Below are 144,179 nucleotides of genomic sequence, written 5' to 3'. Positions count from 1 at the left end.
ACACGTCGGCACACTGTCCCTTGATGTCATGTATGTGCATAAAAGTTCACGTTTATGTGCATCCATGTTTAAAATAGACAGAGCTGTGACAGAGGACAGGGCTGCGGGAGAAAGGGGTGCTTCCATGATGTTACTGGGCAGTGCCCTGGGGATCAGGTGGTTTATTTTTTGCGGGAATCAAAGTAGACGTCTCTGCAGGGCGGCAGCGAGAGAGAAGAGCAGTGGGTGGTCAAAATATGGCGACCCAGTGCTCCTAGATGTTGAATGGAGAATACTACAAATAACATTGTTTGTCTATGATATATATATATCTTTTTTTTTTATTCCCGGCCTGTATACAGAACTATTCACCAACACAGTGGTGCTCAACTCCAGTCCTCAAGCCTTCCCAACAGGTCAGGTTTTCAGGATATCCCAGCTTCAGCACAGGTGGGACAATCAGAGGCTCATGTAAAGACTGAGCCCTCTGATTGAGCCACTTGTGCTGAAACAGGGACTGATTAAGCCACCTGTGCTGAAGCAGGGATATCTGAAAACCTTACCTGTTTGGGGGGGGCAGATGAGGACTGGAGTTGAGTGCCCCTGCACTAACAGATGCACATCATTTTACCAGGTGGAGGAATTTCATAGCTAAAAATGACTGCTGCATGGAATGCCTTATTATTTCACGTGACACTCATCTTCAGTTTGATTTTGTTTTATCCTCTTCTAAAAATGAAAGTCTGCTAGTTCCATTGAGGTTGGCTGCTGTAGGTTTGGTGTCCGTGTGGGATTATTCCTGGAAAAGAGGATAAACTTTTAACTATTGGGGTTAATTTCCACGATTCTTTCATTCATTACTTAATTTCTTTTTTTTTTATGGGTTTTTTTTGTGTGAACTTTTCTCTCTACGCAGTTCATGTACATTTTTGCTTAACGTCTGTTTGGGAATAGGGCCTCCATACGCAATATGCGGAACCATGACTGCTGCCTCAGAGTCCCTGTTGAGATTTATTGTGTACAGAGTTAACGACACTTATAAGAGCAGTTCCCCTACAGAATATTTTTTTTTAGCACCTATATATTTTTTTTTACATATGTGGGGGTCTCAAGAGCTGAACCCCACTAATTTCTGCTCTGACAACCCCCTATTTACGTAAATTCTTAGCAGGGAAGGTGCCGCTGGTCAGTCCTCTCCAGAGGAAACAAAATGGAGGTTTAAATCCACTATGTCACACGGGCCAATAAAAAAGGTGCAACATAGTCGGTTGTGGCTTCCTATCTGCCTGCGTTACACGGGAGATTTAAACGACCAGGAAGTACTGGCAGCACCTTTTCAGATAAGTATCTCTGGGACCCGGTGGTCCCAAGAGCTGAAATAACCGCTGTCCAGCTCCAGTGCCCAACTGCTTTTCTACCCATGTTAAAAGTGTAAAAGTATGCATTCAACTTGGAATGCACCTGTAAGTGTGGGGCTTGGGCACACTTATACTAGGTTATCTTTCGGAGCTGGGCATCCTGCTTGCACAAGCTTCATCACCACCAGACTGAGGCCAGGCCTCATTCTGTCCATGTATGACAGGGGTTGCCAACTACAGTCCTTAAGGGTCACCAATAGGCCAGGTATTCAGGATATCCCTGCTTCAGCACAGGTGGTCTTCGACTGATCCACTGATTAAGTCACCTGTGCTGAAGCAGGGATATCCCGAATACCTGGCCTGATCATGGCCCTTGAGGACTGGAGTTGGCCACCTCATATGATGTTGACCGGTGACATTAATACCTTCCTTTACTGTGGCAGCACCCTGCATCTCTCACTATGACCGTCTACATATATAACATTGTTTTTGATATGGAATATATCTCTACAGAAAAAACAAACAAAAAACAGGCGCACTCATAGCGCAATAAAGTTTACAAAAATTTATATGGAGTTGAATGTATAAAAATGCACACACAAACATAACGGGAATAAAAGCATTCATGAGTAATACTCAATCGGCAGCCATAATGCAGGAAACAAGCCGCTCCGGTATGACGTCTGATGTGGAGGGAAATCGGCAGCTTCTACGGTGCACTCCGTGTACCGGACGAGGTAAGGAGCGTCTTTCCACTCCAAGCCCCTCGTCACTGCAATGGGTCTCCGATCACAATCCCGCGAGAACTCGATGACGTCACTGGGCTCACCGGATAGACTCGCGCTCAGCAGCACATCTGTAGCATCCCGTGCGCGCGCCTCTTTCTCAGCGAGAAAAACAGTGAGCTCACTGAGTCACGTCATCGAGTTCTCGCGGGATTGTGATCGGAGACCCATTGCAGTGACGAGGGGCTTGGAGTGGAAAGACGCTCCTTACCTCGTCCGGTACACGGGGAGTGCTCCGTAGAAGCTGCCGATTTCCCTCCACATCAGACGATCATATCGGAGCGGCTTGTTTCCTGCATTATGGCTGCCGATTGAGTATTACTCATAAATGCTTTTATTCCCGTTATGTTTGTGTGTGCATTTTTATACATTCAACTCCATATACATGTTTGTAAACTTTACTGCGCTATGAGTGCGCCTGTTTTTTGTTTGTTTTTTCTGTAGATATCTTGAAGGGAGTGGTGTCCCCTGTATTCAGGCTGCAAAGACTCAATTGGATTGCGTGTGGAGCTGCTTCTTGATTTGTATTGTATTTTATATCTGGACATTATTCATCTATTTGTTTATTATTTTTATACATTTTATATATTTATATATATATTTTATTATATATTAGTCCTGAACAGCATAGATTTTCATTATCACTTGCCTTTTTATATGTTAAGTAGGTCTGGGTGGCGCCATTTCTTTTTTGTTTTCTTGTGTGTGTGTGTGTGTGTGTGTGTGTGTGTGTGTATATATATGTATATGTATATGTATATGGGCACGGCCCTGAGGAAGGTCTCCCTGAGAGACCGAAACGTTGGCTTTCGTGTATCTGTTCATTTCAATACAGAGTATTTTGGATTACACCTCGCTGGTTGCTGTCTCTTTACTGGTCTTTGGGCTGGTTTGTATGATTTGTGGATTCCTATGGGACTAGCAACTGCCTTTTGCTTTACCTTAGAGTGCTGACTGCTTCATTTATGATATATATATATATATATATATATATATATATATATATATATATATATATATATAATCAAAAAATAAATAGATGATACCGTTCTGTGGCTAACGAAATGCTTTTATTTGTGCGAGCTTACGAAATAAAAGCATTTCGTTAGCCACAGAATGGTATCATCTATTTATTTTTTGATTATTGAAGCTCGGCTAACACGGTACTGATACCTCTACATATATATATATATATATATATAAAAAATTTGCTCAAGGTCACCGTTACTATTACACTTGTACTATTTACAATATTTTCGCATCAACTCATTTTAATTAAATGAAAATAATGTATGGGACAATGTTTCTTCGTATGTGTTTATTAATTTGTGTATTATTCTTTGTGTAATCAATAGTATTATGTCAAAAACAGGTTTGTGTGGACTCCTATATATTTATTTTACTTTATTTTAGAAATGCTGATACTTCTATAAAATATTTCAGGAATCGTCTGCTCCTACAGTACTAAAAATCTGCATGTCTTCCCCCCCCCCCTTTTTTTTCATGATTCCTTTAGGCTTTTTTAAATTATGTTTACCAAAATGTCACTAAAGGTTGACCTTCTTGCTGCATGGGAACAGGTCTTTTCCAGTGTTCTGTTTCCCTGCGAGAATGAAATGACTTGCCGAATTTGTCTATGCTCCTTTATTTTATCTTTTTTGTGAAGTAGTAAACCTTTAGCTATAATCCCAGGAATGATGGAACGAATGCTCAGTTCAATACAAACAAGTCACAAGAGTGGGATGTAATCACAAATATAGCCGCTCCAAAAATGTTCTTTTATTTCAGCTTGACCTAAACTCATTGCAGTTTTCTTTTAACGGAGCAGCAGATGCTCTCTCTCTCTACCCTCCCCCCATTTGTTTTATTTTTTATCTCCCTAGGTGGGTAGCATGTGGTCTACAGAGCTGTATCGTGTTCATTTCAGCTCCTGGGATCCCCTGCTCCCAAAGATACTCGCCTCCGCAGGGGGTGCCGGTAGCGTCTGTGCAGGTTTAAATGTCCCGGTTACGCGGGCCAAAAGGAAACCGCAAGGAATAACATCACGGCTTCTTATTAGCACACCTGAAGCTGGAGCTTTAAATCCACCATTTTGATAGCCCCACGTAGCCCAGCTAGAACTGCTACCGGCACCCCTTGCGGAGGTAAGTATCTCGAGAAGCAGGGGGTCCCCAGAGCTGAAATTAACACAGTTCAGACCCTTGGAGACCCCACCCGCTTCAATCCTAGAACTGTATATAAAAAAAACAGGATTGCTGCTTTACATTGTTAGTTATTTTAACTGCTAGAATTACATTACACGTATAATTTTTTGCAGGTTCATGAGCGCACTGAGGAAATGGACTTCCTTTTGATAGTTGTCCGCAAACTTCTACTTACCAATTCACGATTGGTGAAGGTCAGTGATCTTTTTTTAAAATTGTATTTGTTCTAGTGAACCCTGCGTCTTAATATTTTCTCTAAGTTTCCTATATGTAAAATTGTAGGTCTTGAAAATTTAAAAAAAAATGTAAATCCGTTTGCGAAGCGTCTATAGTGCAAATATTTTTGATGTACAAGTTATCGGATCTTAAAGGAACAGCTCCTCCCACTCGGTTTTGTGTGTGTTGAGGCACACACTTCGTATAGGCCAGAAGTTTTGGCTACCCTCTGGAGCCTATCCCTTTGTTGTGTGTATCTGTCCCTGCCCGTCTCGTAGGGAGATTACATCGGTGTGTTATATATGGCTACTCCGCATGGATTACCTTGACTCAGGCTGGATTGAGGTGGCTGGGCGGTGAGGTAGCAAGGTTGTAGAATAATGGGCGCCAGGAACTTTTGTAGTATAGCAGCCATTTACTCATGTCCCTTTGGACAGGGACGGCTCATATACATATTAACAATGTTGTATTGTATTTTATAATCGACATACATGAATACAGTTCTTCTATTAGTGCCCACTCTTGACACTCAAATGAAGGTACTTTGATTTGGTTACTTTGATTAACTGTGGGACCCGGTCCCCATTTGTTGCTTAAAAATCATCATCGGTATTAATCCGATTACTCTGGGCCCCTACGGGAATCCTGGCGGGTCTTTCTTACTTGACCCAATACCTTTTGCCTGTTTGGGAACTGCCACTTCCATACAGACTGATGAGGAATATTAGCGCTGATCCGCCGGCACATGGGAGCCCTCTTTCCTGTGGCCCTCTATGGCGTGCTCTATTCCTTTTCATTACTTATTCAGCCTTTCCTTCTTTCAGGGATCCTAACTTAATGGGTACTGTCCCGATCTACAACGTAATAAACAGGGGTGCCTGGTCTATACTATTACAGATCAACCCCGTTATAACGCGATCCGTTACAACGCGGATCCGCTTATAACGCTATGCACGTGTGGCTCCCAATTTTTGTATTTATGAACACTTTACAACACGATTATTGGTATCTTAAATACTTTATTGTACAATGCATGCAATTGTACATTATTTCTAACGCGATCCGCTTATAGCGCGATGTTATTTTTGGACCCCAAGCACTGCGTTTTATTAGGGGGTTGAGCTGTTCTTTAGAAACATTACTGATTACTTTCCCTGATGCTCCACTCCTCATCTCCTCCTGGAACCTAACCTTCTAGAATTGTCACTCGTCCTTAAATACCCGTGCATGGATCTCCATAGCAAGCTTGGGTGGGGGCCCAGCATAGAACCGGATTTAAATCTCCCTCTGTTAACAAAATGGCTACCAAATCTCAGGCTAATAGGAACATCATCAGTTGTGACTTCCTATTGAATGGCCATTTTAAATACTCTTTAAAAATAATGAAATAATACTAGTAGCTTCACCAGTAAGTGTTTCTGGAAACGGGTGTTCCCGGGGGGCTGGAATGAGTGTGGTTCAGCTCTGGAGGACACACTGCTGCTGCTTCTTCTTCTTCTTCTGCTGCTGCTGCTGCTGCTGCTGCTGCTAGGGTAGACAGCTCCTTTAAATAGGGGTTTCAATACTGCATTGTCCTTCTGGTGCAGTATGTGTTTGCTCTAGTTTTCATACTACAATAGAGCTGTAACACTTCAGTTGGTTTCCCAGAACATGGCCAGTATGGGAAATCTTCTGGTATTGAGAGAGTAAAGTAACAGGTTTTACATGCAAGATGCTGCATATTTACATTTTGTATACAGGCGTAGAAGTTTGTCTGTTTTGTACGCTGATGTTTCCTGTTACATAGTTTGTTGCCCTAACTGCGAGGGATGAATGTATAATTTCCCAGAGACGTCGGTCATGTACACATTGGCTTAAACTCGATAAAGTCATTTTCTTATGGTCATTTATTTCCTTTTCATGTGACACATTGTTTCCAGCTGCGCAGGGCATAGGAAATTGGGCACCAAAAGATTGTGCACATACTTAAAAATAAGTTTACATATATATTTCCTTTGCACGCTTGTATTTTTTCACTTTGTATATATGATTTGCGAAGGGGCCTACAATCCTATCTTCATCATAGTAGCTCTTTTCTGTGCCACTGTAAGAAAATGTTAGAAGTTCCTGTGCTACACTTGTGTGCCAAATCTATACTTATTTTATTTTAATCTCCTTGTACCCTCAATTATTACAGCTTAAATAAAAATATGTAATTACCTGTTTGTAAGGCATCGTGTACCATTCGTGCCAACCATACCTGAGTTTGGGAACCACTGGGTTAAAAATTACCCTTTGTAGAATTTTTGTCTTTGTAAATACAACTTTGTCCCCCTGAGGCTAAACGGTATTCATCTGTGACCAGTGTAATGTGTTGTGATTAAGATTTTTCTCATGTTCAGTTGCATTAATTTCTAGTGTGTGCTCCAGGCTGAAGAAAATATATAAAGAAATAATGTTTTGGATTGATGAAACAAGATCTAAACTTTGGATATTCAGTAAAACGGCAATAGTATTACTGAATTGTCATGTAAAAATATAACATTTTGTCCAAAATTGGACATTTCCAATCTTTATACATGTTGCTGTGTTTCATGATGATTTACAATAAGACCCAAGATAGATATTGATTTCCATGATGACCAAGTTGAGTTTTGGGGTCTCTGTGGGGTTTAAATGTTGCTTTCTTTGAAACCGGTTTAAAAAAAATAAAAAATAAATCTTCCTTTAGTTGGGATTATTCAGTGTGAAGTTCTTATGGCTCATTCAGTAACAAATTATCCTTTGCCTTCCAACAAAATATTTATTTTCCCCTTAGCCCAGCTTTTAAATTTTATTTACCTCAATTAAATGGATTTTGCTTTTTGCTTGATGTACACAGACACATTTAACAGGTACAAATGCAAGTGTTTTTTTTTGTTTCACATTCTTAGGTAATTTTGATGTCTGCAACTATGAACTGCAAAGAATTTGCTGACTATTTTGCAGTTCCTGTTTTTAATAGGCTGAACCCAGCCTATATTATTGAGGTGGAAGGAAAACCTCATGACATTGAGGTGTATTATCTAGATGATTTAAAGCATATTCCCAGAATCAAAGTAAGTAGGGGTTCTTCCTTTTCACCTTAGAAAGTGTTTTGGGGTTCTTTTGTGTAATGGCTCTAAATGATCATGTTTGTCAAATACCCAAGCCTACTTGTGCAAGAATGAATCACCAAAAATAATTCTGAGCAGCTACAGTAAAAGAGGAAAGGTCTTTTTATATTGTGTAGTATGTACAACATATAAAATGACCACTCATTGGTACATTTGCATGTCTCAGACATGTTTGCAACCCTGTTTTTTTCCCTATTATCTCTTGGCATACAATGCTTCCACTGCAGCCAGGGATTCTGGGTAAAGACATGCAAATGACCACTTGGGACCACTTTTTGCTTGTCCATTTTTACATAAACCCCTATAACTTTCTGCCTGTTGTATTACACCGCTTTTTCAGCACAGCCTGGGTTAAGTGTATTATGTAGTAGTGTACATTTAGATATAATATTAATGTAAATAATTGTTTTCTGTAATTAATGAAATAAGCTTACTTATACTTTTGACCTTTTATGGTGGACCTGAAGTTTTCTTAATACAGAAACTATACATGACCGTATTTGTCAAGATTTCTTCATTAATTTGTTTTGCTTATTAGGTGAGTGGAAACCTGGGTTCCCCATCAGCCTACACGTCTACAAGTTGAGAGCTAGTGACTTTTATTTTCCCTTTTTTATGCACCACAAGCCCAAGTTATAAATTGAATTATGCCTTGGGACGATATTACATCAGTTGTCTTTGAAATGATTCTAATGTGCTGCTGTAAGCTGGAAGGGGTAGGCTTGGTTCCTCTCCTGAATGCTTTCTGTTCCATTATGTTAAATCAATCTGCGGAGAACAGGAATTACTGGGATATCTACCTGCAAGCTCTACATGTTTGCTGACATGCAAATTTACTACAGGAGTAGCAGAAACAGATTTTGTTTTTCTTTCTTGCAATTAACTTCTTTGAACAGGTGCCATTAAAAATGTCACAGAAAAATTACATTGTTTGAAGAGGTAGGTTACAAAAGACATGAATTCTTAAAAGAACATACTGTAGTGGTAATTCCTGTTGTCAAGGGCCACATTGTTTCTTTTATTTATTTTTTTCTAACTAATATATGATATCATTTTTTTCTTCTAGGCAGCAGCTCAGTATTTTGATGAACCAGCAATAAGTAGGGAAATATATGAATTTGCAACATCTTTGATACAGTTATTTGATGACATGGAGATGAAGGAAAATGGGTAAGGTCAAGGCTGAGGACCAATTTCAGAAACAAACTTTTCTGGGCAACCCTATATCCATGGGCTTCAACTGGTTAAGTGCCACCCTTCAGCTGAGATTGGACAGAAAAGTCCACCAGTGGGAGGATCCCCTATAAGTAGCCACACATCCCTTTGACAGGTTGCTCAATCTCGGCTAACAGGACAGAAACCACTTTTTTTTTGTGTAGTCTTTGAAGACTTACCTGACTGCTTACTGAGTTGCTTCTCTCCCTCTGTACCCATGCAGACCCCCACCCTGCAGGGTTGATGGTCAGGGGAGCCTAGGAAGACCTATACTGCATATGCCTACTAAGCGATTTTCATTGCACGTGACGGAAAGCGGAAGTACTCTTAAAGCGCAGGCGTGACCCTGTGCTCTGATGTTCTGAAAGAAGGCACGAGGGCAGTGTTTCTCAACCAGGAGCCATGGAAGCCTCAGGCGCTGGTTGGAGACGTAGAGGCTACGATCCAACTCCTCTCAGCTTGGCCCAGAGGCAAGAGAGAGTGAATGAAGCCTCTTCATCTCCAGACCTTTATACAGCTGACATGTTTTAGGCGTGAGGGCTTTGGGGGTTAAAGGAGTGGGGAGGTGTGATGGCTCTGTGGGGGCAGCGTGAGGGAGACTAATGCTTTTGATGGGGTGGGGCAAGGTATGATGTGATGCAATTAAGAGAAGTGAATGTGACATTTATGATTAAGAGGGGGATAAATGTGGAATGTAGGGCGAGAATGGAGGGTGAGGGTGAATGTGGAGTGGAAGAGGATGGCCGGTGAGTTTAGCGGGTGTGCTTGTGAAAAGGAGGGCGGGTGAGTATGCATGTAAGCGAGGAGGGGAATGAGAGTGATCTGAAGAGCAGGGGTGCCCAAATATTTTACGAATAAGGACAGGTTGAGAACCACTACAGTAGGGGGTCTGCATAATGCCTTTTCCTGCGTCCTGGTGATGAACTAGCGAGGAGAAAAACACCCTGATTTTGCTGATCAGGGTTATTACACAGATAATGAGCCTGCCTACATGAAAGGAACAATTTATTAAGTTCTATGTAGGCCTCAAGGGAGACTTGACATAGAATTTTTTTGTAGCCATTTTTTTTTGTACCGTATAACAAAAAATGCTGGTGTTTTCAATGTGTTTATATCGGTTACTCAGCCAGAAGAGCGGGTTTCCACGTAATCTATGAAGCCTGCCACAAAGAAAAAGGCTACTACTGTATAAAATACAGCTATTGCTCAGCTTGTGATGAGCCGGCTTTGGAGAGTAAGAAGCTTGGTGCAGAATGTTTGAAAGACTCCGAAAGACCCAGCCCGGGCATGTAAGAATTGATCCTGGATGGTAGAGTTGCAGGGTATTGATGCAGCCTCTTCTCAAATCCAGAAGCAAGAGTAATAGTTAATTAAGTCTTGAGAATCTGAGGTTATAATCAGAAGAGTCTAAAGGTCAGTTTTGAATGTTGGACATGAATCTGGAATCATCACAGGATTTGATGTCAGAGGAAATGGTCTGCCTTTGATTAGACTTTGTGGATCCACTAATTAAAGCTGGCAGAATTTTGGAAACTGGTGACACGTAAGCAGACAACCAACAAATCAAATGTTCGGAGGGGTCCAGAGAGAGCCCAGAAAAGTTTTGGGGCGTGATGCTGGCAAGAATAGTAGTCACCACCTGACAGTGTCATTCTCAAGAATACATCCTTTTGAGGTAAATACACACAAGTTTTGGAATATGTACTCCCAAAGTAGATGTGGTCATTACAAGGTTTGCCAGACTAACAACATTGCTGATGGATGATGCCTTTTCTGACACCATGGATAGGCATATGGAGAGTGCACTGTGGAAGCTGGTCGACGCAATCAGAGTGACTTGTTGATCTGTGGTCAATAACACAGATTTCTAGAGCAATGACGATTTGGGTGTCCGATATTTAAGGTTCAATTGAAGTTGGCCACAGATTTTATTTGAGGCATCGTGTTGTCTGGCAGTAAGATCCATGGCTTTGTCAGTGGCATCCAGAACAGTTCTGTGGCGTAAGCATTAGCTGGTGGATTCCACTTCAAAAAATGATTTGTGCATGCTTCCATTTGAAGGTTTCCTTCGGTTTGGGAAGAGACTGGACACCATTTTCGAGAGCCTCTGGAAGGCAAAGTATATTCCTGATGCAAGAGATAAGAGGGAGACAGTTCTATTTCCCACTTGACAAGGTGACAAGTTAACTGTCAGATATGAGAGAATACAGATCAAGAGGAGTGTACTTCAGACAAAGTTCCTGGAGAGGGGCCCAAAGCAACCTTTTTTGTGACCCAAAAGGTCATGGTCCCTTGTTACAAGGCCCTAGTATGCAGTTTAAAGTTGGGTTGCTTGTTGCAGGAACAAGACTGGATGATGCTCAGTAGTGATGCAATTGGCATAGACTGGTGGGACCCAGCTGGGTTCCGAGCTGGCTCAAAGATGACCTGTCCCATAACATGATGAATCCGCAAAGGTCTTGGCGTTAAGAGCAGTTGTTCGCGATCTTCACATCAAGAATCAAATGTAAAGTTTAGTTCAGACAATAGGACCGTGACTTTGCCAGAAAGCAAGGAGTTGCAAAAAGTGTGGTGCTAAACCCCCCCCAAAAAACGTGTCACCAATTTTTAGTTGGGCAGGACAAAAATTAGAAGATTAAACTGCATTCAATATTCTTGGAAGGTAAAATATGTAAGCAGAATTTTGGAAGATTTTAATTTCAGGGGAATTGTCACTCGAGACCAGATGTTCGGCCAGCTCGTTCAAAAATGACTGAAAGAAAAGTAAAGATTTTGCTCAATAAATTTTCACACAGTACAGTAGCTTGTGTTGATGCCCTGTTTATTAAATGGGATTTCCAAATGATCTGTTGCAGAATGATACCCTTCATACCAAAAGTCCCCAGGAAAAAGACAAGACAAAGCAGAAGTGTTTGCCCTAATTCCTTTTTTGACCTCGCAAAGATGCTATCCTCTGCTCATTGCCATGCTAAAGGACAAACCATGGCAGTTGTCAGTATCTAAAGATCTAACGCAAGGCCCAATCCAAAAATGGGTTTTAATGGCCTAGAGATTGAGCACAGCCTGAAACAAACTGGGTTATGCAGGAATGTGGTGCGGACATTGATGGTGGCAAGAAAATCCTCACCATTTTTTTTACTTTTTTAATTTTTTTTGCATAATCTAACAGCATTTCTCTAAGTGGTGCAGACACTTGAATGTTTTCTTGGAGCCATCACTGCTTCAATATTACAATTTGTGCAGACGTTTGTTGATTTGTGGCGTGGCATTGGTTCCATTTAGTTCATAAGTTGCTAGGAACATATCTGGCTTCTCTGTATCTAATGTTTTTTTCAGTGCAATACCTAAATTAAAAGATTCTATTCCTGAATGGGATCTGCCACTTGTTCTTAAAGCCCCACAAAGACCCCATTTGATCATCTAGACAGAGCAACCTTCAGCTGTGAATCTCACTCAGAAAACAGCCCTTCTGTTGGCTATTACGTCAACAGGCAGAATCTGTGAGCTGCCAGCCCTAATGGGCTTTTTGCCATATTTAATTCCTTGGACTAGTACTGATACCCGCATTTTACCTAAATCGGGAGATAATTTTTGCCATCTTTCTGCCTGTAATAAAGAACGAGACCTCATTCATTGGATGCCCGAGACATTCTCTATAGAACAGAGAGAGTCAGATATTTTGTTTCGCCATAACCAAATAACCGCCGGCACTTTGCAGAGACTTGCTTCGCTTCTAAGGTGTTACGATCGCGTATGTTGCTGTGTACTTTCCAGGAAAAAGACCTGCTAGACAGAGTTGGAGAGAGGAGAGTGACCCATACCTAGGACCCAAATCCTGAAGAGTAGAATAGTGAGGTCCAGGGTCAGGGCAGGATAATCGTTGTCACTGTTCCGTAGTTAGGGCTGGATAAGGCAGAATAGTAGGTGTCACAGTTCCGAGGTCAGGGCTGGAGAAGGCAGAATCGTCAAGGCGAGATAGTCGGCAACAGGCAAGGAAGAAGGCAGGTAGGACATGGCTTCCAACAGGGAACAAGGTTAAAAGAACTTTGCACAGGCAAGGACGAGAGGGGAATGAAGCCTTATAAAGGCAGCAGGTAGGTGCAGGCAATAAATCCAGAATGAGGCCAACGTCCTGCCTTGGCCATGTTAGTAGAGGCAGACGTCCTGCCTCGGTGGAGTATTGGGAGATCCTTATATAAGGTAAGTGCCGAAGCATAACCCTTAACCAAGACCTTACCCTAAAACGGACCTTACCCTAACCACTAAAACCCCTTAAGTTAACCACCCTACCATAATCACTAAAACTAACCCTAACCGCTAAAACATACCTTCTCCTAGAAGTGGCCAGCGGTGGAGGGTCAGTCTGCAACTGAACGCTGGCGGTCATTTGGTCGGGCGAGTGTCACGGAGTGCTCACCACAAACAAGGCGGGATCGAGGTGGGGATTAAATAAACACCAACCCACAGCCACGTGGGCACGTCTAGAGTGTAGATAGGTCGAGGTAGCCGGGTCATGGTTAGAGAGGTATAGATAGTCGAGATTCTTGCCTGGGTCTGGATTGGAGAGATATGGATTGTTGCAGATACTATTAGCCGAGGTCGGGGTTGGAGAGATGCGGATAGTCGATCGTACGTATGCCGAAGTCAGGGGTAAGAAGAGCAGAGTCCAAGGGATCGCCGGGTCAGAAACAGAGGTCAAGGAACTGGAGCGCAAGGCAGCAGGTGCAAGGAGAGTTGTGAAACACTTTGTAATGACAAAGGATTATGGTCAGCCGATGAGCCAGTGGGCCGGCTAAGCATATAACAGGGAGGAGAGCCAATGAGTGAGGAGCAGAGGCGTGCAGGCTGTCATTGGTTGCAGTCACCCAGGAGACAGGCGAGAGTCGTATAGCAGCTGCGGGTTGATGAGACAGAGCGGGCACTTATTGAGTGCGTTGTGTGCGCGCGGCGCACTGACGACATCCCCCGCGCGGGCGCATCCTAGAGGCGGAACTAGGTGACACTATTAATGTCTGGGCGTGACGTGCGCGCACCTGTAGTTCGGCGGCTGGAGGAGGATGGGTCCGGTAGTGCACTGCAGGGAGAGGGAGCAGCGGAGCACCCAATCGCGGAGCGAGGCAGGCGGGAAGCACGCCGAGGGTGGTGAGTCTCACAGATCCTCACAGCGAGACGGCCACGCCCAATTGTCCCATTTCGTTTTATACTAAGGGGGCAGTCTGCTTCACAATCCACTATAAATCATCATCCAGGGAGCTGAGAGACGAGGGCGCTTCCTGTGGGCGAACATCCAAGCACCAGACCCAGAAGTGCAGAGCAGGAGCCAGCGTTTGAGAGGCGATGAGTGGAGCACTCGTCATATTAGGGAGCTTCCAAAGATTTTAAAGATTACTGTATGTTTTAAAAAATGGACACCCTGTGAGGGCCATTTAACACCATACTACCAACGTTAGGATTTGCCACCGTTTTGGATAACTCCAAATATTCATATTGCACTATTCTGTTTTTTGTTTTTTGTACTTTCTGGTAAGTTCATTACGCTCCCCTGTCTTGGACAATGTATAACATGAGTATTACATTTTTTTGCCACAAATATACATTGCTATTGATACTGGCTTATTCAAATTCTGACAAGAAAGATGTGCAAAAGTTTATATAGGTTGGTAAATATAGTTTAGAGAATTACGATTTTTTTGTGTAAAAATACAAATAAAAAATGGTGGGCAATTATCAGTGAAACAACTTTAAACGTATATTTGCCTTTGTTTAGCTTTATAGGGTAACATGAAGCTTTTAAAAAATAATAATTTCACAGATGTATATTAAAAGCTGTAAGCAGTTTGAGGTTGCAGGTTACAGTGCAGCAGCTGTATGGTAAATCCGAGAGCGCTAGATTGTGCTTCATATTGAAAGCCTGTTATTTTAATGTTGAGCTGCTCAGAAACCCTTCATAAAGCCTTCTGTGGCTGATCTCTAATGTTACATAACTGGCACGTGTCAGTGTCTGCTAGGCAAGCTGGCGAGCTTTCCGAGACCTTTTTCCAAAGTGCAGAAATATTAAAATACCGTAAAATAATGTCTAATCACATTATGCATTATATTTTATTCACGAATTCATATAGTGGTAACAATCATTCTTTGCAGTGTACATCTAAATTCAGAACGCACATGTCAGTCAGACAGCAGGATTCACTGTTGAGACTACAGTTTGCATTTACAGACGTGATACCACATGGTGATCTCCATTAAAGCACCGGTGTGCAGATCTTACATTAAGAATGCTCTTGTTACCTTTATGAAAATAAACGTTGTAATTTAAATGTACAGTATAGTGCTTTATAGTTCTAAAGTTTAGTGTCTCCCCACTTTTCTATAGGAACAAGATAAATAATCCTAAATCCATCACAGAACCTAACAGTGTCTTGGTGTTTTTGCCAGGTAAATGTATTTTGTATTTCTAGTTTCAACATAGTTAATTTTATTGATTATGTTGTTTCGAATGTACATTCCGTCAGTATTTGTTTTGGCACTTAAGCATACTGGTGTCCTTCCTGCTTGACAAATTGTAGGTCAATGTGAATTTGATAATAAAAAAAAAAAAAAAGACCAACGATTTGTCACAGAGCAAAGCTGACATTTAGCTCTGTTGCTCTACTCCGTTGTTGGCTGTAAAGCCGGAGAGAAAAAGCAAGGTTCTTGACCGGTTTTATTGGGTGTGTTTATGGGTGCATTGAATCATCTCCTAATTGGACATTATTCAGGACACTGAGCAGGCTTTCAGGTGAAGTTGTTGAGGGTAATGAGTTGGCTGATGGGAAAGAACCAAGTCCGCTAAAAGGCAGTATCCACTGAAAAATGTATGTATAGCCTTAAGTGGATGATACAATGTCCTTCCTGTCAGTCATTTAATTTATTTGGGCTTTTTGGCCTTAGGTTTAGAAGTGTCACAATGAATTTGTGTTAGATAATGTAAATATTGTGCAATTCTGTTGCGTGCTCTATTGTTCCCCAATGTTTTTACAAGTTTTTTTTTAAAAATAAATACATAATATACTTCAAGGTGCTTTCAAAAGCGCCACACATTACTGACACATTAATACACGTCGGAGAATGACATGGGACGGCATAGAGCAGGGGTAACCAACTCCAGTCCTTAAGGGCCACCAACAGGTCAGGTTTTCAGGATATCTCTGCTTTAGCACAGTTGGCCAGGGAGATAGTGACTTGCCCATGGTCACAAGGAGCTGATAAAGGGAATTGAACCAGAATTCTCTGCTTCAAACTCTGTCATTGTTTAGTAAGCGTCTTTACTGAGCCGCTACTTCTCCCTACTCACTACTACCTCAAAATACATGGTTTAAAGAGGCAGTCCACGCAGCGTAATAAAAAATAAACTTTTTGTTTTGTTTTAATAAATACAGCCTTTGATTACGTTTATTGAAAACTAATTACCTAAGCTGCCGATCGATTAGTTCTCCCATGGTCGATCAGCAAAATCCTGTTTCACTAAATGGCTGCCTTTCAGTTTCAATTCAATCCTTCAGACAGTGTAACTCAGCAGCTACAATGTATCCTTATATTACTGATGTAACATTATCTATTGTTACAGTTTGCAGCTCAAACTGCTGTGAATACTGGCAACAAATTATCACACACAGGAAAGTGTTCTAAAGATCTTGCACTGCTGGGGAGGTGTACTAAAGCCTGCTGTAGAAATGAAAGGATGCTCAGTATATTAAAACTCATAAATAATTACATTGAGTTGAATTTAAAAAAAAAAAAAAAAAAAAAAGCTCATATTATCTAATACTACAGAACTGATTTATTTAAAAAAAAAAAAAACCACGTAGGATATTGCATTGATTTGCTTCTGTAACACCTTCCCTTTTAGAGGAGCCGGCAATACATTTCAGCGCTATGGTAAAGATAAGAGAGGATTGGTACGTTTTCTTTGTACTTCTCTGCAACGCTGTTTTAAAACTAGTATATATTTATACAGAATTGTATAATGGAAAGATGTGTTTACCGGTCTTTTAACATCCTATATTAATTTGTAGCATCCTAGTTGCTGTTTTAATAAACACGGTCTAAAACACGGAGTGACAGAATGAACCTTATTCTTGATGATATGGCCTGTAATGTAACAGATAAATATTTTTAATGTCAAATAATACATGTTATGATAAAGCGATAAAACTTGATACACATACTTCTGTGACCCTAATGCTTGAAAGATACTGTGGGAAATAGCCCTGCTCTGTGAGTTTCCGCTGCTGCCACGGAGTGACAGAGAAATGTACAAGAGTTACATGAGGCAATATACAATTTTTCCTGATCACCCTGGCAGTGGGCACCATTGGTTAATCCCTTCTCACTCTAGGTAGGACAGGAAGTAGACTTTTGCAGGTAGGCCATATAAGGCCCCTCCCTCTACCTGCACATTAGTCTTTTTCCTGTCTTCACAGCTAAGAGTAGGATTTTTTATTTTGTAAGGGACTCACCTACTGCACCTAGTGCAGATATCCAGGGTCTCAGCCTCTCTGCCGTGAAGCTCCGATCGACGCGCCCTGCTGATGGCAAGACGGAGACCCCTTAGAGTCGGGGGAGCCCCTGGAACCCATTACATCCATGGGGTGGGGAGCAGCTGCAGCCGCGGGCGTGGAAGCTTACATGCAAGGAAGCCCCAGTACCAAACGAAAGGTAAGCAGAAGGGGTGCATAGCAGCTGCAGCTGAGAGCCGTGGAGGCCCAGATTAGCGTCTGGTACGCTGCGGTAAAAGTACCCCAGGAGCCCGCTACACGCGGAGGGGGGAGCAGCCATAGCTGCGAACCGGAGAAAAGGTTCAAATTGACCGCGCTAGCGTCTGGAACGCTGCGGTACAGGGAACAGTGCACGCGACCGCACGTGTCACGTTCCGGCCGGCAGATGCGTGCACAGACACGCGGGGCCGTGCACGAGCACTTGATACGTCATAGAAGCGACGAACACACTGTGTGTATGTGTGTGTGAGAGCTGCAGCATGGAACGCTCAGCAGGGAGAAGCCAAGTGCTGGAAATGGATTCGAAAATGGAAACACCCAAAAACTTCAGTTCCCAAGACTAGGTGAGTCCTTGGTTTTAGTTCTACATGGGAAAGAGAGATGGTCTATATATATTAGGGTGTATGTTTAGTATTTATTTTGTTTTTATAATATAGTTCGGTGGTTACCCTCCCAGAAGCAGGGTCTTCAAAAGGAGACAGAGGAATCCCTGCAACATAAAATAAAGGTTGCTAAGAAAACTAAATGGTGTTCAGCTTGTGAGAAACCAACCCTAATAGGGAAGCAATTATGTGAAGATTGTCTTAAGGCAGCTGCAGGTGATACCAATGAACAAATGAGCACTTTCCTTGTATTGATGAAGGAGGCTGTTAAACAGAGTGTTGATGCGGCAGTCCAGCAAGCTGTTAACCTTACGCAGAAAAGATCTAGATCCCAAACCAGTCTGGATAAGGGGAAAGGTTTTTCATCAGATGAGTCTGACATTGATTGATTGTTTTCAGATATCAGAGGGGGAAATGGATTCATCAGATCAAGATATTCAGGAAGAAGAATCTGAATTTGATGTAGAAATGGTGGATCCACTCATCAAAGCCATGAGACAGGCATTGGAACTAGAAGATACCGAGGAGTTAACCCACAAGAAGGATAAACTTTTTGGGGCGAGACAAAAAAAAGGTAGAGTCTTTCCTATCCATCAAGTAACTAAGGACCTCATTCAGGTGGAGCTGGCTCGACCAGACGCCAGAGTATTTATGCCTAAAAAGGTTGGAAAGATGTATCCATTCCCACAAGAGGAGATAAAATTTTGGGAGGTCAACCCAAAGGTGGATACTGCTATTTCCAGAATAGTAAAAAAGACCACAATCCCAATAGAGGAAGCTGCGTCATTGAAGGACACTGGATAGGAAGATGGATTATGTATTTAAAAAAAAACAAAAAAACATACGTTACCGCAGGAACATCTTACAAACCTGCCATAGCAACTACGTCAGCAGCAAAGGCTATGCGAGTGTGGATTGCCAACATTGAAGAGGCAATAGACAAAGGTGTAAAAAGAAGTGCTATTCTTAAAGCACTGTCAGAAGTAAAATGGGCAACAGATTACATAGCGGAAGCCTCATTGGAAGCAGTAAAATTAGCTGCCAAATCTATGGTGCTGGCGGTATCAGCAAGAAGGGCTTTATGGCTCAGGCAGTGGATGGCTGACACAGCATCAAAGAACAGCATGTGTGGATTACCATTTGAAGGTGAGTTCCTTTTCGGTAACAAACTGGATGCGATAATAACAAAAGCATCAGGAGGTAAGAGCACTTTTTTACCTCAGGAAAACAGAGCCAGAAGATTCGGTTTCCAACAGGCTAATAGAAACCAGTGTAAAGAAGCAAAGGTATATAGACCTGGCAGGTCATTTCCAAGACAAACAACATGGAGGGGCGGCCAGAACTGACTTTTTCGTGGCCCCAGAGGAAGAGGACCATTCACAAAGAATAAATCCACATGAAGGTCAGAGGGCCCAGCAGTTGTCAGTAGGATGGCGACTGAAGCCGTTTTCTGCAACATGGGCCCAAACAATACAGGACAATTGGGTATTAGAAACCATTCGTCAGGGGTACAGTATAGAATTCAGGGAGATGCCAAGAAGAAATATGGACGTAATAACATATATACAGTCCAAGGAAAAAAGAAGGCAGATGAATTCGGCTTTAAAGAAATTATTACAAGCAGAAGTAATAAAGAAGGTACCTCAGGAAGACAGAGGAAGCGGAATTTATTCCAGGATTTTTCTAGTCAAAAAACCTACAGGGGATTACAGAGCAGTCCTAGACCTAAGGAAGGTAAATTTATTCTTGAGAATAAGAAAATTCAAGATGGTGTCGTTGAACCTGATTATTCAAGAGGTACAACCAGGAGACTGGATGGTGGCGATTGACTTAAAAGACGCTTATTTACATGTGCCCATAGCAAAGGGACATCAAAGATTCCTAAGGTTTGCAGTAAATCAAGATCATTATCAGTACACAGCACTGCCATTTGGTCTGGCTACTTCCCCAAGGACGTTTACAAAGGTTCTAGCCCCTCTAGTAGCAGAAATTAGAGAGAAAGGGGTAGAAATATACCCATACCTGGACGACATCCTGTTAAAATCAAAGAGTCTGGAGAAACTCCAACAAGACCAGAAGATGGTCATAACCTTCCTGGAACAGCACGGTTGGTTAATAAACAGAGACAAGAGCCATCTCATGCCCACTCAGCTGTTAAGATATCTGGGGGTAGAATTCGATACAGCAAAAGGAGAAGTGAGACTACCAGACGCAAAGAGACAAGACATAGCCATGCAAACAAAGAAGCTCAGGAAAGCTACCAGGACTTCAGCAGAAGAATGCATGAAGCTCCTAGGGAAATTCGCTTCAACATTAAGCGTCACAAAATGGGCAGCAAGACATATGAGACCACTGCAAAACAATTTTCTGCAACAATGGAACGGGAAGCACAAGGACACAAGACAAAGAATCTTGTTACACCCACACACAAAACAGGAATTAAAGTGGTGGGAAGATACCCGAAACCTGGAAAAAGGACAAACACTACAACCAGTGCACTGGGTAAGAATTACAACAGATGCGGGCAACACAGGTTGGGGTGCCCAGATGAGAGAAACATTGGTGCAAGGAACCTGGACAAACCAGGAAAAGCATCTTCCATCAAATCTGCTGGAAATAAAAGCAGTACAAAGGGCCTTAGAAGCTTTCCAAGACCATATAAGTGGTGGCTGTATAAAAATAGAATCAGACAACAGGTCAGTTGTCAAGTATATAGCCAAACAAGGAGGAACCAGGAGCAGAAAGCTGATGAACCTCACAGCAGAAATCCTCTTGTGGGCAGAGTGCCACTTGTCGGAAATTACAGCCATACATATCCCAGGACTAGAAAATGTCACAGCAGACTTTCTAAGTCGGAACATCATATACCCAGGAGAATGGGCATTAGATCCACAGGTGTTTCAAGAACTGGTAGAGCGATGGGGTCAGCCAGACATAGATCTCACGGCGACACACCAAAACCGCAAGGTAAGGAACTACTGTGCCAGACAGTTTCATCCAAGCGCACAAGGTACAGATGCTCTGTTTCAAATGGCACTTCAAGTTGGTATACCTGTTCCCTCCAATTCCCCTAATTCCGAAAACAATCAGGAAAATCAGGGAAGACCAAGCAGAGGTGATATTCGTAGCACCCTACTGGCCAAGAAGGCTTTGGTTCACACACTTGGTAAATATGGCAGTAGATACACCATGGCACATACCAGATCGCAAAGGGTTGATGCGACAAAGGCCAATATGTCATCCGAATGCCAAACAATGGGCTTGACGGCATGGCGATTGAGCGGGAAACATTGAGACTGAAAGGTTGTTCAAACAAAACAATCCAAACCCTTTTACAAGCAAGGAAAAGTTCCACATCGAAAGTATACCATAGAATCTGGCTTTGCTTTCGCGATTGGTGTGAAAAAGAAAAACAAAATTTCCTTTCACCTAGAAATGTATCAATAGTGGAGTTCCTGCAAAAGGGATTTAAGAAAGGTCTCAGTCTTAGCTCATTGAAAGTACAGGTGTCTGCACTATCAGCCTTGTTGGAAAGAAATCTGGCAATGGAAAGATTGATCATCAGATTCTTTCAGGCAGTTAAAAGGTTAAGGCCTCAAATCAAGAACAGGGTACCTACATGGGACTTGTCCCTGGTATTGGATGTACTAACAGCAGCTCTGTTTGAACCTATACAGGAGATAGGCTTAAAATGGTTATCATGGAAAATGGCGTTTTTGATAGCAATCACCTCAGCAAGGAGAGTGGGAGAACTACAGGCTCTGTCAGCCAAGGAACCATTCCTAGTCATACATCAAGACAAGGCAGTTCTCAAACCAGTACATCAATTCCTGCCAAAAGTTGTATCACAGTTCCATATGAATCAAGAAATTGTGATTCCGTCATTCTGTCCAGAACCAAAGAATAAGAAAGAAGAAAGACTACACAAATTAGACGTGGTAAGATGTCTAAAAGTGTACCTGGAAAGGATGCGAGATATCAGAAAGTCAGACAGACTATTCATCATTCCAGAGGGACCGAAGAAAGGTCAAGCAGCATCAAAGACAACAATTTCCCAGTGGATAGTGTCTTGAAAAGGCTTATGAAAGCAAAGGACAAGATAAACCTTTGAACATTAAAGCTCATTCTACAGGGGCCATGTCTACTTCATGGGCATTTTAAGCCCAGGCTACACCAGGACAGATATGCAAAGCAGCAGTCTGGTCCTCATTCAATACATTCTTGAAATACTACAGACTAGACGTACAATCATCAGCAGACGCAAGCTTTGGGCATAGAGTGTTAGAATCTGTAGTGAAATAAAGTGTAAAGTGTATTAATAAAGGTCTAACTGATAAGGCATTAACTGATGTTGTTCATTCTGATGTATCCCTCCCTAAAATTTTTTCACTGCTTGGGTATGTCCCAATGGTGCCCACTGCCAGGGTGATCAGGAAAGAAGAAAATTTAAACAATTTACCGTAATTTTCTTTTTCTGAAACCATGGCTGTGGGCATATAGTTACCCTCCCTATGTATGTCTAATGCCTATCAGTTATATATTTTCAGCTATGGAAGAATCGTAAGACTAATGTGCAGGTAGAGGGAGGGGCCTTATATGGCCTACCTGCAAAAGTCTACTTCCTGTCCAACCTAGAGTGAGAAGGGATTAACCAATGGTGCCCACTGCCATGGTTCCAGGAAAAGAAAATTACGGTAAGTTGTTTTAAATTTTCTTCTTTTCTTGGAACTAAATTGGGAGTTGTGACTAGTTGAACAAAATTCTACTGTACTTATTGTCCGTTTAAAAAAAGAAAAGTCAAAAACAAGTGTATGATGTATAACTTTGTATATTGCATAAGCTCAGTTCCAAATATTTGTCTTAATTTTCTAGGTTTGGCTGAAATTAACTGCATGCATGAGCTTTTTACAAATATGGTTCATAAAAGGTACTGTAGGTTGGGATTTTCTTTTATCCTTTTTGTATTTTTTTTATAGCTTGGTTGATGGTATGGTAAATTCATTAGTGGGGATGTCTCGGATACAAACCTATATTATGAATAGTTTCTGGCATCCTTCGTTCTTGTGTGTCCTGCATCTTAAGGTACTATTGAGGTTTACAACCGAGGGTGACATGCAGAAGGGACATATTTGAACCCAAAGTAAAGAGGGTTACTGTAGCACTGTTCTGTTTTTAAAGAGAGCAAAGTCTCCCATAATGAGATACATGATCTTATATTTCTGGGAAATTCATAAAGTAACCTTGAATGCACCCATTGGTTTACCTTCTCTTTAAACCCATTGAAAATGTAGATATACGGACAGATTAATATTACATATACACTTGGCAACAAAATGTGTAATCTCCAAAAACTGAAGACAAGTATAAACCCCCTCTTTGAAACGGTGGGAAAAAAAACATCTGGGACATTATGTTTATGGGGAAATTAACGAGAGTGCTCAAAGATACCCGCTGAGACTACAGAATCTGGGAACCACAGGCAGCCAATCATGGCGGGAAATCACGACCTGGGACAAACCCCCAAAAACTGGTCATCCTTGCACAACTAATACAGAGCAGGAACAGAACCAACAGCGGGAGCGGAGGGCTTGTTCCTATTATCCCTATTTATTGACAATATTTGAGAGTTCTGTAACAGTATTGTGTGATCTAGAAAAACGAGTGCAACAGTACATATATACCTCTCTCCCCCCCCCCCTTTCCCTTTCTGTATCCCCACCCTTCCAAATCCCTAAAAAAAACAATAAAGAAAAGGTTTAAGATTTTTCTTTTCCATTGAATGCAATAACTGATGTAGTTTAATCATCTCCTGTTTTATAGATTGCATGTTTATCCTCTGCATTCAAGTATAACTCTGGATGAGCAGAATTTAGTATTTATGACTCCAGTTTTGGGATACCGAAAGGTAATTTTAGCCTCGGTTTGGTTTCACTGTTAAATCTGACCACAGTGTTGGTCATCATTTTATTGTTCTGCTATTCAGCAGCTTTGTGGTGTTGAACCGTTGCCATTGAAGATGCTTATAAAGTTAAACTGACTTGCTTTGAAATCTGTTGCTGCTTGTGGGATTTCTAATGGGTAATAGGTACTATTTTTGTGTAGGAAAGGCTTTAAAAGAAATGAGTTGACCAGCTACAGATGTACCTGTACGAGCCTCAATGTTATCGATGCTGGAAAAACCCACAGTCTGTATCCCGGGGCTTTCCCAGGAAGCAAGAAATCTCTGTGGGGGTCTGAGTCTGCATAACGGACCCCCACAAGCAGCTGTTACTGTACCTGGTGCCGGGGCATTTTGCTTTTCTTCCCGCGGCTCCGGTAACAGTAAGTCTGGCTACAGCTTTACAGCCTATGCATTTACTGCCTTGTAAAGATATGGACCTTTTTTTTTTACATTTTTTTTATATAAAAGACGTTAATTGTCTAAACCTTAATTATTTTTTTTCCCATTTTCAACAGATCATTTTGTCTACGAACATTGCCGAGAGTTCTATTACTGTTCCAGATGTGAAATATGGTAGTTTGGGGTTTATATTATGGGAATTCTGTCTCACAAGAGTGTGTGTAATTTTTTTTTTTTTTTAAAGTTATGGTGGGTGAAAAAGGCAACACAAAACCTCCACGGTTAGCATATAGCCAATAAAGAATATCACTTGTTGAGTACAATCGCATGTCTTATAGGCTTTGGACATGGTCAGGCAGATGGCGCTGAGCCGCGCTGTGACAGCGGACTTACCCCAGGCACCCTTTATGAGGGCGGCTTTAGGAGGCGCTTCCGCACACTTCCGCAGGCATGCGGAAGCGGAGGAAACAGATCAATTTAAGTTTTGGCGCTGAGGGTAGCGGAGGGCCGGTCACGTGAGCGGTTCGCCCAATGAGGGCGAACCAGCTCCGTGACGTCACTGGCCCGCCCCCGGACGGCGCGCGCACTAAGGCCAGGGAAAGCGCTCGCTTTCCCTCAGCCTCCGCGCGCCTCCGCACGGCTGCAGTCTCTATGGACTCAGCCTTAGACAGGTCTGCAACCCTGTCTTTCAACCATTATCACCTAGCATCCAGTGCTCCCACTGCAGCAAGGTATTCTGGGATATGACATGCAAATGAGCACACAATGTGTCACCTTTTGCCTGGAATATCCATTCACATGGAGCCCATATAAGCAAATGCATTGCCGTTCACACAGCTTTTAAGCACAGCATGGGACTAGCAAAGCAAGTAAAACCACTCCCAGACATGTTTCAACCTTAATGGATCTCATCAGTGTGAGGTTGGAAGCAAGTATAAACCAACCTCACATTGAGGTTGAAACATGTCTGTGAGTGGATTGACTTGCGTTGCTTTGCGCACCCCTGTATTAACAGTTGATTTTTGGTTATTTTTTCCCCTCTCCCAATTCAAAGTTTTGAACAATTCAAAGCTTTGGGGACATGGTGTCTCCCTGTCGCACTACCTTGCTGATCCTTATCCTGCTTGTATCCTCAGGTAATGTAATTGTTGATGTGACATTCATGTAAATGTTTCTTATAATATCAATGTACGATTCTTCCACACTAACGCCTCAAAGCATTTAGAACCACTAAGGTGTAGACAGAATCAAAAGCTTATTCATAATCTATGAATCCTAAAATAAGTGGTAGATCGTAGTCATTACTTCAGGAAATCACTTTTATGACTTGGATGTGGTATATTGTGTTTTATCTGTTGCAAAATACCTCTTGTTCTCTGGGCTGGTCAAAGTCTGGGATCTGTGATAGCTGAATAGCAAGTACCGTATTTCCTCGATTGTAAGACGCCATCGATTGTAAGACGCACCATCTATTTGGCCCTTAAAATAAAGGAAAATTACTTTTTCACTTACCATGTTTCAGGAGAGGTCCCATGTCAGCGGAGGATGAAGCGGGCGGTGGTGGCAGGAGAGGTCCCATGTCAGCAGATGGTTGAAGATGGACAGTGTGCGGCGGCAGGACAGGTCTCAAGTCTGCAGGTGAATGAAGATAAGACAGCGGGCGTGCGGTGGCGGCAGGAGATCATAATAGCCGCTGAGCAAGAGCAGAGCGGCATAGGGGAACGACTGGGGAGGAGCGCACTGTAACCGGAAGTCAGACACTGGTCAACTTCCGGTGTTACAGTTTGTACCTCCCCAGTCGTTTCCCAATGCCGCTTTTCTCAGCTCTCCTGCTATTATGATCTCCTGCGGCGCTGCCACCGCATGCACGCCGTCTTATCTTCATTCACCTGCAGACTTGGCACCTTTCCTGCCGCCGCCGCACTCCCGGCGCTGTCCATCTTCAACCATCTGCAGACGTGGGACCTCTTCTGCCGCCGCCTGCTTCGTCCTCCGCTGATATGGGACCTCTCCTGAAACATGGTAAGTGAAAGAGGGGGTTAGTACTGTAGGCACTTTTTTTTTCTTTTAATTTTTTTAATACATCGATTCTAAGACGCACCCCGATTTCAGACATGTGAAAATCGGAAAAAAGGTGCGTCTTAGAATCGAGGAAATAGGGTATATTCGTAAAAATCTTGTAAGTGATTGGAAGTAGACTGATTTGTTCTGTTCTTGAGGTCTTGTGTTTCCAATCTGTGATCAATCGTTGTGGCAAAACAGTTGAGGACTGTGCAGTCTTTAATCATTTGTTTCTTATTCGCTACAGTAAGATATAGTCCGTTAAATTCTTGATTCTCGGGTCCAGTTTCTATTTGCATTATTCTTGGAGAGGGAGTTCACAATTTAGAAGTTTTCACATTCTGCGAAATCTAAAAATCTGTCTCTCCATTAATCCCTGTTGCTGTAACCATACGTACCAACTGATGCTTCGACTTACTGCTGGGCACACATCTTTGCATTGAAATCTCCCATAATGATCTTCAGGTGACCATTTCCTTTGTTGAAGTGGTGGATTTCATGGTTAGTCTTCCATTTCATTGTCCGTAGGTAGCCAGATTGTGGTTTGCTTGAATGACCACTGTTATTTAATTTTTTTTGCACCTTCTGCGTTCATCTCGTCTTCCTGAACACTGTGAAGCCCGGAGATAATCCAGCCTCCGGAGAATGAGGGCTATTGCATTTGGAGAATTCCATATTTGGGCGTTAAGGCCTTACTTGTTATACCGACCTCATTTGCAGTTGGCAAGTACCTTTTCCACTTTAGTCGGGTATATTGTTCAAGCTTTCATAGTATGGTTGAACCTACTAGACACTATACATCATTTTGAACTCCCTTTGCCACCTTCCTGCCATTTTGAGGCGTGAGATATGGATTTGAGGTGTGTGTCTGTCTGTGTCTGAACCCTCTTAGAACGCGGTGCTCGGGGTCCACATAATGAGAACGCGTTATAACCGGGATCGCGAAATGACGCTGTGATCAGGGGTTCTGCGAGGACTTACCCGGCATCTGCAGCACTCCTCTCCCTGCTTCATCAGGCTGCGTCCACGTATGTACACTCTCCCAAGCTTGGTGCTTGGGGAGACAGTTCAATTTGACTTTTGAGCGCCGAGGAGGGTCACATGACCCTTGTCTGGCCAATGACAGCCCAACAGTGAATACATTTTATATAATACACATGCAGGAATTTAACCCATGATCTTTCATATGCAATGCAATTTTCTAGCTGCTACACCACAGGGTTGGTGTGATGAATCCGACTCCTTAAACAAACTTAACACCTACTGCACAGTGCAGTCCATCACCATGATGGACTGCACTGTGCAGTAGATGTTACGTTTGTTTATAGCGTCAGATTCATCACACCAACCCTGTGGTGTAGCAGGTGTGTGTGTCCGTCTGTTAGCAATAAAGCATTGAATGTTATTAAAAAAAACAAAAACCTTGGCGATGTTTTTAAATCGGGAGCCACGCTCAGACCGCGTTGTAGCGGATCGCGCTATCACATTCCAGATGCGAAATTAATGTATAATTGTTATATATAATGTGTATATATAAATAGACATACAAACAACATAAAACAGAGAAAGACCAGTCCCTTAAATGTCCGATCTGTAGAAAACGCTTCCGGTTGAGGGGTATAAGGCAGCTTTCAAAGGGATGAACCACATCCAGGATAGAATCTAAAAGGAGAAAAAAGAGAGAGCGCACGGCCCATAGCGAAAAAAAATACATTTAATTAAGGGAAATCAGGAGGTAGGAAATAGGCTCACTCACAAGGGAAGATACAAATCATGCAGTTGTGAATACAAATATCACCGCCAACTGTATGAATTTTTTTATGCTATGGGCCGTGCTCTCCTCCCCTTCCCTCTCTCCCTCTCCCTCCCCACACAACACACATAATTTAAAATGTAAAATCTGTTTAGACATTACCCATGACCCGTTCTCATTGAACTTCTGTTTATAATATTTTTATTGCAGTCATAGACTTCTGTTTGACCAAAACTCTGGTTTGTGATGAAGAAACAAACTATCAGAGTTTGAGACTGAGTTGGGCCTCAAAAACCAATTGTGATCAGAGGAAAGGTAATATTTAAGAATTTTTGTAATTGTGAAATATAAGGCGGAAAGTATGGAAACTTTCTCCTCACTTATTTTTTTTTTTTTTAATCACCAAGCTCCTTTACAAAGTTACTATTGAGTTCTTCAATACATTGAAGAGAGATGCATTAAAATTATGTTTTTTCACTTTATGTACCCACTTATTTGATATAGTCAAAGCAGGAGGCACTCATGATAATGTAAATCTTGATTGCATTTTTCCTTTTTTTACGAATACCTTTAAATCAATGATTTTTCTGTCATAGGTATAATGCAAACACATTTAACAGTGAAATCAAAAATCCGGTTGCAATGTTTTTTAAACAAGGACTTTTCCTTGCATTTTCTTTAAGGTCGAGCCGGGCGTGTTTCCAAAGGCTACTGTTACAGACTCGTGCTAAAGGACTTCTGGAAAAACTTCATACCCGAAAATGTTGTTCCTGAGATGCTGGTATGAAACTGCATGTTAAATGTATATATGTTTTATTTAATAATTTTTAAATGGATATCCTGCAACGGTCTAGGACATTTTGGTCGCGGCAACTGAATCCGCCGCCGGCCACTTCGCCGCTTAGGCAAGTGTCTTACCCTAAAACCACCTACCCTAACTGCTAAAACCCCTTAATTAACCCCCTACCCTAAGCGCTAAAACCTCTTAACCGGCTACGCGGCGGTGGCGGGGTGAGTCGTGGCCATTTGGTTACGGCGACATACCCGCGACCAAATATCCCGTTCTGATCCTGCAAGAGGTATGGTACTAGAGATGAGAATTACATGGAAGTTTTGCAAATAATTCAAATATAAAAGCCAACCAGCTACACTGAAATACTGTCGTCTTATCCGTAATGTTAAATATCCATGCTAGTCGCACTTGTTTCTCCTCTTCGATGAACAACATACTTCTCTATCCTTCCACTTTTCATCTAAACCCTTTTTTTTCTGTATGTGTGTAAATGTACGTTAATGGTTAACTACTGCACTGGGCCATAATTTGGCATCAACCTAATATATTTTAAGAAGGGGTTAGAAGTTTATATTTTATCCCTAGCCTCCTGCAACAAAACTTAATTGACAGTTTTCCTTTCATTTATTCCTCAGCGTCGTCCTTTGGGGAACACAATTTTGAAGGTGAAACTCCTTAACATGGGAGAGCCTAGAGCCTTGCTTGCAACTGCGCTGTCTCCTCCTCATATTACTGACATTGAACGCACTATACTTTTGCTTAAGGAGGTAAGTCTCTTTTTATTCAAAGAAAATTATACTCCATATTGTGTTTATTCATCTTTGTTTTTTTAAATATTGGACAGTGATAATTTTAAGTCTTCCCAATAATAGAGATGACACATTAGAGAATCTTAATTTATTCTGTGTCCCCGAATGCCTATAATAATTATTTTGTAGGAACATAATTGCCAATCTGTCTTGGTCTTCCTAATGCTGGGGTTGTCAAAGGAAATTATCAGATGGTTATCGAACACCTGCAATGTGATGTGGGACATTTTTTTGGGGCAGTGGGGCACAACCTTGTTTTAGCTGCGATGGGACCCCCGCAGTGTTAATCTTCTGACTGAAACTAGAGAAACTAACTTGCACTTTAGCAGCAGCGTGACTCCCTCCCCGCTGTCTCCCTCCCTGCGGTGTCTCCCTCCCTCCCAGCTGTGTCTCCCTCCTGCTGTCTCCCTCCCTTCCGCTGTCTCCCTCCCGCTGTCTGTCTCCCTCCCACTGTCTCCCTCCCTCCCACTGTCTCCCTCCCTCCCGCTGTCTCCCTCCCTCCCGCTGTCTGTCTCCTGCTGTGTCTATGCTTGAATATGGACATGCCTATTTTCGGGTATCTATGTCATGATCCTGCCTGACTGAATGGAGCTGGAAGACGGCTTCTGCTGCTTCTGCTGGGGAGACAGAAAAACTGGGAGATACGGTCTGCTGCTGTAGTGCAAGTTAGTTTCTATAGTTTCGGCCTAAAGATTAACACTTCGGGGGTCCTTTAGGGACCATCAGAAATTTGCCAACGACCCACTGGTTGCACACCACTGATCTGGGCGATAGGTAATGTAAACACATGGTATATTTGTATTTGCTTTCATTTAGGTGGGAGCGCTTGCAGTAAGCAAGAACAGAGAAGAAGAAAACCCATATGATGGAGAGCTCACGTTCTTGGGACAAGTCATTGCACAGCTACCTGTGGATTTGCAGCTTGGAAAACTAATTTTCCTCGGTCATGTATTTGGGTGTCTGGAGGAATGTGTTATTATCGGTATGCACTTTAAGTAAAGATGACTACTTGTAGACTTATTCCCCTTTGAATAGTATTTAAATCCCTGTCACATTGTACTTGTACAGCTGCAGCTCTCTCACTGAAGAACTTTTTCGCAATGCCTTATATGCAGCATCTTGATGGATACCGGTAAATATTATAACATTTATATTGTCTCCGTTAAAATAATGCACTTTTTGTATCGTTAATTTTCCGCATTTTTGTGTGTTTATAGGAACAAGCTTAGTTTCTCTGGCAACAGTAGAAGTGATTGCATTGCACTTGTTGATGCATTTAAGGTAAACTGTTCAATCATGGTTTCATACATTTTGATTGGTTACACATTATCGCACCTTTTTTTTCCCTCTCAAAACATTTTATTAACTTTTTCAATTTTCTTTGGTTAAAACACCTTGTTAGTTCACATACAGTGTTTGTACAGGTTCCTTCCTTTACAACCTCTTGTTTCTACTAAAACATTACTATTACAGTCCACTTTGTAAAATATTTGTTGTGGTTTCTAATATACTACTCTCACCAATGTGAATTTATATCTTTGAATAACTCAACGCAGACATATAAATAAAAAAAATGGGGGCTTATCATACCTTTTAATGGACCAATGTGAGACTTCTGTGCGCAAGCTTTTGAGAAGCTTTTTTGTGTAATGTTTTAGAAAATAATTGTCATTAGCATTAGTAAGACCACACCTTCAGTACAGTTTTTGGCACCACTCCATGTAATAGACATTATGGAACTAGAAAAAGTGCAGAGAAGAGCCACCAAATTAATAAAGGGGATGGATAATCTTGATTTACGAGGAAGGGCTAATAACTAAATTAGATTTGTATGCATTCGAAAAAAGGCGTCTAAGAGGAGATATACAAATATATTCGGGTCTATACAAAGAGTTTTTCGATGAAATATTCATCCCAATGGCAGTACAAAGGATACAGGGACATCCCTTAAGGTTGGAGGAAAGGAGGTTTCACCAGCAACAAAAGAAAGGGTTCTTTACAGTAAGGGCAGTTAAAATGTGGAATTCATTATCCATGGAGGCTGTGATGGCAGATATAATAGATCGTTTTAGAAAAAGGTTTATGCAGGGCGAAATCTGATTTGCCGTTATTGTAGTCGAGAATGGATTATTTTTTTCCCCCTTATGAGACATTGTTGGATAATATTTCACGTGGGTTTTTTGTTTGCTTTCCTCTGGATCAAAATACTGTAAATACAAATATAGGATAATTATCTGTCTAAATTTAACATAGGTTGAACTTGATGGACATATGTCTCTTTTTCAACCTCATTTACTCTGTACCTATTACATGTGCAATCAAACCATTTTTTAAATTTTTTTTATTCTAGAACTGGCAGGCCTGCAAGGAGAGTGGAGAGCTGAGACTTTCCAAGGTTTGTAAACCCAAGTTGGCATATTGAAGACTGGCACCTGCCCACTCATGTGTGGGATCTGAATGTTAAGCGACCAGCCTGTGGTTTGTACTATTTTTAAGAGTCGTTAAGTATCTGTTTTTAATTGTATGCTTCAATTAATTTATAAAGAGGGGGATAGTGGAATAAACGAAGCTGGGTGATGGCCGAATGGAGGCTAAATTGGTGTGATCAAAGTTTTGGCAATTGAAAGATATGACGATTTTCATGGAAAGCGGTTGCAAATCGCTTTTCTTGAACAAGACGGAGTAGCAAACATGTTGTAGATGATGAGCATGACTGGCGGACACTTGAATTAAATGTCTAGATTAACATTCTGACTGTATTTTACTTTAAGTTGTTGACTGGAGTTGGCCATCCCTGCTCTAAATCTTCCTCCCAGGCCACAGCTGCTGCTGCATTAAAACCTAATGAATGACAAATATATTGAGTACAAATACTCACCCCCTGTTAGACAGTCCTAACCCCTTAAGACAAATGTAATTGCATTTTATATATGCCAATTATTAATCATTTGAAAACCTTAAATAATGTTTGGTGTTTAGTTTAATGGTTGAAACCTGCAATGCTGCTGCTCTAATAGGTCATAAGTTTTGTGCTCTGAATTCACCTAGTTTTTTTTTTTTTTTACACCTTTAACAGAATGAACTGGACTGGGGCAAATCGAATTACTTTCAGGTCAAGAGGCTCCGAGAGGTTGGTATAAATGATATAGCAATGAGTTTTAGATGTATTTTCCTTTGTTTATACAAAGCAAGAAACCAGCCCAGTTATGAAGCCTTGACATTTATTGAAGTGAAACTTCCTTAGTGGCACCTCATTCGAACTGGGGCAAAAATGGATTGTGGAGACAGAAATGAAACGGATGTGACGTCAGTGCTGGCAGTTGAGGCCGAGCTGTGTTCTGGCTCAGCCCAACCCCAACACTGACATCACACCCGCTCCACAAATCAGATGCGGCGGCGATAGCCGCCGGCGCCGCTCCTAACGGCCGCTGCTCCCCCCACATGGCTGATGACATATCGCCGCCATTCCCCCCGCACATCCGCTGCCAAGCCGCGCATGCTCAGTAATCATGGGGACTGGAGGAAAGCCACGCATGCGCAGAAGCGGTTGGCAGCGGCGCCGTTCCCCGCCCGCTGCCACGGCTCTTGACATGTGTTGCCGTTCCCCGTCTGCTGCCCGGGACAGCAGAGACCGCCCTACCGGGACAGCCCCCCCCACCCTTTCCTAACCCGAATGGGACCTCCCTCCCAGCCCACACATGGGCCCGCCTAACTTCCACTACCGCTGCCATGCCGCGCATGCGCAGAAGCGGCTGGCAGCGGCGCCATTCAGCCCTCCAGTGACGCGGGCGTTTGCGGGCCCCCCAGGAAGCGGTGGTACAAAAACCCGGGCGCAACCCGCGCGGACCCCCCCCCCCCCCCGGACCCCCCACACACTGACGGACCCCCCCGGACCCCCCACACACTGACGGACCCCCCCACACACTGACTGACCCCCCCGGACCCCCCCACACACTGACAGACCCCCCCCAGACCCCCACACACACTGACTGACCACCCCAGACCCCCACACACACTGACTGACCCCCCAGAGACCCACACACACTGACTGACCCCCCCAGACCCCCACACACACTGACTGACCCCCCCAGACCTCCACACACACTGATTGACCCCCCCAGACCCCCAAACACACTGACTGACCACCCCAGACCCCCACACACACTGACTGACCCCCCAGAGACCCACACACACTGACTGACCCCCTCAGACCCCCACACACACTGACTGACCCCCCCCAGACCCCCACACACACTGACTGACCCCCCCAGACCCCCACACACACTGACTGACCCCCCAGAGACCCACACACACTGACTGAACCCCCCAGACCCCCACACACACTGCCTGACCCCCCCAGACCTCCACACACACTGCCTGACCCCCCCAGACCCCCACACACACTGACCCCCCCAGAGCCCCACACACACTCAGTCACACGCACACTCAGTCACACTCAGTCACACGCACACTCAGTCACACTCAGTCACACGCACACTCAGTCACACTCAGTCACACGCACACTCAGTCACACTCACAGTCACACGCACACGCTCAGTCACACGCACACGCTCAGTCACACGCACACGCTCAGTCACACGCACACACTCTGTCACACGCACACTCTGTCACACGCACACTCTGTCACACGCACACTCTGTCACACGCACACTCTGTCACACGCACACTCTGTCACACGCACACTCTGTCACACGCACACTCTGTCACACGCACACTCTGTCACACGCACACTCTGTCACACGCACACTCTGTCACACGCACACTCTGTCACACGCACACTCTGTCACACGCACACTCTGTCACACGCACACTCTGTCACACGCACACTCTGTCACACACACACACTCTGTCACACACACACACTCTGTCACACACACACACTCTGTCACACACACACACTCTGTCACACACACACACTCTGTCACACACACACACTCTGTCACACACACACACTCTGTCACACACACACACTCTGTCACACACACACACTCTGTCACACACACACACTCTGTCACACACACACACTCTGTCACACACACACACTCTGTCACACACACACACTCTGTCACACACACACACTCTGTCACACACACACACTCTGTCACACACACACACTCTGTCACACACACACACTCTGTCACACACACACACTCTGTCACACACACACACTCTGTCACACACACACACTCTGTCACACACACACACTCTGTCACACACACACACTCTGTCACACACACACACTCTGTCACACACACACACTCTGTCACACACACACACTCTGTCACACACACACACTCTGTCACACACACACACTCTGTCACACACACACACTCTGTCACACACACACACTCTGTCACACACACACACTCTGTCACACACACACACTCTGTCACACACACACACTCTGTCACACACACACACTCTGTCACACACACACACTCTGTCACACACACACACTCTGTCACACACACACACTCTGTCACACACACACACTCTGTCACACACACACACTCTGTCACACACACACACTCTGTCACACACACACACTCTGTCACACACACACACTCTGTCACACACACACACTCTGTCACACACACACACTCTGTCACACACACACACTCTGTCACACACACACACTCTGTCACACACACACACTCTGTCACACACACACACTCTGTCACACACACACACTCTGTCACACACACACACTCTGTCACACACACACACTCTGTCACACACACACACTCTGTCACACACACACACTCTGTCACACACACACACTCTGTCACACACACACACTCTGTCACACACACACACTCTGTCACACACACACACTCTGTCACACACACACACTCTGTCACACACACACACTCTGTCACACACACACACTCTGTCACACACACACACTCTGTCACACACACACACTCTGTCACACACACACACTCTGTCACACACACACTCTGTCACACACACACTCTGTCACACACACACTCTGTCACACACACACTCTGTCACACACACACTCTGTCACACACACACTCTGTCACACACACACTCTGTCACACACACACTCTGTCACACACACACTCTGTCACACACACACTCTGTCACACACACACTCTGTCACACACACACTCTGTCACACACACACTCTGTCACACACACACTCTCAGTCACACGCACACTGTCACACGCGGAATTCACACTTAGTGCAAATAGCTAATACAGGGGATGTGTGCCGAGCACGCGCATTCTAAGTCAAATTTATTTGCGTTTTGTCATTGAGATTGTATTTTGATTTTTAATTAAAACATCACCAACACAAATACAATTTCTGTGACAAAAGTCAAAGAAGTTTCACTTACTATGCGCGTGCACAGCACACACAGCTTTTTTTTTGTTTTATTAGGTGAATGCTTTATTTGAAGAACTGAAAATGAGAATTTCTCAATTCAATATGCATGTTACCCAGCGGCCAGCCATGGATCCAGAGTACAAATTCAAGCAGCGTTTTATCCTTCAGGTATTGGATGTCTTTTTTTGTATTTTTTTTGCAGTGTTAATGCATTTAGCAACATGTGGAGTCATGTTACCGTAAAAGAAGAAAGTGAACAGCCATATCTGTGTCTGACAGACTAAAATAATCTGAGCACAATTCTGGACCTGCGTTCGTTAATAGATGCTGCAATTCTTATCCACAGTCTTGTGACGGTCCTTCCCAACTAAGCTTCACCTATTTATATTAGCGTTATTCTCCTCTGATTTTCCTGTCATTAAGCTGGATTGCCAGTAATCACGATCACCAGTTGGAAATACCGGATATAAATGTGACAATAACTTACAATCAGTTTTTATTAACCACAAAAATCATTCATTTATATCATCAGGTTGTCATGGCGGGTGCGTTCTATCCAAATTATTTCACTTTTGTGAAGCCGGATGAAGAAATGGCTATCCGAGAACTAGGGGGCAAAGATCCCAAAACCACCATCATGGTATGTAGTTTGTTTTCAGCTTAATGTGATGACTACACAATAAGTGTTTAGCTTCCCCCCCACCCCCCTTTAAATGTAGCATGTAATTTGGATGTATGCATTACTTAACAGCGTACAATAACTACTGTACAGTGTACACACATTTTTAAGTTGTCTAATTGACCGCAAATTTCATCTTTCTCTCTGATGCAATACAGTGTTGGGATATGGCAGAATGGGGGTTGATAGACAGCACTCTGACTGAGAAAATAAGCAAGATTGCAGGGTGCACGGAACAGGAGGGGGGCCCTTATTCCCCTCACAAGTACTAACAAACCAAAGGCAGTACCAGCACTCTGTCTCACAGCTAAAGAAACTAAAGAATACCAGTGTAGTGAATATGAACAATTTTAATGACACTAGTAATAAACTGAAATTATAGCAACAATAGCCAATGTGCCAATGAGAAAATTAATACCACCATGGGAAAGGTCAAAGTATAGGGGGTAGAGGGGAAAGAAGGAGAAGGGGAAAAAAACACATGAAACAAAAGGAAAAAAAACGCAAAATGGAACAAGGAAAGCAAACTAGGGGGGCGACGTTTCGAGGGGTAACCTCTTCATCTGGCCCATTCCCCCGGGTCCCAGAGGTACTTCCCTAAGCCTTCCCTCCCCACTGTCAGATAATCCCACACTCTGCTAACAAAAGCTCTAAATCATGAATTGTATACAAGACAGAGAGCATATGCAGAAATCAGATATCAAAAACAGTTTGAGAATGAGCAAACCCTCTGTCTTCTGCTCCTCGTGCCCTGTGGAGTGCTTATAGCGTCGCCCCCCTAGTTTGCTTTCCTTGTTCCATTTTGTGTTTTATTTCCTTTTGTTTCATGTGTTCTTTTCCCCTTCTCCTTCTTTCCCCTCTACCCCCTATACTTTGACCTTTCCCAATGGTGGTATTAATTTTCTCATTGGCACATAGGCTATTGTTGCTATAATTTCAGCTTATTACTAGTGTCATTAAAATTGTTCATTTTCACTACACTGGTTTTCATTAGTATCTTTAGCTGTGAGAGACAGAGTGCTGGTACTGCCTTTGGTTTGTTAGTGTTGGGATATGTTGTGATATTCTGCATCAACATTGCCATTCAATTGTATGTGATATACAGAGTTGCAATGGAATATGTCGTGTTATCTGGGGGAACAATCTTTGCGGCACTTCTGGAGACCCGTTATTGTGCATTTTGTTTTATAAAAGGTTTGAAGCTTCCCACGATACTTACCTCTGGAGGTGCTGCCGGTATCTCGTCACGTGGACCAATAGGAAGAGACAAGGGATGACATTGCGGCTTCCTATTGGCCCGCAGGACTTTTAAACCGCCATATTGATCGCCCATCCGGGGCCCATACCGAGAGCACTTATGTAGGAAAGTATCTTGGGAAGCATGGTGTCCCTGGAGCTGAAATCAATGTGGTGCAGCTTCGGAGACCCCCCCGGCTTAAATCCTGTTTGAAAAAAAAACTAGTGATAGACACCACGAGTGCCGCTTTAATGGACTAAATCTGTACTACAGATTGGCTCGAATGGCGGTGGACGTGATTGAGCTGCGATAACCAATACTGGAGATTTTGTAATCCTGGCACTGGTTCCATCTGTTCCCTTTCATATGACATGATAGTATGGGAACTGATCATTTTTCAAAAACGGGAGTTAATTTATTATGCAAATGCTGGCACAACTGCAGCTAATTGCTTTAGTTTTGCAGCTCACTCCTGGGCTCTTCGTCAAATGCTCAGGTGACAAACCACAAGCTATTGTGTTGTAGGTTATTACAGCTCAGCTGTACATCTGATTTTCTGCATCTATCTCTTGCTGGAAAGCCTATTTGCAAACCAAAGACGGGCAACGTAACTAATAAAGTCACACAATGTGCACAGAGTTACTATTTACAGTTAGTTATACATAGTTATACAAATGTATTTGTATATTGGCAAATGGGTTACAATTCTGTAGTTAACATATTTTGCATCTTCTGTGCAGCTGAAGAATATCCCTCTGTATGGATTTCTGTACCATAAACAGATACAGTCTCTCTTCAGACAGTGTGGTCAAGTGAAATCAATATTATTTGATGGATCAAAGTAAGTTACCCTTAATTTATTAATCAATGATTATCTCTGCAATGGCCTGATGAACACTCCTGCTACAGACGTAGCAAACGTTTGGCACCCATTAATAACACAATGCAATAATGTTGCCAAAAGTCCTACCTCTAGTACCATTGAAAACCATGGTAATGGATGTATTGCCTCTTTAAGGAATGCAAGGTTTACAGTGTTTTCTTGCATTATTCCGCCTTAATACGAAGTTACGCATGTAACGAAACGAGTAAGGACGGCACGCTACGACGTATGACGTCATCATCCCGCGCCACGTGAGCTTGCTGAAAGTTTGTGAAGGAGTCCCGGCAAAAGGACTTGATGTCTTGTTAACAAGACCTGGCTGACACTTCTGGAACTTCCTGACGGAGGCATCGGCTGTAGTTGAGTATCAGCTCATCTGAGTTTGACTTACTCTCAATGCTGTTTTTCTAGCTCCTCTTGTGAGTGTGATTTTTAAAGTCTACCTGCATTATCCATTATTAAATTGTTACAGAATCACGCTATGTGGCATGCGCCTCTCTTTTTCTTTTAGATGTTGCTGGGATGTGGTGTATCTTTTGAGAGGCTGCAGCTGAGTCAGAGTACTGGACTATTCATCTGTATTGGACTGTTTTTTTGAACTAACACACAATCGGTTATTTGTATATTTTATTTTTGTGTTTTTTAGATATCTTATTAATACAGTGATTATTATTGTTTGTAACACATTCTAATCATTTCATCACCCGTCATTTTGTTATTCTAGTCCACATTTTCCAGTCTCCATAATTTGTACTCTTTCACTGGGTCCTCAATTATCAATTTATTGTTGCTTACGTTTTGTATGTTGTATATATATGTGTGTATGTATATATTTGTGTGTGTGTCTATCATATCTCTATCATACACATTTTAAGTTATTGATACAAATAATAGGAAGAAACCCTGGCGCATGTGTAAAGTGAATAAACAATAATATACAAATGATAAACCATAAGTCCTCAAAGGATATATCAATGGTGGTTGATGATAGAAAAATGTCCTTTCCTCTTGATGATGATAAAGCTGAAATGGACTCTGTCCTCAATATGTAGTGTACGTTCTTCCTTACTGCAACAGCTATCCTATTCAGTGAAACAAACAGGGACAAAACATTGCGCAGTAACGTTTAGCAATGAAGCCCTCCTATATGGATGTCCCAAAAGAATGCCTACTTACTAGAAATATTAAGATGGCGTGCGGTGGAGAGAAACTATGGTGAGCCCTCTGAATCCAATCTTCTCCAAGGTGGCATGAAACCCACGTGGTGTCCCTGGTTCAGATGGATATCAAGAAGGGGGCCTTCTTCCACAGATAGTGTTTTCAGGATCTGCTCCCTTTTGATCTAGCGCTATTCATAGTATCACTTGTATTTGTATTACATTTTAAGTTATGGTGGATGAAAAAGGCAACAAGAAACCTCCACCATATAGCAAATAAAAAGATACATTTTGAGCACATTCACATGTCTTAGACAGGTCTGCAACCCTGCCTTTCACCATTATGACCTAGCATCCAGTGTTTCCACTGCAGCAAGGGATTCTGGTTCTGGGAAATTACATGCAAATGAGCACACTGTGTCACCGTTTGCCTGAAATCCATTTGTACATGGAACCCTTATAAGCTAATGCTCACTGTTAACACAGCTTTTAAGCACAGCATAGGAATCAGATGCAAAGCCAGAGAAACCATTCACAGACATGTTTCAACCTTAATGGGTCTCATCAGTGTGAGGTTGGTTGTACTGGCTTTAGCAATTTTCAAGGACGGTAAATCCTACAGCCTTGAAAATCGCAAAGCCAGTACAACCAACCTTACACTGATGAGACCCATTAAGGTCGAAACATGTCTGTGAGTGGTTTCTCTGGCTTTGAATATAAGCCAGAGCCTATCAGAAGGGGAAGGGGCTGTCACTTTGGAAATGCTTCCTACATTAGAAACATTAAAAATGTCTTTAAAACATTTTTTTTTCATTTTTTAAATGCTACAGGTATTTTCTCATAGTACAGAACTGATTTATTAAAAAAAACAACACATGTAGCATATTGCTTGAACTGCTGCTTTAAGTCAGTGATGGAGATGGAAGATGTTAAAGAGCTCCTAAAAGGTTTTGGGTCTTACCGCACTCCTTTTAGGTCATTGTAGTGGGTGTCCTTTTTCTTTGCAAGGTGCAGGCAGTTGAAGAGTGGTTGGGATCCCACTTCTGCCACGTAGCTGAACTTGAAACTGGATAGCACTTCTTGCCGCACTGTTCTAATAAAGTCTGACACCAGACATTATAATGTAATAAAGTGGTTTATTTGCAGGTTGCAAACGCACAACGTTTCGGGGAATCTCCCTTCAGGTAAAATATTTGCACTGGAGGAAGGGAGATCCCCGAAACGTTGTGCTTTTGTAACCGTCAAATAAACCACTTTATTACATTATAATGTCTGGTGTCAGACTTTATTAGATCAGTGCGGCAAGAAGATATCCAGTTTTAAGTTCACCCCACAGTCAAGAAGATGATTGAGGTGGAATGGCAGCACCTATATAAAAAAACAGCATCTTTCTCCAGACTTTTTCATTGAATGTATCTGTTTGACCGAGAAGATTTGAAGTCCTGGGATAACCCACCAAAAATTGATATACCGGTAGCAAATAGACTGTTTAGAAGATCCCGATAGACAATGGGTCAAGCTTTCAGAATTTGATGGACAAACATGTGGAGTGTGCTTTAAGAATTTTTTTTTATATCGGCAGGAACACTATGCAAGCCAAGTATTGCATCACAATGTATTGCCAAATACTTAATAGTCTGGCTGGCCCAGGTCGAAGAAGGTTGAACTACAGTACAAAGTTCTCCAGGGACAAATCCTAATTTTGTTTCTGCAGATTTGCCTTTGTATTGGTTACCTATGTTAATAATCTATGGAATCTACTCGTCATACTGCTAAATGTATGGCCCTTTCGACATCTGCCTGCCGGGGCATTGTGTTTGAAGTTCTGGGTTTCAGACCGTGCCTCCAAAAACAATATATTCCTCCATGCCGTTCTAAGGCAATTGATTTTGGGGGGAAGAACTGGAACAGCTGGGGTGGATATGCGGTCTGATCAGAAGAGCGCTGTCCAGCCTGTAGCTGAATTTCCTTGATACTGGAACTAGCTTCAACCCCTCTCGCGAAATCGGAGAGGTGAGCCTGTGGAAACGACAGGAGGCAGCTGGAGGGATCTGCGCTGACATTGACACTTTCCAGCTCCGTCATCAGGCCACCATCAGCTGGTCTGAGACGCTACGCATCGCGGGGACTGTTTTGCCATTGATAGAGGATATTCTCTTAAACATATCCACTGCGTACATCCTACTTACATCCAGTAAGTAGTGCTCTGATTTTTTTGCAGCAGACACCACCATTTTTTGTGCAAGTCAGATTGTTGTTCCTTTTGCACATTTTATACTGTGTTATTATAATTTTTAATAAATGTACTTCCCTTTTGTCAATTACCTTCATTTCACCATTTCACTTTTTAGTGCTGTCAAATCATCTAACAGTATTATGCTATGTTTTGTCTTTTCTCTCTCTTCATGCATTGGGAGTCCATTTGTACTGCAATTCGTTTTGAATAATCTGGACATTGGTCATCAATTAACATCCAACGGTTGTATACCGTACATATATACAGCAGCCTATGCTATATCCTACCGGAACTTTAATAACAGGCGCCGAATATATTTTTCTTTGTTCTTCATGTTGGATACTACCAAAAAAGGAAGATCTTCTCTCTCAAGGTTGTCTTGCATCCCAACATAGAAAGACTGAAGTTGATAGCCTGTAGGCTGAAATGAGTATGAGACCCCAAGGGCTATCCTCTTCAGCAATCGGGGCAACCCGTTCACAGCCGATTGTGGATAAACCACTTCTAAGAAAGAAAGTTTGTAATGGCTGTCCAGGGCCTTCAGCCCAGGATCAGAGATCCCATGTCAGTTTGGGATTTCAATCTATTTCTGAAGTTTCTCTGTACTATGCTATTCGTGCCTTGGAAGATATGGACCTTAAAATGCGATCTCTAAAAATCACGTTTTATAGCTGTAACATCAGCCAGAGACGGGTCAGTGAATTACAGGCCCTTTCAATGAAAGTTATATGATTCATGCAGACAAAGTGGTGCTTAGAACGATTCTCCAATTCCTTCTGAATGTGGCATCTATCTTCCGTACTAGCCAGGAGATTATACTACCTTCACTGAAGAGGTACCTGCATTCCCTGGATGTGAGAAGATGCTTAAGCAAATATTTGATGAGCACTCTGGAATTTAGAAATTCACACAGCCTACTTGCCCTGTTCACCCAGAATAAGAAAAGGGAAAAGACATCATAAAGGTCCATTGCAAGATGGATTGTGCAAACGATAAGTCATTGCATATAATCAAGTCAATACTCCAATCCAGGTTGGGTTAAGCACACAGCAAGAATGGTTGCAATATCCTGGGCAGAGAAAGCACAGGCATCAGTAGAGCAGATTTGCAAGGTGGCCACATGGAAGAACTTTTACGAAGCATTATAAGCATTAGCATTATAAGCTAGATATACCGTTCTGTTTACTGTTTTTTCCTTCCCCTGCTATTGCTGTGATAATGTATGTATATCTTTATTTATTTAGCGCCATCCATGTACATAGCGCTTCAATAATAAAAATCTCATTGGTGCTGCCTGACGGGGAGTAAAAACATTTTGCTTACCGAAAATGTATTTTCCTCCGGTCCATCACGGCAGCACATTTCCCTCGTGTTTTTTTCCTGAAATAGTTTATACTATGAGGGAATTATGTGATTCTCATTTTGTTTTAATTGAGTATTGCTGTCACAACACTGCTGAAGAAAAGGGGGGGGGGGGTGGCTTCCTTCATACGTCAGAGTGCAAGTTCCTTCCTAGCTCAGGATATTAGTCTATAATACATACGTGCTGCCTTGACGGTCTCAAAGAAAATATTTTTTTTTGTTGGTAATTAATGTTTTCCTTTTTGTTCTGTTATCGTCCTATAAGAGAGATTTTCAAATGGAAGCAGGTTTCATTAGGTCCTTCAATTACTCCAGTATGTGTATTGTCTACATTTTACACCGATGTGGCATATCTTGATCTTACTGTCAGCAAACATTTTTCTGCCTTTCATCAGAGCTTTTGTGGAGTTTACTCGCAGTCCAACGGAGAGGTTTAAGACTCTCTCGGCTGTGTACATGGCACTTAAGATGGCGCAACTTAAAGTTCCTCTTACACTGAATGTTCAGTCTGCAGAAGGAATTGAAGAGAAGTCTGAAGCAGCCATCACTATTTTGAAACAAATTAGGTATTTATGCTGTTCTGGAAGTCCATTTGTTTTTCGGTCAACGCAATCAAGCATTTTCTGTGCTTCTGGATGTGTGTACAGTTTGTTGTTGTTGCAACATTATTTACTGCGTCATTTTGTGATAAACGAAGACTTGGCTGTCCAGGGAGGTAAATCTGACTCCAATGGAAAATTAGATTTTTTGTGAGCGGGTTGTTGGCAATCTGCTTCCACCTGTCCTGGCCACTAGACGAATCCTGCTTGCCTCCTACTTCCAGTTGCACAAAGTGATTCACTGAATGCCTTGGCATAGAATGTTACAAAATGACATGTACATGTTGATGCTCTGTTTCATTAGTCCTTGGTTTTGGGTGTTTTTACAGCCAGGATTAAAATCCTCCTCATGGTGTACACCACGGGGGCTCAACTCCAGTCCTCAACCCCCCAACAGGTCAGGTTTTAAGGATATCCCAGCTTTAGCACAGGTGGCTCGGTCTTACACTGAGTCACTGATTGAGCCACCTGTACTGAAGCTGAGCTCCTTAAAAACCTGACCTGTTGGGGGTTCTTGAGGACTGGAGTTGAGCACCCCATGTGTACGGTATACACAGCCACTTAGAACCTCGACAGATAAATTATTTCCTCCTTTGCTATTTTTGCCAGCAAAACAGCTAATTATCTCCTCACACCAGAAGCATTGAACTTGGCATAGTTTTAGACCAAAAAAAAATTGGGTTTAATGTGTTTCAATGAAACATATAAAAATTGACGGCAAATAAAATCCACTTGGCTCACCTAAGCTGCCCAGCTGTACGTTATATTTTTTTTATCATATTTTTAGTGCCCATTTGGCTATTTTCAAGTTTAATTTAATTTTGGGCTGGGCAGTTTTTGTGTACAGTACTGTTTTAAGTAAAAAAAAAAAAAAACCTGTTTACGTTTTAACATTTGAATAATTGTACATTTGTTGCATTGGTAAAAAGAATTCTGTGATGTGTTTTTGTCTCCTTTTTAGAGTCAATGTGGACTTCCACAAACAGACTGTAGATCCAGTGCATGTCTCTCATGGGATTTTAGAGCAGTCAGGAACAATTAAAGGTCTCATTTTATCAATCAATGTCACTGAGGTAGGTTCTGAGGACATATCTTCCACTACATAATGCAGCGCCAGTTTGGCATTCACCTGCTTGCAAGAACTTTTTCTACTCCCCAAAATAATGTGTGATCAGTGACCAGCTAATGTCTGAATTCCATTATGTAGCCACTCCGTGCATCAATAATGTATCAGTAACTCACCTGCTGGTCTTTAACGGAAACATACTGTAGAAGGTGACTGGGACTCACCCGTTAGATCTTTTAAAATCCTTTTACAAATATAACCATGTTTTTTCCCCCGTTAAATTATTCCATTTCCATGTTGCGCAGTTTACTTTTTTTTTTTTTTACCGTTTTTGTTTTTAGTAATTATAATAATCCTGTATCTCGAAATAACCTATCGCTCATTAGTATATATGGTGAGTAACTTACTCAACATGAGTAAAGGGTTTTTACGGCAGAAAATGGTTGTGAAACATTTATAATTAACAAACTCCTGGATCGATTTTCTGACTTAACAGTCGCAAGATTACCCAAAAGGATTTATATCGTACCATATTTAACTTAGACACAAGGTTTTTGGGCTGTGGTTGTGGCATTTGGGGGATTTTTTTTCTCTCCCGGTTTTTTTCCCATAATGGTCAAATGTATTCAGTTCTTAATAGTTTTTTTTTTTTAGGTGGTGGAAGTTGGCCATTTCTGGGGTTTCAGAATTAATGGGAAAAACCAGGATATCCTGGGAAATCTGACTACAGATATTAATCGCCATGAGCTGACGCCGTTGGCAAGGCGGCCACATCCAAACTTGATGTGCTTGGCACCGTTTACAGACACAACAAGTCAACGATACTACAGGGCCCAAATCTTGTACATTTCTGGCGATTCTGCTGAGGTATGGTTAAGCAGGTGGCCTACTGAACATAAATTTTAACTGAAATCTTGCATCGTTTTATGACTGTTTATACCTTACTAACAAATACTGTGTGTACCGCTAGCATATTTAAATAGCCTTTACACATAGAAACATAGAATTTGACTGTAGATGACAACCACTTGGCCCACCTAATCTACCGCTATTCCTACCGTGTGGTAGAGACTAGTCTGAAGTTACCCAACATCGATATATACAGACTCTATAACCCCCTGCCCAAAGCACTTCTGTCCCTATCTGAAAGTAATAATCGGGGGTGACTACAATCTGATTAGGACTCGTTGTTGGTACATTGGCAGATACATAGTGAAAACAGACCGATGGCTTCACTCATGGTAAGGGCATTACCCTGGAGGAGGGGGTGGGGGTGGGGGGGGGGGCTTATGTGTGATTTTGTTGTAGCCGGAGGGTGACCAATCTGTACTGTCCCAATGGTATATTGACCTTTCAGCCTCCTGTCTGCCTGAGGGTATCCAAACAAAGGATACATCATCGGGGAGAATTTCGGTCTCTACCAGAGTGTCCTCAAATCCAATATTTTCAGAAGCAATGTCTGATCCACAGAAAGGGCACTGAATTTAGGAAGAAATCAAAGTAGTCAGTCAGTGGGCAGTCCATCAGGCTTAAAAATGCTTTGGTGTCCATTATGTAGGGACTGAAGATCCTCTACTGGAATAGCCTGGGCCAATGAGCTGCATGCGAGCCTTCTTGAACTGGTTTGAATCATCTCTTCAGCAAAAATTGTATTCTGTGAATATTCTCCTCAGCTCCCCAAGCAAAGCAGTTGAGAGAATTCAAAGAAGAAGTTGACTCTGGTTACATGTTAAAACCTGGCATCAGATTTACATTCGGAAGGATAAATCGGACAGAAATCTTACTTTTAACATAGATCTGATGACAAGTTGTTAAGGAAAATTCAAATCAGCCTTGGACATTGAAGATAAGGTGGGATCAGTTATTTCACCCAGGACATATTGTTCACAAGACAACAAAGGCAGGTACTAACATTTAATGTGAATTTAGCCATAATGACAATTCTAGAACAAGAATGGTATGTGTCGGATACAAAGATGGCCAGGTCCAGAAGATTTGGGAGGATGTATCCATTTCACGATGGAGAAGTTTGACCCAGAGGGAATCCCCTGGGAGTCAATGCTCAATAGCAGGAAGTCTTAAAGAGGACCACTATTCCGGTAGAAGATTCCTCGGGGCTGAAGGATCATTTGTGCCCAAAAATTAAAGCGGGAATTGAAAGAAATGTGTGACCCCACGCTTCGCATGTAAACCTGCAGTAGCTTCTGATTATTTTAAGAGGGCTCTTTGCATTTTCCTGACTTTGGAATAGCAGTTTCTGCTAAAAGGAATTTCATGGTCGTTAATTTTGAAGAAGTTTCCAATTTGGAGATGGGTGTTGGATTATTTTTGTGTCATGTGTCGATGAATCTAATTGGGATGACTGCGAAATCTATGGCCTTCAAGTTAACGATGTGAAGAGCCCTCTAGTTGAGGTACTGGGATGCAGATGCTCGTCGAAAAATAGGCTTTGTGCTCTTTAAAGAAGAGCACCTGTTTGGAGAAAATCTGAGTGCAACCGTAGTTCTATTTAGGACAAAAGTTTGCCTACTAGAACACAGGAAAATTGATTCAAAAGGGCATAACCTCATAATTTTTCATGCTCAAGGTTTTCATATTTGAGATGCTAGAGCCTGCAGACTGGGGTGAGGAGATGTAGCGCCTTTGGAGCACTTATAAGTCCTACTCACGAGGGAAGAAGACACGACGAAGTTTCTCCAGTTCTTTTCCTAAATGGCTTTTCAGCCTAAAGGTTTTAGGGCCTACTCCACATAATTTTTTCCGGTAGGTGGTAGGATTGTTTTTCTTTTGACGGGAGTGGGCCCGTTCTTAAGACGATTGGGTATTATCCATCGTCAAAAGGAAATACATTACAGAATTTATTTCAAGGCTGCTAGTACTTAAAAAAAATTTGTCGCAGCAGTTAATTTAAAAGTTGTATATGTACACGTGGCGATAGGCCACAATCTGCAATTTCTACACTTTGCCATTTTCACTATCGAGCCCTGCCATTTGGTCTAGCAAAATCGCCCAAAAACATTTACATATCAATCATGCCATATTTAGATGATTGGCTTAAGCACCGTATTACAACCAAGCACCATATTACAACCTAGCACAGAGGTGGGCAACCTATTTTTTGATGTAGCCAGATGCCTGGCGTGGGAGTCAATGGTGGAAATAGCCTCCAGCTGATGGGAGGTGGAGCCAGGATTGCAAGAGGAGTGTAGAAGAGAACGGGTGCGCGCGCACCCTGTAAGACTCCGCGCGCGTCCTGGCAGCGTGTGGGCGGAGGCGGCGTGCGCCGCGGAGGATAGGAGCGGCGCAGGAGCGGGTAAGGATTCGGCGGGGAGGGGGCATGGAACGTGCGGCTGTGCTGGGAGCCGGGGTGATGGGGACCCGCTGTAGGGAGCGTGTCCCCCGATCCCTTACAACCACATGTGGCGATTGGCGACAGTGTTGCCTACCTCGGACCTAGTATATTTCTCTGTTAACAGAGCTGCAGACACTCACCTAGATCATAAATTGGGAGAAGAGTATACTCAATCCACCTCAAACGAATGTGGGGTTTTGGGGTGGGGGGGGGTTAAGGCGGGAGGGGTGTCTATTACATACCAACCAAGCAACAGTATTTATTCTGAACATCAGAATTCACTTTTGGCACACAAAACACAGCGATCCACACACAAGCTAGAATATGAATGAGACCATTGGGTGCAATATCTACAACAGTAGAGGTCGATCCCTGGGCCAGGCTGCACATGCACCAATTTCAGAGTACTTTCCTTGATATTTTATGTCTGGAGTTGGAAATCTTGAAGACCCCAGGGACTTATTAGCACAGTGGGGAAACTAGCCAACCTCACATAATGGATTCCATTGGGAGACTATCACTGGATATGCCCAACAACTGACACAAGATGGATGGGTGGGGCCTGCTCCTGGTACAGTCTGAAGCAAGGAGCCCAGTTGGAAGAAAGTTTGCCAATCAAAATATTAGAAATGAAAGCGGTATATTATGCATTGAAGGCTGGTATCGATTTCTTCAAAGGAAAATCAATCAAGTTGACAATGTAGTCATATTTTGTTTTCTTAAACAAGCAAGGAGGGACTAAGAGTCCACTAAAGCACATAGGCCCAGATTCACAAAGGGTGCTAAACTTCAGCTCTCCTCCCATTCATATGAAGGGGCGTAAAGGTGTGCTAAATAAAGCTTAGCACCTTTTGTGGATCTGGACCTTTCAGTTCTTTGGTGAGCAGAAAGAAATCTAGCAATTTTGTTGAATTTTTTACACCAGTAACACAATTGGCAGGTAGATTTTCTCAGCAAAAAGCTGGTTCATCCCAGGGAGTTGGGAACTGAACTAGAAAGTATTTGAGCAAACATGACAGAGGTGGGGTAACAACTTGCAAAGACTTGATGGCATCCTCTCACAATGCAAAACTATCCAGATTTTAAGCAAATATGCTGCAAGTATGGGCAATAGATGCAGTGTCGATCATCGGCAATTAGCCAGGATTTGCAGTTTCAGAAGACCTACCCTCATATTTATTCTGGCTGCAGTGATGCAAATGTCCACCAGGCTGGAGACATTAAAGACTACAACTCCCAGATTTCCTGCAGCCTAAGACTCTCCTATTTCCTCTTCAACACCCTATTTAAAGTACAGGAAGTTGCCAGTATCTGGTGTTTCAACTTTGTTTTCTCGCAAGTCCACGTACCTGTCACTTGTCCATGTCCCAGTCCTCCAGACTCTTCAACAATCAGTTGCTCCCGGGGCCCCAAGTGAAACTGTCATGCACCTACAGTTACTGGAGCTAATTTTTTTTGTTTGTTCTTGTATTGCGCTGTTAGTTTTACGTAGTGCTTTACAGAGATATTTTGCAGACACAGTCCCTGCCCCGTAGAGCTTACAATCTGTGTTTTGTTTTGGTGCCTGAGGCACAGGGATATAAAGTGACTTCCCCAAGGTCACAAGGAGCTGACACCGGGAATTTAACCAGGTTCACCTGCTTCAAACTCTGCGCCAGTCAGTGTCTTTACTATCTGAGTCACTCCTTCAATGAAGATCCTACGCGTTTTATGACAGGTGTTGCTTCCTCAGGGAAATGCATACGGTTAAACAGTCGAGGTCCCATGTCACACATTGCATTATAATGCGTAGGAGGTGGAGCCAGAGAGACGGCCACGTGAACCGATCGAGACGCCGAGTCGCAGGGCTACTGCTGCTCTACTGTCGTCTCTTTGGGCAACTACAAAGACGCGCAGACACACCCTGCACCTGGATTTCAGCACAGTGTGCAGTCCTATGACAATCTGGGACCTTTGATAACCCATGTCTCTATTTCAAGAAGAATCTTGAGTAGGATTCTAATTTTATACCTCGACGACAAGAAAAGTTTTTAATACCAGTAATACATTCTAGCCAATTTTTTTTGGACCACAATTTAAGTCTCATTGACTGACCATGCAATCTCTATGGCCAGAACCCCTATATACGAATAGAAATTAGTTTCCGGCTGACCTTGGCTCAGAATTGATTGTGTAGCTAATGGTACCACTGTTTACGTTATCATACAGTATTGCACTGTTTGCTTTCTCTTTATTTCTACCTATCACGTCCTCCACCTGATACCCTCAATAAAATGTTGGCGGTTTGATTTAACCCATTATTGTCCTGGTATTAATCACTGGCACTATTTATCACTAGTAGCACCGGATGAGTCCAAACTTTTTACGTACGTTTCTTCTGATTTTTGAGGTTAAGCGGCTACCTTCTGGACTAATTATCTGTACTAAATTAACTTGCGTTGTTTGTTACCTTGAGCATTAATATCTGATCTGCACATCACTGCGATTTCTTTGCTTCACCTTAAACACAGTATTACATCATTTTAGTGTTTAGTAGTGCTTTACACAATGAAGTTTGCAAAAATACGACTAATATATTTTATGAATGTGGCATAGTTAATAATAATAATAATCTTTAAAGAGATGTTCTCTTCTTTCCTGAAATAGAAAATGGAGAGAAATGAAGCCATGAATCCTGCAAAGATGTTGGCAACCTTTTCTGAGGGGGGGGGGGAGAGAATGGGGGGGAGAGAGATGTTCCTAACCACCTAGAGATGGAAGTTATCCTTGTTTTACAGATGTAGCCAGACTCATGGTCTCTGGTACCAGGGCAAGCTGCGGGAACGCTACCACGGCGCCCAAGGATTAACGCTGTGGTGGGGTCCGATTCGGAAGCATGGACCCACTCGCAGCGATAGCTATTTATTTATAAAATATTTTACCAGGAAGTAATACATTGAGAGTTACCTCTCGTTTTCACGTATTTCCTGGGCACAGAGTTAAAACAAATAATACATGGTTACAAGTACAGTTACATAAATGAACAGGGTATACATTATATACAAGACATTGCATGCACAGTTAAAGAAAATATATATTATGAGCGCATGAAACCGTTACAGACCAGGTTAAAATGTGAGACAGCCTTAGATTTGAAAGAACTTAAACTGGTGGCGGATGTGAGAGTCTCTGGTAGGTTGTTCCAGTTTTGGGGTGCACGGAAGGAGAAGGAGGAACGTCCGGATACTTTGTTGAGCCTTGGGACCATGAACAGTCTTTTGGAGTCTGATCTCAGGTGATAAGTGCTGCAAGTGGTAGGGGTGAGGAGCTTGTTCATGTAGCTGGGTAGCTTTCCCATAAAGAATTTAAAGGCAAGACAGGAAAGGTGAACTTTGCGCCTAGACTCGAGTGATGACCAATCTAGTTCTTTGAGCATTTCGCAGTGATGTGTGTTGTAGTTGCATTGGAGAACAAAACGACAAATTGAATTGTAGAGGGTGTCAAGTTTGCCAAGGTGGGTTTGAGGTGCTGAGCCATATACTATGTCTCCATAGTCAATAATTGGCATTAGCATCTGCTGTGCGATACGCTTTCTGACCAGGAGACTTAGGGAGGATTTGTTCCTGTAAAGTACCCCTAGTTTGGCATAGGTCTTTGTTGTCAGGGTATCAATGTGCATCCCGAATGTTAAGTGGGAGTCAAACCATAAGCCCAGGTATTTAAAACTAGTGACAGGGGTTAGGGTTGTGTTAGCGTTGGTTCTAATCAGGAGCTCAGTCACTGGAAGCTTTAAAAATGTAGTCTTGGTCCCAAACACCATTGTTACAGTCTTGTCAGTGTTTAAAAACAGTGTGTTTTGGGAAATCCAGTTTACGAGTCTCAACAAGCCAGACTGAAGTATGTGTTGAAGGTCAGAGAGGCTATGGCTGTGTGCATATAGGATTGTGTCGTCTGCATACATGTGTATTGAGGCTTCCTGACAAGCTGTGGGACCGGTTGCAGCTGGCACCGTCTTTTGGCTGCGGCTCTGGAGAATATTAGTCTTCCTACATCTGCACTGTCTCACAAGTACTCTCACTGCCTTTCTTCCGAATTATATATTGTTCTGCTGTTGTTTCATATTGCAGTTTGCCATGGTGACTGGTTTTCTAACATTTACTTTATTTGTATAGCAAACGTTGAAATTTGTGATAAATTGTTGGGTACTGTAAACATTTATATTTTTAGTATTCATTTTTTTCGCCTAGGTTTTTTTTGTGGATTATGGTAACCGGTCAAAGGTGGCATTGGATCTTTTAAAGGAAATTCCAAGTGATCTTCTACAGCTCGATTTCCAAGTAAGAAAATGTGACACACCCTGTTTCATGACAGATACTGTATAATGCCTGGGTGCTTGACCTTTGGAAGAAACCTGAAGGTAATGTTATTGGTAGACCTTTAATAAAGTGGTGGAAAGCCATATATACACATACTGTATGTAGTACACGGTTTAGAGGCATGTATGTTAATTTGTAAAGGCAGCAAATATGTCATTCCTGTATAACACAACACAACAAGCCATTGCCACAGCAATACGGAGGTTAAGGCAGGTGTGATTTCTTTGTCACCTAAACAAAACGTTAGCCAAGAATAGATGAAATTACACAAATGAACTATATATTTATTTTTTTCCTCTTATTTAGATATCTTATTTTAATAATGTAAGCAAATGCTAATATAACTAGCTGTACGCGGCTTTTTATTGAGGGGTGTAAAAATTGTTGGCAGAAAAGGTGTGTAAATAGTGGTGCGGTGTTTGGGCACAGTCATATGTGGAGGGAACGAGAGATGAAGAAATCTGGATAGGTGAGTGGGGAAGTTGGAGAGAACAGAAACGTTTACAAAGGAGTGAGGAAACATCAACCACAAAAAGCAATAGGGAGGGCGCAATGAGATGTAGGAGGAGAGTGTTCCCAGTTATTGAAAGAGCAGATGTATAAATCAGGTCTGGTAGGGCAGTGTATTACTGAAGGATACACAGCAGCTTCCAATAACAGCATGGAGCACGCCAACTTGAATTGACCAGACAAAGAACTAAGTAAGTTGATTTCTTATTTTAAAGCACCCCAGGGGATCAGCCACCTTTAGTGTGCAATTTATACATATGAGGGGTCCACAGCAGGTTGCAAAACCAGCTTGGTCAACCTTCTGTATGCCGCCAGGCTGCTCCCACACTAGGGGAGAGTCAGCAGACTCAGCTGCTTTCCATCACGAACATTAACCCCTAATGGTCTGATATCATGTTGCTGATTTAAATGGACTTTATTCTACTCCTGGAGTGAATCTCTGCAGCACAGGGAAATTTGAAGGGGCTCCATCCTTTCAAGATTGTTTCTACACAGCAGCTTAGAAAGGTAGTCTTTAGAGGTGAAAAAATGTTCATAGCATTTAGAAAGCTATGTTCTCATAGTGCCAGGGTTGATAATGAAGTGCAGAGTCCAGTTCTTGTATTCACCTCTAATTTGAACTCCAGTGACACTGTCAATGTGCAGTCTCGTTATACAGGATGTGTAGTCTCATTGGCTGTCCCGGGGTAATTGACAGGCCGTTAGGAAATTAACACCTGTCACTCTCCCTCTGCACTCCACTGCCATTTAAAATCCTCCCCTCCCCCAGTGCTTCCTGGGTGAGATGGGCAGTCTTATTGGCTGTCTCTGGGTGAGTGACGGAACGCTCAGCCTATCGGAGGGATGTGCAGAAATCCTTAGAGAAATATTGGTGTGTGTGTGTGTGTGTGTGTGTGTGTGTGTGTGTGTGTGTGTGTGTGTGTGTGTGTGTATATGTGTATATATATATATATATATATATATATATATATATATATATATATATATATATATATACACATATACATATATATATAATTAGAATCATAATTTAAAAAAAAAGTTAACCAGATTCTATATGATAATGCTGTTTTAGGCACTGGAATTCAAGATCTGCAAGATGCGACCCTCTGCAATGTCAATAATATGTGGAGAACAGTGGAGTCATGGAGCTAGTGAGAGGTTTTCCTCCTTGGTATATGGATGTACTGTTATAACAAAGGTTTACTCCATCGTTCATAACATTCTGAATGTTGACGTATATCGACATTTTGAAGATCTTGAAGATATAAGTATACGAGACTTGCTTATTGCAGATGGGTATGCAGAGCAAGCAGAGGAATCGTATGAATCAAAAGTATGTATTTTAAATAACCGTTTTGTTATCTTTCATATGTTTTGTGTTCACGTGGGCCATGACGCAGACAAATTTAAACATTGCCACCGAGATACCGCACCTCATAACGGGGCCTGTAACTCGGGAAGCAGGGGGTCCCCGGACCTGAAATCAATGCGGTTCAGCTCCGGAGACCCCCCTGCTACAATACTGTATTATTAAAATAAAATTAAAGCCCAACGATTAACTTATCAAAAATTAGAAAGAGAGGTTAACTGCTAGAGGTGCGCAGGTAAAGTGACTGGTTCAGTTTATCTCTGACTGCGCGTCTCTTACAGACAGGAGCAGCCCTGTAGGATTCACACAGTGCGAGTCCCATTCAAACGCAGATACCACCGCTGTGTTAATCCGATGGGCCATTAAGTCTGCTTCGGACCATCTCGCGGCGCGGGACGGGTTTGTGTGCAGAATTCAATGCAGCAAGCGGGAGAGAACAGGCCGCTACATCTGTATCACAAACGGGGAGAGTGTTACAAAGATCTCGCACTGTTTAGGAGGTGTGCTAAAGCCTGCTATAGAAATCAAAAGATGCTCAGTATATTAAAACTCATTAAAAATTACAGCGTTTAATTTTAAATTGATAAAAAAAAATGTTGTAAGTTTTCTCTAATACTGCAGAACTGATTTATTTAAATAAAAAAAAAAACATGCAGGATATTGCTTGCATGCTCCTTTAAGATCTAATAATTTTAGGTTTGAAATATGTGAAATCCTAAGGGGTTCACAAACTTATTCGCCACTGCATGTTATACTAAACTACAAACATGCGCCACTTGCGCGTCATTTGTCAGTCAAGTTTTGCTTGCCGTGTAATGCAAATAGGCGCAAATTGTTCTTGGTGCAACCGTTTGTATGAACATAGTCGCTCTGATTCTTGATCAATCCACGGTATTTCCCATTAAAAAACTGTGAATTTATTAATGGAAAGAGAAGAATCAACGAATATATTTCATGTACACACTGTATATTAAAGAAATCTATATTTTTTTTTTTTTTAAAAAGACTTGTGACAGATTTATGTACATATATTAACATGACACTCCATGCAAGTTCTAATAAAATGTATGCCAAATGTAAGAATGTGAATGACATACCAACATATAGTGGCAATGATTTTAGGTGAATAAACATAATTTTAAAATGGTATGGAGTGCATTGCGTAAAAAAATCATATCCCCTGGCGACTAAGGTTACTTTTAATTTTTCAGCAAAGCAATGAAGGGTTGAAAGACTTATTTTTAACAACTGAAAAAAATCGGGTAACCCCCGTGTGTAGCGTCAATGAAAAGGAAGAAAAAGCTTTGCTCAACAGCCTGTTAGAAAACTCTTCAGGAAATCAACTTGGAGCTCCAAACTGCAAGGTGAAATGAAGCACTTTTTTTTAAATAATCATTTTACACAATTATATATTTCTTTCTGGTTTTGATATAGCGCAAAGTTTTCGTGCCTGAGTAATGGAAATGGAAGAAAGTATTAAGTATTTTAATTAATTTGGCACAACCGAGGGTAATTTTACTTGCAAATTGTCTTAAAAATACAGGTGGTCCTCACTATCCGTTGTATCGTTTTATGACGAACGGATTATCCGATGGATCACAATGCATTCTGCAGAACGCGTTATCAGATGTCGGAACGGATTATCCGACGGATCACAATGCATTCTGCAGAACGCGTTATCAGATGTCGGAACGGATTATCCGACGGATCACAATGCATTCTGCAGAACGCGTTATCAGATGTCGGAACGGATTATCCGACGGATCACAATGCATTCTGCAGAACGCGTTATCAGATGTCGGAACGGATTATCCGACGGATCACAATGCATTCTGCAGAACGCGTTATCAGATGTCGGAACGGATTATCCGACGGATCACAATGCATTCTGCAGAACGCGTTATCAGATGTCGGAACGGATTATCCGACGGATCACAATGCATTCTGCAGAACGCTTTATCAGACGTCAGAACGGATTATCCATCACTCATTAACATTGGATTCCCATTCTGAATTTTTAACAATTCGCCAATTGCGGAACGGATTCCGTCAGATAACCAAGGACCGCCTGTACAAGAGCTTTTTTTGTTATTGCCGGTCACGCCATTGACCAGGCCTTGGTTTCTTGTTTAAAGGACAGCGGGTGTCTGGGGTCAACACTTGGGTTTGCAGGTGGGGGGACTGAAGAATGTCGTCACAATTCTTTTCTGACCGTAGGATAAACGAAAACCTTTTAAATGTACATAGAAAGGCATTCTTTGGGTGATCTGTGGAATACCAGGAGGTGTGGCCAAGATGACCGCCCAAAGGTTTGAGTAAAGCTCTTAAATATAAAATCCTGGGTCTGACAGCGATTCACAAGAATGACAAATAGATAATTGAAACTGTTGCGATCATACAAATCAAACGATACCAAGAATGATGGGTGGTCCATGTATAATCTATCTGTTTTCATGCAAAAGTAAATGTTGGGTTGTCATAGTTCCTATCCAGGCATGCATATTAAGTACACAGACGCAACAGTGAAAATGGCGTTAGCCGAAGTATTATAAAAATTAAGTTATGAAGTCATTTTATATATTCAGGTAACGTTTAAACGTTAAAAGAAAGTTTTTTGGGGTTAACACCCCCCCCCCCCGCCTCAAGTTGTAAAAATGTAATCCAGAGAGATTTATGAAAGGGGTGGGCTTGAGAACACACCCAGAAAGGGGGCATATGGTTTCAATGTAAGGAGTTGAGAATATAAACCATGCATTTGAGACCTGAAATTAGAATTTAACAGAGGTGTCTGATGTCAACAAGATATGTGAATTCTTATCTCTCATACTCCCATGATCGCTCTGGGAAGAACCAGTTACATGTTCTGTGGTAACATATAGTTAAGTATAAGTTCTTTTTTTTTTATCCTTATTTTAAGAAATTGTTGGCATTTTATATTGTATGTTCTAATAGTAATCTTTTTCTGTAACCTAAGCACTGTACATTTTGTATATTAAATCTAATCTTTAATAAGCTATTCTTTGGCCCCGATTTGAACTGTTGGAACGCTTTGTAGGGTAAATTACATTTTGCTACAACAAATTTTTGTGTTAAGTGCATAGTTTTCGTAGTAAATAGAGACTAAATGCTCAAACTACATTTTAATAATCCCTCTGGTGGTGGTAGCAGAGTTAAGATATATATTGTGGTGGATTTGAGGGTAGATATACCTCATTTGTGGTACCTTGCTTAGGTGGAAGGTGAGTTGGCTAGTTAGCTGTGTATATTAACCATTGTCACATGTCATGTACACCAAGGTGTGATGGATTGAGAGGAGATATTCATTTGAGGGACCTTGTGAGGTGAAGAATATATCGGCTGGATAGCTGTGTGTATTAACCCTTGTTACATATACATGTCACATGCTCTCCAGTGTGCCTTTTGTGGCAACCTCTGTTCGGGAAGTGTTTCCAAGTTGTGATACTTGACTGTTATTCATAGATTAAATTATAGCGTGAAGAGCCTTTAAAACCTTGCAGGTTACGTCTTTTTTGGTGGTGATACAATTCTGTTTTTCACATGCTAACAGCTAATTTTGCTTGAATTATGCCTGTTTAACATCTATTGCATAATGGTGTGATTGGGCATGTCTGTTCTGAAATCCAGTGACCTATAAAACCTCAAGTACAGTCAATTTGGATTTTTGTAGCTACAAAAAACACCTGCTTATGATAAATATTAAGGCTCCTTTGTCAGTGTTTGGTTTCCTGGATAACTATTTTACTGATATGCACTTTAAAAGGAAGGCCACCTTCTTTTTTTTTTTTTTTTTTGTAGCTTTTTCAGTGATTGTATGATGGTGTAACGAATTAAGAACGTCAAAGACACAAACTTTTTGCCCATGATAAGTAACAAAATAAAAGGCATGAATTGCAGAAAATTCTCTATTTCAGGTTTTACTTCATGGTGCGTATAATCCTTATGAAGTACAGTTTCATAGTATGGTGCGGACTTCCAAATTCAGGTAAAGACATTTTGCAAATGTAAGCGTTTGTGTGGTAATTTAGATGGACTTATCCCCTCCTTTGCATTTCATTTTACATGATCCTTCAACTACATTTTGCTGTAAAAGTATAACAATTAAAAAAAGATAACATTATTTGTGAAAATTCTTTTTCATTTGTGATTAATTTCCTATCCTACAGCGACCTTAATTAATTGCATCACGTTGCACATGGCCATCTGTCCAGCCGTAATTCATTGTCTATTCTTTCCCTGTCAAGTAGTCTACCCACTTTACAGTTATACTGGATGAGTAGTTTGTATATGTACAGGTGTAAAGTTGGTAACCACATACTTCACTTCTGACAAGGGAATCTTTAAATGAGGTATAGTGGGAAGAAAGCAATTCATTTTCATTTTGTTTAACTTGTGTTTTTTCTATTATCCTGTGTGCAGCCTCTATGTACCATTAAGAAGAATTAATAGTATCGGAAAGATTTGATCGTTTTTCAGTTAAGATATTTAGTCATTATTTTGTTTTTCTACCAAGATGTGTTCGGATAGAAAAAGAAAGTATTAACTCGGTTGTAGTTAATGACACCCCAGAAGAGGTCCATCAAAGAATGTTCGTTGCTGCCTCTCTGTCTGTAAATGCATCAGGTATTTATTCATCTTGTTTACCTTTTCATATATAATGGCATTCTGTTATCACCCAACGTCCTGTGAGCGAAACACGTAGGGCGTCCTGACGCAGTGACGTCATTCAGGAAGTGGAAGACAGGCAGGCGTAGGAAGTTGTGAGTGCTTAGTCTCGCAGATTGGCGTGGGATATACTGCGATATTATGAGCATTTAGCCACTAGAACATTTATTTAGCAAGTGTTTCTCACCTTTGCCTACTCGCCTGATTGGATATCGCCACTATCAGAAGCCATCGGTCAGGTGATTGGGATCTGACTCTCCATAGCCCAAGCCATATCCTTGTTACACAGGTGATACTAATGGCTTTACGAACATAGCAATTAGCCCTCGCGTTCATTTTACTGTTGCAGACACAGTGGGATTACCTGGGCATTTATCCAGGTCGAATTTGGAATTATTCCACTACCAATAGAGCTGCACGTAACCATATGGGTGTTTCACGAACGATATACCCGCCTTGCCAATTCTTCATATTCTTCATATTCTTCATATTCTTTTTGTCTTACTAACATTTTGTCATCACATTTTTTGTTTATTTGATTAGTCTGTGTTGCCCTTTAAATAAAAAAAATATGGAAATATAATGTTTGTTTTAAACTGCATAGAGTTGTGCTCCATTAGTGCGTTCTTTATTAGAGGACGCTGTTCTTTCTTCAAACGACTCTCCAGTTCTCTTGCTGTATTGCCTTCCATGCACAGAATGTACCCCTTTGCCGCAGTCTAGCGATAAATTATCACACTCCAATTATAACGTTCATATGCTTAATACTTACCTGTTGAGCGGTGTTATTCTCCACTATTCTGTAATTAATGAATTGTAGCTGTCAGAATTGCTAAGAAAGATCAGGTGAAATTTTTTTCTTAAACATTCTGATATTTAGACATGCTATTCTGATCTTCGGTTGCTGCATTTTTTTGTTTTTATTTGTTGAGGTTCTACAATCTTGTTGCGAGAAACGTCGCTGCTCCCTTCAATTCCTGGACTGCCAGCGCTCATCAGCATGCTGTTTGCTCCTTTGATAGAGCTGAGGTACATAGATGATGTCTAAATGCTGGTTAAGGACAACAGTAGGTCATGCAACTGCAGAAATACTGGACGCTTTCTTTAGTGACGTGCCTGTCTCCATCCTTATCCCTCCTCCCCTTTTATATGCTTATTATCCCTCTACCCAACCCCCTCCCACTCACCACACTAACCCTTTCCCACCCCGATACCTTTCCCCCTCTTTCTCTCTGCTACTATCTCTTATCTCTCTCTGTCCTTTTTAAATCTATTGAAGGGTTCTGAGATACGGTTTATTAATCATGTGATCCCAATAGACGAGCAGGATATTCACTATTTTCTTACAGGATAGAAACGTAACTTGTAAAATGAAACTTGCTTAGTATAATCTAACAGAATATATGTACAAAATACCCGGCTGTAATTATATGATGACTAATGTTACATGGAAATGGAAAAACTCTAAATCCCTTTAAAAAAACAATAAAAGATTGAAAAAAATAATAATACGCAGATGGGAACTGGGTTACGCCACGATAAGCTGCATTTGCCTTTTGACATAATAGCAATGTCATTGGAAGAAGGGAGAAACCCATAAAAATATTTATTCCAGGATTCAGTAGGCGTACGTTTTATAGATAATGTAAGCTTACATTTTTGCATTTTAGGATCAAGTAATGCTATATTGTGCTTTAAATATCGATCACTTTTCACTAAACGTCATCTCTTTTTGTACATTTGTTTTGAGAGAGAGAGAGAGATTTTGAAGTCATCGAAGTCTCTGGGTTCAAATAACCAAACTGAACAGTTGCTTCCCAAAGAATTGTAGTGTGTAAAGAGAATAGGGGGATTAGACTTATATTGGATAAATACGGATTCACAACACTCTTTTTGCTTCTGACTCATTAGCTTGTTTTGTTTACTTCAGAGTTGATCGCAGTAGAAGAGATTATACTGGGGTTCTTTGTGGTTTGGGATGTCATCATGAAAGTGGTACTCCAATATGGGCCGAACATGATATGGAGCTAGCATTTGATGTACAGTTCACTGTTGATGACCTAGTAAAGGTAAATCATTTACACTACTGTCACTTTCTATTAAAGGCCTTTTCTTTTTAACTTTTTTTTTTTAATACAAGTCTTGTGCAACTAATTTTTGTGCTTTTTTTTTAAAATACAGATCAATTTAATAAGGTCAGCAATCAACAAATTCGTCTGCCACGACACTGATGGTTTCCTTAATTTGAGGCATGAGAAGACTGCACGGCTTCAGGAAGATGTTCGGGAAAAGCTTCTCAGGTAACCACTCTTCTTGTAAAGTTGACATCTCACTTTTTGTAACATTTCCTTGCGTAACATCTGTTAATCTGACAGATACTGATCCAGAGTGACAGAAAAACTTCTGTTCCATGTTGTAATCCTAATAACTAACCTACACTGGTGTCTTGCAACAGGCCTGCGTTAGATGTTTACTGATTTTACTAACAATCATCACCCTCTCAATAATTACTGGTATAAAGTTTGGCTCAGTGAGTAAAGACACTGACTGGCACTGAGCCTGGTTCAATTCCCGGTGTCGGTTCCTTGTGACCTTGGGCAAGTCACTTGCCTCAGGCACCAAAAACATAGATTGTAAGCGCCGCAGGGACTTGTGCCTGCAAAATGTCTCTGTAAAGCGCTAGGTAAAACTAGCAGCGCTGTACAAGAACATGTTATAATAATATAGTCTGCATTGAATATAATGGTAGGGCTGCAGCAATGTCTTTCTCCATTCACCTTTTTCCAGCTTTTAATTAATTGTATTTACAATCTGTCATCCATGCCTAACAGCAGAATGTCTATTAGAAAAAGACATCCAGACAATTAATTAAAACCTGCTGCCACTGCACGTCACACAGCTTCAGGACAGTTCAGCAATCCATAATTACCATTAGATTGTCGCACGCTTTCCAAAACAGTAAATATTGAATCGCACATTGTATCTTTTTGTAACCAATGCAGATTGTTTCACAAAAAAACATTAATTTTTGTGCACGTTTACTTCAAAAACATTTGTATTGGCGCTTTTAAAATTTTTTTTATAAAGCATATCTTTTCCACGTAATTTTATTTTAGAACAACCAGGTTGTCTAAATTACTTTGTCATATGCAAAAAGCCTCGTCACTTGTACTGGCTTGTTTCAGAGCGCTCTAGTTTGCGCTCCTTTTGTAGTCATACTCACTAGTACTCATAAGTGCTAGTTGGATTTAAGTATGAGTTATGATGGGACTCCAGTCATAAGTGTATTTATAGTTTAGATCTGGCATGCCATCTCACGTTTTTCACAGCTTGGGTGAGAAGGAGTGAGTGACCCATATTTATTTTCTGTCACACGGAGCCCAGTAGAATACTTAAATGAAGTCATGTTATTTATGCCTTTTTGTGCCCACTTTGTTGCAGAATGATTGCTAAAATATATTTCACTGTACTTGTACACCTGGCACATGAGTCCAGATTTTACACGTGGTTTCTTCTGAGAAATGTGGCACTTGGAGCGTGTCTGAGTTTCTGCTAACACTATCCTATTCCTTTCTCAAAGTTTAATTCACAAGGAGAAGCCGCGGGCGGGAATTACTCCCAGGTGGTATGAGAAACTGTACCAGTGGAACCAGGTAAACCAGCATGCTTTTATTCTGCAATCATGTTTACACAAAGTTTACACGATCTACTTCTATTTTATTGCACAATTTATGGCACCAACTTACCTCCGGAGTGGTCGACTCCAGTCCTCAAGGGTCAGCGTTTAAGGATATCCCTGCTTCAGCACAGGTTGCTCAATCAGTGGCTCAGTCATTATGACTCAACACTTTCGCTGAAAGAAGCGGTGACAGGGTTAATGTGTATATTAACTAGCTACTGGGAGAAGACTATATATTTAAAGACTACTGTTCATATATTGGTGTCCAGCTCGGTAGACTTTATTTGCAAGAGATTCAAGTGTATATTTTTGTTTCTGTGGGTAAATCAGCGGCTTTCGGCATTTATTTTTGTGGAGTACTCTTCTTTGAGATTACAGTTGTGAGGGTAAGCCAGGCCGTCTGACTGGCTTATATTTGTCACACTGGGGCCTTAGCATTTTTTATTTTAATCTTCTTCATTCGATTTCATAAAGTAATCCTCTTGCTTTGCTGAACGGTTAGCATGCCCTTCCAATTCCTATTAAAGGCCGGATTATTCCAATCCAAAGGCTACCCTGTACTTTCAGAGCGCCCAATGCATAGAGAAATTAGGGTTGGAATATTTATGCACATCTTATTTTGTTTTAACATAATAACATAAAATGCCACTAAACCGTATCAGAACTTTCACCCCCTCTCCCATGCAGTGTAGGTTATTAAACTTTCCCCCTCTTACCCCTCCAAAACAAAGTTAGGGTGCACTTCTACTTAAAATATAACCGTTATTACATCTTGCAAAGTATGAAGTTTGCTATGGGTGGGTTATTTTTTATTGTGGTACCCTCAATTACCACTGCTATTCTCATTTGGAAAGTTATGTATGTATATATCAATCAACCAAGGCTTTCTCTTTATAGTATTTTCTTTATGAAACGAATGGTTTCTCTTCAAAAATGTGTGTTGCATTAGATTTACACTGATCTGTACTTGGACTGATGTAGCTTTCATATAGGTTGTTTTTGTTATGCTACTCCTTAAATATTAATAAAATGAACCACAAAAAACACTACTACATACTGTATACACACAAGGCAGGGTAGGGAGGACGTGTATGTTTCAGGTGAGTGGTTAATACTGCAATGGAATGAATGAGGCAAGAAGTCTCAGTACCATTTAAAAAATAGTGTGCCACCATGAAATGTGATGCCTCGCATAAATGATAGAATATCTGATGCTTTTTACAATTTTTAATATCAAGAGACAAAAATTGAAGCAGCGCACAGCCAAGTGAGACAAGCTCCAAAAAGATAAATGAACAAATATTCCCATATACCATTCTGACTACAATTTTTAATATGCCTAAATCTTCTATGGCATAGCTGCGCAGTGTGCCTATATACCAGTACTGTACATGTTATAAAGTATTTCTCAGTATTTGAAACAGACAACCTTGTTAAATGTAAAATTGTATGTTTTTTTTCTGTAGGCGGAACGTCTGTGGACTTGTATGTTACAAGAATAAACCAGATCAAGAAGGACTAACTTTATTATGTGCTTCATTTCTACCCAGGTTGATCCCAAACTTCTCATTGACCAGTCCAGGAAACCAGATGATGAAGGAAAAACTTTTCTTTACCAGTTACATAAGTTGATCATGTTAAATATTTAAGGCACATTTTCTGCTTATTGAACACAGATCAAAAACACTTTTTTTTATTTTTTATTTGAGTAGTTTTCTTAGGGGACATTCTAAGTATCTGATATTGTGTGCTTTATTAATCCTCTTGCATTCTTCATCTTTTTGTGACAATTCACATTTGTTTTATTCAAATGTTACATGTGGAGTGAACTTTGAAGTTTACAATTGTGTATTGTACAAACCCCAGAGTAGGGGACAGATATAGATTGTGACCCTAATTTGGCTGAATCAGGTATTGTCGTTAGAAAAGAATGTTATAAAAACAATTTTGGAATATATCATTTGAAATGTTGCTTAAAAGAAAAGTTGCCGTTTTGTTCTTTTTATTTGTTAGTCTCAGTTGGGGCTGAGTTTATGAAAGCTAAAACCTGTTTCCATGCATGAAGAAACCCTTTTTTTGTCTCCTTTTAAAGAACCTATATTTTGTTTGGTCTTGCATATTTGTTAATAAATATTTTGGAATCATCCTTTCTTGAAATCTTTATAGCCCTACTATTTTTTTTCACTCAAGCACACACTGTACACAGTAAACTCAAATCTAAATGAGAAAATGTTATGACTACAATACAATACATAATAGAACTATTCTGGCTAACACAGAAAGGTGATTACATAAAATTGGCAATTTAAATTACATACAACATTCCTTTGTTTGAACTGGACCAGTATATAAATATTGTACAAATGAAAATTAAACACTGCCTTGCTTTCTCATCTTGCTTAAATGGTCCAACTGGCCAAAGTGAACGAGTCTGATAGACTGACTGATTTTTTGCTTTACTCTTAAAACACTTGGTATTTAATAGTTATAGGAACGTGGGCTTGTATGTATATGTATCGTTATATAGTGCATTAATGTACATAGCGCTTCACAGCAGTAATACACATGACAGAATCATATAAATAACAAATAATACAAATAACACATAATAGGAATAAGTGCTTCAGACAGAAAAGTAACATTTCGGAAAGGGAGTCCCTGCCCCGAAGAGCTTACAGTCTAATTGGTAAGTAGGAAGAACGTACAGAGACAGTAGGAAGGTGTTCTTCTGGTAAGTGCATCTGGGCTTGTGTGAGGTTGTTTATAAATAATTAATGTACATAGCAGTTTAGTTGAGACTTGTCAGGAACCCTAAAAATGTGTAAAGTAGTTCCAGTATTTCACTTACCATAGAACCTCTTGAATTGTTTGAAGACGGCAGATCTGTAAGTCGGAGCCCCTTGTCTGACCAGCTGCTATTTTGTAATACATATGTTGGACCAATTAAAGCTAAAACAGCCGTCCTGTCTAAGCTAACGGCTGTGACCCTTTAACTGTGAGAAGGGCCAGTCACACAGTGCCCTGTAGCAGTGAATAATATTATTTGTATAGTTTGCCATACCTATTTGCATCACAATTCTCAAACAGTGTACATGTTTTAATTTGTCGTTGTAATACCATTTACTGCTTTTCGTTTTGATTGCGTGTAAGATCTTCTGTTTTCCTTAAATGAAAAACATTCAAGCCTCTGGTTAGACATGCTGAGCGGTAATTATTAATCTCAAAACGTAGCTTTGCTGCATCTTCATACAATTGGGCAAAGAAGTGGGGCAGGCTTATTAGCATGTTTTCATACAATTTGCATTTGCTGCCATCTGCTGAGGATGTACAGTATGGCACTGAATTGTATTTTTGTCACCGGGATTCATGTGTGGCACTTTCTGCATTACATAAGCAACTGCAACCTTACCGTCCAATCGAAGGTTTGAAAAACATGAGTTTTGTTTTATCAGTACTCTTCGTTAGAACTGTAAGGCTAAGGCCCCGGTAACTCAGCTGCAACGCGCGCCCGCGAGATTGGCGGCGCGTGCAGCCGATTACCTGGTCTGCAGGGAGCTGCAGGAAGAGAGACATGGCGGGGGAGTGACGGGGGTGCGGCCACGACGTCACCCGGCAGGTTCGCCCTCATTGGCTGAACCGCCGGGGGGCGTGCCGTATCGCTCGACGCGAGTCCTGCTCTCAATTCTATTGAGAGCAGGAGCAGCCTGCGCCTCAGCGCTGCGGCCCCCCCTCGCAGCGGGACCGGCGCCATTGAGGGGAGGGCTCTCGTGCGTTCAGCATCCGCAACAGCGGACGCTGTAGTAGGCAGCGGGGTCAAGCCCTTAGATGTTGGCCATCAGCTTTCGTACTGCATGGTAAATTACATCTGGTCTGTTTCATATTCAGCACATTTTTAGAGATCTTTGGCTTTATTTTACACTAGCTGAGAGACCCGGCGTTGCCCGGGATGTAAATGCGTAATAGGTAGTATTATTTATAAATCGTGGAACAATAGGTGACTGTTTGTTGTAAAGGTTGGATAATAATATTGAAAAGAAAGATGGAAGAAAATGTAATACGATGTTGTATAAAAATGGTTTATTGTAAACACACCACAGTACAATGTATATTTTGGTGGCATAAGTGATGTAAAAATCTGAGTCGTGTGTCCTGCTAGGGTGTGAGGCGGCGGGTGGCGCGTGGGTTGTGAGTGCTGTGTGCGAGTGGGGGTCCTGCTAGGGTGTGAGGCGGTGGGTCAGTGATGTCGGTGCGTAGGGGCGGGAGCCAGCAGGTGTGTGTGGCGGCAGGTATGTGTCGAGTGTGGCGGGTGTCTGTTGAGTGCGTGCAGCGGCTGTGAGGCGGTGGGTGAAAGGCAGAGGCGGCCGGAGTAAGGGCGGGTGAAAGGCAGAGGCGGGGGTGGGGAGGCGGTAAGGCGGGCATGAAGGCGAAGGGCGGCGGGAAGGGGAGGAGGGGGTGGAGGAGGGGGGCAAGGGGTGGAGGAGGGGGGCAAGGGGTGGAGGAGGGGGGCAAGGGGTGGAGGAGGGGGGCAAGGGGTGGAGGAGGGGGGGGAAGGGTTAGAGGAGGGGGGGGAAGGGTTAGAGGAGGGGGGGGAAGGGTTAGAGGAGGGGGGGGAAGGGTTAGAGGAGGGGGGGGAAGGGTTAGAGGAGGGGGGGGAAGGGTTAGAGGAGGGGGGGGAAGGGTTAGAGGAGGGGGGGGAAGGGTTAGAGGAGGGGGGGAAGGGTTAGAGGAGGGGGGGGAAGGGTTAGAGGAGGGGGGGGAAGGGTTAGAGGAGGGGGGGGAAGGGTTAGAGGAGGGGGGGGAAGGGTTAGAGGAGGGGGGGGAAGGGTTAGAGGAGGGGGGGAAGGGTTAGAGGAGGGGGGGAAGGGTTAGAGGAGGGGGGGAAGGGTTAGAGGAGGGGGGGGAAGGGTTAGAGGAGGGGGTGGAAGTGTGGGAGGGGGTGGGAGGGGAAAGGGGAAAAAGAGGTGATGGGGGGGGGGGGGAAGAGGAGCGGAGGGGGGGGTGGAAAGGGGAGCGGGGGGGGGGGGAAGAGGAGCGGAGGGGGGGGGTGGAAAGGGGAGCGGAGGGGGGGTGGAAAGGGGAGCGGAGGGGGGGAAGGGGAGCGGAGGGGGGGAAGGGGAGCGGGGGGGGGAAGGGGAGCGGGGGGGGAAGGGGAGCGGGGGGGGGGAGGGGAGAAGTGGTGGGAAGGGGGAGGAGGGGGGAGGTGGTGGAAAGGGGGAGAAGGGGGGAGGTGGTGGAAAGGGGGAGAAGGGGGAAGGTGGTGGGAAGGGGGAGGAGGGGGAAGGTGGTGGGAAGGGGGGAGGTGGTGGGAAGGGGGGAGGGTGGAGGTGGTGGGAAGGGGGGGAGGTGGTGGGAAGGGGGGGAGGTGGTGGAAAGGGGGTGGAGGTGGTGGGAAGGGGGTGGAGGTGGTGGGAAGGGGGGGGAGGGGTGAGGTGGTGGGAAGGGGGAGGAGGTGGGAAGGGGGAGGCGGAGGGAAGGCGGGGGGTGGGAGGCGGTGGGAAGGCGGGGGGTGGGAGGAGGTGGGAAGGCGGGGGGTGGGAGGCGGTGGGAAGGGGGGTGGGAGGCGGTGGGAAGGGGGGGGGAGGCGGTGGGAAGGGGGGGTGGGAGGCGGTGGGAAGGGGGGGTGGGAAGGGGGGGTGGGAGGCGGTGGGAAGGGAGGGGGAGGCGGTGGGAAGGGGTGGGGGGAGGCGGTGGGAAGGGGTGGGGGGAGGCGGTGGGAAGGGGTGGGGGGAGGCGGTGGGAAGGTGGAGGGAGGCGGTGGGAAGGTGGAGGGAGGCGGTGGGAAGGTGGAGGGAGGCGGTGGGAAGGTGGAGGGAGGCGGTGGGAAGGTGGAGGGAGGCGGTGGGAAGGTGGAGGGAGGCGGTGGGAAGGGGGGGAGGCGGTGGGAAGGGGGGGGGAGGCGGTGGGAAGGGGGGGGTGGAGGGGAGGTGAAGGGGGGGGTGGAGGGGAGGTGAAGGGGGGGGTGGAGGGGAGGTGAAGGGGGGGTGGAGGGGAGGTGAAGGGGGGGGTGGAGGGGAGGTGAAGGGGGGGGGGTGGAGGGGAGGTGAAGGGGGGGGGTGGAAGGGAGGTGAAGGGGGGGGTGGAAGGGAGGGGGGTGGAGGGGAGGTGAAGGGGGGGGGTGGAGGGGAGGTGAAGGGGGGGTGGAGGGGAGGTGAAGGGGGGGAGGTAAATGGGGAGGTGAAGGGGGGTGGAAGGGAGAAGTGGAGTGAGGGGAGGTGAAAGGGGGTGAGGGGAGGTGATGGGGGGTGAGGGGAGGTGAAAGGGGGTGAGGGGAGGTGATGGGGGGTGAGGGGAGGTGAAGGCCGCTCACTCACCCGTCCGGCAGGTCCCACGTGGATCTGAGGCGGGAGGCAGTGTGTTGTGGCCGCTCTCCCGCTGTGTCCCGGGCGCTCGCTCGCTCCCCCGCTGACTGTAGCGGCGCCGGGGGGGGGGGGGGGGGTGGGTATCGGGGAGACACTGGAGGGGAGGGGGGGGCGGAGGGGAGGTGAAGGCCGCTCACTCACCCATCCGGCAGGTCCCACGTGGATCTGAGGCGGGAGGCAGTGTGTTGTGGCCGCTCTCCCGCTGTGTCCCGGGCGCTCGCTCGCTCCCCCGCTGACTGTAGCGGCGCCGGGGGGGGGGGGGGGGTGGGTATCGGGGAGACACTGGAGGGGAGGGGGGGGCGGAGGGGAGGTGAAGGCCGCTCACTCACCCATCCGGCAGGTCCCACGTGGATCTGAGGCGGGAGGCAGTGTGTTGTGGCCGCTCTCCCGCTGTGTCCCGGGCGCTCGCTCGCTCCCCCGCTGACTGTAGCGGCGCCGGGGGGGGGGGGGGGGGGTATCGGGGAGACACTGACACTGGAGGGGAGGGGGGGGTGGAGGGGAGGTGAAGGCCGCTCACTCACCCATCCGGCAGGTCCCACGTGGATCTGAGGCGGGAGGCAGCGTGTTGTGGCCGCTCCCCCGCTGTGTCCCGGGCGCCGCCATCTTGGGCACTCGGCGCCGCGAGGCAGCCTGCCTGGCCACTGGCTGTTCCCTCGCCGGGGAGGGGTGAGTTGTAGCGCCGGGGAGGGGGGGGCATGTATATGTGTGTGGGGGGGGGAGAGGTGGGAGATATAGAGGGGGGTCTCGCACGGCCGCTGACACTGGGTGGGGGGGGGGCGCTGAAGGGGTAATAATAGTGTGTGTGTCCCGCTGACTGTAGCGGCGCCGGGGGAGGGGGGGTCGGGGTGAAAGCGCGGGAGACACGGGGAGAGGAGGAGGTGCGCGCGGGTGCTGCTAACACTGTGAGCCCCGCTAATGTATGTAACAGTGTGTGTGTGTGTGTGTGTGTCACTGTGTGTGTGTGTCCCTGTGTGTGTGTGTGTGTGTGTGTGTGTGTGTCTGTCACTGTGTGTGTGTGTGTGTGTCCCTGTGTGTGTGTGTGTGTGTCCCTGTGTTCCCTGTGTGTGTGTGTGTGTCCCTGTGTGTGTGTGTGTCCCTGTGTGCCCTTTGGCCCGTCACTCCGCCTCAGGCCAATGAGAGGTGTGCGGGGGCGGGCCAAGGGACCAATGAGATTTCCCCTAGGGACACCGGACATCCAGGCAGGCAAACATACAGTGCTTTCACTAATATAGTATATAAGAAGATATGGACACTATCTCTGAAGCACCGGTTTTCTCCTTATATGTATAGTAAATTAAAATGATGTTGCATGTGGGGGAGGAAGGTAATTTCTATGATGATGCTGTCTGCTTCTCAAAGAGTAGCCTGCAGGCCCATTCTACCTGCAAAAGATCTCATTGGGCCCCTAGGACTCCTGGTTCTATTCATTTAATCACCTTGCTCAAGCAGCTAACTTCAGTTGTTCACATTGAAACTAACTTTTACATGAAGATTCCACAAATATATGGCATGTTTCAAATGCTCACAATAATGGTAATGTTTCAGTCCTTTTTAAATATAGGATTAAATGATGGTACACTTGTCCCCCCCCCCCCCCCTCCCCCTTCAAATCTGAACTATTTGGCATATTAGTTGAAGAACAGAGCTCTAGAACTTAGCCCTGACAAGCTACCCCACAGAAACACTCCAGGCCAGCATCCTTTCAGCGTCAAACACTGGCACAGTAAGGAGTGAATGACTACTTTGCTGCATTTCTACTGATACATGTGAGTAACGCCAATGTGAGTTGTTGGGCCCCCTCGGACCCTTGCACCATTGCTGCTGCTTGGGCTTCCCACCACATCATCCCCAGCTAGGGATGCTGCCAGGCTTGCACGTGGTGGGAGGAGGGGGCGGCGATGAACACGACTGGGGGTGTGTGCGTGACGTGCCCGGGGGTGTGTGCGTGACGTACCCCGTGTGCCCCCCCCCCATCCCCGCAGAGGGGGCGCGCGCAGGCTGCTCGTGCCAAGTTAAAGTATGGCGGAAGAGAAGAGTGGCATCCAGTGGACTAGCCCGGTGTCCCGGCTCTCCAAAGCCCTGTCCCACACCCACCTGGATCTGCTGGACCAGGAGGCAGCCGGGACGGGGGCCACCGCGGCTGCCATGCAGCCTCCTGCGCTCCCCCCACGCGTGCCCGCGGCACAGACCCCACGCAAGAGGAGGCTGTCCAGCAGCCAGAGCCTGTCCGGTTCCCTGGACAGCCTGAGCAGCATCGTGGCCGAAGCCCGGGTCCTGGTGATCAACACCGGCGGGACCATAGGGATGATGTACCAGAATGAAGGTGAGTTTGGGGGGGCTGGGGGAGGAGAGCGCTGGCCTTTGATTGAAGTGAGACTCATTGGGGACCTAGATACGGTCGCCATCACTGCCCTGGCATCAGCATTAGATTGCAAGCTCTTGGGGGTAGAGTTAAATGTGTGTAAGTGCTTGTGTGCAGTGCTGCCGCTGCTGGTATTGTATGGTGACTTGTGATCCCTGTGTTCTTGATCTGCATATAAAGTAGATGTGCAAGTCTGTGGGGACCCTGTAGGTTTGCACCCTCCCCCCTCCCCCCTTTATTGTAACACCATTTGCCTCTACGACTCAGGAATGCGTTGCTGCTCCCTCTGCCAGGAAAAGACCTGTGAGACATTGCTGGTCTGGTGTTCAGGCATTCATGCTACTTGCAATATCATTTGTATTTTAATATTAAAATTTTTTTTATTGTTGTATAGCGCTGTCATGATGCACAATATTTACAGGCACCGGGTTTTTCTAATGCCTCAGGCACTATAGTTATACACACACACACACACACACACACACACACACACACACACCTACCTTTCATTGGGTGTCTCCCAGTTTAAAGCTAGCACCACTTCTTATCAGAGACAGACAGGAGAAGCCCTGTTGGGCTAGCATTGAAAAGCCATTGTTTTGTAGATTATGGTTTGTGTACTAATATATGCTGGATTTGGTTTCAGAGTAGAATTTCGGTTTTGTAATACAGCTGCGAACTAAGCAACTTCAATAAGGTCAAAAATACATGCAAGCTTTTAGCCAACATAATTCGATACTTTGCAGGCATAAGTTTCTAGGGATCTATGTTTAAATGGACATTAAGTAAAAGGTGTGCTCATTTGCATGTCACTACCCAGAATCCCTGGCTGCAGTGGAAGCACTCCATGTTAAGAGATGATGGGGAAAGGCAGGGTTGCCGACCCGATTGAGACATGTGAATGTGCCCACGAGTGATATTTTTATTTGCTATAATTTGTAACAAAATATTTTTAAATTATTGTGTCTTGGACGTGGGGAGTTTCATGTGTGTGTGCTGTGCAGTGTGTTGCTGACCTACTTCTGTGTGGTACACTTGATTCATCATCGCACCGTGTACTTGTGAACCGCATCATTCTTTATTCAGTAGTGCTGTAACGTGAAAATGTTTCGAGGTAGTTTTATTTTTATTTTTCCACAAGACGTTAAAAATAACCTTCACTTGTCTGTTACTGGAAGCTGGTACAATATCACTGCCCCTGAGACCTCAAGAGGGGTACACATTACCTTTCACTGAGGCAGTAGAATTCATGGGGAGGAGAGGGTAACATAGGAGGGAGGTGGGTGACACGGGGGGGGGGGGGTTAGGGGGCGGTTGTACCTCTCTCGCACTCGTTCTCCTCCCCAACGCATCGAGAGCCTTGCAGCCATGGGTTGTAACTGTAGAGATGGACAAATTATTTGCCAATATTCAAATCCGTTACAAAACTATCGCGGGTTGATTAAAAGAAATGCGATTCTCTTGGGTGAATCAAATGTGCAAATAGTCTTCACAGGCGAATAATTGCTGAGGAAGCGAATGTTAACTGCTAAATATTAGCGGGACGAATTTTGACACATTCGCCCATCTCTAGGTCAGACCGCCCATTTGCCCACACTGGTCCGCTGCTTAAGGCTAAGGCCCCGCTGCCTCAGACCACGCGCCCGCACTGCAGACAGGCGGCGTGGCGCGTGGAGAGGCAATTGACCCGCTCCCTGCGGTCTGGCGGGAGCTGGGGCTGGGGGGGGGGGGGTGTGTGGTTTGAGCGGGGGGGTGTGTGGTTTGAGCGGGGGTGCTCTCGTGTTGTCCCACCCCCTCCCCCCGTCGGTTCCTCTCTCACTCCCGGAGCCCCTCTCCTCCCCCCCCCCCCCCCGGAGCAGGGGCAGCCTGTGAAACGGGCACCAGAGGAGGGGGGGGGGGGTGCTATGCACGGCTGCACAGACAGGATAGCCGCCTCCCTCCCCGTACCCGCCTCCCTTCCCTCCTCATTGGCTGACTGCTGCACAACGTGATTCGTCAGCGCTTCTGATCACTAGAAGCTTGCAGCATCGGCCGGCTGACGCATCACAGCACGCAGTCAGCCACGTCGGAAGGAGCCAGCGGGGATCTCCAGACTGGAGGAAAGGGGCTGGTGGCCGCGCGCGAACCGCCAACCGCAGCGGGACCAATGCCTAATGCTGGTGCTGAGAAGATGAGCAGAACACTCCTAAAACAGCTGGAGAAAGGAAGAACCTCTGATCCGCTACAGAAACATCACTCAGTCTGCAGAGCTTGGGGGCCACATGTGAAGCCTCCGTGGACCAGCTGTTGATTTTACTCTTCAGAATTACTTGGTACAGCGAGCCAGAGATTAATATGATACACTAAGAACTATTCTATTGACTTGTTTCTTGTGGTCATTTAAAGATGTATCCAGATTCCTTTTCAAAAGTGGCCAAATAGAGCACAGTCTTCCTCCTGGCAGTCTTCTATAAAAAGGCAATACAAGCATGTGCATTTTTTAATTTTTAACATGATTCAAGCAGGGGGTCTCCAGAACAGATCCCCACTGATTTCAGCTCCGGGGACCCCCGGCTTTTGGAGATACAGACCTCCGTATAGGGTGCCAGTAGCCGCTCGGCTAGTAGGGTTCATGTAATGGCAGAGTTTCAAATCTCCCGTGCCCTGCGGGCCAATAGGGGGCTGTGACGTCATCGGGTTCAACGCTCTACGGTTTTCTAAATAAAGCTAATTTATTGTGCCACACAACGTTTTGACCAATAGGTCTTTCTCAAGTGACTAGGCATGCCTAGTCACTTGAGAAAGACCTTTTGGTCAAAACGTTGTGTGGCACAATAAATTAGCTTTATTTAGAAAACCGTAGAGCGTTGGATCCCTTTTTTTCCTGAGAATTACCCTGGAATTACTCTGACATGTACTCCTTGAACCAGCAGCACCGGTAAACTGTACTGTATGTATTTATTTATTTTTCATTGTTGTGTGCAGCATACTCTTTTTTTTATTTTTTTATTTACGTCATCGGGTTCAGCATTTCTATTAGCCGGGAGCTTTAAACTTTTAAACCCCATCGAGCCTAGATCGAGGTCTGTATCTGTGGAAGCAGCTGAAATTAATGGGGTTCAGCTCCAGAGACCCCATGCTTTAATCCTATGTAGGGGGGAAAATCACCCCTAGGATTGTTCCTTTTAAATTATAATATTTCTAACTTGGAGCTTGGTGTGAAAAAAGTGGATTTTTTTTCTTTGAAAATCAAATATTACTTGGGTTCTTGGTTAGAAAAAGTTTGAAACGCGTTTTCCCAAATAATGAAAAGTGCCTGAATAACCTATAAACGAAAATACAGGTCATGTATCATCATTTGTATATACCAATTTCTATTAAAGCAGCAACGATAGATATATACTCTATTTAAATCTTACTGGAATCGCTGATAATTGTATTTTTTTTATTTTCATGTGTGTGTGTGGTCGCCTGATTTGACGCAAGAAACTACAAATCTAGCAGCCGAACTACAAACATGGCCATGGGGTCTTTCTGGAAAGCGTGAGGTAGTGTTGAGGCTTTTCTACGCACCACTGACCCCTGACTTCCACTGCCATTTTGTGCCCGGCTAGCACACATTCTGCCCTGTGCCGGGTTCTGAGGCTTTAATTTTAAAAGCAAAAAACAAGGCGGGTATGTCGCTTTAAGAAGTATGTTTGCTACAACTGAAATGTATTTTGTATACCAGGAAAGGAAATGCTTGTATACAGTGTTATCACGTATAGAAAAATGACTGTTTAGTATAACAATAACAAGTGTAGGTTACACAATATCCCCTTTTGGCTGATATTGACATTTCTGCCTTATCTGCTCATCTTCGCAAGCAGATTCTGAAGCTTTACAATGGAAGATTAGGTATACATGTATGAAATTATGTTATTGAGTTACGTTCTGTCCCAGCGGTTGTAAAAGACATGGATGTGGTGTAAGATACTGAAATTGCATGGAAGTGTTTGGTCAGTGACCGAGCTAGTTAATGTTACAGTGAATATTGATCATGAAATTCCTGCACTTTTGGAAAATGCCAAAAGTTACAGAGAGTCTATGTTCATTCGAATGATCTTTTGCAATACTTTTTTTTTTCCCCCCCCAGTTTCTGTGTCCGTGATGGCTAATAATTAACGTCAAACTATTTGAGAAGAGAATGTTCAGGAATAACAAGTAATTGGAAAGCGTTAACTAGGTGCTACATTTTTGAGAGCTAAATGAGAGAAACACAAAAATGGGGAAGGAGCCCACGGATGTCTCATGTTCACACAAACATGTTGTAATAAATCCAGCATAACCAGCTTTACACTGAAGAGACCCAAAAGGTTGGAAAAGCTGTCTGTGAGTAGGGTTACTGGCAATGTACCTTTAACCCATGCTGTGCTGAATAGCTATGCAATTTGGTAGGCATATGCTTCTATGGGTCTGTGTTAAAATGGACATAACGTAAAAGGTGACAGTGTGCTCATTTGCATGCAATTACCCAGAATCCTTTGCTGCAGTGGACGCGTGATATGTTAAGCGATAATGGTGAAAAGCAGTGTTGCAGACCTGTCTGAGACATGTGAATGTGCTCACAAGGGGTATTCTGATTTATTACAACAAATACAAATGTGTAGAATAAAAAAAAATGAAACGTAACTTTAATAAATCCAAGTAAAATAATAACTTAAAATGGAGTGGGGAGAGAGTAAAGCTGATTCACGTGATAAGGTAATCAGTCACGCTTCTCCTATGCTTGCTAAATGAGTCAGAAGTGAAATACTTAATGCTGCAGTGTGTAACAATTAGCAAATAATACCGTTATAGTTTTGATGCAAGATTGAGTAGCTCCCAAGCGCTTAGTCACACTGCAATTAAGTGGCTCAAGTGACAAGCAAAATAGTCTCGGAACAGGGGAAAACCGGTTCCCAAGACTGGGCTACATGTGCTAATTTCAGCTCAAGTGCTCAGAATCCTGCAAATCAGATGTACAGTACAAATGCCATGCACCTCTGAAGTGCAATGCTATCAGCTAGAGGGGTATACAGAACGCTGCCATGTTATATGATTAGCGGCTATTACCATTGTAGCTCTGATGAGAGCCAAATTGAGCTGCTCATAAGCACATAACCCCACTATATGATAGAGTGGGTATGTCTCACGTGAAATGTCAACGAGTCACAGAACAGGGTACAAAAGGTTCCCAAGCCTGGGATAAATGTGCAATTCGAGCTCAAGTGCTCATAGTCATGCAGATCAGATGTACAAATCCTTGTTGCTGTCTGCTAGTGGAGTATACCAGACTCAGATCTGCCCAGGTTAAAGAACGAAGCTGTATAATTGTTAATAGTTGTTTGTTTTTTTTACATTTTATACTGTCTTATAATTCATAGTAATAAGACACTGGCTCGCAGGCACAAAAGGTGCTTATCCTTACCCCACCTTTACTCATTTATATGAATGGGAGTAAAAGTGTGCTAAAACGTAGCATTCTTTTGTGGATCTGTGGCCACTGTGACATGGCAATTTGCTTTGATAGGGCATTTGAGAAAGGAATAGTGTAACTACTGTGTCAAAGAAGTGGTTGGTTACAAAACATCCGGTAAATCAGTTTTATTGCGCCAGGCTAATGTTTTTATTCTACAGCACTTTTACCCTCAACCCAGCTGGTGAATGATTTATTAGTTTGGCGAAACAAGTCAGAATAATGTACTAGAAACATCCAATCGTTTGCCATGAATAATTGGCAATGCTGCTTTACTGAATTGCTGCAGCCTATGAAATACTGAGACCATGGTTAGTTACTAAAATGAGTAGGCCCACGATTTTAGATCAGGGCTCTCAAACTGTCCTCATGTTCCACCAACAGGCTAGCTTTTATGGATATCCCTACTTCAGCACAGGTGGCTCAATCTCTGATTGAGCCACCTGTGCTGAAGCAGGGATATCCATAGAAGGTGGCCCTGGAGGACTGCGTTTTAGACTCCTGTTTTTGATGGCTGATTGGAGTAGAACATAGATCACAAGACTGAAAAGAGATCAGAAAATAAAGAGGCTCAGAGAGGCAGAAAATAGGCTTTGAAAGGGCATTCTCTCTGCAGCCCCTCCTTTGGAATGTTGTATTTACATTGGTCTTAGTCACCAACACTCGCATATGTAGTGTTCCTGTTTACAATATGTAAGTTTTTTTTATATATTGTATAAGGTAGATCTAAAAGAAAAGCAGGGCCATCAAAATTTTTCTTTTAACAGGTTAGTGTTGAAGATGTAAGCTGTTTAAGCGCAATATTGTATCTGTTGATCTCTTACAAAATGGTGGTTCTTACTACAGGCTGTTTGCACACACCTGTTTTTCTCTAAATATTATCTATTGTCTAATCTGATTAGACAATCTGTCGATCTGATTTGTCTAATCCAAGACAAGTCAGTTTGGGATTCTGATTTAGATAATAGAATATTCACCTGTATATTGTTACGATCTGCCACTTGGTATGTTTATAGTTTTCCAAATGTAGGAAAGCATCACAAACGCATATTGTTGATTACACCAGCGGTGCGCAAACTCCCTGCGCCCCCCTACCTTCTCTCCTCCTCGGTCGCACCCCCGTCCCCCTTGCCTCTAATGTTGCGGGGTCATGTGACGTCACGTGACCCGCGGCGTCATTTGATGTCATGTCTCTATGGTAACGGGCGTCATTTGAGGCTGCGTTGTCATAGAGACGTGTGACTGGAGCCAGGTAAGTAAGTTTACAGAGGCCTCGCGCTCTCAGCGCGGGGCCTCTGTAAACGCCGCCCTCCGAAATGTCTTGCGCCCCCCAGTTTGCGCACCGCTGGGTTACACAATACATACTTCACTTGTAGCAACCAACAAGATGTGCAAATTCCAAGGGTTACGAAGGAGATCTACCATATTTAGCCTGACATTTTCAAGGAGCTAATAATACATCTTGGTGGTAGCCAACCATTGGAAGGGGAGGGGAGAGAGAGAAAAATTACCAATACTTTTTAAAGAAATAGATTAATTAAGACTACATAGGACGATTTGAAGATATATATATATATATATTAGTATTAAGTTAGACATTATATTGGAAAATTATTAGCTGCCTCTGCAGAGATAAAAAGATAAATCAGTCTGAAGACAGGGAGGTGTAGAAATCTTTTGTGTGATTTTAAGAATCTATCTTGTTTTATTAATTTCCTTTTGTATTAAACTTATGTTTAATAGTATAGGATCATGAGTTTGGAATCAAAGGTTCGTTAAATTGTTAGTTCGTAAAAGACAATACAATAGAGATCTGTCTTAAAAGATAAGAAACAGTTAATCCTATTGTTAGTGACAGAACAAGGAGGGTTTTGTAAATCAAAGTAACTATTGGTAAATGAAGAAACTGTTCTAATGTTGATGATTGGGCTGACAGTGAGAAAAACAGATGATTGCTATATTAGGACTGGTTAAGGAAAATGTATAATGATTTTATTTGGATTGATAGAATTCAGAATCATTTAACACCACCAAGCTAAGGCCTTGACCCCGCTGCCTACTACAGCGGACGCTGCATGGACGAGAGCCCTCCCCTCAATGGCGCCGGGCCCGCTGCGAGGGGGGGCCGCAGCGCTGGGGCGAGAGCTGCTCCTGCTCTCAATAGAATTGAGAGCAGGAACTCGCGTCGAGCGATTAGGCACGCCCCCCGGTGGTTCAGCCAATGAGGGCGAACCTGCCGGGTGACGTCATGGCCGCGCCCCCATCACTCCTCCGCCACGCCCCCCCGGTCTCTGCTCCTGCAGTGAGCTGCAGACCGGGGAATCGGCTGCACGCGCCGCCAATCTCGTGGGCGCGCGTTGCAGCTGAGTTACCGGGGCCTTAGCCTAAGAATTCTCCCCTCTATAACTACATTCTATCTGCCTGAAAACCTGATGGAAGTGGCCGAAATGATGCTGTAAAAGATGTTGTCTATTGTCTCTGAATAAATTGAGAAAAGACCCGGACCTTCGGCTATTGGATATATATTGAAACTTGGGACATTTATTTGCACCCATCTAATGAGCTAAATGTTCATACTGCAGCTTCTATTCGCGGGATTTAAATGATGGCATTTTCTTTTGATGTGCTGCATGAAGTTTGCTACTGTGGAGTGTTAATGCTTTCGCACACAAAGTCTTAGGCTGGGGCCATGGTACCGCAGACCGTGCGGACGCTGAGCGATCAGATTGCCTTAAGGCAGTGTTCGTGTCCATGCGGCGGGCGAGCGGAAGCAGGTGCGCGTTGTGCAAGAAATCAGTTCAAACTGATTTCTTGGCGCGACAGGCCGGTCACGTGAGCGGTTCGCCCAATGAGGGCGAACCAGCTCCGTGACGCCCTGCACACCCCCCACGGCTCGTCCACCATGGCCAGTTAAGACGCCATGGCCCCAGCCTTAGGAGCAAGATCTGTGGTACAAGCGGCCAATCCTTAACTCTTCTGCTGCTAGAGGGGCCAGAAACACATTGCAAAGCCGTGTGCTGTGTTCCCCTCTGGCATCCAAGTGGTAAAAGTAGCAGTTCTTATTTTTATCTACCTGAACTATGGGGTCCATGAGAGCTAATCTGTGGTTCCCTGACCTCTGGGGATTCCTTGTTCCTGCAACATTATCTCCCGATGACGTGGCAGCTCTCTATATCCTGCGGGAGCGAGCCTGACCTTGCAGCCATATTGTGTCCACCAGTGAAGTATTCATGTCCAGAGGACATAACTAGCTTAATCTCGGGGACCAGGGGGGTCACCAGATGTCAGCGCTCCGGATTGTCTCTGAGGGTTCACAGGTTGTAGTTTGAGCAGCGCTGGCTGCTGCTTTAAGTTTAAACGACCCTTTGTGTTGGATGAATAAGTAATGAGGGGGGGTGTAAAAAAGTGACAAAACCCCTCCACAGTGGAAGCCCTGTGTGCTAGGGATAATGGGGAAAGCAGAGTTGCAGACCTCCGAGACGTGAATGTGCTCACAAGTGGTATTTTCATTTGTTTTTGGATTAATCAATTTGCTGAAAGTAGGACCTATGTGAGTTGCACACAGAATGTGTGAGATCTCACCTCGGAACGATAGTGCGTGGCCGGATTGTCATTACAGCACAATAATACCACCTGGGTAACCGTGTTTAGTGGCTGTGCACTTCCTAAACCCAGGCTGTGCTGTAATACGGCAGGCATACGCTCACAGGGTTCCATGTTAAAATGGATAAGCAGTAAAGAGTGACAAACTGTGCTCATTTGCATGCCATTGCCCAGAATCCCTGGCTGCAATGGTAGCACAGTTTGCTAACAATGGGGAAAGACAGGCGGTGCGGAATGCTGAGTAAGGCTTTGATTTATACCTGCGGCGTCCGGGCTCGCGCACTCCCTCAAGGCGTCGCGCACACCCGAAACCTGCACTGTGGGCAGGAGACATCATGGAGGCATGGCCATGGCGTCATGTGAGCGGTTAACCCTCATTGGCTGAACCGCTCACGTGACGCTGCCATCGCTCCAGAAAATCAATTTCTTGGATCTGCTCGAAATTCGCACGCGCTCCGTGCAAAACATGAATTTGTTTTGGTGGCGCCCGGCCGCATTGGGTATAAACACGACCTAATGCGCCAGGCATCATTTTATAGGGCTCCTTGTTAAAATGGATTAGAAGCAAAAGGTGACACTGGGTGCTCATTTGCGTGCCATTTCCCAGAATCCCTGGCAGCAGTGGCAGCACTGTATGCTAAGAGATAATGGTGAAAAGCAGGGTTTCAGACCTGTCAGAGACATGTGAATGTGCTCACAAATTATATTTTTATTTGCTATGCACTGTATGGTGGTGGGTTTTCGTCACTTTTTTACCCAACATAACTTATTTATTGTGTGGGTTTTTACTTGTTGGGAACTTTCAGTTTTTTTGTGCTTGAACCCTAACCAAATGCTTATTTAAAAAGTCTATTTTGTTGTTTTCCCGTAGTCATTTTGTACAAGTTGATTAGTAACCAAGGTTATGCAACTGTTCGTTATTCATCGTCACGTAGAGAGGATATACCTCTACAGGCAAATATTTATCGTAAGGATGTTAAACAAATGAATACCCAAATGTATTTGGTCCCATTTTAATAATATTAATAGTTTGGTAATATTCCTGGAGATGGTCTTTCTTTTTACCTGTAAAAGCCACTAATTGAGCCAGCTGTGCTGAAGCAGGGATATCCTTAAAACCTGACTTGTGGTTAGCCAGCCATTGTTTGCTAGGGCCGCCCGCACGGCAGGGAGCCGGACGGTAGCGGGAAAGACTCCAAAAAGTAGGTATTTGCGCCGCTACCGCAATGTGTATGGATGTGTGTTAATGTGTATGGATGTGTGTTAATGTGTATGGATGTGTGTTAATGTGTATGGATGTGTGTTAATGTGTATGGATGTGTGTTAATGTGTATGGATGTGTGTTAATGTGTATGGATGTGTGTTAATGTGTATAGATGTGTGTTAATGTGTATGGATGTGTGTTAATGTGTATGGATGTGTGTTAATGTGTATGGATGTGTGTTAATGTTTATGGATGTGTGTTAATGTGTATGGATGTGTGTTAATGTGTATAGATGTGTGTTAATGTGTATGGATGTGTGTTAATGTGTATGGATGTGTGTTAATGTGTATGGATGTGTGTTAATGTGTGCACAACATTAATAAATTTATTTTCACAGCATGTCTTTTTAAATTTTTAATATACACACACACATACACATACATATACAGTATATACATACACACAAACACAGCTTCCCCAGTGACACACACACTGTACCTTCCTTAGCTCACAGCAGCATGGGCTGTACACACAAAAAGTGTGCGTCACGTGCACGAGCGTTCGCACAGGCACGCACGCGCGCCCACTATATTACGGGCCTAACTGTTTGCTTCTTGTAGCATCTAAAAAATAAAAGCGATTATGACCACATTACATTGTACACACGTGTGTTTACTACTTTGATTACTATTTTGGCAGCAGGAATGGTTACTGGTCATTCGATATGTGGTTTCCTGATGTGCAATGTAACACACGCTGAAGTTGAATTGCATTACAAAAAGTGCATCCTTTAGGGAACGTAATCCTTTAAACTATTTCTGTAATAGGACTCGCAGGCGGCCGCAAGCGGTTTGACATTCTTTTCCCATCTGGTATAGTTTTCTTGCTTACTGATACATCAGCAGGTTGTTTTTAAGGGGAACAACTTTATGACTGCCGTCTCCAAGCAAAAGCTATTTCTTTAGCAAAAAGTTTCAACTGCAGTAAAATAGCATACTGTATATATATTTTTTATTGTGCCTTCATTCGCCATCTAAACAGATTTGGCTTAAAAGGTCAACGATAAATAAACAGAATTCTTAATACAGTACACCAGTTACAAAAACAAGTTATAGTGATTAAACACGGGAAGGATACCCTCCACCCTACGAAATACAGTGATGATAAAGAACAGTTAGGAGCACATGTCTCGGGCAAGTCCCCAAAACGTGCCTTATCCGATATAGTGCCTTCTCTGCAGCCAGGGATTCTGGGTAATGACATGCAAATGCACTTCTAGTGCGTCACCAGAGTCCCTGGCTGTAGGGGTAGCACTGTATGCTGCGTCTATGTGGGGTACGACATGTTTTGGGACCTGCCTGAGAAGATGAGTGTTATTTATTAATAATGTACTTAAAGAATACAGTGAATAGCCTTAGTTGTTTAGGAGACTTAAGCATTTGTCTTTGTAGTGGTTCTGCTCTATTGAAGAAAGTGATTTATTCTCACAGTGTAGATAAAGCAAAAACCCTACCAAAGTGAGAAATAGCACTTGTGTGTACACTGTATGGAATCTGTATGAGAGTGCCAATACTGTTCATAGGCTGCGCTACACTTATATTGTTCTCACTTTAAACATTTATATATATATATATATTATCAGCATAGTAAGAATATGCTATAAACTGCTTATTTTGAGTCTTTTGTAACACGTTAAAGTAATGTGAAGGAAAGTGACTTTGACATTTGACGTTTCTCAAAGTAAATTTAGTTTAATAGCACAGCACACAATTAGGATAATCACACAGTGTTGTCTCAGTGTGAGGAGAACATACACCTGGTTATTACAAATGATCTCTGGCACAGGTATGTATACCTGAAGAACACAGTATCCCTATTCCATTCTTAAATCATAAATACCCCCCCCCCCCCCAGCCCTAGCTGTATCTTATCTGCATTTTCCTGTTATCTCCTCTCTGTGGCTTAGTGTAGGGAATGGATGGGCTTGATGTGTTTTAGCAGATTCGGGTTGGTCCAGGTAATCGTGTTGCAAACGTTTTATCTTCAGGGAGGTTCACGTGTCCATAGACCTTGCTGCCTGCAGCTGTATGTGCCTGTATCTTGATGAGATATTTTGCTGATTCTCTTCAAGCTAACCCACTCAATCTTTAACCCATCCCTTGCTGGTTCCTGCTTGCACAGTGTCATCATTTTATTCAGTCTCTCTTATGGTGGCCTATTTTGGGGGGTCTTGCAGTCCAACATAATGAAACAAACTATTGTTTGCTATACTATAAGTGGAGGTGATAACTAGCCAATTGAGCCTTTTTCTAGGTGTACAGTACCAATGGTAAAGTAAATTAAATGGATATATGTCTAATTTGAAGCAAATTGGATCACTACGCTTATATGATACACGGTCTTATGTAGTTCAAAGAAGAGATGCATTAAAAAGCCAAATAAAGTGTCCAATGTTTCAGCTGTCACAGTACCACTCCTTGACAAAGGATGCTGTGACAGCCGAAACGAAACGTTGGACACTTGATTTGGCTTCAATATATGATTTGCCTTTCTAAAATCCGTGGAGCCTCTACTCTTCCTTTTTTGTGTTTCCTGTACTTGGATTGCAGCGGACTTTCCTTCATCGATTTAGAAAGCACCGATATCGGTATCTCATATTTATTTTTAATTATTGGTGTGGAACATTTCCCCGCATTACATTGTTCAAAGAAGAGCTGCACGATCTTAAAAGCTCAGACATAATAATAACTTTATTTCATACAGTGCTTATCTCCCAATGGGAGACAACGCGCTTCGCTGATATGAAATAGCATGCGGTACGCAGCTCGGTACATAGAAATTTACAGGCACATACAGTATAGACAATTAGTGTCGATCTATTTAAAAGGTATGTAATACAGACACGCGAATGCAAAACGCACCACAAAAAATAATATATATATATATATTTTTTTTTTAAATGATTAACAACTTTTGTAAGTAAATTGTGATTGTAAATATTATGTTTGTGGGATAACATTTTTGGTTCTGAAATGAAGCAGATTGCTTTGATTTCTCCCCCCCCCCCCCCTCCATTATGTGCATTTCCTAACTGCAATAAAAATAATTTTAAACAAATGGTGTGTGTAATGTGTGTGTACAGCGGTGAGAAACCGTTTGTGAACCCTTTAGGGTTTTAATATTTCAAATCTAAAATGTTATTAGATCTTAATCGAAGTCTTAATAATAAATAAAGATAACCTGATCAAACAAATGACACAAAACATGATACTTTTCCAACATTTATTTATCCCCAAATGATTCAACATTTAATATCCATGTATGAAAAAGTATGTGAACCATGAGCAGCAATAACTTCAACTAAGCATTTCCTGTAACTGCTGGTCAGTTTCTCACATCGGTTTTGAGGAATTTTGGCCCATTGCAATTTATAGAACTGCTTCAATTCAGTGGCATTTGAGGGCTTCCTTGCACGGATAGATCGCTTCAGGTCCTGCCACAACATATTGATGGGGTTTAGGTCCGGACTTTGACTGGGCCATTCAAAAGCGCAGAGTTTCTTCTTCTGCAGCCATTCTTTTGTAGATCTGCCTGTATGGTAAGGAACACTGTCTTGCTGCATGACCCACTTTCGCTTCAGCTCACGGACGGGGATGACCTGACATTCTCCTCTAGAATCTTCTGATACAAAGCAGAATTCATGGTTGTGTCAATAATGGCAAGCTGTCCAGGTCCTGAGGCAGCAAAGCAGCTGCAGACCTTCACACTCCCACCACCATGCTTGACGGTTGGGATGAGGTTCTTTGGTTCGAACGCAGTGGTTGGTTTTCGCCAAGATAACGTTTCTAATTGAGGCCAAACTTTCTACTTTTGACTCGTCTGTCCAGAGAAGTCTTGTTGATCATATATGTGCTTTGGCGAACTTCAGATGGGCAGCAATGTTATTTTTAGAGACCAGTGGTTTCCTGCTGGCTATCCTTCCATGAACACCATTCTTGTTCAATCTTTTTCTGATAGTTGAGTTATGAACACTCACATTAGCCAAGGCGTGAGTGGCCTGCAGATCCCTGGATGTTACTCTATGGTTCTTTGTGACTTCTTGGATCATTTGCCAGTTTCTTCTTGGAGAGGTTTTGGTAGGTCGACTGCTTAGTGACTGGTGTTGAACTTTCTCCATCTGTCTGACAGTGGCTTGGAGGAGCCCCAAATCCGTAGAAATGATGAGCATCAATAACTGCTTTTCTGGAGTCCTCAGAGATTTCTTTTGATCGTGACATGACATGTTTCCACCCACCTGTATGATGAAGACCAAACTCGCAAAGTTTCTGATGTTGATATAGGGTGGGGCCTCCCAAACTAACACCTGAAGATCTACCTAATCATTTAAACACCTGATTCTTATTATCCCCTTTAATTCAGCTGATAAAACAAGGGTTGCACATACCCTAACTCTTAATTACTCATTGCATGTCTGATTCATACATAATTTTGTTTCAAAAGACATGGAATTGGTTAATATAAATCCTACTGGATATTTAAGAAAAGTCTGGTTTTGATTCAAGAAGGTTATCATGGAAAAACTATGGAATTTTCGTAACTATCATTGAGGTTCACAAACTTTATCTCACCACTGTATATATTGTATGTATGTATGTGTTTACTGAAGGAATACATGTAATTTTTACCCACGGCTTTTGTTTGTTCTTGCTAGATAAACCAACAATGTTGATCACCTTCTTGCCTTTGCATAAACTAGTGATGAGCAGGAAGGGAGTCTCGGTCACGTGTAACTGCCGTGACATAATGACTACCCTCCTCTCCAAAACAGGCCTTGTTACATGTTTGTGTGGGGAATATTTTTCTTGGGAGGACACTTCTGTTTTGGGGAGTAATGGCAGGGATGAAGCAGAAGAAGAATGTAAAACCCTTATTTGTGTCTCTCCTGTATCCTTTAGTGCTCGCTCCTCAGGCTAACGCTTTTGCAAAAGCCCTGAAAAAGCTGCCGATCCTTCACGATGAGTTGTATGCACAACAGACCAAGCTCTATGATTTTCATGACTTCCCTGAAAACACCTTGGTGCTCCCGTAAGTTGTTTTTTTTTTGGGGGGGGGGGTTATATTCCATGTCCTGTTATTTAGCAAAAAAAACAAATACATTTACAGAAATTAAAAATGGAAATGTTGGATTAATACGGTTGGTAAATATTCTGAAAGTATAAATCTGGAATAAAATTAACCAGACGCGTAAATCTGCAGAAGAGGCAGAACATGAATGCATGAATAATGGTTTACTGCAGCTATTGAGTATGCCGTCCACATATAAAATATTCATATCCTGCTGTGCCACGGCCCACAGATGAATTAAGTAGTCAAGGTAATACTTAATGGGTGTACCTCTGTAGAGTATTAATTATTGAAACCAGTTTCCCCAATTCATTGGCTCAAGGACCATGTGTACATACTGTGCCTCTACAAGTCCCTCGCCATTGCGCTTTTAAAAGTGGAATCTGAGATAAAGGAAGTTATTTTTTTTAACATACTAGGGTTCAGCTCATGCGCACTGTGCGTCCAAACCCCTCTGCCCCCTACCGTCCCCCCATAGGATAATGACCGGTTTAACTATTTGTTTCTCCCCCCGCCCCCCTCCTCTCTTTTTTCCCCTCTTTCTCTCTCCCCCACTTTTTCTATCTGCCCCCCACTCCACTCCCTTCTTTTTTGGGGTGGGATTATCATTATCAGCCATGCCCTCTACACAATCAGCCTGTTGCTATCAGTGTTGTATGGTCCACATGTCTAGAACAAGGCCACATACAATGAGCTACTCGTCACTATAAAGTGCAACATGTTTATTTTCCCTGCAGATATTTTAAGTAATCTTACAAATAAGGGACCACTATAATTCTGACTAAAAACAACTATACATTAAATAGTTGTTGGAGGAAATGCTCACATCTAGCACTTGTATGTTTTATGAAACATTAGAATAAGTAGAAAAATTAGAATAATGTTTTATTAAACATTTGAAAAAAAATAACAAAATGACAAATCCCACTACTTGCAGTAATTTTATTTGAATTAAATACTTTACTTGTTTTAATTTGTTTAAAACTGTACGGCTAACAGTTGGAAGTTGTATTACTGTCTGTCACAATCCGTCGTCGGTGAGTTTGCCCTTGCGGTAATGATAGTGCGTGGTGGAGGCCTTTGCTTAGGGTAATACATAATTACAATTTTAACATAATTCATCCAAACTGCAACAATATGACATCAATGGTTTTATTTTCTATTTGTTTGAGTAACAATCCTTGGGGAAGTCGTATAACGTTTAAGCCCTTTTCAGCAATGAGTACATTAAATATTCAGCACAATATTGTAGACATTCAACATGCAAGATGGTTGATATTGAAAAATAGATGCATGTCCATCAAGGTCAACCTTTCTCATAATGTATGCAGTAGCTAATGAAATACATCTGTTTCTTCATTTCCTCTCAGATTTAAATATAAATGTCCTGGGAGTAGTATAAACTAATCCCCTGGATTTAGGGGGTACCCTAATGATGCAGCAGTCCATGTATTTCTCAGGCAGTGGGGTTACACGGGGGCCCACCGACCTTGAAAAGTGGGAAGAGTGAAATCCGATGTCGAGCAAAGTTAATTAAAATCAAATCTTATGGGAAGAAAGCTGTTCAAGTCATAGCCCTATCTGAATGATGTATTTCTCTTCACTGTTGTAATGATTTGCCTGAAGGGGGTGGCTTGTGAGCATGTGCCAATTAGTGACATTCCATCATTATGCATTCTGTTGTAGCAAAGAAAATGTAATTTGGCTAAGGAAGAACCATAAAGACTGACCTGTGTCTCAGATGCAATCTTTTTATATTGTGGCTATTTTTCTACCCACACTTGTATAAGGTTTTTTTTTTTAAACCTTCTTTTGGTTAAGGAACCCTATAAATATATAATTATCTGCGGAACTAATATCAGACGCATTGTAAGGAACCAAACCCTCTCTAGTAGCGCGTCTGAGATCAAATGCATTGTAAGGAACCCCAACCCTCTCTAATAGCGCGTCTGATGCATTGTAAGGAACCCCAACCCTCTCTAATAGCGCGTCTGAGATCTGATGCATTGTAAGGAACCCCAACCCTCTCTAATAGCAGGTCTGAGATCTGATGCATTGTAAGGAACCCCAACCCTCTCTAATAGTGTCTGAGATCAGATGCATTGTAAGGAACCTGAACCCTGTCTAATAGCGCGCCTGAGATCAGATGCATTGTAAGGAACCCCAACCCTCTCTAATAGCGCGTCTGAGATCAGATGCATTGTAAGGAACCCCAACCCTCTCTAATAGTGCGTCTGATATCAGATGCATTGTAAGGAACCCCAACCCTCTCTAATAGCGCGTCTGATATCAGATGCATTGTAAGGAACCCCAACCCTCTAATAGCGCGTCCGATATCAGATGCATTGTAAGGAACCCCAACCCTCTCTAATAGCGCGTCTGAGATCAGATGCATTGTAAGGAACCCCAACCCTCTCTAATAGCGCGTCCGATATCAGATGCATTGTAAGGAACCCCAACCCTCTCTAATAGCGCGTCCGATATCAGATGCATTGTAAGGAACCCCAACCCTCTCTAATAGCGCGTCTGACATCAGATTCACTGTAAATTCTTCTGTGTTTAGTACATTATTCAAATTACTAGAAAATTGCAGGTAACCCTTTAGGCTGAGTCCTCAGTGAGGGCTGCGGCACGCACTACTGCGTGCGCGCCGCACAGCCCTCTATGGGGAGGGCCCCAGTGGCCGGGTGTGGGCACGCAAAGTGCGATGACGCGTACGCTGGCAGGGAAGACAATAATTTTGTCTTCCTGCGACGCGATCACGTGTTTGGCGCGCAGATAACGGAAGGGCAGATACACCCGTCATGGCCCAGGCCCTGCACTGCACATCCCATCGCTCCCCTACAGACCGCACAACGCAGCTTTCAACTGTGCACGTGTCGCCAGGTGCGCACGCTGCAGGTACGACTGGGGCCACAGGGATGCCTGGGGAACCCAATGGCTCATAGGAACCCCTGTTGTAAAACACTGAACTAACTATATGTTTGACTTTTGCAGTTCTACACAGACATTCAGGGCCACTGACAGGGGGCGTGGGGGGGGGGGGGTTGTGAGACAGGTGCGACAGCTGTTGCGGGCCCGGTGGCAGCGGGGGGCCTGGCCGGCGCTGGAAGTTGGGTTTGGCCATAGGTCAGACCCAAATTGGGCAGCTGGGCCCCTGATTGCCGCCGGACCCTGGCTTACCCCAGCTCCTGCGGACCTCCCTCTCTCTTCCACGCCAGACTTCTCTCCCCTCTCTTTCGTCGGTGCACATCAGGGGGGGAGAGAGACAGGCCTGGCTTGGGATAGCTGGTGTATTTTTTTTGTGTGAGTGTGTTACATTTTGTGTGTGGCTGGGGTAATTATTGTGGGGAGCTTGTATGGTTATTGTGGGAGGGGAATTGTATGGGTGTTGGGGGAAGTGTGTGTGTGTGTGTGTGTGTGAAGGGTATTGAATGAGAGGGGTTAATGAAAGGATTTACAGAGAGAGACAGACAGAGGAGGTGGCTTGGTAAAAGGGGGGCTTGCAAGGCCATCGACACGTGGGGGAGCACCGGTCAAAACTCTAGTCCTGGGCCCTGCATACCTGCATGTAGAACTGCAGTCTGTGTGACTAATACAGTCAGAAAGTGGCTTCCCTGTTTATTGTTTGTCTGTTTTGAAACTTAAATTATGTTATATAGCAAAAGGCTAATGATTTATGAGTTGTGCAGATAATTTGCTTGGCCACCCATTAATATATTGTGCTTCAAATGTAAAACTATTACTACAAACGATGTGCTTCAAAAGTCCATGCATATTGGAACTCTGTGTACTCCCTGATCTCTTAAGTCTCCTGTTTTAAAAAATAGGCTTTGTGCTGATTTAACGCCTATAAATTGAAGTATGCTGAGAAAAGAAGGCATTTGCATGCTGCATGCATTGCATATGGTGAAAGGGGGTAAAGAAAGTGTGGCAAAATCCAATATTTAACTGGCCAAGTAGGAGTTCTGAACAAATGATACTTTATCAGCTGTCTTATTGTTAAAGATCAATGAAGATCTAAGAGAAAACACTGGGCGGGAATCGTCAAAGTACAATCCACGCTATCGCGCCCGAATAGGCGATTACTGACGTTAATGTCAGTGGCAGATTTGAACGCAATAGCGCGGGTCGCACTGTGATGACTCCTGCCCATTGTGTCCTCTTTTTAGGGAGCATTACTAGTAGCCTATTTTTGTGTGTAATAAACAGGTTAAGAGGGGAGAACAGCTCCTGTTTTCTATAAGCACGATTCTGTTTTTTCTTTGATGTCCTTGATCAAACTGTCATGTTTAAAATGAGAATGCATGGTATTTAGTTTGTATCGCACCGACGGTGTAACTGTGATTTACTGTATCAACTGTTCTTTCCGACAGTGTCTCCAAACAGAACAAAAGGATTGTGTACACCATTCTGGAGTACTCCCCACTCCTTGATTCTTGTAACATGACAACAGATGACTGGGCAAAAATAGCCAAGGACATCCAGGTACATTATCTGAGATCCTTTGTATTAAATCATCGATTAAGTAGAAATAGCCGTGTTAGTCCAGTTATGATGGTGCAGAGTAAATGAGTACTTCAGTATTAGGTGATACCTTTTTTTTTTAATTTGGACTAACCGTTCATTTTGTAAGACAAGATTTCGAGAGTTTTCTCTGTTCCTCAGGTCAAGCAATTCATATTAAATCACCCAAACCAACTGCCCAGAAGGCAGAATAGGTTTTCGAGCAGGTATACAAAGTAACTGCCACTTAATTGTAATATGAACGCACCACGATTGGGAACCAGTTGGTCGCTGGAGCGGTTCCTTGTTCCTTTCAGCTTTAGGAATCCACTCCCCGGCCGGTTCCTGCAATACATGTAATAGGGACAAATGGTATGTGGCTGAGAACCTACCTCTCACATTAGCACAAAATAAAGCACTACAGAAAATACAAAATCGATACATTTGTTTCTAATACACATAGAACTCCAATTCCTAACACTAAACCTATATCCCGGACACCAACACTTATTTCACAAGCTAGCTCCATCTCTATCACTAAGTAACCCTGTCTCTCTGTCCGTCTCACTCTCTAACTCAGGGGGTGCGTAGACTGAGGGTGTGGGGGACTCGCACTGGTTACAGAGCTCCCGCGCTTCCCTGAAGGCAGGTAAATGCTGGGGCATCGCGAGGCCTCTGTAAATTCACTAAGCTTGGCTTCCAGTGGCGCCATGGCAACGGGAAGTCACATGACCCCCGCGGCGTCATGTGACGCCGGAGCCAAGGTAAGGGATGGGGGGCGCGAGCGGGGAAAGGGGGGGACAGCATGCAAAGGGGCACAGGGGGAAAAGTTTACGCACCCCTGCTCTAACTGACTCGAACCATTTGGAGGAGGGCTGGGGGATTGAGGGAGGAGGAGAGGGGGATTGAGGGAGAGAATTGGGGGAGGGGGGCAGAGAGAATTGTGGGAGGGGGGCAGAGAGAATTGTGGGAGGAGGCGGGGGCAGTAGGACAGTGGCCTGCCCAAAAATGTGTACCCTTTTATTGACACGCCTGGAAAAAAGGTTGTCCATCTCCTGGTTTATTAGAGGCTGTTAAATAAAAGTCTATGGTGAATATAGTGTTTGAGCACTAGAGGGCACTCTTGTTTAAGAGAATTATGCAGCTCTTCTGATACCTTGTAGCTAATTAAAGTGATAGTAGATGAATTTCCTTGTTGCTGATCAAGTTTTGGAATGAAAGGTGTGTGTGTGTGTGTGTGTGTGTGTGTGTGTGTGTGTGTGTGTGTGTGTGTGTGTCCACTATTGAGGTATGTGATATGGATATGTTTTTTCTATAGTATATTAGGCCGTTTTTTTTTCTTACGCTTTTTTTTGCTGCCTAGAACGTCTTGCACCAATTACAACAAGTTATCATTAGACAAATATATGTAAAAATCTAGTATTGTTGATGAGTTTGCACACAGACCTTCTCCCCCCCAAACCCCCTGATATTATCAGCCATAACAGACTGGTCTATAGAATGGTTTCGTTCCATTACTGTTCTTTGTTGTGGTTTTATAAAGTGGTCGGTACATAGCTACGTTACTGTAAGTCATAACAAATGCAATCTGTTCTAGATGTATTCATTATATTATTTTACAGTCTCAAATATATCAGTCCCATTTCTTCCCAAAAGGCTTCTGTAATAAAGTATACGGGGGAAGCACAGAACAATTCAAGCATTCTATTTAGGTATATTATGTATATCTTTATTTATATAGAGCCATAAATATACATAGCGCTTTACAGCAGTAATACACATGATAATCGTATAAATAACAAATACAAATAACACACGATGGGAAGAAGTGCTTTAGACATAAAAGTGACATTTAGGAAAATGAGTCCCTGTCCCGAAGAGCTTACAATCTAAGTAGCCATGTCTGGGAGATAAGGCCTGGGAATCTTTATCCATTTTTCTGATTTTACCCCAAAGGACTCGCTAAAGTGCAGTTTTCTTATAGGCGAGACACCATGTTTTTAGAAGCTTGAAGACATTGCCTTTGTTAAAGGGTATGGAGTGTCCGCTCCTTGCGACCCTGTCGGTCACTTTATCTCCCTGTGCCTGCGGCACCAAAAACATAGTGTAAGTTCTACTGGGCGGGGACTGTGTCTGTTAAAATCCCATGTGCTGCGTACCGCGCGCTATACTGTCAGTGTGACGCGCTTTGTGTCCCATTTGGGCGAAAAGCGCTATATGAAATAGTTGTTATTGTAAAAATAACCTTTTTTTATTCTCTCGCTATATGTGTGCTCTGTTACGTACGCTGTCTTCACTTCTTCCCCCACATAGAAACATTATGTCCAATATGATGGGTTTGTGATTCTTCACGGGACAGACACTATGGCTTACACTGCATCAGCCCTGTCGTTTATGTGTGAAAACCTGGGTAAAACCATTGTCCTTACTGGCTCACAGGTGAGTGAAAATAACCATCATTTCTTTATTTTCACTACTGTGTGCGAGCGTTGTCGTAGTTATCCATTGTGGCTGACCTGGAAGGGACAGCGATGTATTTCCTTTTGGGGATATGAAGTGATGTATGAACTCCGAGTGCTTTGAGAATTTGTCATTTTGGGGGGGGTCTCTGCTGCAAAGTAACTTGGAGATGCAGTTAATGTGTGGGAGGGACATGGGTATTCATTTCTTGGAGCTCTAAGCACTTCTTTCCAACTCGTAGAGTTGCATTTAAAAAAGGGAGTGGAGATAATGAAATTGATGTTATAATTTACATTTGCGTTCAATATAAATGTAAAATGGAACTCGTGACCAGTTTGCATAAAATTGTGTGACAAAAAGTTAACTTTCCATCATTTTTTGTTTACAATCTGAAAGCTAAATTAACCCTGTAACTCCTGTGGTGGTGGCGGAAGCGTTCTACTTAGGTTAACTCCTTGGATGATATTGTTTTAAATCTGAAATATAACAAATAGTGCCTTATACGTGTCCGATAATCTTCCTTTCCTTCTTTCGTGTTTCCCAGCTGTCGGCTTTGAAGTTTAGGGATGACCCCCCCTATACTATTAGGCAAACCGTTTTGTTGCCTGTTGTAGCCTCTGCTAAGGGAGCAAAGTGACATTTAGCCAACCCTTTCAAATGGAAATCTTGTACAATGTCAGTAGACATTCATTATTCCAAATTAGATCTGTAGGTCCAATGATGGAAGGCAATAAAAGACTTTATCCTTTTATCGCTCTATGTTTTCGAATGGTCATAACACTGGTGGGCGAGATTGGTTTGGTAGTATTGTATGGCAAATAAAAAGTGCCACTTCTGAGAACATTCACATGTCTCAGACAGGTACATGTAACTGAAATGCATCATTCTCCCTGGGTAACAATGTAGGTTTCCTTCATTCTGGCAGGTGCCCATATATGAGATGAGGAATGATGGTCGTGATAACCTTCTGGGGGCTCTGTTGATTGCAGGACTGTTTGTCATTCCAGAGGTCAGTAACACTAATGGAAGCTAATTAAACAAGTGTGCCAACTTTATGATAACACGTAACATGATGCATTGGCAAGCTTAGAACTGCATGTTTTGTCTGTCACTTTTCCATTATCCTGTCTTTCTGGGAAACCCAATATTCAGATGATGGGTCTGTGCTGCTTTCAGTGGGAGAATCCTGTTCATATAGTAATAAGTATACAGGCGATGCACCAGGTTTGGATTAGATGAAGTATACAGGTGATGCACCAGGTTTGGATTAGCTGAAGTATACAGGTGATGCACCAGGTTGAGATTAGCTGAAGTATACAGGTGATGCACCCTGTTGAGATAAATTGAAGGAGTGGTGCAAACTATGACTATTAGAAATATGGCTGACATGTTCACCACAACCTGACTTTAATTAACGCTCACTTGTTTACTGTGATACAGAAAAACAGATGTTTTGACTCAGCCGGACTATCATAGTTCAGTATTGCACATTATGTTCTGTATTAATGTGTATACAGTATTAAAATGGATTAACTATACAAGCCTTGTTAAATGCTTTGTACACAAGCCACAGATTCTCTTTCCATTAACTTCGCTATTATTTTAATTGTTACTCTCTTCCTAAAACAACGTGCTGGAACTGCATTTTTTTCCCCTCTGAAACCCAATAGATGTTGATGAGTGTTTTGTATTATGCCACACTAAAACATTCATTAAGTTCAGCAAAATGTTAAATTCAGTTTAAGTTTGACAATAGCTTGAAGGCTGCTAAAAATGCCATGCAAATGAACTATTTGTAGGGTTTTTAAGACTATATTTTGAATCGCCGGCCGTATTTTTTAGAGCAAGCGGAACATTCAAAAAGAGAGGTGAGAATTTCACCTCAATGGTTCCGAAATTCTATCAACTTGTTTTAATCTTTTTGGACGGGTCTGGTGTGCGGTAAACTCCCTCTGGCACTCAAGGGGTTAATTGTGAATCCGCGCTTTAGTGAATGGCTGACCCCCGTCAGTACTCTTAAAGTGCTTACAACCTAAACAACAGTTACCACACATTTCTGCACCATTAAAATGAACAGGAGCGCTGCGTGTAGCATGGCTACCACATGGTCTCCAGCAGCCGAAGGATTGCTTGTCCCGTACGGCAAAGACCGTACACAAACCTTTTTAACCCTGTTGCATCTTCCTTCATTACGTTCAAGTTCATCACTCCGCATCAAAGGGTTGGACGTGAGTGTTGTAACTTTCGGTTGGTACTTGAGCGTGTTTCTCGGCTTGCTTTGCAGGTGTGCCTCTATTTTCATCATAAGCTGTACAGGGGAAACCGGGTGACTAAGGTGGACGCGGGCAGTTTCAATGCGTTTTCTTCTCCCAACTTGCCTCCACTTGCAAATGCTGAAGTTGATATTACAAGTAAGCTGCCTAACCATTTAATCCCTGTAATTTATGCCACATGTAAGAGCCTATTACTGTGCTTTAAACGCCTAATCTGCGAGGTTTGGTCATGCACACCAAATCTTCAGAAGAAACACAAGGCTTTCTCTTTCTAACCAGCAACGATAAAAGATTGTATCTCAGAATAAAAACTTGGCTTTGTTTCTGTATTTACACAGTGGGGGTCATTCAAAGAACAGTTCCATATGTAGCCCTTAAATTAGGGGGGGGGGCAACTCCAGTCCTGAAGGGCCATCAGCAGGTCAGGTTTCCAGGATATCCCTGCTTCAGCACAGGTGGCTCAGTCTTCGACTGAGCCACTGTGAGCCACCTGTGCTGAAGCAGGGATATCCTGGAAACCTGACCTGTTGGTGGCCCTTCAGGACTGGAGTTGCCCACCCCTGACTTAAATGAAAACTAGTGCTATAATGTTAGTGTTGTAAGTGCAAATACAAAGATCAGCTATTCCTGGTTACTGCATTGTTTTTAAAATAATGAACTTTGTAACTTTTTTTTTAAAATAAAGAATTGTCTCTGTTTTATTACCATAATACATCCCAAAAGTAAAACCGCATTATTCATACAAGAAAAAAAAAATCTGCCAACCTGTCTCTACATCAAATCCACAACAATTCAAGCATCACATCATTTAGGAGATTAAGGGGGGGGGAGAGTGGGGGTGTAGGGAGGAGAGATAATATGGGGCATGCACCATTTATCCCTCACCTGGGGAGGGGTTCGCTCCTAATTCCCGAAAAAACATGTCTCTACAAATGTTACACCCGGTCTATGTAGTTTGCTAGGAAACCTTTCTAATTTCATGACTTCCCATACCTGCTGCTATCACTACCGGAGAGCAGGGAGGGAGATGTCTTCCAGGGCGACACTATGCATTATTATTTGTTATACTCCGCAAACTGGAACCTACTCCATTACTACTTCTCTTCTTAACCATTGATAAGAAAGCGGTGGAATTTCATTATTTTTAAAGACAAAACCTGAGATGTTGATGTATACCTCTGAGGAGGAGGAAGATTATACCAATGTATGTTCAGTTTGAATTGATGAGCTATGTTCATGCATGAGACATTGAAGCAGTGCTAAAATCTGTGGCTCGCAAACCATCATTTTAATGTGGTGCTAAAGAGCAAACATCATTATAATTGCTTTATCTACTGTTCAGCACTCAATAGGGACTTATGTCATCTCCAGCGTTTTTCAATATGTGTTCTGTTATCAGCCAAGCTGCTGGCAATCAAACTGCACCCAGTTCTACAAATATATATTGGTTTTTGTGGGTTATCTGCTGTATGTTCTTGTGTCGCAAACAGTTTAAAGATAAATGTTACCTAATACGGCCTCCTCTTTCCTTCCCACAGTGGGCCTGTTTATTCTTGTCATAAATGTTTCGATGGGATGGTCTGGGAGGTGTTTATCTTTTGAACAATGAATTATTGCACAAAAAGAGGGCCGTGGCTTCCACACAACTTAGTTTATTTTCGGAAGTCCTTATGGATTTGAGAGGCGACCCTTATTTGTCCTTGGACCTCAATTGGTGGGGTTGGCTTGAATGCAAATATGCAATGGTCTTGTCTTGTTGATGTGGTTGTTTGACCTGCTTGCAACTGAGTAAAAAAAAAAAAATAGCGTGCAGTTTGTGGGAATCAGGGCTGTCATTAAAAGCCGCCGTTCTTGTTTGATTTCATAACTCTGAGAGCAGCGACCACTCCTTAGGGAGGTGTCATTTTAAAAGCTGCTCTGATTCTGTGAGTCTAAACCTGCTCTATGGAAATTTTGTTGGCCGAACAAATGTTTGTCACTTTGTAGAATCTGCATATGCGAAAGCCACTGTTCCCATGAGAAGTGAGGGCTGGTAGTGCAGATAAGAGAATATCCACAAACGCTGACATTTTGGAGGAATAGACAAATATTTGGTTCCTCCCCGTTTTAAAATATTCAGTGGCCCCACACGTCCTGTATAAGAATGACACAGATTATTGTTGAAATCCTATTCCAGCATCACATTGCAAAGCCAGTATAACCAGCCTCACACTGATTGACCCAAAAAGTTGAAACAGCTGTCTGCGAGTAGGTTTTACTGGCTCTGCAATCCTTTAACCCAGGTTGTGCTGCAAAGCGGCAAGCATAGGCTTATAGGGGTCCATGTTTACATGGATAAGGAGCAAAGAGTGTCACACTGTGTTCAGTTGCTTGCCATTACCCAGAATCCCTGGCTGCAGTGGAAACATTGTATGCGAAGAGATGATGGGGGAAAGCAGGGTTGCAGACCTGTCTGAGACATGTGGACATGCTCCCAAGTGATATTTTTATTTGCTGTTTAAATCCACAAATGGTTTTTAGTCTTCATAGAATAAATAGCACTGAACATACACACGGTTTAAAAAGGAAATGCATGTTATCTCAAACATGCGTTCTTAGCCTGTACAGAAGATGCGTGTGTATTTAACCATACTGTCTGTCTGCCATTACATTTGTTTTGATTGTCAGTTCTTTAGGTTAGACATTTCATTTTCACACTTCACTGTTACACCTAAAACTCGTATAATGCTTCTGTGACCCTCTTGGCATTAGCAACGTTGTATATTGTGCTGTGTACATTACAGACAATAATGTACATAAACCACAGGCTTTATACCAGGGACTTGCATTAGGGCTCACTTTATCAGCACTTTGCATGTTATTCCCATTTTAGATCAGGATTTCTTATTAATTATTTGCTGTCAATTAGTTTGTCCTAATCTGCATAATTTGAAGGAGTAGGCTGCATTCATTACATGTGGGCGGGTTATCCAAGCGCTGTCTTGCCAAGTCAGAACAGGTTGCTTAATACTAAAGCTAAGCAAATAAATGTGTTGGAAAGCTGCTTGTGGGGATTACAGCTCTTGCAGTCAGAATATGAAGACTGAATATTTCAGCTTTTAATAGTTTGTATGCAAGTAGCATATCTGCTTCAGAAGGCAACTTTGTGTTTCAACTCTCCCGTAAAGCATAAATATTGTTGCTATTAGTGGAATGACAGGTATCAAAACTTGCAAAGAAACCAAAGTTAAAAAGTTATATGCTAAAATGTGCCAGTGTTAACCCTTTCAGTGTGATCAGCCATGCAATGTGTTGCATGTCAAACATCCACTCCTATAATTTTGTAGGTTTTGCAATATATGCTTAATTAATACTTGAAATGATGTATATGCACCCTGACCCATGTATAATTCCAGACTGATTTATAGTATGTATCTCTGTGTGTATATGTTTGTGTGGCATTGACTGCACAATATGCTAGTCCCTCTAGGCATGTACACATGCAGGTACAAGAGGTTAAAGTCCATCCAGTACGGACTTGGGCCTGACCTAGGTTCTTGGTTTTGCAGTTAACTGGGAGACTGTTTGGAGAGCCAACACCACAAAGAAGTTCCTGGTGCACACGGACATGAACAGAAATGTGGGACTGCTCCGAATATTTCCTGGGATTACAGCTGCAACTGTAGGTTTGCATCTTCATTCTTTGGGGACTGTTGACGTGCCAGCAATATACACTGACAATGCAGATCCATCTTGTGGTTAGAAGACTGAACGGGTCAAACAACTTATTTGTTGGCTAGATAGTTTGGGAATCTTCTCTCTAAATAGTAGGAACGTTGAGGGGTTGCAAGTATCTGGCTGTGCCCAATAATGCTTCATACTAATGCCTCTTCCGTTTAGTTGTTTACATCAGGGGGGCTCAACTTCAGTCCTCAAGAACCCCTCCCCCCCCCAACAGGTCAGGTTTTCAAGATAGCCCTGCTTCAGCACAGGTAGCTCAATCAGAGGCTTAGTGTTCGACTGAGCCACTGATTGAGCCATCTGTGCTGAAGCTGGGATATCCTTAAAAAACCTGTTGGGGGGCCTTTAGGGCTGGACATGAGCACCCGTGGTTTAGAGGGTCCTTAAGAAGAAATGCATGTTTCATACCTTTTTAAAATTGTCAGTCTGTGTTGGGATAAGATTAGATAATTTTTTTTAACATGTTTGTTCTCTCCGAACCAAGATTAGGGAGAGGATAACATGGTGTATATACCCTTCCAAACGGCCCAGTAATTGACTGTTTTCTATGCGTATTGGCATAACACCTCCAGCATGTCCATACATCCATTCAGTAAATGATTGGAGTATAGTTACGGCCAATATATTCTTCTCCTTAAGCTATTCTTCCCACCCTATAAATGCTCACTGGTTTATTTTGAAGAAACCTGCTCCCAGAGGTTTCCGGTGGATTTGCATGGGAGCTGGTTTAAACCTTGGGGTGCCCCAATACATAGTCACTACATCATGGGGTCTGGCACCCCAGGAGCCCCATGACCGAGTGGCTATGTCATGCCCAAAGAGTGCTTTTTTTGGTCAGCTGTGGCACAATCTAAAGTATAGGTAAAATGGAAGAGAGCGACTTGTTTCCGGGTTAAGGGCCGCCATGATCACGTGACCGCGGCACTCTGACCGCAGTCCCTTAAATGGTTAAGGCAGGGGTTCCCAACTTCAGTCCTCAAGGGCCCCCAACAGGTCAGGTTTTTGGGATATCCCTGCTTCAGAACAAGTGGCTCAGTCAACGACTGAGCCACCTGTGCTGATGCAGGGATATTCTGAAAACCTGACCTGTTGGAAGACTGGAGGTGGCCACCCCTGGGGTAAGGGGAGCTGACATTTATGCTAGCGCGGTAGCTGTTGCAGCACGATGTAGACCATTTATTGAATGGTTAATACTATGTGAGATCCGCTACTGAGCGTTACTGAATTACCACGTTGGTGTTTCACATCAGTTATTTGGGCATTTCAGTTGTATGTTCCCTGTATTACCAGGTGAAAGCCTTCCTCCAGCCACCGATGGAAGGCATTGTGCTGGAAACATACGGAACCGGTAATGCGCCAGATGCCCGCCTGGATCTGCTAGAAGAACTGAAGAAGGCTACAGAACGCGGAGTGGCGATTATAAACTGCACGCAGTGCTTGCGAGGATCTGTCACCGCGTCCTACGCAACGGGAAAGGTGCGACGCTTTGCTTTTTGGGATCCTAATGTAAATAATACCATACGAATACCCACCACCTTATATTGTCAGCACTGCACATTTGTGACTTGTTTTCTAAAGGGATAAATACGTAGCTTACTATAAAGCTGCATGAACAGCACTGTCGCCTTATGGTGGCAATTGTCTTTTTTGGAACGCACATACTTTTTAAACCTTTTTACTGGGCCCTCTAGTTAATAACATTTAATTCAGTAAATCATATTGTTAATTCCCATTTTTTGTGAATTATGTTTTATATCGGCATCATATTTTAACTGATAAAAGCTATTGGCTCAAATAAACACTTCTGCCAGTTACTCTCCTCTACAATGCAAATACTCTGCATTGGTTATCTAGATTATCTTTCTGCTACACTGTTTGCCTTTTGAGTGCTATGGAGTTGGCCAACCCTGCCCTAAACTAGTCCTCCATGGCCACTAACAGGTCAGGTTTTTAAGGATATCCCTGCTTCAGCACAGGTGGCTCAATCCGTTAGTCGAAGACTGAAGCAGGGGGTTATTCATTATATTGAGAGAGATTCTTGCGATAGTGCCGATCGGGGACATATTGCATGGAACATTAGAGGCATTTTACCGATTTAGCCCTATCGCAGCCTAACAGATAACCCCTTCAGTATCGTGCAGTGAGCATGTATGTAACGAAGGGAAGAAGCCTGCAGTAAGCTCCTAGTCTATACACTGTACTATAAACCTGCAGCAGTTCTCAATGGGACACTTTTTTCCCCCCAATGCCTGGAAATAAATTCATTTACAGTATTTTGTTCACCAAAATAGTTGCTTCAAGGAGCCGTTGAATTTAGGCGATTTGCAAAAAGGTACAAGCAATAATTTTCTGTTAGAGGGACAAGCAACACTTTGAGTGAAGCGCGGCCGTTACAAGATAAAACTCTTATCTTTTTAAAACTAGAGGTGGACTTTCTAAAGGAATTGTATTTTTTTTCTTTTCATATTTTGCTTGAGTTTAACTCTAACAGCGTTGTGCTAATTCAGATCTCTCCTTTCTTTGTAACGAGCAGGCTCTTACTGTGGTGGGGGTTATACCAGGCTGCGATCTGACTCCGGAAGCCGCCCTAGCGAAGCTTTCCTATGTCCTGGGTAAAAACCATCTCAGCCAGCAGGAAAGAAAACAGGTAAAACGTGAAGTTGTGTCGCGACGTTCTGCACTTGGGTCTGCAGCTGACCGTCTTGGATTTTGTGGTGAATGCTAGTTTTATCAGTGTACATTGTAGCACAATGCGTATTGCGTAAACTGGGGGGCGTGAGATTTTCTGGGGGGGGGGGAGCGGGGAGCGGAATACAGAGGCCCCGCACTTCCTCGAACGCATTTACATTAAATGCCGGGGATCACACGAGGCCGCTGAAACTTTACTTACCTTAACTTTCCAGCGCTGTGGGGGTCACGTGACATTGCGTGGCCATGGCAACGGGATGACCCGTGGCATCATTTGACGCCAGAGCCGAGCAGGGGGGCACAGACGGAAGAGTTTGCGCACCCCTGGCTTAGACAACATGAAATTGCGCTCTTGCAAGCTAAAGAGTGCGTCCCATGAAAACGCTGTGTGGTCACTGGCAGAATGAGGGGCTGCGTTGCCTCTCACAAGCAGAACCTGTGCGCTCCGTCTGCATTTATTTGTCCCAACGCTTTACAGACATTTTGACCTAAAAAAAAAGTTGAAGTAATCAAAAACTAACCTGCGAAGTGTTACCCTAGCATTGGTTACATGCTGTGGTATCTTTTTATTAAATGATCATTTTACTGTCCATTACCAGGGGAAAAAACCCCATCATCCCACAATATGACAGAATAACATTTGGGGATGAGTGATGCTTTACCAGTGAATCTGGGGCATTCAGGTGTATTTGGGGTGGCTGCTTTGTCACAACCCGGCCAGTAAGGATGGAATAAGCAGCTGGATATTTATCTTTTGACACAGCGTTGGTGACGCAATGCATGTCAGATCCTAGAGTGTAAAAATAATAATCGGCTCTCGAAAGCCCAGAATACTGCTCATCATACTCCATTTTACAGAGTGTGTTTAAATCAGGATCTTGCTGGTTATTGTATTCCCCAATACCAGTTTCCATTTGTTCTAGAACTACATATTACTGCAACTGTGTAAAGGTTAAACAATTTCCAAGAGCATGTTGTTCCATTTGCTCAATCTGTCCCAAAAAGTCCTTATTTACATATTCAGGCCGGGGTGCTCAACTCCTGCCCCCAAGACATCCCAACAGGTCAGGTTTGCAGGATATCCCTGCTTCAGCTCAGGTGGCTCAATCAGTGGCTCAGTCAAAGACTGAGCCACTGATTGAGCCACCTGTGCTGAAGCAGGGATATCCTGAAAACTTGACCTGTTGGGTGGTCTTGAGGACTGGCGTTCAAACCCCCTGCATTAATGCATCGTTGTGCCCATATAAAGTCAGTAGCCAGTGAGCCTGAAGTCCTAGCTCTCATCACTGTTTCATGAAGAAATTCAAATCATCTGTAATCGGAGATGAGCCGGGGAATACTGCACGCTAAGAGCACCCGTCTGCATTTTCCCCTTCCCATTCTCAAACCCCCTCAGGAGGCTTGAAATCATCAAGTATCATACTTGATGATGAAGTATCCATATTTATGAACATTTATAAATATATTGGGCTGTTCTAAAAAATCTAGTTATAATTTTAGTGTGTGTGTGAGGAAGGGTGAGACCGTAATAACTGCCCATACATATTTTATGATCTGCAATTTTGTTTTAATAAAGCAAAAAGGGGAAGAACACGTCCTTTCATAAGCGATCTGTATTTTATTTCGTGCGTTGAGTGAATTTTAATGTTTCAGCTGAGACAGGAGAAAAAGAACAGCGAAGCAGTTTCCATGTGTGCACACACTTTTATCCAGTACAGGCATACCCCGCTTTAAGGACACTCACTTTAAGTACACTCGCGAGTAAGTACATATCGCCCAATAGGCAAACGGGAGCTCGCGCATGCGCCTGTCATCAGGTCCTGAACAGCAATACCGGCTCCCTACCTGTACCGAAGCTGTGCGCAAGCGGGGAGACTATAGAGCCTGTTACACATACATTATTTACATCAGTTATGCACGTATGTGACGATTGCAGTACAGTACATGCATCAATAAGTGGGAAAAGGTAGTGCTTCACTTTAAGTACATTTTCGCTTTACATACATGCTCCGGTCCCATTGCGTACGTTAATGCGGGGTATGCCTGTGTTACATAGTTACATACATGCTCCGGTCCCATTGCGTACATTAATGCTGGGTATGCCTGTGTTACATAGTTACATACATGCTCTGGTCCCATTGCGTACGTTAATGCGGGGTATGCCTGTGTTACATAGTTACATACATGCTCCGGTCCCATTGCGTACGTTAATGCGGGGTATGCCTGTAAGTTTTAAAAAGTACCATTGACATTGAATGACTGTGTCTTAAAATCTTCACTTGGACATGTCGATTAATTTGAAAGTACCGACGTTTCATCCGCTCCAAACTGATCCACAATGCAAAAGCCTGTATGCTGGAAAAAAAACACGCAAACAGGAGATCCGTGTGATCTATGGGATCTATGTAATCCATTCTATCCCATGCTAATTCAGGGTGCGGCCAACTCCAGTCCTCAAGGGCCACCAACAGGTCAGTTTTTAAAGATATCCCTGCTTCAGCACAGGTGGCTCAGTCGTTGACTGAACCCCTTGTGCTGAAGCGGGATATCCTGAAAGCTGACCTGTTGGTGGCCCTTGAGGACTGGAGTTGGCCGCCCCCTGCACTAATTATACGCATCGTCATTTTATAAAGAAATGCGTGTTGTTTCGTGCGGTGGGTTGCAGTCCCCTCTGGCAGTGAATGGGTTAATGCTCTCCCTGTTGCGTTTACATTTTAGATGCTTTTTGAGAATCTGCGGGGGGAAATGACCGTGACGGCGACGGGGGCTAAAATCTCTCTCCGAGACAGCAAGTTTATTCAAGTCATTGCCAAATCTGTGGGCATCGGCTGCAAGGAGGTACAGCCCCTGTTTGTATCGGGGTTGGAGGTGGGGGGCCGGTGTATGTGAAGTTTTTACTGCGATATTAAAGATGGCCGTCGCTCTGAATTCTTGGGAACTGCTTAAACATGAAAACAAACATTAGACAAACATTAGAAGAGTATGGGATAGTACAGACTTTTGCAAAGGGTCTCAATAACCCATTTCATACATTTAATATCACTAGTATTAAGGACTAGTTTGGCACAGTTCTAATCTGCCATTAACCCTTGCTGATGGGGGCACCATTATTTGGACAGCCATTTGTACATGATTTACATCACTCGATTTTTCACAAGTTTCCTGATTTGTTTGCATTACAAAACAAAGAAAATGTAATATTGCAGCTTCTTTTTTGAAGGCCTAGCACAGAGATGGGCAACCCCAGTCCTCAAGGCCACCAACGGGTCAGGTTTTCAGGATTTCCCTGCTTCAGCACAGGTGGCTCAAGCATGTCTTCGACTGAGCCACCTGTGCTGAAGCAGGGATATCCTGAAGACCTGTTGGTGGCTCTTGAGGAGGGCAGTTGGTCACCCCCTGGTCTAGCACATTCTAGGAGCTTGGGTCTAGTCTGCGTCCCTAATCAGTGATGCGATTATAAGATGCATTATAGTGCTAATCCCCCTTTTTTTTAATGTTCCAGGAGCTAGAAGCGGTTAGAGATGCTTTAACACCGGCTTTAGCCTGTGCTGCTGCAAAGACTGGTGACATCAATGCACTGGAAGCGATAAGAGACATGGTAACGTTTTAGTTTAATGGGGATATTGAGATGCCCCTCAATGCAATTTACAGCCACATTTCTTATGTGGGACACTCCCACCTGCACGTACTAAGGACTTTATTTCATATAGCTTCGCAATTACAGCAGAGCGCGCGGTGCGCAGCACACAGGAATGTTAGACACAGTCCCGGCCCAGGTGAGCTTACAATCTGAGGCACAGGGAGATAAAGTGACCTAGTCACAAGGAGCAGACACCGGGAATTGAACCAGTTTCCCCTGCTTGAAACTGAGTGTTGTGTGTTACAGTCAGCCTTTACTCGCTGAGCCGCTCCTTCAAACAGGCTGAAGCTTCAGAGAACACAGACCAGCAAAATATCATCTTTACAATCATTAAAGCCTTTGCAACATAAAAAAAACCATCCGGGGAAGCACGGAGAGGTAAATAATTTCATGCAGTGAGGAGCAACTTTCCAGTAGTTTATTGAAGACCATCCAAGCCGGCGATTTGTCTTTTTTTTTGCAAATTGTTTTATTTAACATAGGATTGAAGCAGGACGGTCTCGCTAGCTGAACCCTACTAAATTCAGCTCCGCGGACCCCCTACGTCCGGCGATACTTCCGTAGGGGATGGCAGTAACCGCTCGGCTAGCAGAGATCACGTAATGGACGCTTTAGCAAGCTCAAGCGCCCCGTGAGCCAATAGGAAACCGTGATGTCATACGGCGCGGCTTCCTATTGGCCTACGTGACGCGGGAACTTTAAACTTGCAGGAGATACCGGCACCCCCTTTCGGAGGTAAGTATCTCGGGACGCAGGGGGTCCCCGGAGCTGAAATGAATGAGGTTCAGCTCCGGAGACCCCCCTGCTTCAATCCCATGTTAACAAATAAAATAAAAAAATCGTTCACTTGGATTGCTCCTTTAATGGGGAATAACGAGGCGAGGCGAGACATAAATGGAGATACTTGTCATCAATATACAGTGCAGCACGTTTGTTTTCAAGCCTTTTGCTGTTTTTGTATCTACTGTAATTGTGAACTATAAAACCTGTTTTTTTTGTTTTTTTTACCGTCCTCTTTCCAATGTTCGGATCACTGCTTGAACACATTGCGCAGCGTGCTACCTCGCTAATGCCTCGGGAAATGTATCGTTTTATCTGTGCCAATTAATCCAGGGCGGAAACCTGAGCAGTGAAGACTACGATGGTCGAACCCCCTTGCACGTGGCGTCCTGCGAGGGGCATTTCACAGTGGTCCAGTACCTGCTGAATAACGGGGCTACTGTTTACGCCAAAGATCGTTATGGCGACACGCCACTAATGAATGCGGTGAAATTCAGGTACTTATGGCAAACACATCCTTTAATATTAAATGCGAATGAAACCTGGTCTGAAGACTTCTGATAATTAACGTGCACTATATATTTTTCTCCCCAGGGTTGCCTTCTAATATCAAATGATCTTCCATATAGCTGAGGCAGCAGTGTACTGAGCTAGAAATACTCATTTAGGGCCTCATGCAGAGAGCAGCGCTATTTAAAATTGGAGACGGGAATAAAAAGTAGCTTTAATGGAGAGTTTTTTTTCTCCATATGCAGTAAGGTCCGAAAACTGCATTTAGAATGCTGTCTGCATATGGAGAGTTTCAACCGGCGATATGAGCGCTGTTGAAACTTGTGGGAAAAAAATTGTGTTTTTTTTTTTTTTTCTCCCCCACCGGCCGCCGAGCTCCAGCTTCTTGCCAAATTTTTTTGGAGAAGCAAAATGTTGAAAATCGCGCCATTTTTTTGGCGCGAACAGCCGCTAGATGGCGATCGCGCCTCTCTGAATACGGCAGTTTTCAACACTGGAGAGATTTAGGTTCTCTCCAGCCGCGCGGCGAAATTTGCAAATAAAAAAAAAAAATGGCGCTTTTTTTAAAACTCGCCAGTACCTGCCTTTCTACAGGCATTTTTTTCCAAAACATGCCGCTATTCCCCTTACCGCTGCTCTCTGCATAGGCCCCTTAGTGCCTGTGATTACGTAAATTCTTGAGCTCTAAAGCAGGGGGGCTCAACTGCAGTCGTCAAGCCCCCCCAACAGGCCAGGTTTTCAGGATATCCCTGTTTTAGAGCATGTGACTCAATCAGTCCCTGCTTCAGCACAGGTGGCTCAGTCTCTGACTGAACCTCTGATTAAGCCACCTGTGCTGTAGATGGAATATCCTGGAAACCTGACCTATTGTGTAGGCGTTAGGACTGGCATTGAGTCCCCCTGCTTTAAGGAACCAGTTTCTCGACCCCTATTACAAATCATAAACATGGCTAAAGCTTTCCATGATTTTCCATTTTTTATTCATTTTGAGCCCCACTTTTAGGGCCCCCCGGTTACATTTATGGGGGGACCCCTTTGGAGTAGCAGAGTAAAGGAATGTGTTCTTGGCCCCACAAAATGGTTAATAAAGCTAGAAAATCATAATGATTGGACATGACCTTCTGCTAATGTGAGAAACTGACAACAATCCAGCCACACCCAGGCAGCGCCCCAGGTGTTTCCCATAGGTTTGCTCGGATTCATCTTGCACTGCCACTCCTGTTTTAGAGAGGCTGCCATACTCTGCTGCAGCCATTACATAGTCTGAAAAAGGGCGTACTGGAAAGATCGGGGCTGTGTGTGTGCACACGTAGAGTTGCAAGCTGTGTTCTACAACATCCAAGTACTGAAGGAGTTCGGGCCTCAGAATCCCAGAACCGGCTGAATGTATGCCCTAACGACAGATGTGCAATCACTAAATATTCTGTTTTGCAAAGTGCAGGCAAACGGGGAAATTGGCTTTCTGTGACATGTTCCTCCTTTGTCGAATTTCTGGCATTGAGTTGCGTGTTTCATTAATTTTTTTCCATTAAAATGTCGTACTTTTGTTGCAGTTCTGTACAGGCATACCCCGCATTAACGTACGCAATGGGTCCAGAGCTTGTATGTAAAGCGAAAATGTACTTAAAGTGAAGCACACCTTTTCCCACTTATCGATGCATGTACTGTACTGCAATCGTCATATACGTGCATAACTGATGTAAATAACGCATGTGTAACAGGCTCTATAGTCTCCCCGCTTGCGCACAGCTTCGGTATAGGTAGGGAGCCGGTATTGCTGTTCAGGACGTGCTGACTGGCGCATACGCGAGCTGCCGTTTGCCTATTTTCTTATATGTACTTACTCGCGAGTGTACTTAAAGTGAGTGTCCTTAAACCGGGGTATGCCTGTATGTGTGTATTGTACAGAACAAGACTTTGGCACACTCCCTGTGCAGCAGATTTGCAGAATCTCTTGATGTCTGGGTATGTCCCACAGAGGAGAGATTGTCCTGTCTCCAGAAAATACATTGCTGGTTTTATAAAAAGGATAGCTATAGCTTAACCATGATCTCTGAAGAAGAATACAAATAAATAATTGCGTCAAGTTCATGTTTCATAAAAATATATATATATTTCTGGCATTATTTAAACAACAAAGTTGTTCAATATAATTGGCTTTGTATTTACATGGGTGTTTAATCCTAATGAACTTTAATCAGCACTTAATGACGTTTTAGAGCGTTGAGATCAGGAGTAATTGCCTTATTGACATGTGCACTATTTGCTGTAATTGTCTATAAAATATTTCAGTGTCCAGCTGCCACAGATTCTGCTGATGTGTTCAGTATTTACATCAGGGGTATTTACATCAGTATTCAGTACTTACACCAGGGGCGGGCAACTCCAGTCCAGACCTCAAGAGCCACCAACAGATCAGGTTTTCAGGATATCCCTGCTTCAGCACAGGTGGCTTAATCAGTTTTCAACTACGCTACCTGTGCTGAAGCAGGGATATCCTCAGGTGGCCCTTGAGGACTGGATTTGCTCACCCCTGACCTACATGACAACATCCACCTGCCACACATCTACGGACCTTGCTTGCATAGCTTATACTATTAAACCACTTGAGATGTGGGATTCATGTTATAACATGTTTAATAATTGCACAAAGACTGTTTCCTGTGTTACCAAATACGTACATACGGTATTAAAAAAAAAAATGTAAATGCCCTTATTTGAGGCAAAATAAAATCAAAACAAAACAAAAGCACATGAATCTCGTGACTTCCCTTGTCTATCGTGCGCGCATATTGATACAAACACAGTGTTTTCCTCCTGCGGCAAGAGCAGGCTTTAAATTGCTGGTCAGACAGAATTGCACAAATGAGAAAACATCCCAATTGTAACTTGCTTTTTTATTTTTCAGCACTAAAAGTATTGGCGGTTTTGTATTGTTTGGAAGCGTTGACCTTTAACTATGTAACTATGAATTTATATATATATGTTTGCACGACAGGAAATATGACAAAAGCGGCAAAAGGGTCTTTTATAATTACATAAGGACTGACAAAATTGTAGTTGGCATTCCATGCAAACCAATCTGTGATCACTGTGTCTTTAAGCATATGAATCGCAGGATTTTCAAAGCAATTGATTACGATTAATGAATCTTTAGTAGGTTTCAATTATGGAGATGTACATGTGCATCAGCTGTTAACACAATATTATTACTAACGGTTGACGTCACCCAATTTATTGAACGTTCAGTGAATTGAATGATTTATAGAAAAATATCTTCAAGTATTTTATTTCATTTTATTTATAACAATGTTTTACCAATACATTGATTTTCCTCTCGTTTTCAAGTATGTTCCAGGTATTAAGTATCTTAACAACAATGTGTGCAATATTTGTTTGTGTCAATGCTATGGATCCTGGAAAATATTTTGCAACAATATCAGAAATCATGTCACGCTGCGGGTGTCTTTGGGCACTTTTATGCAGATTTTGCAGTAGTTTCTATGTTGCCAATAAGCACAGTCATTGAAACATACAGGCATGCAGTGTGGTTGAGTTTGGAAGCATTGACTCCATGTGAGTTTCTTTAATGTCTTGCACGGGGCACACAGAGTAATAGGGTTTTTATTTCCCGTTGGAAGGCAAATGGAAGTGATCCGATTACTACGTCAGACAGGAGCACATCTTTCCTGGGAAGAGGTGGAACATAGCGGGACAGAGCTTTGCAGGTAAATGGTTTCCAAATCCGTTAAGCTACTAATATTCTGCAGTTACCTTCTAACAACCTGTATATATATATTCAAAATTATCTATACCTACATGAGGGGTGGGCAACTCCAGTCCTCAAGGGCCACCAACAGGTCAGGTTTTCAGGATATCCCTGCTTCAGCACAGGTGGTTCAATCAGAGGCTCAGTCGAAGACTGATATTTCTATTGAAAAACTCGGACGCCTAATCTGCAGAGCTTGTCATATCAAAATACTTTCCTTTTTAAATACAGACCTTTTCCTGTAAAAAAGAACATTTAATCGCCTTTTCCTCAGCACTCAAAGAATGTAGTTAATGACTTTTACCTCTACGACGACGATAACTATATTATATTTAGCGGGACATTTCTTCCTATTATAGGAGCTATAAAGCATTATTCCCATTTCATCCTTTAGTTTTCTTTATCTATTGCTCTGAAACCCTTTGTGTCTGAACCTAAATCTTACAACAGTCTATGGATACTTGTTTATAGGCTCTGCCTATGGGGACCAGGTATTTATGAAGTCGATTTAGGTGTCAATGGACCTTAACACTGCGTTGTCAGCGTGTAAAATTGATCAATAATCATTACTATTCGTAATGGTTTGGCTATGGTAAAGTAACTGGGAGTGTTTGTGTTTAGATAGCCACATTGTATCTGTTAGGAGTGTCCTCGATATTGTTAGAAGTAGTGATGTGCCGGGTACCTGGTAATTACCCGGTACCCGGCATTCCTGGCCAAATTTTTCCTACCCGGAAATTATCCAGAACCGGCCATGGGCTGGAACCCGATGGCGGGTAATTCCGTCCTGCTCTGCTCCCTCGGTCCTCCTCTTGGAGAATGGCAGGAGCAGAGCAGCAGAAGAGGCTTACAGTACGTGGAGCCGGCGGCGGAGGAAGAGGAGGAGGAGGAGGACGACGACGGCGGCGACGACGACATCACAGGAACGTGAGCAGGAGCACAGTGGCACTATAGGACAGCCGGGGAGGACCGCGCCCCAGCGGACTGACCCGGAAGTCTTCAGACATCTGCTTTCTGCCGCAGTAGTCAGACCGCTGGGGCGCGGTCCTCCCCGGCTGTCCTATAGTGCCACTGTGCTCCTGCTCACATGTTCCTGTCCTCCTCACCGCCACCAGCATGTCGCCATTGTCCTCACCGTCACCAGGATGTCGCCATTGTCCTCACCGCCACCAGCATGTCGCCATTGTCCTCACCGCCACCAGCATGTCGCCGTTGTCCTCCTCACACTCTGTCGCTGGCTGCAGGTAGTTCCAACCTACCCAGCCGGGTAATTTTTTTTATTCTCCCCCTCCCCTCTGGTACCTGGTACCAGTTACCCAGTGATTTTTTTGGACCCAGTACATCTCGAGTTAGAAGTGATCAATACCAAATCCTGTAAACTTCACTGACCTTTTTTAACTCTCACATTATACCGCGTATTTTTATGATTGAAAATGAAGGGGGATTAATTTGTTTTTGTGTATGATGGTAACCTAACTTTATCAGGTCTTTATTGCCATCCATACAAATGTGACCAATGAAAGCTTTTAAATACCCGAGAATATTCTTGCATTCAATGCATTGTATCCAGGGCCGCCAACAGAATCATGGGGCCCAGGACAAATGAAAGGAGCAGGCCCCCCCCCCCCCAACCCCATAGCGCACCTACCACGGGAAAAAAAATTTAGCGCACAACTTGTACTTAACCCCCCCCCAATACATTTAAAATATACACCCACCTCCCCTCAAAACATATAAAAAAAATACACCCCCACTACAAATAAAAATCAGACTTACCTTGTGGATGGTCTCAGGTCAGGCCCGGTGGCTGCGGGAGAGCCGGTGGCTGCTACTGGGGGGGGGGGGGGGGTTGCTGCGTGAGGGCCTGTGGCTGTGAAGGGGGTGCAGTTGCTGTGGGGGGGTGGGGGCGTTAGGCCGGTGGCTGCAGGATGGCTGGGGAGGGGGACGGCGGCTAAGGTTGCCAGGTGGCGTATCCAAAAGTGCTGGACACAATGCTAAAATATGCGCGAGACCCTCCCAATACATATAAAAAATACCCCCACGTCCTCCCAAAACATATAAAAATACCCCCCAATTCATATAAAAAGTACCCGACCCCCCCCCAATACATATAAAAAAAATATCCCAACCCCCAATACATATAAAAAATATACCTCCACCCCCCAATACATAAAAAAATACCCCAACTCCCCCAATACATACTAAAATCAGACTTACCTTGGGGATGGTCTCAGGTCAGGCCCGGTGGCTGTGAAAGGCCGGCGGCTGCGGGGAGGGGGGGGGTTAGCGTTGTGCCGGTGGGTGCAGAGGGCCGGTTGTTGCGGGGGTGTGGCTGTGCTACGGGGGGGTGGTCGGTGACTTTGTGGGATGGCGGTGCTATGGGAGGGGGGGGTAACGGTTAATGGTGCTACGGTTCCGGTGGTTGTGGCTGGTGGCTGCTGGCTGGCGGTGCTGCAGGGGGCAGTGCCTGCGGGGGGGCCCGACGGCAGGTCACAGGGTTGCTGCCGGGCCCGCCCCAACTGTCTGTCCCACGCTGCTGCTCACGTGCACGCCGGGCCTCCCTCTCAAGCCGGCGCGCCGAAAGCTTAGCCCAGCTGGCTTCCGGCACAGCCGTCTGAGAGACCTGCCAGCAAGTGCGGCCACACTGCGTTTTAAAAAAAAATTATTATTATTATTAATGGCCATGCAGGGCCATTACTAACTCACGGGGCCCAGGACGCCAACCCCAGCAGACCCCCCCCCCCCTGTTGGCAGGCCTGATTGTATCCCATTAAAGCTTAAACATTGGGCAGATGATCAAGTGGTTAGCACGTTTAACCCTTTTGATACTAGATGAGTCTGCTACATTCCAGCAACAAGAGTTAAGATTATGCTCAAGTCTGATAATTTGGTGTTTTCTCTCGACATTGCTACATTCCCCGTAGAGTATCTGAGGAGTGGCGCACAAACGGCATTCCGTGGTGGCTTTTTGTTCTGCCCTGCCTGTGTTCTCCTTATCTAGTGTAACTGGTTTACCCAAGACTGATATTCCAGCAATGAAGGAATGTGTCACCTAACGTATAAATGAGCAGCAGATGCACAGGTGGGGAATCCACACTACGTTTAAGCACCTGTGAGTTATCCATGCTATATAGAAGGTATATCAGTGACATGCTGAATTATCTATCTAACCCATGGGGGCTTGTCCTTATGCCCCCCGCCCCCCACGAAGATTGAGCCACCTGCGCTGAAGCAGGGCTATCTGGAAAACCTGACTTGTTGGGGTGGCTTGAGGACTGGAGTTGAGCCCGCCTGATCTAACCACATTTTGTTTTCTGGTTCCCTAAATATTGTTCGAACATTTGGCAAACTTTATAGATGTTTAATAAAGGATTCTCTGTTTAGAGTTTCTTTTTCCCTTTGTTTTTGTAAAGAACTGGGCAATGCAATGCATCTTTATCACTTTATCAAGTAAATAAAGTTTTTTAATATACGCCCAACAAACATCCCCCCTATGTTAATGTGTACATTAAGCAATAGGGGAATTTTTATTAGTGGTTTCTCTTTTGGGGTTTCGATAGGAGGCAGAGCTGATCCTATTGGAGAAGTTACAGTGCGTTTGTTACTTTGAGCGCGGCTGCTAACACCTTCTACAGGTCCCTTTCCTGTTTCAGTGCAGATCAGACCTGATGACTTCAATAGAGAAGAACGGTGGTTTGTAGCATTGTCCAGAGTAATTGATATCCTAGAATTTCAAAAGCACAAAGGAAAAGGAGATAAGGGAAGGCTGAGTAGGAGGAAATCAGGGGCTTTGTACTGTATACATATAGTTGATTTATATGGCAAAGGGTGAAGCTTATTAGAACACTTGTTGGTACAAGAACAAATTGAACTGCACATTCAACAGCCACGGCTTTCTATGTTCTTGCTGCCTTTGCCCAGCTTAGTAATATTGCAGTCATGTGAGTGTAAGCATTTATCTACTTTTGAAGGGTACCTTAAAATAAATGGTTATTTGCCGGCTGCAGTAAATTGCCCATTGCACAAGCGAACATCAGTGTCCATGTACTGGTGCCTTTTTCATTATGTGTCCTTGGGTAATCTTCCTAAATCAATCAGATTACTTCACTTCCTGCAGATATCAGTCACCCATCACAGTAGCTCTCTAATTTCCTTCTGTTCTGTTTTGATGCTCAGATGATGCAATAGTGTTTATTGCCGCCTTATCTCTGTATCTTGAAATAACATTTCTTGCCATTCTGCAAAGTGACAGAGACTCCTATTAGCGAGTTTAATACTTTCCTCAACTACCTCGTCTATTCTAGCATTTTATCACTTCAGGAATGTGGTTGGTGATACATAATGACCTTTTTGTAGCCATGTCCCATCTTACTGATGGCTTACAAGTCCAGGTTTGTCTTCATGCATCATGTACAAACTCTGTTCTAAAAACTCGACGTTTACAAGTGTAGTTCATTTTCCACGTCCAGGTAATAAGCACGTTGGATTGTTTAATGATGGAAGTATCCCTCAGCCCCTAACCCTTCTAATCTGTAAGAAACTTGTCTTTACAGCTTCGCTGCCAATGGTGATGTGGATGGGTTAGCGGCCTGGGAATTTGCAGGTGCCGACATGGACCAAACTGGATATGATGGACAAACCCCCTACCAAGTAGTAAGTGTGCCAGCTTACAAAGTGAAGTCTAAATGGAGAAGTAGTTGTAATGGCCACTGTTGGCGGTCCTTCGCTTGTCTCCACTAAGTTTATTCTCTTTGGGATGAATTCCTGAAATAGTGTTATATGTATTATTTATATATATTTTTTATATTTAATAAATATATATATATATATATATATATATATATATATATATAAAAAAATGTAACTTTATTTTACAGCTTTTTATGGGGTACAGAAATAAGAAGGGGCGGGGGAGAAGTCATCAGTTACAACATACACACCCTGGCATAATTTCAATGCATGCTTAATTAAGTATACTTTACTTTGACTCGTGAAATCAAATGAAAATGGGGGGGGGGGTACAAAAAAGGAAAAGAAAAAAGGGGAAAAAATATGAAGGGGGAGAGGAAAAAAAAATAAAGGGGGTTACGGGTAAAGGCAAGGTCCTCCCACCCCTGCGGCCTGATCTCTAGCCTGGGGCATCCTTCTTACTCCTCAACCTGCCGGAGCGAGCACCTACCACAGGGCTTCATTCGGGGTATAACCCGCCCTACCCTCCTTTGTCAGCCAAGACTCACAGATTCGGGTAAATCTAGGAGATTTTTCTGAAGTATGCCGTTATTCTCCATTGTTAGTATGTGTCAGGTCCTCTCTTTATGGTTTATCTAAATCTGGTACCGATTTGCTTTTTCCGGCGTGCGGCTATGCAGCATCTAGCTGCGAGAAAGATGTGCGATAATAATTTGTAGGAGGTTTAAGGCCGACCAAGAGGAGGCCTCCTCAGGAGATCCTGCCAGCGATCCAGGGTCACAGTAGGAACAACCATAGGCTTAGCTCGGGTATAGATCTGTTTCCATAATGGTGCAAGCACCGGGACCCTATCAGAGATATTTTATTCTTAAGTCATATTTTTTTTATTAAATGGTAATTTTTCAAACAATATTTGTTTTTATTAGAGACTACCCCGGAGAGAGGTGGTAAGGGGGTGTCACATAATCCCTTCTATAAGATTTTCTTGTATCTATTGCAATAACAGAATCAAGAAAGAGAACAATGAGAGTGAGCGTGAAGAAGGGGGAACCTGGTTTAATTCTTGGTGTCGGCTCCTTGTGACCTTGGGCAAGTCACTTTAGCTCCCTGTGCTTCAGGCACCAAAAATAGATTTCTTCCAAAGACGTAAGGGGAGCGGTGATTAAAGCCATGTAAAAGAGAAAAATAACATAGGGCAATATTGTAGTGCTAAAAAATTGCAACAATTGCACCAATCTATAGAATTCCTACTCACAATGGAGCAGAAAATAAAGGCAATCTCCCAAACAGTGGCACAATTGTCTCTTGCTTGGATGTGATGTCAGGTGGTTCAGTGCATCTCAAAAAAAGAGGAAAACAAACCATAGTGCAGATAAGCTTAAAAATGATTTATAAATATCTCACATTGGAGTAGAATAGCAGGCAAAGCAGCAAGGCAGAATTCACATGGGGTGACTAGCGATCTCATTCCTTCCTCGATAGTCTCCGCTCGCGTTACTGCCGTCCACGTTACTTCCGGTTCCGAAATCTCGGCTTTCAGGGGGTGGTCAGTTCTCTCTTCTCCGGATCGCACAGCTGAGCTAACACTCTACGCGTTTCGCTGTCTAAACTGACCGCTTCCTCAGGAGTAGCTCCCACCTACATCTAAAGGGGTATATATACCCACTAAAAATACCTAAAAACCCTCCCTATTGGCTGATATTTAAAAAAGCAAACACGTATTGATCCTGAGGCTGAGTCCATAGAGACTGCAGCCGCTTTCCCTGGCCTTACTACGCGTGCCGTCTGGGGGCGTGTCTATGGGCGGGTCAGTGACGTCTCGGAGCTGGTTCGCCCTCATTGGGCGGACCGCTCACATGACCGGCCCTCCGTTCCCCTCAGCGCTGAAACTTACATTTTTCTGTCTGCTACGCCTGCGGAAGCGTGCGCGAGCCCCTGCTAAAGCCGCTCTCATTGCGGCTGCAGGGGCTCACTGACAAGCGTGAGCGCGGGTCAGCGGCTAAGCGCTGACCATGCCCATGGCCTAAGTCTAACATACAAATGAATACTAAGATGTGATGTATGACTAACCTAAAAAAAACACATTGCTCAACTAAGATGATACATACAGTAGCAAACAATGCTTAAAGAGAGCATAAAGCATATAAAAGCTCTCATAGATACATAAATATACATTAAAAAGCTGAACAATTTATAAACATAAACGCTCCCACTCATAAAAACATAAATTAATACAATGTAAAAATAATTTTAAAACAGTAATAAAAAACAGTAAATAAGAAAACCGAGCTAAAGCAGGACTAACTAACTAAATAACTAACAGGAGGACATTGCATTACTCACTCCATTAGCTGGTGTATTTAATACCCTCACACTAAGGCCTCGGCCAAGGTTCTTGCTTGCTGGCGGAGGCGCGCTTCCGCTCAGCACTGAGCCCCTACAGTCGCAATTAGAGCGGCTTTAGTAGGGGCTCGCCTACGCTTCCGCAGGCGTACGGAGGCGTAGGTCTTAGGGAAATGTAAAATATCCCCGCTTGACGGAGCGCAGGGCCTGTCACGTGAGCGGTTCGCCCAATGAGGGCGAACCAGTTCCGTGACGTTACTGGCCCGCCCCCAGCCCGCCACCTGACGGCGCGCAGGGAAAGCACCCGCAAGGCCAGGGAAAGCAACCGCTTTCCCTGAGCCTCAGCGCGCCTCAGCACGCCAGCGGGGAGCTTGGCCGAGGCCTTAGAGGTATACTGTGGACTGCCCTCCCTCATTGAACATTTACTTCTTCGCCTATTGGTCCTGGCAAGCTGTCTGCTATATCCATCTGCGCTGACCCGCTGCTGTTTACAGATTGTCTCAATTGATTGTGTTTTTACCCACTATGTGAGTATAGGTCCTGGTGACCATTCTCTGTTTCATTAAAGATTCCTCCTATTTTTACAGTATTATGCTATGAAGCTTGCGCTTCTTTCTTTTTGTTTTATATATGTGTGTGTGTGTGTGTGTGTGTGTGTGTGTGTGTGTGTGTGTGTGTGTGTGTGTGTGTGTGTGTGTGTTTGTGTGTGTATATATATATATATATATATATATCATAAAAACATTGTCATATAAATATATTAATATAAAAATACCTAAAAGGCTTTAAAAAGAAGCATGCACACACCAAAAATGAATTGACTCTGGAGAAACACACCCAATTCAATATCGGCATTTAGTCCCAATGGTAGTAGCGTCTTTAATTTGAATATCCAAAACGTGTCTCTTTTGGTGAGCTCAGTGTTCCTATCACCTTCCCTCCAGTGGGATAACACGTGCTCTTACCCCTATGAATTTAAGACCACTGGAGATGTGTGAGGAAGTGATTGGGCAAACAATGTGTCGTCACTTTCCTCCTGATGTTTCCCACATGTTCCAAAACTCTTGTTTTTATGGGTCTCATGGTTTTGCCCACATATTGCAGCCCACATGGACACTCGAAGATAGATAACGTAGTATGTCCGACAACTTTAAATGTTTAGTAATCTGGAATCTCTCCTTGGTCACATGGGAGACGAAACCACATGTATCCTTGGCTCTGAAGCTGCAGGGCTTGCATGTAGAGCATCCATAAAAACCTTTTACCTGTGGTAACCCAATGTTGGTGGATTCTTCAGTTTTTAATAAAGCACTGGGCGCAAGTTGTGTATTTTTTTTGAACATTGGCTCTTCTAAGAGTTTTCTGGAACTATTTCTCCGAGGACTGGATTTATTCCTCACAATATGCCAATGTCTTTTTATAATTCTTTTTATTGTATCAGCTTTCCTGTAGTAATTGGTAAGGAATGCAGCGTTAAAATTTCCATTTTCAGACTTGTCCTTCTTTTTTGTTCTAAGCATATTGTCCCCTATCCATGGAACGAGCTTTATCAATGGCTTCCTTGACATTATTTGTTTCATATTCTCTCTCTAAAAACCTATCGTGACGAAATTTAGATTGCTCGTTAAAAACATCCAACTCTACAATTTCTCCTGAATTGTCCGTGAGGGACATTCTTATTCCAACCTGGATGGTGACAGCTAGATTGCAACAAGTAATTATTGCTATCCACTTGTTTGAAATGAAAAAAAAAAAACATTGTTAATATTAACCCCATCCCTGCCAGATAGGCATGCAGTAGTGTAAACCTTGAGGGAATCTGGTAAACCACTGCAGTAGTGTGGGAGCGAGACGCCGGTGTCCTTGCGGATAATTTAGGGGGATTGCCCTATGTAATATTTGTCAGCGTGGTCATATTGTTGCTCCTTTGCAGTGCCATATTTAGTGATGCCAATCTCCTCCCCTTACAGGCAGAAGCTGCAGGCAACAAAGAAGTATTGGAATTTTTTAATCTAAAGAAAGCACAGGTGAGTGGCTGATGGCCAAAGTTTTCTGTCATTCTGTCATGGTCGTCACAGTAACATATTTTTACTTGTGCAGAAACAAAGAAAGGACGAAAAAACAAAAATGCTGAATGTTGATTTCTTCAACACCGGAGTGACAAGAAATGTGTTGATTTGAATGTTCTTGTAAATGATAAACATGACGCACCCTTATCATTTCCCTTCTGGACTACTGTAAACTCCTTACTTCTGGCCAGGTGCCACCTCTTCACGTTATACACTCTTTAATTTGACTCTGCACCGATCATGAAATGTCTTAGTTAATTCTCTGGAATACTGCGTTTTTACTTTCTCCTTCAAAGCATTAAACTAAACTGGCCCTTTCTGCAGCACAACTGTAATCTCTTGTTCTACTCTTGCTTGCGCCTTCTGTTCTGTTCAGACATGCCTCATCTCTTGTTTAAAACATTGAGCTCCCTCCCAAACACTTTATGCACCTACTCTTCCTGTCTTTCAATCGCTAGCCACCTCCTCCCAAAAGCTGCTCTACATCCAGTGATAGTCCTCACACACCTTTCTTGGTTACGATTCTTGTGCTTTTACTAAATATTTCACTGACCTGAACTACATTAGGACTAATCGGACCTACACGTTTCTGATTTATATTCACTCCCAATCCTTGTGAACGCTGTAGAGCAGGGGGGCTCAACTGCAGTCCTCAAGACCCCCCCCCCCCAACAGGTCAGGTTTTCAGGATACCCTGGCTTCTGCGCAAGTGGCTCAATCTTCGACTGAGCATCTGATTGAGCCACCTTTGCTGAAGTTGGGATATCCTGAAAAGCTGACTGTTTGGGGCGAGCTGGAGGGCACGAGTTGAGCACCCCTGCTCTAGGGCAGGGACTCCCTTACTACTTAACCTTGTTACGTGACATGTTTTATACTTAACGTGCTCCATACACCTGTATAACCAATGTTTTGGTGCCAGATTGGCAAAATGTCTGTAGAGTATTCTCCTAATCATGGCAAAATCCTATTTCTTGCAAACAGATTGCAGCCCTATTTTCTATACTTCATCTTCTTAACATCGAAACTGAGACAGCTACAATTTTCATATTTTGTAAAATTATAATACTAATCTTTGAGTCTTTTGTAAAATGATTCGGTAAAATGTGTATGAAAGATTAAGCTAATTTCTTCCTGTTTTTACCCCTAGGGTCTTCACAATGGAAACGTCAGTGATAAAGAGGACAATTTCAGCAGTTAAAGTGGTGTTATATTTCTATGTGGCCTATACATGTATATGTATCTTGTGGTGTTTTGGAGTAATAAACACGTACAGTATTTACAGTTAGATAACATTAGTTTAATAAAAGCACACAGACACTTTTGACAAATCCAGTCCGGTAGTCTTACAGATATTATATTTCATGAACAACTTGGAGATCCTTTTATTAGTGTGTTTATTATACAAATATGTGGTGCGTGTCTATTAGCAATATGTGAAATTTCTGTGTCCCACTTTGTTTTTCATTTCATCACGTCTACTAAGTGGGTGGTTTAGTATTCTATATGGCTGCTAGTTATAGTGGGTGTGACTCCCCGCATTTCACACTTGAGCTAAATTTTGCCTTGGTGGCATATGAATGTACGTTTTGTCTCAGGAAGCAGAGATAGCACAGTTGTAAAACCTTGGTGTAATGTGGGGCTACTTTCAGATGTTAACATAAATCATATATTTTTTTTTAGTGCAACGGTTGTAGTTACCCTCACTAATATTTCAGTATAGCACAATTCCGACTCGAACTACAGTATTAGAGATGTTAAATGTAAGAACTGCTACACAATGGCCATGCATTACAATAGAAAGCAGATCTTCTTAACTTTAATAGCAACTGTTTAGAAAACAGTCTTGTGGATCATTAAGGATTTCGGGGGAAAACGAATAAAGGGGAAAAAAAACAGTTGTCTAAAATCCTAATGTCCTAACCAACATGTTGAACAATAAAACATTTTTAAACCAAACTGGGAGTATGCCAATTCTTTCATATTTTGGAAAATTATCTATTGCTCACATTTCTAATGGTAATGATGCATTTTAAGGGGTGGACTTAATTTGTCTCCGTGTGTAGCTTGCAAAACAACTTTTAAGACGACCAGAAGAAAAATGGCTTGGGCAAGTTATTGAAACCTTCCACGGCAGGGTTTTAAATGCATTGCGAATGGAGGGGACTTTCCATGGAATATGTTTTTATGGTTCATGGTGCCTCTTTAAGCACAGGTTTCCTTAAACCAAGGGTGGCCAACTCCAGTCCTCAAGGGCCAAAAACAGGTCAGGTTTTCAGGATATCCCTGCTTCAGCCCAGGTGGCTGTCAGAACGACACTGATTAAACCCCTGGTTTAATTGAGGACAGATTTCCTGCGCTGAGGCCTATTGCATTGGTATCTGCACTGCAGTATTTGACTCACCTCCTGTAGACCAGTATTTTTTTCTGGTTGTGTAAGACTTTGGAGGTGTCAAAAAGCACATGCACAATAACATCCGAAAAATAACCCATGTGCTGAAACCGATACACGGAATAATCTGGGAGGAATTGTGACATTTTTCTCTGTCCGTTTTATTGAATTTGTCACGATTTTCCCTTACAACACTTGTTTTTAAAGTTAAATGTTTCTTCATTTGTCAAAGAGACAGTCTTCATTTTTCCATGTTATCCATATCTATCTGCAATTTGATTTTCTTGTTCAGTCTTCAGTATCACATTACCTACTGTATCCTCTCAATCTACCTACCCAGTCTGCATGGTGATGCAATGATTTCAGGATATTGCTATGTCAACCTGTGTGCATGATTCAATATATATATATATATAGAGAGAGAGAGAGCTTCTGACAATGTACAAATGTGCATAAAGCAGTGATAACTTCAATTATGTGCATGGACCTGGACATACAGCAATAACTGATTTCTCCACATCTTTTCTACTTATCTTTGACGGCTTTTTCTTACAAAACCAAACAATAAATGTGATTAATTGGCACACTAATGATGTGTCTTTTCTCTAGAGCAGAATTGACGGATTTTATCACATGCAAGTAGTTTAAAACACTGACAGCTTGCGGGTCTGTAAACATTCAGGAATAAACTGATCTCAGAATTAATGGAAGCATTTTGTACAAAGCCTTCAATCACGTACAAAATGTGAAGAACACATTTGATAACGTGATTCACAGAAATGCAGGGCAAGGCGTAAAGATAATTTAATACAAAATTGCTCACTCAGCAATGTGTAATTAATCGCATTGTCAGGACACGCACGCGACAGTCCCTGTAGTCAGAAGTGTGTCCAAAAAGCTACAATATAAAGTTTACTCTGTTCTGTACTTCTGAATACTTCTTTTAATTTGTGCAGTCTCTTCTGTAAGAAAATGTTTTTTTCCCCCCTCCAATCCTTTGACCTTCTGCGTCAGGTTTAAGTTGGTTGTTATGGCCTTCAAACCCTTACAAGGCCAATGACCTGCCTATCTGCAGTCTCCTTTGATGCCTCGAAGGGATACTCAGTGCTGTCTTAACTCATGGACACGCTGGGTAGTTGCCCGGGGGCCCCACGAGCATAGGGGCCCCAGGCTAATCAATGCACAGACCAGAATTTAACACTAATTTTCCAATCACCCGCCTCAACATTCACATCTCCCGCTAACTCGGTAGAAGGAGAAAAATTACGACTTGTAGCGGAGAGTTGGCGGGGCCCAGTGCACTGCTTTGCCCGGGGGCCTATAATGCTGTTAAGACGGCCCTCGGGATACTGGTTAGGATCTTAGCTCCTCAAAGGGGGTCTGCCTATCCATGCCAAGGGTTCTGCACCCAACACTCGGTGGGCGCGCCTTCCCGTGTGCAGCCTCAGGTTACGAATGCTCTCCCACCAGCGCTCAGGTGCAGACCGACTTTATGGTTTCGGACACGGTGCAAGACTCATTTTTTTCCTTTTGTTTTTCCCTGTCTGAGTCCTGTCTAATTTTCTAGATATCATTTTAGTTTCTCTTAAATTGATTGTAAATTATTGCAATGCCCCTTAAGTGGAGGCGTGTTTTTACGTAAAAAAATAAATTTCATTACGATCTTGTGTTTCCCTCTAAATTCCTGCAAACCCCCCCACAAACCTCAAGTGGGAGTCTCTCAAAAACAATTCCTTCTGCCTGGGATAGAAGAACATGGCACACGGAATAAGACGAAGCTTTAACTCCAGCCCAATGATGTTGTTGCCCTCACTTGTGTGAGCCAATAAACCGTGCTAGACAAGATGGGGATTCTGGGAGAGGACATAGCCAGAGTGACTCCTGATACAGTAACTGATCCTTAGACTAAAACTGTTTATAAGCGAGAAGATTTTTTGGGGGAAATAAATGGTTAATAACACTGTATGAAAGACTGGTTTATTATTTATGTCATTGGCTGTACATGGATTCAAGGTGAGATGGCAGCACAGCGGTGCATATTAGGCTGAGTCCCCGGTGGCTTCGACTACCAAGTATAGGCCTCTATGGGGCAGGCCCCAGTAGGCGTGTGTACGATTGCGCACAAAGCGCTATGGCGCTACTGCTGGAAGGGAAGATAATAATTTTGTCTTACCGTGTGGCAATGCGATCACATGGTTGGCGGGCAACCAATGGAAATGCAGCTAGTGTAGACCGTCATGGCTGTGCCCCTCCCACCGCACATCCCATCGCTACCCCAAGACTGCAGATTGCGGCTTTTACCTGTGCACACACCGCCGGGTGCTCCGACGCGCATGCAGCCATGGCCACTGGGGACTCGCATGCAGCCATGGCCACTGGGGACTCGCATGCAGCCATGGCCACTGGGGACTCGCATGCAGCCATGGCCACTGGGGACTCAGCCTAAGGCTGATTGCCTTTATCCTGTTTGTTGATCACATTTATTTTTTTATTTTTATACTGCTTGTTGGTTATATTGGTAATGAACTTACAATTCCTGTTTACACTGAATTGATGAGCCATTTATTGCTGTTGCTTGATTTCCATTTGCATTCAGACAAGTTTGCTCAATAATGTAACCAATGTCAAAGTCATTACCAAATACACATTAATCAGTATCGAATGGTAAAGGAGTCTAAAGCCTATTAAAGCAACATGCTGCAGGCTGGTTGGTATATTCAGAATTCCTTTCCGGGAATTGAACACATGCAAAAGTTCAAGGGAAATTCGATGTTTGCTGATTTTCCGAGAAAAGATATAATACAAAAAAAGTATTCTATATACAGAAAATAGCTCAGTTCTAGTCTGATTAATATATATATACAGCATTAATTATTATTTATTTTTCTTAACTATTTGCAGTTTTTATGGGGTACAGAAAAAAGAAAGGGTCAAGTGGAAGTATACAATAATGATACAAATGTATAAAATTGTATATCTATCATAATCATAAAAGACACCTGAAAATAATGATAAAATATGTAAAAAAAATAAATAATAATTTAATTGAAATTAAAAAAAAAAGGGGGTGGGTGGGGGGAAAAATTGTTCCCTTCTACAGCTCAACAGATCTGCTGTGCGGCTATCCAGAGAGCAGCCGGCATGCCTATGACTGATTGGAAGAAGCCCCCTCCAGGGAAAGACCTAGAGTAGGACTATCTCCATGCTCCCACCTTGTCTACCCTCAGAGATCAACCAGTGCTCCCACACTGAGGGTATATTGATGACCCTTTTCTCTTGGGACGGCAGTATGTTTTTCCATTAATGAAACATGCAAGATCCGTTTAACTTAAGTTGAAGTTTCCCTTCATTGTAACCAATTTGCTGCCAAATGGGTAAGCAACACCGGCCAGTGACCGCAAAGGTGATAACAAGAAAAGGCACTTGTGCTATTTTTAATATTGTGCAGTGATACAGAGCTACAGCTAAACTTTGACAAGCCTCCCACTGAAGCACGCGATATACGTAGAATGTATGGATACACTAAAAAAAAAACATGTTTAAGTCTTGCTACTTTTGTCTGCAGAATATTTCACTAACATAAGAACGTACAGGGTGGGGATACACAAAGATACCCACGTGTGTCATAGGTGGTTAAAGGTTCCTGAATGCTTAGACTGTTTCATCACCTAACCTGGGCGTGTGTGTATAAACCCAGGGCGTGTTGGCATTACACCCTCTAATGCATTCTCTGTTTCAGATGCATAAACATTTAACATTTGAAGCAGGTAGAAGACATCTCCCAGTTTCATCTGTGACCTGCAAAACATATAGGTTTCCGAGAAATGACACTTAGGTGGCCGTATAGAAAACATTAAGACTTCCAGGGTTTTCCAAACAAAATTAGTGCTGCATTTACTAGGCCGATTTTTAATAACATTGTTTGTGTATTATTGCCAGGGAGACCAGTGTTATGCTCTGCATCGTTAAGGGCTAATCGAGGATACACATTTATTTGGGGTACTTCAAATAATAAGACAGCCACTGTATTTAAATCCAGAGACCTGACCCCAACCCTGCCCACCAACCACGCAAGCTCTCAATGCACCTAACCCATAACCTGACCATAATGTTCCCACCCTGCCCACCAACCAAGCAAGCTCCCAATGCACCTAACCCATAGCCTGGCTATAATTTTCCCACCTCTGCCTATCACAAAACCATATGAACAATGACTCTCTGCCCATCACATGAAATGTTCCATATATAACCCCACCATTGTTTTACTAACTAATGTACAGGGCGCTATATAAATGTTATAAATAAATACATGTTTAGGTATTATAGAACACACTACTGTGAATCATATTTAGGGGTGTGCTGTCCTCTCCGCATGATCACCCACCATTTTAGTATCATTTACGTGGGACTGTGCGGTCACCTAAATGAAGACGCCCACACGACTATGTGCTGTAAAGCCATATTCCCTGTGCTAGAGAATATGTTAGTCTCATTCATTAGTATAGAGCAGAACTCTTCTCTGGCAGTCAGCAGCCAGTGGGAGCATCTCAGTGAGGGCTTTGGTGCATGCTTTTGTTTACATGTTAAATATCACAGTCAATTGTAGTGTGAAGTGGCTGCTTGGGCCCTACAACTCGATGTGATTAAATAGGCTATAAGCCACCATCTAAATGGCAGTACAAAGTTTAACACCATTCAAATTGAGTAATTTGTAAGAGGGGTCTCACTGTTACCCTGCTAATAAATAACTTTAGATACAGCTTTGTTTCCCTAGGTTTTTGATATTGAACCATCAGTAGTTATAAAACAGGATTATAAAAAGTGTGAGGGAGGCATTACAACATCTAACACATGGAAACTTGCACAATAAAAAAAAAAACACAAGCCCTTTACTGTACAATTATTAGCTACTAAGAAGAGTTACACCTGGGTGGAGTTTCTCACTCCCATTTTAAGCCACCTACAGCTTCTTCCAAACCTGTTAAACCGTTTTTCTCTGAGAGGGAAGTATAAGGGCTGCCTGGAACAGGTTTGACACTACCTGCTGACGTTTGGCACTGCCTTCGAACGATTGTTAAACACCCTGAACTGAAAAGGAAGCCTTGAAAAACTGGTAGTGCCAGGTGAGCGGTGCATTCCTGACTGATTGTTTAGGTATGGCTTGTTAGGAGATGGTTGCATATATAAGAGAGTGCACTTATCGGGAAGTGCAGAGAAGAGGAGCAGCCAAGCACCCAGCACTAGGGTAAGTAATCATCTAGGCATGACCTTGACTTGCAACACTGACAGCCTAAAGGGACCACCTGGCCCCAGATGACCAGGGACAGCCTCCTTCAGTTTTTGTTTTAATCAGTTTACTTATCCTGGGTCACTACTTGATCCCAGATCAGCACTGGCAGTAGCCCTGGGATTGTAGCTCAAGTCCTCACCTGCAGAGCTCAGTGCTGCTTTCATAGAAGAACGTCTCTGACAGCAGGAGATACTAAAATCATGGGTTGAGCTTCTCTGCCAATGTGGAGCAGGCGACCCATCTACTACCGGGCTGACAGTGATACTTGTACCTGAACCTTTAATGGATATTGTGTGACAATATTAATGACTTTGTCAATCAAATTCCTGCTGTTTAATTCTTTCATTGTGGAATGGGTTAAAAAGTGTCATTTTCAGTGATTCCGGTGCATTGTGTCTCTACGTTCCTAGGGATTAACTCTGTACAGCAGTATGGTCATTTAATACCCATATCTGCCATTGTATGGCCTTATGTGTGACCATTATGTAAGTGAAATACTTTGAATCATTTCACAAGTATCCTACCCCTGACTCTACAGTATATGACCTGGATCCAGGTAGCTTGTCGATACATATCCGCTGACCCGAAGCAAATAATATCTGATACTGTTCTGATCCTAAGGATACCTACACCTCCCCTCGTCTTTCAATGCTTGAGAGGCCAACCACATGTCGTCGTCTCCAGGCACAAAAGGTCTACAGGATTCTGTTTTATTTGGCTCTTAACCTTAGCTACCATGCACGGGGGTTTTCTGTAAACCTCAGTCTTGACTTCCTGGACACTGCTAATGTTTGGAGTCTGCCCTGGAGCAGAACCTCTGTGTCTCACCCTCAGCCAGGCCAACAATAAGTGAACAGCCTAGCAATAAATAGAGGGGATTAATTAATGTATTTTATTTATAAAATGTTTTACCAGGAAGAATACATTGAGAGTTACTTCTCGTTTTCAAGTATGTCCTGGGCACACAGTTAAGATGACAAATGGCGTATAAGACTTTACAACTACGGTTATGAATTTTTGAACACTCATGGGTTTTCTATCTTCTCCGAGGAGGAGTTAAATCAGTGTTTATTGCTAACATGATCTTCTCTGCTTGTCCGCCCCTAGGTGTGCCGGGGAACTCAGTGCTGCTGATCCAGCTTGCAGAAGGAGGAGCTGGGCACCTCCCTGTCTCTTGGATCACACACACAGACTCACACAGACGTTACTGTCTCTCTGGCGCAGTGGTTCTTAACAGTTCAACAGTTCTCTATCGAAATTGTGAAATGTTTAGGACCACTTGATCAGGGTGGCGAGCTCTTCAAAGGGAGAAGGAGATCAGAGAACTTCCGCATGTTCAACTTGCCTGTAGGATTCGTGGAGTCTACAGGGACATAGTGTAATCCTCACTTTCATCCCAATCTTATGTGTATACAGTTTATTGTAACAGGTCAGCTGAAAGACAAATGCAAAATCCCGGGATTTTATTGTGTTAAGGACATTGGCACCTTCACTTTACTTATACAGACTTTCTAAATAACGACAACATTTTTTATGAATTAAGAATTATATTGTCAAGATTTTTTAACGTGATTTTGTATGTACACCCCATATTACTCGTTAGTATATTTTAGTGTGTGTGTATGTGTGTGGGTTTAATACATTTATATACTTGACTGCTTCAGAGGGATTATTGTTAGTTTTGTAGTCCTGTATATTAGTGTGTGTTTATTATGCAAGTGTATTATTTCTTCAGTCCGGATAAGCTGCTGAATATCTCCCAAAAAAGTAGGATATGTTATGTAAGGTATTCTGCTTTGTAGTCTAAATGTAAACCGCTTCTTATATTATCTTATACTGGTTAATATCAAAAGTAGAAGAAAATAAATCGGGGGCAGCCAACTCCAGTCCTCAAGAGCCACCAACAGGTCAGGGTTTCAGGATATCCCTGCTTCAGCACAGGTAGCTCAATCAGTGGCTCAGTCTTCAACTCGGCCACCTGTGCTGAAGCAGGGATAGTCTGAAAACCTGACCTGTTGGTGGCTCTTGTGGACTGGAGTTGGCCGCCCTTGGTCTAAATGAATAAATGTATCTTGCTGAATGTGACTTTTTTTAAATATGAGATCTGGTTTTATTTACATTGTCATAATGTTTTATCGTGCTAATGTGTGATGTTATTTCATTAATAAAATCTTACATAAGTTATTTTTCTTGTCCTAAGGTTTTTTTGTTGTTGTTTTTTTTTTTTAACCTTATGTAGTATATGAACTTTTTCTTTTGGGGGAAAAAAAATAAATAAATCAGGAAAACGTGTTACAATAAATGTGGTATTTTTGTTACATTATAGAAAAGTAAAAATAAAAAAAAGTCAGAGTTAAGCAGAGACGTCCGAGAGCCTTGAAACCAAGTAACCGTCTTAAATATATATTGAGTAATAGCAATTTTGACCGGTAGTATGCAATCGTAGGCCTCGTCCAGGGGGATGCTGAGCGGGCGCATGTGCTCGCCACGATGAAACACATTGCTGCAATGTGTGTGGCGGGCGCCTGCGCATGCGCTGCATTTAGATGCTTGCAGAGGCAAGCAAATTTGATTATGCTGCTTGCTGGCGTGTCACTTGAGCTTTTCGCCCAGTGAGGGCGAACCATCTCTGTGATGTCATGGCCACGCCCCCTGACACGCCCCCTACGTGCGCAATTAGCTGGCCATAAATCGCCTTGCCCCGCAGAGCGTGTGATGTCACGGCGCTGGAGTACCAGCACGCTCGTTCCCTGCCTGGCCGCTACCTTATAATACAACCTCATATACTATCCTAGACTATATTTGACTATACTCAATTATACTATTCTATGCTATCTTATAGCACACTATACGATTGTAAGCTGCAGGACTGGGTAACCCTCTCACACTGGTGCCAATATTTGCATAGACTGACATTGTTCAACCTATAATATTATCACTTGTATTACTTTTTAACGCACGGACAGTATATGGAAATCTTTACTATACAAAATACTGGTAACGGTAAGTGGACTTTTGGTAAATGTAATATATTACATTATATTCGGATTCAAGATAGTACCTAACCAAGTTCCCCATTGAAAGTTAGGAAGTCTCTGCTATCTGGCCACTTTGAGCCTTCAAACATTTGTTGAGTTGAACATCATAGATTTTCTGCAGGTTGTGATTCCATGTATTGGATCAACATGAAAGTTACACAAAGAAGTTGTGATACATGAGTTATCTTACCCAACTTTCCCCTTCTGATGTATTGCTGCGTCTGGACATCTAAAGAATACCTTTTGTGGTCTCAAAAACTCATAACATCTATAAGGCACTTTCATGTGTTTCCAATGCAAGGTGTGATCACCTGCAAGAATCCATAATGTTCAAAGGATTCTTTGTTGAGCAAGCACCAAGAAAGGATCCATTCATTATGTATTAGGTCATATACTAGCACAGAATCTTAATGTGAGTCTGGCTTATGACAAATCTTCACTATCATTGAAAATCTTCCCACAATATTATTTTACATGGGAGCTAAAAACTGTCCTCTACTCCTCCTCCTCTCCTCCTCTCCTCCTCTCATCCTCTCCTCTCCTCCTCCCCCTTCCTCCTCTCCTCCTCTCCTCCTCTCTCAAAAAGGGAAGAGGTTAAAATAAATTCACACTAAACAATGGAGAAGTCCTAATGTTCCTTCTGTATCATTCTGTCCATTCCTTGTTCAAATGTAAAGTCAGCAAAAATGTCACCACAAGTCACATTTGGTGACACCATCCTACAGTATATTACTCACTTCTTTACCAATAAATACAAACTGTTTTACTCACATCTGCAATGGCGCGATCTCAGGCCCTGACACATCCTGGTCATTTGCGATGCTAAAAACTATAGCACTCAATAAATTGTATTCTTTGAGATACAAATTTGAGCCTATGGATGGAGCTCCGAGGAGCAATAAAGAAAAACTCTTCAATGTTTATAGATTTGTAACGACACCAAAGAGACCGGCCATATACAAACACATCTGCAGTGAATTATTTCACTCAAAAGAAGGGAACAAATACTTCAAGCTTATGTAACGCTTTCTTACCTGCAAGCATCTCTGGGAGGTATCATTTCTAACTAACAACGGCTGATGTTGTTCACAACAAAGCCAATTCTTTTCCCCAGGTCAATTCCTTTTCGTAAGGGTTGACGAGACTTGTCATGTTTGTAACTCGAACGTTTGTCTTGAGTCACTTGGACAAACAAAACAGGTAAATCCCTTCACATTTATCTTGGCTCCAGCACTAAAGTGTCTTATTGCCGATAAACTTCCATACATCCTCTGATCTGCATAGACAGCAAATTAAAATACCACACTGTGCTCAATTGCATGGCGTTACCCAGAATCCTTGGCTGCAGTGGAAGCACTTTTGCTAAGAGATAATGGGGAAAGACAGGGTTGCAGACCTGTCTGAGACATGCAAACGTACCACCAGTGGTATTTTAATTTACTGTACACGGTACGGTGGAGGTGTTTTTGGTCACTTTTTCTGCTCACCATAACTTATTTAAGGTCTGATCTGCATAAATTAACTTAAAGCAGCAGTCTACATTGCTCGTGATTTTTTTTGGGGGTGGGGGAGAGGTATTATTTTTTATACATTACCTCAACAGTGTTGTCTGTGAGACGATCCATTGTTCCCGCTCCTGTGGTATGAGCGTTTTTCACCCCCGGGCAAACCTGGTGGGCACAATATGGCTGCTGGGTTCAGCCTGGCATCAGCAGCCAATACAAAGCTATGACATCATCGGGAGATGATGTCATGACTTTCTTTTGTTCATGAAATAGAATTAAATAGTTAAAAAAGGGGGACTGCTGCTTACAGAACACGTGGTACACTAAAGATGAAACAACAAACACAACAATAATTAACGCCAATCCAATAAGCATTTTAGTAGGGTTGACTCCTGACTAAGCCCTAAACCCAAAGAGGTCCTTATCCATGTGCTTGGCCAGGCACTGCCCTGTACTTAATCATTTCCTCCACGGCCTGCTTTATGCTGGGATATGGCTCCTATGCAGGGTATCGCACCCGATCCAATGCAATGGCAGTTAACGCTGGATCGGGTGAAATAAACACATCGGAGGTTAATGAATCTGCCTCAAAGTCTCCCAATTTAGCACTTAGATTGTAAGCTTCTCTGGGGCAGGGATTCCTTTTTCTACCATGTGCGTCTATATTTGAGGCACTTATTGTATTATATTTCCCTGTATTCCAATGTCTGTTTTGTAGAACGCTGAACAAATTGTTGGTGCTATATACATAAAAAATATATGTATAACATGGAGTCCCCGTTATCTTTCAAAAATGTAAGTTGTTTGTAGAGCGCCATCTGCTGACAAGTGTTGAATGTAGTATCGAATATTAACATAATTAAGGCCATGTACGGCTTAGGCTGAGTCCCCGCTGGCGCTGAGCTCGCTTGGCGCTTGGTGCTTGGGGCGCTTACCTTCTATGTGAATCAGCACATCCCCTCTCCCGCTGAGATCGTGCGCGTGCACACACGCTCTCCCAAGCGTTCTGCTTGGGGAGACAAGAGAGATACTTTGGTGCTGAGAGCAGGGTCACATGACCCTGCTCTGACAAATGGGAAGAGAGGGGGCGTGTTCTACTCTGCTGTCACACACACACTGACACTGAATTCAGCAGAAAGAAGTGGAAAGGGGGGGGGGGGGCAAATGGACAGAGAGGGGGCAAACGGACAGAGAGGGGGCAAACGGACAGAGAGGGGGGCAAACGGACAGAGAGGGGGCAAACGGACAGAGAGGGGGGCAAACGGACAGAGAGGGGGGCAAACGGACGGGGGGCAAACGGACAGGGAGGGCAAATGGACGGGGGGGGGGCAAATGGACAGAGTGGGGGCAAATGGACAGAGGGGGGGGCAAATGGACAGAGGGGGGGCAAACGGAGAGAGGTGGGGGGCAAACGGACAGAGGCAGGGGCAAACGGACAGAGGGGGGGGGGGCAAACGGACAGAGGGGGGGCAAACGGAGTGCTGCTGTGTGGTGGGGGGTCAAACGGAGTGGTGTGGTGGGGGTAGAAGGGAGAGAGGGGGGGGGAGAGAAAGAGAGGGGGGAGAGAGAGAGGAGGTAGGGGAAAGAGAGAAAGGGGGGAGAAGGGAGAGAGAGAGGGAGGGGCAGAGAGAAACAGAGTGGGGGGAGAGAGAGAGGGGGAGAAGGGAGAGAGAGAGAGGGGGGAGAGAGAGAGAGGGGAAGGGTGAGAGAGAGGGGAGAGAAAGCAAAGGGGGAGAGAAAGCAAAGGGGGAAGAGGGGAGATGGCCGGGAGAGAGAAGGGGCCGGGAGAGAGAGCACAGGGGGGAGAGAGTGCAGGGGGGGGGGGGGCAGGGAGTGAGAGCGCAGGGGGGACGGCGGAGAGAGATCAGTGGGGGGCGGGAGACAGATCGCAGGGGGGGGAGAGAGAGAGCAATGGGGGGGAGAGAGAGAGAAAGAGAGTAAAGGGGGGGGGGGAGAGAGAGAAAGAGAGCAATTGGGGGGTTGGGATACAGAGAGAAAGCAAGGGGGGGGAGGGAAAGCAAGGGGGGAGAGAGGGGAGATGGCTGGGAGAGAGAGGGGGGCCGGGAGAGAGAGTGCAGGGGGGGAGTTAGAGTGCAGGGGGGGCGGGGAGAGAGAGCGCAGGGAGGACTGGGGAGAGAGCGCAGTGGGGGGCGGGAGAGAGATCGCAGGGGGAGAGAGAGAGCAATGGGGGGAGAGAGAAAGAGCAGTGAGGGGGGAGAGATGGAAAGAGAGCAATTGGGGGGGGGGAGAGAGAGAGAGCAAGGGGGGAGAGAGGGAGGATGGCCGGGAGAGAGATGGGGCCGGGAGAGATAGCGCGCAGGGGGGGGGAGAGAGAGTGCAGGGGGGGCGGGGAGAGAGAGTGCAGGGGGGGCGGGGAGAGAGAGCGCAGGGGGGACGGGGGAGAGAGAGCGCAGGGGGGACGGGGGAGAGAGTGCAGGGGGGGGCGGGTGAGAGAGCGCAGGGGGAGAGAGAGAGCAATGGGGGGGAGAGAGAAAGCAAGGGGGGGAGAGAGAGAGAGAAAGCAAGGGCGGGGTGAGGGGTGATGGCAGGGAGAGAGAGGGGGGCCAGGAGAGATAGCGCGCAGGGGGGGGGGGGGAGAGAGAGTGCAGGGAGGGCGGGGAGAGAGCGCAGGGGGGGAGAGAGAGAGTGCAGGGGGGGGCGGTTGAGAGAGTGCAGGGGGGGAGAGAGCAATGGGGGAGGGGAGAGAGAGAGCAATGGGGGGAAGAGAGAGTGTGATGGGAGAGAGAGATGAGGGAAGGGGGGGAGATATATATATAGAGAAAGAGAGATATACACAGAAACACAGAGAGCCCCTATACAACCAATGACACCCCCCCTCCCATAATAGCCACGCCCCCCACCCTCCCCCACTCCTGCTCTAAAAATGTTGCAGGACAGCGATCGCTCATGCTTGGAGAGCTGGCGACATCACTGCTCTCCAAGCATGGCGAGCTCAGCGGCAGCGGGGCCTCAGCCTTACAATAGTTTCTTTAATAAGTGAATGAATAATTTTGGCTTATAAAAGGGTGAAACAGTACATGACCAAGCTGATTTATAATACAATGAATGCATCCTTTACTTTTTATAAAGAGCAAAGTTATCTGCAAAGAACATTGTGTATCTGTAATATCCCTGAATTTCCCAGAATCCCTGGCTGCAGGGGCAGCACTGTGTGCTAAGAGAGAATGGGGGAAATCATGGTTGTAGAGCTGTCTGAGACATATGAATGTGCTCACAAGTGGTATAATATCCATGTAAGGCTGCGGCCCCGCTAGCGCTGAGCGGGCGGTGCTTGGCGAGGTGACTTGCATATATATATATATAAAACGACAAGAAAGAAAGCGCCCGATCCTAGTGTAATATGAAAATACACATTTAATAACGATTGTTAATCCCAACAAATTTAAACTCACAAACATATGTGAATAAAAAGCATGTAATGAGTATACTCATTCGCCAGCTGCCGGAACACACTGCTCTGCTCACATGCCAAACCGATCTTCACTGCAGTCCCAATCCGTCTGAGCCCCCGTCCAGCAGGGCTCTCAGAAGGCAACACACACTCTCCCGACGTGAACCGGATGCAGACCGCTCTCCAGAGTAACTCCGGAGGGGGGGAAATGGTGACGTGACCCCGCAGGGGAGATCCAGCAAGTGTATCAGTTCGCCAATATATATAGGGAGTCCCCGCAAGTCCCCGCTCACGCGATGCGCGCCCGCGTATGCGCGGACACACACGCGATGCGCTTAAGTAAATAAAAAATTCGTACTTACCCGCTCGCTCAATATTCTGCAATGCCGCCCACCTCCTCCCCCTTCTCCCCCCCGCGTGCGAGCAGATGCAGGACACCCGCCACGCATGCTTTGAGCGCCAGCGCGCTCAGTGCTAGCGGGGCCGCAGCCTAAGAATTCTAGCAGTTAAAGGAACAACCCGTGCAATATCCTACATGTGTGCATTTTCTTTTAAATAAATCAGTTCTGTAGTATTAGATAATACTTACTACATTTTTTTCATTCAATACTTAATGCCATTTTAAATTAATTTTAATATACAGCAAGTTCTCGGTATCGGACGTCCCACTACCCTTCGGATGCGATATCCGGCGCCGCATAATCAAGTACGTTGGACGCATTAACCGATGCCGGACCCGCTTATCCAACGGTCACCGCCGCCGATTAACATATATATATATATATATATATATATATATTTAAAGTGCAGCTTGGACTGCCTCTTTAAGTTACTGGCATGTTTTGAATACATAATGATATTACTTCCAGTGTGTGAACATAGAAAGAGTACTCAGGCTCATATACATTTAAACACATTAGAAAAATACAAACCAGACGAATCAAGGCTAATATACTGTTGCAAATAAATATAAATATATTCAAGATTACATGGAATGTGTGTGTCACATGAGGATAAATATAATCAAGAGATGAGCTGTAGTGCATTTGGGGGGGGGGGGGCAAATTCACAATTGTGGTCATTCTAAGTATCCATATAAACTGAATTTATGTTAATATTAAATAAACGTGGTCAGGTTGAAATTGAAACAACACAATTTCTCAAATCAATTCCAGCTGTGGTCAACCGCAGGAAACACTAGATGGCGCCGTTGAGCTCTGTTTCCCAGCTCTGTGCAAGGGACCACTTGATGTCATTCTAAATAATAACCCCAATTTCTGTTCCATTCTCAGCAATAATGGGCACTAGTTTTTCAGCATGTTTTGGGGGGCAATACAACTTCGCAGTACTGTGTAATTATGGGGAAATGATTGCGCTTTGTCCTATTGCTTCATGCATAGTAACACCCCACATGTGTGATTATTCCTCCAGCATTCAGACACCCAGCTGTTTCTTATTGCATACATTTGTAACACCTACTACAGGGAATGTGTGTTCTGCTGGGGCTTATGGTTGTAAGAGATGTGCTGTGAGGCATGAGGTCTCCTGCTGAGTACATTCAAACACCAATGATAACCACACACCTTGCAATGTGTTATCTGTTGCATTGAATGCTCCAAATTGGAGATGGATTAAGAGCGTTGCATATATGGTGCGGTGTCACAATAGAAGATGTGTGTACTCATGCCTAGATGTAATGTGATGGGTTTTACCACAATATAACAAGCCACTACACACACCATTTTGGCATATCTGCATTTATTCAATTAGGTCATGAAGCCTTCAGAGTAGAACTCTTTATGGGACAATGAAAGTTTTGACGTACTGCTATTCTATAGGTGCTATTTAGACTGAGAATATTAGTAAATATTATAATATATATATTAGTAATAACTGAAAAAATACATTGAATTATAGATATAAAATGCAATATATGTATGAGTATATACAGCATAGACAGTGACTTATTGTCCTTTTGAGAATGAAAGACACCTAAGGGTGGTTTACATTATCAAAAGCAAATCATTTACATTGAAGTGGCAATTCCAGGTCTTTAATTAATTTCAGCTCTGGGGACCCCTTTCTCCTGGAGATACTTCCGTAGTAGGTGCCGGTAACCGCTCGGCGACCAGCGATCACATTATGGCGGAGTTTCAAAGCTCCCACGCCCTGTGGGCCAATAGGAAGCTGTGACATCATCCGGTTCAGCTTCCTATTGGTCCGCTTGACTTTAAAGCCGAGCTAGCTCAGCCAGAGAGATACCGGCACCTAGTACGGACGTATGTATCTCCGGGAAGCATGGGGTCCTTGGAGCTGAAATGAATGGGGCTGCTCCGGAGACCCCCGGCTTCAATCCTAAAAAAAGTCAAATACATGTTAAAAAAAATCGCTACTTGAAGCGCTGTTAGGGTTAACACAGGGAAATAATGTCACATTATTTAAATCATAGTCATAGCTAAACCTGGCATTACCCCCATCCAGCAGAGAGAATATAAATTACCTGTGGCACTCTATACCCAGGATTTTGGATATGTATTGTATTGTATGTCTTTATTTGTATAGCGCCATTAATGTACATAGCGCTTCACAGTAGTAATTAAAATCATATAAATAACAAATAATATAATATAAATAACAGGTCATGGGAACAAGTGCTTCAGACAAATGTAACATTTAGGAAGAGGAGTCCCTGTTCCGAGGAGCTTACAATCTAATTGGTATGTAGGAGGAGTCCCTGTTCCGAGGAGCTTACAATCTAATTGGTATGTAGGAGGAACGTACATAGACAGTAGGAGGGAGTTGTGGTAAGTGCGTCTGCAGGGGGCCAAACTTTATGTATCATGTGTCTAATAATATCTACGGTGCTATTCATATGCTTAGTTAAGCAGGTGGGTGTTAAGGTGGGTCTTAAAGGTGGATAGAGAGGGTGCTAGCCGGGTATTGAGGGGAAGGGCATTCCAGAGGTGTGGGGCAGTCAGTGAGAAAGGTTTAAGGCGGGAGAGGGCTTTAGATACAAAGGGGGTAGAGAGAAGACATCCTTGATTATATGCTTATATTAATGGGAAATATGTGAGTATGCTCCCATCAAAGTTGTGTATATCCTTTTCTGGGACAAGGCATATTGCACTATTGTGTTTTTTGTAAATCTTTTTTGGTTATGACACCTGCGCTCCCCGCGATTTGGACATCATTACTCCCATCCAGACACTGAAACGGGGCAAAAGTCTTATTTCAGTGTCTGGATTGGAGCAGCACCAGGTTTAGGTATGACGTAAATAAGTAGCGTTATTTCCCTCTCCTCTCCCCTAAGAGGCTGATTCCAAAGGCTGGGTGGGAGTAATGTAGTATTATCTGGAAATAACATGACTTGTAGCCCATTAGAATTAGATCCAGGATGGATGTTATTTTTACATTTAATTAGCCAAGTTTCTGTTTTAAGAAACTTTACATTACTTGCCCTGATTTAACAGAGCTTAATTAATGTAGGCCTTGGTGCCTTATTAGTAAGATGGGAAGTTTACATAAAACGTAAGGGAACTGGCATGTACATTTACTGCCCTAACAAAACGTCCCGTGTCAAAAGAGACTGCAATGATGCCATTTTCACAAAGTGGCTTCAGCAAAGTTCCTGCAGATAGTTTCTCATCTCAGGGATCCCCAAGAGAATATTGTTTATTCTTCATCTTGGTGGGATGGCTGTCTGTTTAATGCCTTTAAGGGTTAATGTTACCAGAGCATGGTCAGATCATGTCATGTTATCGATGCCTACTTTTATGATGCTACCTAACAATTCGATGGTCTCAGGAATCGGCGTTCTCCGCGCTCCCAACACAGAGCACTCTCTCCCCGCAGGGAGTCCCTGGACACACAAAACAAGCCTGCCTTACCGGCCTCCACGGCTCCCCGCCCCTGCCGCCGTCGCGGGATCACTCCCCTCGGCGATTCCTCTGCTCAGCGCCGGGCGCGCCCACGCCCTCCTACACGCACACCTGCACCATCCACTGGCTCGGTTCACTCGCATACACGCGTTACGGAGCGCGCTCAGTCTGCACACTCTTCTTCCCGTCCCCCGGACCTCAGGCTCCGCCCCCGCACACTGCACGGTCATACTCAGGTTACCAACAAGACTCACCTGGCCTGTTATGCCTGCACCAATCTGCAGTGTCTCTCTGTAGCTCTTCCTGTCCCGCCTCCGTTCCTAATTGGACCTTCCTGCTTTATCTAGCTCCTCTCTGCTCTCAGTCTTTGCTCGACATAGTCTCTGTATGGAAGTACTTCTGGATTCTCTCAGTGTTTTCACAGGTTCTGACGTGGCTTGTATGACTACCCCCTCTGGCTCTCGATCTCGGCACTCCTTGGACAACGCTCACTCTGGTAACCCCTTGAACACGGCTTGGACTACGACCTATCTCCGCTCTCCACTCCCTGACCTCGGCAAGGCATTCTTCACTCTATCTCTACAACCGGTACCGGCAAGTATTGTCTACCTTACTACACCTGGCCTGGCAACACTTTATACCACACTCCGGACATGCTCCCTTTGCTGCGGGTGCGTGTATTACCACTTCCCCCTTCAGCTCAGGGGACGGGTCTGGTCTGCGGGCAGCACCGGCGTAACATTATGTCGAGCCCACAAGACGCAGACCAGACCGAACTTCAACAGTTTCTCTCCAATCTGCTTCAGCAAAACCAGGCCATGGCGGATCAAATTGTGACACTTACACGCCAGGTCGCAGTACTCTCAGACCGAGTACCGACCGCGACCTCGCCAGATGTAAGTCCCCACTCCGCAAGCGCAGTTAGCAGCTCCGATGTAAGGATTCCTCCCCCCAAGTCTTATGCAGGTGAACCGCAAGATTGTAGGGGTTTCCTAAACCAGTGTGAGGTGCAGTTTGAAATGGCCCCCCATCTCTACAATACTGATCGCAAGAAGGTAGCCTACATTTATATTTATAACCTCCTCACTGGCAGCACCCTGGCTTGGGCTTCCCCGGTTTGGGAGCGACGTTCTGACCTTACCCAAGATTACCCAGCATTTAAAGCCGAGTTCCAACGAGTATTCGATTCCCCCGCTCGTCGGGAGATGGCATCTGTTTCTCTCCTCCAGATCACTCAGGGACGGAGAATGGTGACACAGTATGCTGTGGAATTCTGGACTTTAGCAGCCGAGACTAACTGGGGACAAGAGGCTCTCGTCTCCGTATTCTGGCAAGGCCTGGCAGATCCCATCAAGGATGAACTCTCTCACCAATCCAGGCCGGATCAATTGGAGGTCCTCATTGATTTGGCTGTCCGAGTGGATCAACGTATCAAGGTACGCCGCTCAGAGCGTCAGCGCACTCGCTTCCATAACTTTCAAGTTCCGTTCTCCAGTACTCCCAGCAGCACCCCTGCTCCCCCAAGTGCTACCACACCTCTTCGCCCTGCACTGGAGTTGCCAGATCTAATGCAATTGTGGGTACAACGCATCCACACACCGATACGGCAGTTCCGCCACACCGGGGGATTGTGTTTCTACTGCGGATCCATGGAACATCTGGTTCGGGAATGTCCACTGCGTCCGGGAAACGGGAACACCCAGTGAGTACAGAGGGGCTCTCTCTGGGTGTAATGTCTCCACGTCCCCTTCATAAAGGTGAACTCCCTAAGAAACTTACATTTCTAGTTTCCCTTTCAGGAGATAAGTTCAAGACTTCTACCGCCGCTTTCATTGACTCAGGAGCTGGAGGAAACCTTGAATTCGCCAGGTTAAACCGCATACCGCTTGTGAGGAAGAAAGTTCCCCTCACACTCGTTGGTATCGATGGACGTCCTCTTACCGAGGCCCACATCTCCCTAGACACGGCCCCCTTGCTTCAGTCCTCACAACTGCACAAGGAGACCTTAGTTCTCGATGCCATTCACGCTCCTGGGATACCCATCACCCTTGGTCTTCCTTGGCTACAGCTTAACAATCCTCTCATTGACTGGACTTCCTCTGCTCCCATTTCCTGGAGGCTGAGGTCAGGCGAGACTCATCAACTGCTGGCCAATACCTCTGTTCCCGAAGTTATTCTACCTTCTGTTTACCATCAATTCCGGGACGTTTTCAATAAGGTACAGTCAGACCTTTTGCCGCCACACAGGACTTACGATTGTCCGATCGATCTGGTTCCAGGTTACTCCCTACCAAAGTCCAAGACCTACCGCTTGTTGTTACCAGAATCTCACGCTATGTATGAATATATCCAGGAGAATCTCAAGAAAGGCTTTATTCATCACTCCAATTCCCCAGCAGGGGCTGGGTTTTTCTTTGTCAAGAAAAAGGACGGGTCGTTGAGGCCTTGCATTGACTACAGGGGTTTGAACCACATAACTATTAAAAATCGTTACCCCCTTCCACTTATTACCGAACTGTTCGATAAATTACAGGGGGCCAAGATTTTTTCCAGTGGATCTATGTGGTGCCTATAACCTGGTGCGCATCAGGAAGGGGGATGAATGGAAAACGGCCTTCAACATGCATAGTGGACACTACGAGTATCTTGTAATGCCTTTCGGCTTATGTACTGCTCCCGCTGTCTTCCAGGATTTCATCAACGCCGTCTTTCGTAAGGTACTCAATATTTTTGATATTGTATACTTGGATGATATCCTGATTTTTTCCAAAGATCTCCAGGACCATATACGCCACACCTCCTGTGTCCTTTCCGTCTCCGTGAACACCATTTGTACGCCAAACTGGAGAAGTGCACCTTTCATCAGACCTCTACTCCGTTCCTGGGGTACATCATTTCCGATGAGGGGTTTATGATGGACTCCGGTAAACTTCAAGCAGTCACTGAATGGCCAAGACCCAATTCTCTCAAGGCCATACAACGTTTTTTAGGGTTCGCTAATTCCTATCGTAAGTTTATACGTAATTTTTCTACCATTGTGGCACCCCTCACTGCGCTCACCAAAAAAGGAGCTGATCCTTCTACTTGGTCATCCGAGGCCATCTCCGCCTTTGAGACACTCAAGGAAGCTTTTATATCCGCACCTATTCTCCGTCATCCCAACATTGAACTTCCCTTCGTCCTGGAGGTCGACGCTTCTGATTGCGGTGCTGGTGCCGTTCTTTCTCAGAGACCCACGCCTCAAGATAAGTTACATCCCTGTGCATATTTTTCCAAGAAATTCTCATCTGCCGAGAGGAACTATGACGTGGGTAACAGGGAACTTCTGGCCGTAAAGATGGCTGTTTAAGAGTGGAGACACCTGTTGGAGGGGTCGAAAGAGCCGTTTACTATTCTCACGGACCACAAGAACCTTCTTTACATAGAAAACGCTCGACGCCTTGGTCCACGACAGGATCATTTGTCTCTTTTTTTCTCTCGATTCGATTTTCACCTTTCCTATATCCCCGGGACCAAGAACGTAAAGGCAGACGCACTCTCCCGAATACATTCTTCTGAAGAGAGGCCAGAGGAACCTTTGGAGACTACCCTTCCACAAGAGAGGATTCTCGCCACTTCTTCTTTCAAGAATCTTGACAAGATTTTGCACTCCCAGAGACGCATTCCCAACAACAAACTCTTCGTACCTTCCAAATTTTTTCCAGATGTCCTGTCTTGGGGTCACTCCTCTAAATCTACAGGTCATCCAGGTTTTAAGAAG

The 144,179-nt window shown here is 43.6% G+C and overlaps 2 protein-coding genes and 1 long non-coding RNA gene across 5 annotated transcripts in view; all 3 read left to right on the top strand.

The window, feature by feature from the left end:
• The window catches only part of TDRD9 (tudor domain containing 9), an 87,317-nt gene extending 21,828 nt beyond the window's left edge, over positions 1-65,489 (top strand). For both annotated transcript variants that reach the window (XM_075614953.1, XM_075614954.1), the window contains exons 6-36: positions 4,440-4,520; positions 7,455-7,619; positions 8,743-8,846; positions 15,265-15,326; positions 22,903-22,957; positions 23,851-23,935; positions 24,487-24,544; positions 28,395-28,499; positions 28,868-28,965; positions 29,613-29,744; positions 30,603-30,768; positions 30,855-30,918; positions 31,004-31,067; positions 32,137-32,181; positions 32,863-32,916; positions 36,217-36,330; positions 36,695-36,802; positions 38,819-38,919; positions 44,112-44,282; positions 45,277-45,388; positions 46,036-46,248; positions 52,960-53,049; positions 54,674-54,934; positions 56,182-56,334; positions 58,903-58,973; positions 59,502-59,611; positions 60,586-60,682; positions 61,584-61,722; positions 61,835-61,953; positions 63,234-63,306; positions 64,883-65,489. In XM_075614953.1, the coding sequence (XP_075471068.1) occupies positions 4,440-4,520; positions 7,455-7,619; positions 8,743-8,846; positions 15,265-15,326; positions 22,903-22,957; positions 23,851-23,935; positions 24,487-24,544; positions 28,395-28,499; positions 28,868-28,965; positions 29,613-29,744; positions 30,603-30,768; positions 30,855-30,918; positions 31,004-31,067; positions 32,137-32,181; positions 32,863-32,916; positions 36,217-36,330; positions 36,695-36,802; positions 38,819-38,919; positions 44,112-44,282; positions 45,277-45,388; positions 46,036-46,248; positions 52,960-53,049; positions 54,674-54,934; positions 56,182-56,334; positions 58,903-58,973; positions 59,502-59,611; positions 60,586-60,682; positions 61,584-61,722; positions 61,835-61,953; positions 63,234-63,306; positions 64,883-64,981 (3,369 nt within the window). In that variant the 3' untranslated portion in view covers positions 64,982-65,489. The remainder of the gene's footprint in view (positions 1-4,439; positions 4,521-7,454; positions 7,620-8,742; positions 8,847-15,264; positions 15,327-22,902; positions 22,958-23,850; positions 23,936-24,486; positions 24,545-28,394; positions 28,500-28,867; positions 28,966-29,612; positions 29,745-30,602; positions 30,769-30,854; positions 30,919-31,003; positions 31,068-32,136; positions 32,182-32,862; positions 32,917-36,216; positions 36,331-36,694; positions 36,803-38,818; positions 38,920-44,111; positions 44,283-45,276; positions 45,389-46,035; positions 46,249-52,959; positions 53,050-54,673; positions 54,935-56,181; positions 56,335-58,902; positions 58,974-59,501; positions 59,612-60,585; positions 60,683-61,583; positions 61,723-61,834; positions 61,954-63,233; positions 63,307-64,882) is intronic.
• A 6,166-nt stretch (positions 65,490-71,655) lies between these two features.
• On the top strand, positions 71,656-122,863 carry ASPG (asparaginase). 2 transcript variants are annotated; one of them, XM_075614951.1, is made up of 16 exons: positions 71,657-72,014; positions 87,292-87,421; positions 91,837-91,948; positions 94,280-94,405; positions 95,352-95,435; positions 96,711-96,837; positions 100,248-100,360; positions 101,710-101,895; positions 102,953-103,066; positions 105,826-105,945; positions 106,610-106,705; positions 107,861-108,024; positions 111,679-111,765; positions 116,360-116,459; positions 120,809-120,865; positions 122,055-122,863. In XM_075614951.1, exons 1-16 carry the CDS (start codon positions 71,711-71,713, stop codon positions 122,103-122,105), a joined length of 1,971 nt encoding a protein of 656 aa, XP_075471066.1. In that variant the 5' UTR covers positions 71,657-71,710; the 3' UTR covers positions 122,106-122,863. The 2 variants fall into 2 exon arrangements, with proteins under 2 accessions (XP_075471067.1, XP_075471066.1); XM_075614952.1 differs by lacking the exon at positions 116,360-116,459 and having other exon boundaries at positions 71,656-72,014.
• A 5,433-nt stretch (positions 122,864-128,296) lies between these two features.
• LOC142503061 (uncharacterized) lies at positions 128,297-130,770 on the top strand. The gene is made up of 2 exons (XR_012803936.1): positions 128,297-128,541; positions 129,694-130,770. It is a non-coding gene; the product is annotated as an uncharacterized LOC142503061 (long non-coding RNA).
• The last annotated feature ends 13,409 nt before the right edge of the window (positions 130,771-144,179 follow it).

This window comes from Ascaphus truei, chromosome 9 (assembly GCF_040206685.1).
Source record: "Ascaphus truei isolate aAscTru1 chromosome 9, aAscTru1.hap1, whole genome shotgun sequence".
In the NCBI taxonomy this organism is placed as follows: Eukaryota; Metazoa; Chordata; class Amphibia; order Anura; family Ascaphidae; genus Ascaphus; species Ascaphus truei.
The sequence above is the reverse complement of the archived record's forward strand: the minus strand, read 5'-3'. Positions and strand labels throughout refer to the sequence as shown.

What these genes read in the sequence shown, in the direction of transcription:
- ASPG (XM_075614951.1), top strand. Translation starts at nt 71,711, where the DNA reads ATGGCGGAAGAGAAGAGTGGCATCCAGTGGACTAGCCCGGTGTCCCGG. An exon ending in TGGGCATCGGCTGCAAGGAG is followed by an intron (nt 105,946 to 106,609) that starts GTACAGCCCCTG and finishes TTAATGTTCCAG; the next exon opens with GAGCTAGAAGCGGTTAGAGA. An exon ending in AGCGGGACAGAGCTTTGCAG is followed by an intron (nt 111,766 to 116,359) that starts GTAAATGGTTTC and finishes TTGTCTTTACAG; the next exon opens with CTTCGCTGCCAATGGTGATG.